This window comes from Numida meleagris, chromosome 2 (genome assembly GCF_002078875.1).
Source record: "Numida meleagris isolate 19003 breed g44 Domestic line chromosome 2, NumMel1.0, whole genome shotgun sequence".
Taxonomy (NCBI): Eukaryota; Metazoa; Chordata; class Aves; order Galliformes; family Numididae; genus Numida; species Numida meleagris.
In genome coordinates, this window is record NC_034410.1 from 117,364,050 (window position 1) to 117,508,228 (window position 144,179).

At 37.7% G+C, this 144,179-nt stretch overlaps 1 protein-coding gene and 1 long non-coding RNA gene across 3 annotated transcripts; both read left to right on the forward strand.

Moving 5' to 3' along the window:
• HNF4G (hepatocyte nuclear factor 4 gamma) lies at nucleotides 29,444-88,027 on the forward strand. Of its 2 annotated transcripts, none has more exons than XM_021388098.1 (10): nucleotides 29,444-29,730; nucleotides 70,890-71,058; nucleotides 73,220-73,314; nucleotides 76,807-76,913; nucleotides 80,622-80,777; nucleotides 82,990-83,077; nucleotides 85,140-85,292; nucleotides 85,488-85,724; nucleotides 86,211-86,333; nucleotides 86,713-88,027. In XM_021388098.1, exons 2-10 carry the CDS (start codon nucleotides 70,913-70,915, stop codon nucleotides 86,829-86,831), a joined length of 1,224 nt encoding a protein of 407 aa, XP_021243773.1. In that variant the 5' UTR covers nucleotides 29,444-29,730; nucleotides 70,890-70,912; the 3' UTR covers nucleotides 86,832-88,027. The 2 variants fall into 2 exon arrangements, with proteins under 2 accessions (XP_021243773.1, XP_021243774.1); XM_021388099.1 differs by lacking the exon at nucleotides 29,444-29,730 and adding an exon at nucleotides 55,400-55,483.
• Nucleotides 123,411-126,709, forward strand: LOC110394653. Its single transcript, XR_002435776.1, has 3 exons — nucleotides 123,411-123,934; nucleotides 125,708-126,066; nucleotides 126,181-126,709. It is a non-coding gene; the product is annotated as an uncharacterized LOC110394653 (long non-coding RNA).

Consider the following 144,179-nt stretch of genomic DNA (forward strand, 5'->3'; position numbering starts at 1 on the left):
AATACGTGCACATTGTGAAGAAAATCTATTTCAATACGGACAACTTCCACACAGATGTAGTAAATTTTCTGATTTACTTCAGGTTTCAGTTTTGTCCACATTGAATATCAATAATAATCTTGATGTTGGCTTTAATAGTGTCTAAACATTCATAGAGTCATAGAGTTATAGAATCTTATGAGTTGAAAGGGACCCTTAAAGGTCATCTAGTCCAACTCTCCTGCAATGAACAGGGGACTTGCCCATGGGCAATGTTTTTTTGAGAACATTCGGTTGCGTTCAAGCATTGGAGATTTAATCTCAAAAGGCAAAGGAATGAAAATAATAAAATACTTTTATCAGGGTTTGCCTCCCTCACATCACAGTGAGAGACTGAACATGTTTAACTGTGGCACCAGTGATGCCTGATACTTATATAAAATTCTAGCTATTCTAGCTAGTAAAAGCATTGCATTTTTAAAATAAATGTAAAATTTGTACATAAAACTGGAATTTTCAAAAGCCGGGTCTAAATTTGCTGGCATTAAAATCAGTAAGACCTCTGTAATAGCAGAGTTAAATGGAAAATGTTATGTATTTTTCACTATCCCACCCTCAATTCTGCAAGTACTTTAGTTGCGCAGGTGATGCATTGTGTCTTAGTCAGTCTGCATTTCTTTTAAGCACTTCTGTCATGCTCCGAAGCATTGACATCATTCTTTCCAAAAAATTTACATGTAGAAGGGTATGAAATTGTAGGAAGTTTTATTCAGTTACATTTTCAACTGGTAGCATGGTGCCATAAATGACCACAATCTCTCTCTGTTTCTCCTGGTTTAAAGAAAGTTAAATTGTATAATCAGAGTTCAGATGTTCACCATATGTAAAAAGCCCTTCAAAGTAGATGATGTAGGGTGATGGTCACTCCTAAAGAAAACATAATTTGTAAACATCAGTTGGACAGAGCAAGTTTTGATTTGACTGCGTAAAGTAACTATGACAACAGAAACACAGGACAGCGTTTGTTGTGCATACTCTCTACAGGCTTCAAAATCATAAAATAAAAATATATACTCTTGGAGCTATAATTTTGACAGACATTCAGAGGCTTGTGCAAAAACACAAGTCAACTTCTTTTTTATATCTTCATATTTAACTCCAAAACAGGCCACAAGTTAATAATCTTCTTAAGGAAATTTCCCATTATGAGAATACTTCATCAGCTAGAACGGAAGGACTGATACAACTGGTTTTACAAGCAGTTGATAAACATTACTAGATTGCACATATATATCTTGCTACAAGCTACATTGAAATGCAGCTTTCTAACTAATATATAAGATTAGTGACTACAGATCACATCAAGGAGCCTGATCAATGGCAACAAAGTTGTAAGATATAAACATGCTTTCTCCAAAAGCAGAGGTAGAATACTGGTGGATTGAACTAGCCAGTTTAATAATCTTAGTAATTGTCATTGTCAATAAGAAAAATGAAAATCAGCTAACCATAGGAAAATACTACAACTAGTTTAGTATCTTGTAGTTCGAAACTCTTGAAGAGTGATCTGATAAACAAAAAATGAAAACCTGGACTAGCTTCTTTGATTCTGTTTGGCTCAGAAATTCCACCTGATTCATCCTAACGTAACTAAGATTATTTCCTTCATCTGAAAATTTAAGGCTGTTCTAGAAATTAGCCTCAAAACTGGAATTACAAATATATACGGATGGAAATTTAGAATTACATAATTAAAATTGGTCTCTGTTAAATTTATGTCTTCATACAATTGAGATTTGAATTAGTTCTTTGACAAATCATAGCCAAAATTAAGATTCTGTAGGAGGCTGAAGGTGAGATGCTTTTGATCTTTAAAATTGGCAAAATATGCTTAGAATTCCCCTTTGGAACATATGTGGGGTGTTAGTCCATGTGGCCTCAAGCAACCACTGAGAGATTTATTATTTCACTTTAGGCTATAATTATTTATTTATTTGGAGATTGAATTTTAAAAATGAAAACATAATATTTTAAGGACAAAGGTTCAACCTGAACATCCAGTTTCCTTGTGGGTTTCAGTTAAATTGTTTTTGTGATCTTTCTTCTAAAAATGGAATTGACTGTAACACAGCAAGCATTGGGTAATACAATACTGACATTCAAAAACAATAAAAGTGGCCCCAGCTGTATTAGTAGCCAGGGAATATTTTGTTTTCTAAAACAGATGCTTCAGTTATATCACAGAAATTTAATACAACATTTGCTATAGAATTGAGCAATAGAGCTTACAATAGTGAGAGTTATTGATCATTAATTCTCTTAAATAAATTGGCTTTATTTGACCATTCAGTCACAATACTTAAAAAACTAGGTTAATTATTCAAGCCAGAGATGTGTAATAATAACTAATATAAATAATAACTAACTGGAGCCCCCAGCACAAGAAAGATGCAGAGCTCTTGGAACGGGTCCAGAGGAGGGCCATAAGATGATCAGAGGGCTGGAGCAACTCTCCTATGAAGAAAGGTTGAGGTTGTTTAGGTTGGAGAAAAGAAGGCTCCAGGGAGACCCCGTTGTGGCCTTCCAGTACTTGAAGGGAGTGCATAAACAAGATGGGGTATGACTGTTTAGGAGGGTAGATAGTGATAGGACAAGGGGGAATGGTTTTAAACTAAGACAGGGGAGATTTAGGTGAGATATTAGAAGGAATTTTTTCACTCAGAGGGCGGTGATGCACTGGAACAGGTTGCCCAAGGAGGTTGTGGCCAGACTGGATGTGGCTCTGGGCAGCCTGGTCTTGTGGTAGGCAACCCTGCACTCAGCAGGGGGGTTGAAACTCGATGATCTTTGAGGTCCTTTTCAACTCAGGCCATTCTATGATACTATGATTATATGATACTTAGTAATACAACTCAGATGAATAAATCTTTTAATTGGAAGAGTAGTTTTATCCCAAGTACCAAAGCAATAAATGAACTTACACTAGATTAAGCCACAACTGTTCAAGGCTTTTGGGGATAGAACACATCACACACCACGGTGGCATTATGTGATGTGAGCCCATAAGAAGAAATAAACAAAACAAGACAAAATTCTTTTCCATTTTTTTAATATTGTATAAGCATGATTGTGGTTGGAAGTTGGAATTCCTGGCATTTTTCCCTAGATACATTCTGCAAATATATTTCTACTTTGTTGAAAGCACATTTCACCTACTAACTTATCCGTAACTACATTCTATTGTGCTGTCGTGCTTCCTTAGATAATTTTGTATTTTCAAGAGATAATCAAAAAGTACTGGAAGTTCTGCTAGCACTTAATTTAAAATATCTCCCTGACAATCTATGCAGAAGTTTTAGTTGCACAAAATCTGCTCCCCTCCCCTCCTAATTCTCTGCCTTGGATTTTTGACTTTCAAATCAAGACTGAACTTTTGTCCTTGACCTTCAATTTGCTCTTTTTTGTCATCTCATCATAGCCTGTGTCAGAATTTAGGTTCCTTCTGCATAGCTTCCAAATACCTGTTTGTTTGGGATGCTGAGTGCCATTTGTCTTAATTAAAATAACTTTAAATTGACTTATTCTGTTCACTAATTTAATTCCTTTTAGTAAGGATATTATCTACTCAAATAAAAACACTGCAACATACTTCTGCATGTTTCTGACACAGAACTTCCTATGCATTTAGGGATGGTTTTATCTTGTCTGCATATTTAGACTATAAAATCCTCATGGCAGGAGTTGTGTCTCCATCTCTTCCTGATTCTGTGAAGCAGTAAAAGCCTGGCACCTAGAAGATGATTTGTAATAAGAATAATAAACTTCGTTTTGCCAGGCATGATCTAATGTTGTTATGTGTCAAGTACCAGAGAGACAAGGTTCTTGTTTCTTGAATGAGAATGGTTTCTCAGAAATATTCACATTTTAAATGGTAAAAATGTATTTTGTTTGTTTATTTTGTTTTGCTTTGTTTTGTTTAACCAAATTCTTCTTTGTCAGATTACAGCTATTTAAACAATACCGCTGACCTGATTCTCACCTCATAAAACTGGCAAGACAGACAATTTCAAATCTGTGAATTCTGATTTCTAACGACAGAAAATTCAGAGTTTAATGTAAAAATCTACAGTAATATCATTACAATAACAGCAAGATTCTTCCTCCTTGATACTCAGGCTTTTTACTGCTTGGGGCTTTTCTTTGTTCAAGAAAATAAATGTAAGTACATCCACAAGTATTTGGAAAATTTAGGCCTTTTTTTTTTTTTTTTTTGTATTTTACAGCATGTGATGATTTTCCAGCACTGAGATACCTTTTTTCAACCTGCTCCTCAATTTCTCTGTGCTTATGTTCATATTAAAAAACATTAATTCTTTTCCCTATTTCAGTATTAATGTATGATATAACTGAATCTTTTAAGGCTTGCCCTGAAAAATATTCTTTATACCAGTGCAGGAGACACACAATATCTGAGGAAAGGTTGCTTGTCTGGTATCCCAGCTTCGTACTTGAGAGGGAGATTTTGCTCTTTTCCTCTGACAGGACTCAAGGCCCATTGGCAGCCCAAAATCTGCCAAGCAGAGAATCCACACGGTGGGGCATGTGCTGGGACACTTCTTGTGTGTACGATGCCATTTGATGGAAGAGGTTACACTGCCGTCACCAAAAGCAGCAGAAAACTCAAGCTCTGTTTTGACTGTTGTACCAAGGATTTTCTCAATATTCGTATCAGCTGCAGCAGCATTTGTACTGTTTGTAGGCAGCTATTTACAGTTCCCATTGATATGTCCGTTTGTACACAACTCCTGCACATAGATGAGTATTTGAGTAAATAATTTAAGAATAAAAAATATGGGGACTATCAGGACAAATAACAGTTTATTTTTGCATTTTTAAAATGGCTGGGTCGGTGAAACAGCATGTTAAAAATTCCTTCCTGAATATTCTATATTATTGCTTCAGATGACAGTAATAATCACAGAAAGCCTAGAGCTATCAGCCACCATTATTACCATCTCAGTATTTCAGCTAGTTTCACGATGAGTGATTTAATAAAATGAAGTCTGTCAGAAGTACTTTTTAAGGAAAATGTTGGCCAGACACTTGTTTCCAGCTACTTCATTCAATACACATACACACTGTTCCTTCTTGCTCATGAAAGGATTTTTTTGTACAGCTATAGTTATTTGTATATATTTTAACTTTCATACATGTGTATTTATACATTTATATATGTATATATGATAGATTTGAAGCATAACCTGAGAAATATTTCTGCTCACTGAGAAAGGAAAAAAATTTAAATGAGAAGCTGTGCCGCATTAAATAAAATACTAAAATAAGAGTACCTGGGCTCATTCACAAGTATGTGAAGGACAGGCCTGAAAATTCCACTTATTAAGTGGAACTTACTGAAGGCACTGAAAATTTTGTTCATTTTTCAGTGTGCTTTTCACAATGTTTTCAACTATTCAAACACTTTATCCTCAGACAAATAATGAAATAATTACAATAAAATGCATGCTTTAGTTTTTACACTGAGCTTATAGATTGATATGTGAATAACTAAGGAGATAAAATTATTCAGAATGGCTTACAAAACATTGCTAAGCTGTGATAATTTCTTCTATTTATATCCAAAATTGCATACCTCTAATTACTCCCAGTGCTGGAATCTGATTATGAACATTAAGATCATCCAATGGATTTCTGATCAGGCCTAACAGCCAAATCAATAGTCGGAGAATTGATACATACACAGTTACCACATTAAGTAAAATTATAATTTATTAAAATTTCTTATATTAAAATACCGAATAAGTATTTTAAGACAGTGACTTACTCAAACCTTTACCTGGAGTTCTAACTGTTGGCTGGTTCACCAAACAGCCTATTACCAAGACTTCTGACATCCAAGTCAAGAAGTCAAAACAAGGGTGAGTAAAATTATTTGGGCTGTGAAGTACAGATTGGACAACCCAACATTCTAATCTGTCTGGCCTCAAATTACACAGACACTTTTAAAACTGAAGCTGTACTGCCTTGTGCCTGAATGCTTTGAGAGGAGGTAAGGTTTATACAAAGAAAATATGACAGCTCCAGTATTGAAAGAGTTTGTTTTTGCAAATGTTACTAATTTCAATGAAAATCTAATGTAGAGAGAGGTTATATCAGGCCTTGAATGAGACTGATGAAATAATGAGAAATTACAGAAGAGAATGAAAATAGAAAGAGCAGAAAGAAAAGACCGAAGGAAAAGAAAATGAGTGGAGAAAGGTATGTTAGGAAGAACGTAATTTGCAAAATATTACTTTTTTAAAAAAATCACATTCAAGTTAAAAGTGAACTAAGGACTTGAACTTGTCACTAGAGGATGAAAGATGATAAACAGGACTTTTGAGAAGTGACCTGATAATGTAGGAGGTTGAATGACTCTCAGAGGGAAAAATGACATCTGATTACTAGAAGGCAGCACAAGCCAAGCTTAAAATCACAGAATCATAGGAGATGGAAGGGACTTTTGGATATCATTGAGTCCAACTCCCCTGCTAAAGCAGGTTCCCTACCATAAGTTGCACAAGAAAGCGTTCAGGAGGTTTTGAGTATCTCCAGAGAAGGAGACTCCACAACCTCTCTGGGCAGCTTATTCCAGTGCTCTGTCACCCTCACAGTAATGTTCTTCTACCTCATGTTTGTACAGAACTTCCTATGTGCCAGTCTTTCCCTGTTGCTCCTTGTCCTGTTGCTGGGCACCACTGAAAAATGAGAGGGTGAAGGGGTAGGCAACAGAATACAAATCATAGAAGGGCAGAGTAACAGAAAGGAAGGATGCAAGTATGACAAGTATGGCTTGAATTCTGTGTATGAGGATACAGATCCACTAGTTTCCCTTCTGAGGGGAGAAGATGGGCATGTAATGTAGCAAAAATAATTGATAGTAAAGTGGTTTGTCTACAAGGAAGAGAAAAATACAGAGATGAAACTAAAAGGAAGTGGAAAGGAGAGCCTATTAAGAAATTTAACAATTCAAAATCTTGCTCACAATTTTGCTTACATTATACATTGTTTTTCAGATATTTAGTCAGAAGGGCTACTCTACAAAATCTATGTGTTTTACAAAACTAGCTTCTCTCAGAGTTACTTAAGTGGAAACATTTTTCCATGTTTTATAACAAACAAAACAAAGGTTGTCCAAACAAGAGGAATTTCAGGAATTACATTAAAAGAAAAAAACTGTCCAAGAATGAAAGATTTTATCAAGCAATAGTTCACAAAATAATAATCCCAGAAAATACCAATTATTTTGGAACTTACAAAAATGAAAAAAAAACCCACCTCTAATGACAATTAATTATTTTTCTGAGAAAGACTTCGTTTAAACTAAAATGAAAGCAAAGAAAAAAGTATCTTCATTATGTCATTATAAGTGTAAGGGAAATATAATTACTCTAGCTTTTAGAATATTACATGAGCTTATAACTCATGCTATTAGTTTCTTTTTGTAATTCCAGAAAGTCAAGCGTTTGTCATAAGTTTTAAAAAAAGGAATATATTTCGTGATGGTTAGAACGTAACTTGTGAGCACCAATCAAAAATTTAGCACTGCCACGGACTTCTACCATACCTTCTCCTACTGTAAAATAAGGCTAGATTATTTTTGTCCTATCATCTATCTCTGTTACTCAGACTGAAAGTTCCTGGCAGAAGGGTGTCTATCTTGCTATTTGTGGCATGCCAAGCAGAGTACAAATTTAGCCTCACCTGCAGCTTTTAAAATAAATAATTATTGAAAACTAAACCATGAAGTTGATCTTCAAAGCTGTCCACAAATGCCACATTCAAAAAAAAGCTGTGAATAGCAAATGTTTACTCAGTGTATTCCAGATAAATCAGAATAAATACATTGTGCTACGTGACATTAGAACGAAAAATAACTTGTACTGAAAATGAGTCCACAGAAACAAATATGGATCCATTATTTTTCTTCACTGTCATAGTCTGGAATAATTCCTAATCCAAAATCTTAAACTTTTATTATTGTCATATTTTTAGACATTAGTCACCTCAGCATATTTTCAATGTAATTATGAGTTGTGAGATTGGTATTTTAACATGCAGTATATCTGTATAATTGCAATCTATATCTCAGAGCTCACTTTTCAATGGCTAAATTGAACTACAAATCTCTGTGGTATTGTTTATGGAAAATTCCATACACTTTTTAGGACTTTTGACCTAGATATTTTAATGTTTTCTGAACAAGAATTTCCCATACTTTACCAAGAGACTCGTTAGGGAAAGCACACAAGAAATGAAAGAAATACATTTCATTGTTTTATTTTCTGAAGTTAAAGATCTCATCATACAGAGGAAAAATCATTTCTGCCAAAACATTTCCACTGTACAGAATAGATGTGTATAAACTGATAGATGCCAGTATCCTGTTGTTATAAATGTAACACACAAACTCAAAAAGCAGCAATCACAGCTAAAGAAAATGATGAGATCACTGATAAATGAACTGAGCTATACGAATAATTTTATAAAGCAATGGTAGTAAAGAAGTGTGTTCACAAAGACGACCTAACAGCTTGTAGAATTTACTTTCTTACTGAAATGTTCAAGATTATTTTTCTGTAGAGGACAAAGACAAAACCAAATTTACGGTTTAAAATGCACATTAATTTATAATGTACTCCTTAATGTTTTTAGCCAACGGTAACAGCAGGGCTTAAAGCCCTTGAACTGTAAAAAAAAATGGTTAGCTTTTTTGCTGTAAATGTGAATGAATATGCAGTGGTACAAAGCTGAATAAAAATCTGGAAGTCTCTGATCTCAGGCTACTAGAGTTCTTTTCTTTAAAGACTTACTTGACCTTACAAAGGCGTGTCAGCTAATTAGATTTAAGCAATGCTGTTCCCATGAGCTCCAATTATGGCTCATAGATATACTCTGCAATTCATTAAAAAAACATGCATTATAACAGCCTTACTGTATATTAGTTTGCACACACATCAAAATAGAACTTCAATAACCAGAATTTACAGAATGGTTTTAATTTTTCTGAAACATCCAGATGTTTCATAAATACCCGTAACTATTATTCATAGTTGACATACACATTTCTTGAACAGTCTGAGCAAAGATAATTTACATTTGTTTTTGGAAGTGGCCAGCCCAGATAACTGCTCTGCTCAAGAACATCTACTAATATTAATATAATTAAAAAAAAAAAAAAAAAGGAACTGACTGCCCTGGGTTTGACAATGAAGACAATGAGAATACAGTAATAAGGATGTCTTATGTTCGCTATTCCTCATTCACACTGCAAACTTGTTATAAAAATGGATTACCTACAGTTCTGTGCTTTTTTTCAACTCTTGCCTTGTCATGGCAATAAGACATCGGAAGATTAATGTTTAATATATCCTGTGAAATACAATAGCATAAAAAGATGTGTGGATATAAATATGCTTGCTACCTCGACTTTTTCCTTTTCTGTGTATCTACTGGGTTGACAAATCCACTTCACTTGTGCTGCTACCTACTGCTTTGTAATTTCTGGTAATAACATTACATGCTTGGGAAGACCTACGGACATCTTTCATCACACATGAGAAAGCCCCTCAGAAGGCAATAAACATTTTGGTCTGCTTGCAGCCCCTAGATCTGGGGTTACCTAGCTGACACCGGTGATATATTCTCCTTCTAGTGGCTAGCCATGCTTCACCTTCATTAACTCAAGAGCGAAATGTACAAACTGATGGTGTCTTGCCATGTGATGTCAGTTTTGGGTTTCTAATGACCACAAGGAGATACTCAGCAAGAAGGAGGAGACCCTCGTCAAGATGATTTCATATTCAGATTATTTGGTAAGAGGAGGGTCAATATGTAGGACTTAACCCAATCAAACCAAGGAATTTGAAGAGAGAAGTAGTGCTATTACATTGCCATTACATCTTAACTCACATGGATTTAGACTTGATGGACCATACTGTAACAGATACTTCAAAGCTGATGGAAAGGACTGAAGGGCTTTTAAACCAAGACAGTAAATATCTGTGAAGGGAAACCCTGTATCTATAATCTGTCTAAAGCTACACTTTACCAATATTTACAAGTTATGGTGCTATGGCTTCTCTCCCCTTTAGTGTGCTGTCTTCGGGTGCTCTAATAAAGATAGTACTGCTTATGAACGGATGCTGCTCTTACTTGAAAGGGGCACATGAGACTGAATTAATGAATTATATGTTACCAAGTGAAGAACTGAGCCCAAAGCTAGCAACATCTACATTTTATGTGTCTTCAATACATACTATAGTTAGTTTCAGAGCACCTCAGTTCAAATGTAACTTGCCTGAATAACCTCAAACTTTAAAAAAATAAAATAAAAGTAAGAAAAAGAGAAGAGTAAAGCCAAGAAAGTCTGATCAAAGGGAGCTTTTCTGTGGCAGTTAAACAAAAGCAGCAGAAATTTCGGTTAATAATAGAAAAAGTGCCACAGCCTTATCCTATAGAACCATTGCCCTAATGTAAGCATGTGTGTAATCCTTCTAAAAATGTCATTAGAAGAAAATCTGTCACTCCAAACTGTAGTTACATTTACAGTAGAATATTTGTACAAGCTAGTTGCTGAAATACATCTGTTTTGATTCCTCAGTAAAGAGAGGAAAGGCAAGAAGCTCTAGGCTGTATTTACCATGGCACACACTCAAGATAAGCCTTAAAATTGCTTTTTGGTGTCCAAACAGTGTGGTTTCCCCATCAAAAGGTTATTTGTTATAAAAGAGCTTTATTTGGCAAAACACCGGGAACGTTCACTTTTTAATTAGAGAAGCAAACTTCTAAGCAGTCTGAGGCCAGAATTATGGCATTTTATGATGATGCTTCTCCTGACTATGAAAGAAACAAGTGCAGCAGAGTATGTTTCATCCCCTGGGAACTCCCTATAGGTCAATTACACTATAAAAAAATAAACCAGAAACTGTAGCACTGAGTATGCTTCCTTATCTCTTGAGGATTTATTTAAGCTCTGTGGAGCAGGAGCTTAACTCCTGGTGTTTTTACTTTGTTTTGAGTGTTTCTGTATTTAATGTTATTAGTTAAGTGTAAGAGCGTCAAATGCTAGCTTAGGTGTCTCTTTTTATCCTCTGTCCTTAAAGGAATGGGAGCTTTTGTTTCATTGGATACTTCTTGTTGCTCCCAACTGGATATTGTGTTGTGATTGCAAGTCTCCAGGTAAAACAAATTCAAATCTAGCTAACTGATTGTGAAAATTTCATCCAAATTTCTCCAAAATGATAAATAATTACATGAAACAGTTGATACACTTGAATAAACACTAGAGCAAGCCAGAAACGTTTTTTCTTAAAAAAAAAAAAAAAAAAAAAAAGGCACAAACTACATTCAGATTTTAGATACAACAAATTATATTCTACCTGTTGTTTTAAATGATAAGGCCTATTAAGTCCACTAAGTAACCATAGTGCATCTGCAGCAGTTTTGAATGAATGCATAGTCAATATTGTCTGTCTTTATGGATTATAATGTTTGTGAGAAGGTCGGAGGGGATTGTTACCTGTTCCAGGAGCTCTCTAACACAGGAGTTTGCTCTCTCAGAGTGGGACTAGAAGCAATAGTGGTTGTCCAGATTGAATTTAGCTTTAGAGCGTCACAAAAGTTTGGTTTTAACTATGCCCTCACCTGAGAGTATAACATCTTGCAGACCATGTAGGAAAGTTTCAGTAGTAATGTTTCAACGTTTGTGAGAGGCACATTTGTCTAAAAACTACTACAGAGCACAGCAGGTTGGGCTGCTGAGGAAGATGTTTTTGTCTGGAAGGGAAGAGAGTTAGAGGGCCTTCATACAGAGACAAAAGAACTTTTATCTCAGCTTCACTTTTATCAAATTTATGAGATATCTGTAGCTCTGGGCAGTTCTGGAATAAAATACTGTAAAACTACCAAAAAACTAATTTGTTTTGCAGTATGAGAAAAACCCTGAAGTTGCTTGAAGTTCATTTTGAGTAGTATGAAAGAAATTAAAAGACAAAATCCCATGAAAAACCTGCCACATCTATTTACTAGAATTGTGAAATAGAACTAAATCTAAAGGGGGCTTTAAAATAATAAAATAGACTGACTATTTCCCACAGAATCGTCCATCATGCCTAGCCAGTTTGGCTTATTAAATTGAAAGTGAGTTTTGTAGGAGGCACCAAACAGTCCATTTGAGCAGAGATAATAGAATTAATCAAGGCGGTTTGCACAGGAATGAACCTGAAACAATCTGAAGGGAAAAACAGATCTGCGTGTTCCTCAGCTGATGAGAGTTTTAAGGCTCTCTTATCAGGAAAGATGTGCAACTGAACTTTTCATCAACTCTTAAAATCATAAATCTAACAGAGAATAGTCTTATACCAATGTTTAGGTCTGCAGTGGATTAACATCTTGAATAGTATTTGTGAATAGATTCCAGAAGAAAGAAAGCCAATGAGGATAGTAAGTACTATGGACCAGCAGAACAGAAATGATGCAAAGTAGGACTCTTCCTCTGGGAAAAGACAGTTGAGGAAGGCTCTTGTAGAGGTCTATAAAAATGAATGATGACTAATACTTTTTACAGACAAAGAGGAAGCAACATGCAAAGAAATTATTTTACAAACAAAAGGAAATGCTTGCATAAAGGAGTGGATTAAACTGTGGAACTCAATACCACAGAATGTTGTGGAGGCAAAATTACAAATGGCTTCAAAAAGAACCAGACAACTTTCATGAAAGTTAGGCCTGTTGGTAATTATTAAGCATGATGTTCTATGCCCATCCCCTGACACAGAATATCTTTAAACCACTGACTGCCAGAAGCTAGCAGACAATGGTAAGTGAAGGATAATTTCAGAAAGACAGAAGAGTCAGTGCATGAAAAAACAGGTCAGCTGAGGTCATAAATACAAAATCAGGATACTGTCTGGCAATATCAAATGCTTTAACAGTGAATGCTAGCTTACAAACTTAGGAAGGTATGAAGACCTAAGTCAACAGAAATGCAGTCATATCCTGCTACTTATCAAGGATTCATTCCTGCAAAGTGTGACAGTGGTACGAGAGACAGCAAATAACATTTTACAATTTAAATAAATAAATAAATATGTAGGGATTATACACTGCAGCATAAGATCTTATCTGCTCACTTTCTTCAAAACTGACATTTACAGAAATACTTAAACTAGCCATGCCATTCTGTAAAAGTCTCATCATTCTCCATGGCAGAACACAAGGACTCCATCTACATCAAGCCCACAGGCCTTTAATGTGTTCCTTTCTGGTGAGCTGGCATACTAATATATCTTCAATCAGCTCTTAAGTCTTGGCCAAATTTGTCCCATGAGGAAGCTTCTTTGTCATGCTGTTGGCTTTGACAGTATGAGAATATAGCATGGTCAGGGAATGTAAAGCTTACAGTAGAACAGAGTTTCCCCTACTGTGGCATCTAATCATAGAATCAAAGAATGGTTTGGGTTGGAAGGGACCTATAAGATCATTTAATTCCAACCTCCCTGCAGGCAGGGACACATCCCACTAAACCACATTGCTCAAAGCCCCATCTGCCTGGCCTTGAATGCTTCAAGGGAGTGGTCATCCACAACCTCTCTCTGGGCAACCAGTTCCAGTGTCTCACCACTCTCACAGCAAAGAATTTCTTCCTAATATCTAGTTTAAACCTACCCTCTTCCAGTTTAAAACCATTTGCCCTTGTCCTGTCTCTACATGCCCTTATAAAAAGTCCCTCAACAGCTTTCCTGTAGGCCCCTTTCAGGTACTGGAAAGTCATTATAATGTCCCCCCGGAGCCTCCTCTTCTCTAGGCTAAAGAGCCCCAACTCTCTCAGCCCATCCTTGTAGTGGAGGTGCTGCAGCCCTCTTCGTGGCCCTCCTCTGGACCCACTCCAAAAGCTCAAATCAACACTTCATGTTGTGTGTTGCAGTACGCATGATCTGTTTTCTCTTTTCCCTAGTCCATCTTCTACTTCACGGGGCTAGAAAGTCTTTCATTCTCACCTAGACTGACTACTTTTAGAAGAGGCTTTACTCATCAATTTAGAACAAAGCCAGTACCAAAAGCTAACTCTTCTGCGAGGTTACACATACAGATTATAAGATAAGACTAAAATGAATATTCAGAGCATTTTAAGGGTATCACCATAAAAACAAACATATTTTAGATCCTCGCATAGGATGAAACAGACTCCATCATCCTCAAGGTGATGAGAATACCATTTCCTTCCTGAGGTCAACAGAAAGAGGACTCTGAGCCAAAAAGGAAACTGACCATTAACTAAACTTGCTGGTAAAAAATGTTAGCAAGATATTGCAAAGGTCACCTACTTTGCAAAGTCAGGATGCTCTTCCATCTAATCAATCTACGAATCAAGACACTCAGAAACTACTGCAAGTAAATTCAAAACCTATACATACCATAAACATGCGGGTTCCAGTAAACAATTCCTGTCAAAGTCAGATCTATAAACAACTTATTAAAACACGTCAAACTGTCGGGAATCCTTCATATTTTCAGTACTCTTTCCAGTACAGAAGATAAAACAAGGACTTTCTGTTGCTACACTGCACAAGGTTGCTGAACATCATGGTGCCTTTCCAAAGATTCTTAACAGCTTTGGACCAAGAAGGATCTGGAAAATTTCTTTACAAGTATTCCTATCTCAGGCAAGATAGCTAAAGATTATAAATTTGGAAAAGTTTTGATCTTGTAAGCAATCTGTCAGTTCTAACATCTAGTAGTCCATACATTTTAATATACCGTCACAGCATGTTGGACAACTGCTTCCTCGGGTAACATATACCTGTCTTGGAAACAAGTGTTCTGATAGTGCAAGCAGAGATCAGATTCAGTAACAATAGCTCCAGTAAAATTCTAGCACAGTCCATCTTTACTGAAGTCAGCTACTGAAAGCACTTTAAGAAATAATTATGTTTGATTAGCAACACTGGCAGGAAGAAAGGTCTGCCAGTTGAGCTTATTTCACCTGTTGTATCAAGCATACTTAACTTTCATGCAGCTTTTATACTGTTCAACAACATTCCCAGAAATAGTGAATCTGCATGATTAACTCAGTAATCAAATTTCTGAATGAAGAGCTCCACAAGACCTAGTACTTTGCAATCAGTGATACTTTGCCTAGCAACTCCAAAAATGTATGTTTACAAATGGCTTTGCATTTCCAATTAAGTCTGGTGCCTGTGTTGAGGTCAGCAAACACTTCACAATGATCCTCAGTAATCCTTGGTACTTTTCTCGCAGAAAAATAAGATCGGGGATAGCTCAGCCCTGAAGAGATGTCGCATTGATGAGTTGAACTCTCCATGGAAAAATCCCTTTCCCCTGCATAACATAATGGATACATCCACACTACCTTTTCGGAATGGCCTAATGGGAATAGTCACCGTGAAAGAATAACCAGGCATTTGTCTGTCCACTGGCAGGTCAAGTCCTAGTTGGCAGGGACTAAGCTGTGCCAATGAGTTTGCTGAAAATTAAACAGAATGGACAGTTGTGATCCAATGCTTAACTCTATGTTCCAGTCCTGTTTTATTTCACAGCATAAATGTAGGCTTAGAGACTAAATTCAGAGACTGGAAATTTCAACTACTTTAACTTTCTCTCAGTACAAACAGAAAATCATAGCTTTTAAAAAGTAGGTGCTGGTAGGAAGTCATAGAAAGGCTCAAAAGGTTTGTTCAGGAACATAATCTAAATTCTGGAATCAGAGAATAACTCAGATTGGAAGGGAGTCAATGAGGCCATCCCAGCAAGCCTCCTGCACAAAGTAGTGTCAGCAATGAATATGGACCAGGCTAGCGCTGCCTACCGAAGTAAGCTGGAATCTCTTTGAAAGCCACTCACAGCTGCCAGACACATTTTGAGAATATCAAGCAATAGACAAAAATCCAGATTTACCTATCAGAAGTGAATAGGAAATACCTGGGGAAGCAGTGTATGTGTCCTGAAGATTTTAAAACAAGGATTTAACCTATCTACAGCAAAGGATCGCTCATCTGTTTGATATAACAGTCTTCATACATAGCTGATCCCCCCTGAAATAAATAGCTCTTTGAGAGTAATAAGCAGTGCATTAAACTCAAATCCAATTCCTTGGCTTTCAATACTATTGAGCATTCTGCCATCCAAATATTAAATGTGAAGCAGCTGCACTATAAGAGTGCCAGAAATTTATGGTCAATAAAGATCTGCCACTCGAGACTAACATAAACGAAGAACAAGCCATCTGCCTAAAATCCAGAAAACTGCTTCAAATATATGCCTCAGATCTTTGGGCAGAACATAAAGATCTCACATCTTAATGGCATTTAGTATAGGTAGCCAACAGTATCCTGAGTAAGAAATGTATTTTTAATCCCACGTAAGTAATGCCAGGATTTACCTTACTTCAGCTATACTGGACTAAACACATTTGGAGCCAAAGAAGTCACAGAAAGTGTACAGATCTTCTGCATAAATATAGATAATTTTCTGAAGAGAACATTCAGACCAACACCTACATTATTATACCACTCTGGAATGTGCAGTGATGCAGGAAACATCAAAGAAATTTTTCAGACTGCCCCCATGTCCGCAGCAGGCTTTTGTGTGAATATATGGCGTGTTGATATTTTGAACGTCTACTATAAGAGAGAAAGAGAATTTTTATACATAACTGCATATGTAAACACTATTTTATATTAGGTATTTCCAATAGGCAAGGCATTTTTGATTATTTTTTGATTATTTTTGCATTGAAGTCCTAGCAGTTTGGTAGGCAATGGATCTATCATTTCCATAAAGGTTCCCTCTTACTCTAGAATGAACAAAAAGGAGAAGATGGAAAAATTTTATCCTTGCTACCAGAAATCCTGACAGGACGGGGAGAAAAAAAAAGACTGTAAGAACTGTATTAAACCTGTGGAAGTCAAAGGCTCTGTTAAAAAGTTAAAAACAGAAGGAGTGTTGTTTGATTCAGTTACTATGGATTTTGGAACAATACAGCCTTTTCAATGAAGGACTACTTTAATGCTTCTACAGAAATATGAGGAGGATAATAATTACTATCAGATCCTTCTTAGTGATTCAATTTTTACAAATAAATATTAAGAAGGCACAGTCGCAAAAAAAAAGTATACTTTACAAAAAGAAAAAGGTAACCTACATTCTAGAGCAACATGAGCGAGGCTGCTGAACTTTTTTTTTTTAATATAATTTTTATTATCAAAGATGGCTATGCTTTGTGAATTAAAATAATCCATGATATATAGATTTTCTTACAGACTGCATCTGAATTTGGGGTTTAGTAATATATAGATTTGTACACATTCACACATAATATAATCTTTCTTCATGAAAATATTACAACAGGGTGTAAGGTTACTTTGGAACTGTTATCAGACTTTTTCTTTCCCTATATAAATATATATTAACAACAAAAGAATCTTCATGTCATGTAGGACTATGTGTAGTTCTCGTGCACAGTATATAGCTGTGTGATTTAGACCCTGATGCAATCAGTTTAACATGGGATAAATTTTCTGGAGAAACTGATATTATTTCTGATCGTCAAGACCACCACAGGGGCTTTTTCGTAATTAAGTTTAAACGCGGGAAAAAGAAAAAGGCCACATGGCCATCTAGTGCTTACTGTGAGAAATGCAAGTGATCAACTTAGATTATTTCCCTTTTGCAACCACTTCACTGGTCTCTCTTAACAGTGGAAATGCTTTCAGGGTGCACACTATTTCTGCAAAGATTAAACATGAATTTCTGGCTGACAGAAACCTCTAGTAAAGGGGCTTATCTCAGATTCAGCTATCCCTGATAATTGTACTGTTGTTTCTAGACTTTCGCAGCACGCTCATCAGTATGGAACAGAGAATATTTTAAGGCTTTCTCAGAACTTGAATGGTAGACTGAGTTTCAGTAGAAGTCGAGTGCCTAACTGCATTTGGTTATGTAAATAACACCATCTGATATGCTGATCTGCCAAATTATTATTCAAAGCAAAATAAAAATGTCTTGCCTTTATCCATTATAGCAGGCTTGCTGGAGCTGATGACCAGAGCACTGCTCTGAGAGAGGGTTTATGACCAGCAGCTGGCAGCTCTCTGCCATCCAAACGCACCAGGCATACCCTGCCACACAGAGTACAACAATGTGCTGCCACTCTCAGGTCTGGTCTTGCTTTGAGGACATAGTCAAACCCACAGCATAAAAGATAAAGATAGATGTAATTGGATTCTTCAGCTTCGATATGACCTGGTGCTGAACCAGAGCAACTATTTGCAGATCTGTAAGTCAAAGCATGCTTATATCTGTCAGTACGTGCCAGGGTGGAGTTATGACAAACAGTTGTTACAGTTGTATGGTAATGTTTGCCTGAGCATTTTATAATGTGTCCAGTACAATACATTCACATTCTGCCATAGACAGAAGTACTTTTGTTTCCTTTGAATGCGAAAGGAATTTTACCACTGACTTTGGCAGCATTACATTTCTTATGAAATTAATTCATTTGTGAACATATAGATTTATGGTACTACTTGTCCTTCACGGAAGTGTAGAAATGAGTTAGGTTGGAAGTAAGTTTCAAAGATCATATCTTCCAGTAAGCTAGAAAGAAGGAAGAACCCCTTCTCCTGACATGAGAATACTTCCTGACATCACTGAAAAACTCAGACCGAATCCTTTCTGAAAATGGACAATTTTGAAAACTGACAATATTTTCAATGCACACTTTCTGCTTCAGCATGCTCTACTGCCCTACTTGGTTCCACACAGAAAGCAAAGACACTGACTAAAATCCTTCAGAAAAATGGATGACTAGTCCTGGGATGAAAAATCTCTCACGAAAGGAATTTTTAATACATCTGAAGATGCAAGAGACAGAGCTAAACATCTCATCAGTACATGTTCATTAGGAACGGCCCTTTTGTGCTTAGTGAGTTTTAATTAGCACTACCTTTGTCGCTGCAGGGGATGCTGCCAATGACAGCTGAGTTCACTATCTTGCTGACACTGGGTAAACAGAGTGATGTCTGCACAGACATGGATCTCTTCTGTACTCATAAATGTGGGTTCTTGTCCTACCTCTGCCTCATTTGTTAATTACAGCCACTGAGAATTATGTCATCAAGCTTTATTTGAAGGTACTTTCAGCATAAAGATGAAAAAAATTAAATGACATTATAGTTAATAAGGGACCACCTGAGCCCTATAGCAATTTTTACAGGCATATGGGAATTGGTGGACTATTCAAGGATGTAGAAGAAATATCTGAGGTGATTAATTCATTAAATAATTCCCTAGATTCTCACTAAGTTCTACATATACACAGGTCACATTGTTCACTTTCTCTTTTTTTCCAGTGTACAATTAATGAGATGGCACACTGAGGAGTGGTTGGATTTAAATGTAAGAAGAGATGCCATGTATGTAAATGTCCTGGAGGAAGCCTGGACTGGCAATCCACAGGAAAAACACTAATGCAGAACAGCAGCATTACGCAATCTAGGTAACTGGATTTACCCTACATGAAAGGATATTAAACTAAGCCAAAGAAGAAATATCTTAAAAACCATCTCAGGGTTTAGACAGGATTTGGTGAAAGATACATGTAAGTCTCTTCAAAATTTTGAAAAATCTCATCATCCTATCACACAAATATATATTCCTATCACATTTCAAAAGACCAGACTCAGTGCTAAGAGAGCTGCAAAGGACAGTTCATTGTAAAGAAAATCGTAGAACTTGAGTATTATTGGATACTAAAAGCACTTTTGATGACGTGCAGTATGTCCAGTAAGTACACCCTCTAGCTCCCATCACTTCAGTATGTAGATAAGGCATGATGCACAAAGCATAGAATTGTTCTTGCTGAACTCCAATACAGAGAGAAGGCAAATTCTCATCCAAATAAGAACCATTCTGATACACTTGATCACTAACATAGATGTAACTCTGGTTCTCCTGTCCTCCTCCTCTGGACTTCAATGAGAATAGCTCCATGTTCACACAGTAATATAGAAATGCATATATAAATAGATCAATCAAAAACAGTTACCATTTTAAGTAGTTGCTCTTCAGATGTCTCCCTGCTGTTGTATTTGAGGAAGAAAAGACCCTGAAAAAATTAAAAGGTGAACTGGGATACAGTCTTACCTCAGCTTCATATCTGAGTCCCTTATTGCCACTGCATATGTCTCTGTATTTTGTAGTACACTGTACCATTCTGAAATAGGGAAGTATTCAGAGATTTTCCCTGTAGATGGAAGAGACAGGCACTGGTTGAGATCCATGACAGAGGAGACAACTGAAAAAAGACCTTTTCAGTCACAAGGCCCAGAGTGTCATTACCTTTCAAGCTTCTAATGAATATGTTCATACTTTATTATTATTACATGGTATAAAGCACATAGAAGAAAATGTTCTTGGGAAACTAATTAATGTATTTAGTTTATCTTCCACTTTCCTATTTACTGAATTTTCTCCATTTTCCTTGGAAAGCATAAAGCTTTCAAAATCTTAGTACTGGTTTGGCAAAAGCTTGTTACATCGCATTTAACTTCCTTAGTTGATTCAAGGATTTCCTGATACCTTTTCAACTGCTACTTGATGCCATTTTGCAAATGAAATGACTTAGGGGATTGGTAACAGGATACACAGCTTTCACTTGCTGGTCGATGATTGCCATCTACCTTCTGTCAATACTGATTACAGTAATGTGTGGTCGCTTGCTGAAAATGAATAGGAATTCCAATTCTGCTTGCTAACTGAAAATAACTGCATCAAAAACTACCCTGACAACTGATATCTAGATTGTGATGCCTCAACGAAATGGGTAAAAGAAGAAGTGCTGGACTCCATTTCCTTCTGGAACAGGATTGGATCACTAGATAATTTGGGGAATTACCTACCACCCATATAGTGGCTACTCAGTGACCAAATAAGGAACTTCGCTTTACAGGACTGCCAATGTATCACCTTTCAGGAGCATTAAGTTCACTTTAAAAAAATTAACTTTAGCAGAATAGGATGTTATTGCTTTTACTGAGGTCGCCAAAAGGGTAATACCATTCTCAGTGATGCTAATGTGAAGGTACAGGGGTGACATGAGTTAATTGCCCAGTTACCACTCTATTATTGATTTATACTCTCTTGACATTTACAAAGAAATAAAACAGTTTAAAAATACACACTCACAAAATATTAGCCCCAGAAACTACTGCAAAGAGCTGGACTTCATATTCCTAAAAATATTTTATGCAAAGGAATGAAATTAAGAAAAGACATAATTTCTTCTCTAAGTTTCGTTCTGTGAAGCACTAAGGGATTTAGTGCTTAATGGTTTAGTGATGGGACTCAGTAGGTCAGGTTGATGTTTGGACCTGATCATCCTGAAGGTCTCTTCCAACATAAGTGAGTCTATGAAACATTACATGAGTAATTAAAACTATAATTAGGGTTGGTTTTTTTTCCCAGTTGTTATGTGCATACAGAAATGTTCTTCTCTGTCCAGCACAGCTGTCATAATTAAGGCCCAAAACAGAGCTGCAGAAATATATTTTAGGAATAGGAATATATTTTACTCTCTATATATTCAATTGTAAAAAATAAGTGAAGAAAATATAAGAGAATTGGTGCAAATTAACAATAGCTTCTAATAAGCTCATCAATAACTGCTCTTTTCTTGGGTTTCTTCTGCCAAGGCTATTAAATCTGGTGACTCAGTTTGGTCTCTTTCGGTCATTCACAAATCAGAATATGAAACTTTTTGAATGCCAGACTTCTTAAGAAACCTCATCCAAACTTTGCTTCAGTGATAGGGATTGTTTAAAATTCACAATTCTGAGCCTCCTTCCTCGTTTCATAAAACACTGTATGACTGTGTTTTATGTAACAAGTCTGAAATTCACTTCATAGTACAAATCAGCAGCCCTGAGACTCAGATAAGATAACAGAAGATGAATCAAGTAGATACTGATAGTCCAGATGCAACACAAGTCCTGAAAATGTAGATTCATAACAACATCCTGAAAAATGTATATTAGATCTACTTGCAAACATGTTCTGTGCACTTATCTGAATTCCTAGGCTAGACTTGTCAAGTCTGCAGCTTTGTCCCTAGCAAGCCTGGGGCCTCTTCGTTATTGCATGAGTTTGGCCTTCTCCCAACATCAGGAACATACCATTGTACCAGGTAAGAATCAGGAACTGGAACAAAGACTCTAAGAAACTTGGCAAAACATCATACAGTTAGTCTGTTAAGAAAGCAAGGAAAGTAGTACACCTACACAAATGTAAAAATATATACAGATCATCACTCTGAGAAAAATCAGCTGTTCCATGATGATGGTAGCATAGAAAACAGAGAAGCAGCTCTTTCCAACGACATCCATCTTGGAGCATCCAATGTATTCCACGCCAGTGAGGAAATTTCCTTTCCAGGAACTCTTCCCAGCATGCCTTTTTTTGATTTCTATCTTTTGTATTACAGAGGCAAGCCAATAAACTCACAAATCAGTTGGTTTTTTTTTTGATGGGTTTGATGCATGTTTCTTCAAACCAAAGTATCACCCAACTTAAAGAAACTTTTTGTTTCTTATTCTCAAGAAAAGGTGGACTGTCTCAAACTTACTCACGTTAGCACGCTATCAAATTACATATACAAACTTTCTAGGAAAAAAGCAGAGTATTTTATCAAAGCATCCTACTTTCAGTCTGGCAAAAACATGCATTTATCATGAAAGAAAGTACTTATTTGTACAAATCCGTATGAGAAAAATGCACTGAAAACTGACAAGTATTATTTTATATAGTGTGATATGATTTATAGAGTGTGCTTATTTTCACGGTGACCTTGACATATTTCCTCAGATAAGTGACTGAATTTTACAAATGATTTAATAGGTAAATGCGTTGTCTCTTAGCAATCTTTAGTGATGTTTGCTTTTACACTTCTTTTATTAACCTTTTAGCTTTAGGTAAATCATATAAATAAATGACAACTTAAGATTCATCATCTATAATGTAAGAATGCCTATGCTGTAATCAGGCGAGACTTACGGAAGACTGTATGGCATGGTTCTTACTGAAAATGTACACACGGAATTTTAGATCTATAGTTATATTAAGTTTCAGTCTTAAATTTATTAAAATTTCATTCTTCTCCACTTTTGTATTTCTTTAGAAATTAAAATTGGCTTGTACTGTTAAAGAAATATGAACATAGTGGAGATTAATCAATCAGCGTCTTCTGAACGTGGTTTTGTGCTCTATGAATTGCAGAAGGAATCACAAAATCACGAAAATCACATCTGTGGCTGGGTTCTAAGTAACTTCAGTAATTATATGAGAACACAAAAGGCTAAGCTACATATAAAATGGGCTACCTCTCTGGAATCTGATACTTCAGAAACTGCTTATTGTCTTTTTTTTTTTTTTTTTTTTTTAGTTACACTGTATCATTTTTGTTATGGTGTTGATAGATCTCAGGTACTGATAGCTTTCATCTGAGCAGGTCTCCACCTGCTTCCAGTTAGGAAGACACGCATAGAGCAAGAGGAGGTGTGCCACTGCTCTTCAGCCCCTGACTCAGCCCCTCCTGCCTCAGCTGCTGCCTATTTAGTACCACTGACCTGAACCACAGGTCCCCCAGTGGACTACACTGAAGCAGTCTAAGTGCAACCAGTTCCACTGAAACCGGTCAGGAGTTGACTTACGTTTTCATAAACCAGTGGTTTTCAGCCAGTGATCTGTGAATCACTGGGTATCTGTAGATTAAGGAAAACAAAAGGGATACCTAAGTAAATAAAAACAAGAGTATTGTCATTAGCCTGTACCTCCACTGAAAAGATGGAGATCTACAAATGGAATAAATTTAAAAAATATTCTATGAAACAATTCAAGTCCCAGAACAGGCTTCAAAACCTGTACGTAATCTGCAAATTCAGTCCAAGTACAACACATTCTGGGATTCTGTGAAAAGAAATGGGAAATTAAACATTTTAGGAAAGGCGAGCTGTTTCAGCTCTACATATACATAAGCACAGAAATAGCCAAGACAGACCATTTAATTGAACTAGCATTATTAACCCAAAGAGAAGTAATTTGTTTAAATGGTTTATTAGACTTCTGGAGCACTATTTCTTTTCCTGTGATGTTCAACTGAAAACACTGTAGTTTTCATCAGTTGATCCAAAAGAGATTGAATTATTCCCAATTCTCAGCTAAAGTTCATTCTCATCTTCCATGCCTACAGTGTCAATATCAATGTACACACACTGTTTATCAGCATACACAGTGTGAATTACACTCACTTATCGATAAAACATCATTTTCTTTTGCCCTGCCTACATTTTTAATCCAACCATCCCTAACAGAATCAATGAGGTGGAACTATTTGTGCACAAGTTTTGTATCATAAGCACTTTCATCCTCTTAATCCCTGTTCTAACCTGTTTCAGAGATGTGTTCAAGCCTTTTTCAGTTTTGCTGTGCTCTCACATTGGCACTGCTTTAACCACAATGATGTCCCACACTCACCTGTCCTCGAGTTTTCAAGATACTGCCCAAGACCTCTGCCTCCTGGGAGGCAATCCAAGGTGATCATTGCATATTCAAACCTAGCAGAAGTCCACACTTGACTAAAGAGCATTTCAGAACAGCCCATATTGGACAGAGCACATAGACAGACGTATATATATATATGCTGAAACTGTCATGTATATTAACATTTGCAATCATTTTTATAAATAAGCATGAGGAACATATATATGTATTTATTTCATTCAAGATCAGGTTGGATGGGGCTCTGAGCAACCTAGCGGTAGGTGTCCCTATTCATTGCAGAGGAGTAGGACTAGATGGCCTTTAAAGTCCCTTCCAACTGATCCAGTGATTCTATGATACTATGATCCTATGATTCTATACTTTAAATGACATTGAAGGCAGCAGATGGTGATGGAACACCAAGCTTCCCAAGTGCAAACAAAGCAGCAAACCGTTAGACAGCTGACCTGCTGTGGCCAGCGCTTTACATGCAGTACGTTGGAGGACTTGCAATAACCATGGAATATTTTTATCTTTGTTCGGGCATGTATCCCTTGACTGCATTTTGGGAGGAAAAGAAACTAATCACAGTTTGCATAAAGGACACTATGAGCATGGCCTGAAATAAGCAACAAGATCAAAAAACTATAAGAATACAGTTGTTGTCTTCGTTTGAGGAACAGTTTTCATTACACTTCTTCATATGACAACAACAACAGCGTATGCGCCCAACACTTACTCCTGCTTTAGCCCAGCCAGACTTTCAATCACAAACACCGTGAGCACAGTTTGCACTTGTGCACACTCACTGCCGTTATGCTAACAGCAGCGCCGCGATGCTCCCACTGCGAGAGCGAGCTGCCACCCGGTGCCGTGGCCTCCCTTTGCCCCGTGGTGGCGGCGAGCGCGGTCCGCCCTGGCCCAGCCCGGCCGGCGCGGCGCGGCGCGCTGCCCGCTAGGTGGCACGGCTGGGTCTCGCACGGCGCTACGAGCGGCGCTGCCCGGAGCTGCGGCCCCCCCGGCCCGTTAGGTGCGGAGGGAGCCCCCGCCTCACCCTGCGGCTGCCGAGGGGAGCGGCCGAGGGGTTGAGGGCCCGAATCATCTTAAAAGAGAGGCGGAAAATCACCATGGGAAACCGCCACGAGGCCGGTTTTGTTTCTCCCCTCTTGCAATAAACTCTTGTAATCTGCAGTTATTAGCATAATCTTCAAAGGTCTGCGGGGGGATAAGCTTTAGGACGCCTAGGGTGCGGCCGGTGGGCTCCTGAGCCATTGGAACACCGCCGCCGGGCTCGGAGAGGTCTTTCTTCATGTTCGGGGGGTTCTCGTCCGCCGTCTGCCTGGCAGACAACGGGGTGATCCCCGCCCTGAGGGGGCCGGGAGCGCGTCGGGGTCGGAATGCTCATATCTACTCTCTGGAGGGCTTCTAATTGACGAGGGAAAGGCGTATATTTTCCCTCCAAGTTTACTTTTCTTCAAGGGTAATTATCTCACTTGCATTTGAACTCGTCGGGGGAGCAGAATGAGTTTCCAGTCGTTGGATTCCCCTGCCTGAAATCTGTAGCTCTTTTGTGTGAGCCTTCGGAGCTCTGGCAGTCAGCAGCCCAACCCGCCGTTCGCAGCAATGTTCATTGCAGCGAAGGGCGTGTTCGGGGAATACAAACAGCACCCACAGATAGTTGCCAAGGGCACCTCATACATCTCTGCATTACACCTTGAACCAGCCTGCTCGTATCTTTCGGGTTTTATGGCACGGATCATAAATGATTGTAAAGTCTGCAAATCTTTCATGAAACCCCGGCAATTAATAGCTTAGCCAGAGAACCTTTAAAGAAAACAGAGGCATTAACGCAGTCCTGGAAATCAGCTCCTAACCGCGTTGGGCCGGCGTCATCTCACGATTCAGAGTTTTAAGGGGTTACAGCTTTGCGTTTCCTTTCGAACAAAGCGCTTTCTCCCTCCTCCTGTTTTTCGAGGCAAGAAAACTCAAAGCCAAGAGTTAGTGTGAAATGCCAGGTGCTTTCTGATGAGGGGCGGGGGCTCTGCGGAACTCAGCCCGAGCGCTCCAAAGCAGAACCTGTAAAATTGGAGCAGCTTTCCCATTTATGGTCTCAGGTAACCACATAAAACTAGCTGCTTCTTTAAACCGGTTTGGTCCTGATCGTTTCCTGTATTGCGCTTTTCGAGCCAGGAGCGCCCCGTGACCCGCGGTGACTGCAGTTCCCGGCAGCCGTGTAGGTGGTGTTTGAAGGCGCGTTGGGGTCCTTTATCAATTACTCGCGTTCACAAAGAAAAGGCGCTCGCCTGAAGATGGGAAACTTTTTCAAGGGAAGCTCCTGCGAGGAGAGAAGCTCCCGGTTCCTATAAATGATTTACGAGGGATGGATCAGTAACAGGGAAAAAGCAGTCTTGGGAAGGGAACGAAGGCACACAAACAGTTGCCTCACCCGTGGGTTAATGATACCGGGATGGAGCGACGGAGGCCGGGCGGGCTGCAGATGGGGTGCCCCCCTCCCTCCCCGGCCTGCGGCTCCCCTCGTCCTGTCCCCAAATACACTGCGGGCGTCCGCCCGGCGGGGCACTGCCCGGAAGGGTAGAGCCTGGCACAGGTACCAGGGGAGTGCCCTGCGGCAGTGAGCCGGCCACGGCCAAGCGCTGAGGGGGGCTTCTCCAAATTGGCACAGGAGCTGTACCGTCTGGGGCTTCCCCCTGGAGGTCCGCGCCTGGAAATATTCGTTATCTCCGCCGCGAAAAGCTGCGTGAATCCGCTCCCCGCACTGAGATCAGTTCCGTCCCCCCGCCTTGGCTCTGAGGATGCAGAGGAGCGGTTGGCAAAGCCCCCGCCCTGCCTGCCCCGGGATGCCGGGGACGGGGTCCCCGCCACTGCCCTGCACCCTCCTGCTGCCCGCTCCTCGCCCGGGGGTGGGACTGGCGGTGGCCGCAGCCCGCGGCCCTGGCGGGAGCCGAGGGAGGCTCCAGGACCACCGGGCGGCTCCCAGCTTCTTCGGGCGGCCGCGTGGTTTTAGCGCGGAGGTGACACGTGGAAGCGCTGCCTCAGAGGAAGCCTTGGCGGCGACGAAAGTGGCAAGGGACTCGGTGCTGCCTCCCCACTCTTCCACAAAAACGCCGCTGGTAACTAAAAGAGGCAACCGCTTCATAAACGACATTTAGGGAAATGCTCGTGTCGAAATGAAAGCCACTGGTTACATTAAGGTTACATCAAACGTGGCCTTATGTGATGAGAAATAGGCGCAAATATTCCCCGCACAGGAAATAAACCCTATTTCCCACCCTGCGGGCTGTTTGCTTTGGTACGAGGCAGCACACCTTTCCCGCCGAGAGAAGAAAAAGAGCGCTGGGATACGCGGGAGGGACTGGAACCAAAGCACAGAGCCCCCTACGCCCCCAATCCATCAAATTGCTCTTTACTATCCAGAAACGAGGTGGACATAGGGTCTCACATGGCTTTAGTGTGGTAATTTTCATTCTAATTAGGACAGCAAAGAAATGATGACCAACGCTTTTTATTCATTTAAGCGAAGTTGCTCGTGCCCACGGCGTGGGGCCGAGATTCCCAGGAGCGAGGTGAGAGCCGACCCCGTGCAGGTGGCGGCCGCTTTTAAGCCGCTCGCTCCCGCGGTGCGCTCCGAGCCGCAGCAGCGCGTGTGTTTCAGTGCCAGCGCTGCCCCTGCCCGCAGTTATTTCATCTGCGATGGGCAGCGCTCCTCGGGAGCAGCTTCCCCGGCGACTTGTATTGACCTCTTAAAACGCACCTCTGTGATAACGCCGGAGGGCTCGGGGTGTATGCACACCTTCCCTGTGGCTATCGGGGCAATTATTTCCAGTGATTATTGAATGCTTCGTAATGGGAGGCAATTGCCAAGCAAAATTCTCTTTGTCCCCTCCAAGTGACAATCGAAAGCCCCCGGAAAGCGGACCCGCAGCTTCCACGGGCGAACTCTGGGGAACGAGACATTGGCCTCCGTAACGAGATCCAGCGGCACGGCGAGGGACCGCGATGGGGACGCAGCGCTGAGCTCCACGCTGAGAAACCCATCAATCACAGAGGCCAGAGGAAAAGCACATTTTTCATCTCTTTTTTTTTTTCCCCCAGTCTCAGCGCTGCACTCTCGCTGCGCCGCTCCTTCGAGTGCCGCTCGCCCCCCGACACCGTGCGCACTACGGGACGCGCCCAGGGCCGGGCGCTCCGTGGGCACTTTCTTCGCTCCTGCGCGGCACTTCCTGCTCCATTTCACACCGCAGGGACCCCCCGCGTGGCGGTGACACACACCCCCAGGTGCCCGCTCGCTTCCCGATGCCTCCGCGCGTGTGAGCGGTGATCTCATGGTCCGAGCGTTAATTATTGTTTCGAGTCTGAGTGTGCCGCGACGGAGGACAATGACATTTCTTATTTTATCAACACTTCCTCGTGTCACGACCCGCGCGGCGCTGAGAGGTCCACCGAGTGTCTCTAGGGCAGGGAACGGGGAGTTCGCAGCGGACGCGGGGTCACGGCAGGGCAGAGCGGGGCGGCTCCGTACCGGCAGCGCAGGGCCGCGGGCAGCCCGAGGGGATGCCGCCCGCTGCCGGCGCGGGGCACGCACCTCCCCCGTGCTGCCCGCAGGCCGCGCCGCCGGGCCCGACGCCCCGGGATGCCGAGCCGGGTGGCAGAGTCCCGCCGCAGCCCCGCCCGCCCCGCCGGGAATGCTCCGGGCCAGGCCGAGCCGAGCCGAGCCGGGCCGGGAGCGCCTCGCACGGCCGCCGCCGGGCGCGGGGTGCGCGCAGGGCCAGCCGCGGGCTGAGCAGCTTTCAGTTTTCATTGAAGCTGCTGGTTACTGTTTAACATCCCCACCCACGTTTGTTTAGTAAATCGATCTGATGCTTGGGCTGAGGCTGCTGCCCTGTCGCCATTGAGCAAAGTTAATTCTCCCTCTGCACGCACACACACAAACACACGCACACTCCTCCGCCTCTTCCCCGCTACAGCGCGCGGTAAAGACGGTGTCGGCCGCACCGAGCGAGGCACGCAGCCCAGCGCCGGGACCCAGCGGGGGGTGCGGGGAGGCGGCCGGCCCGGGGGATGCCGCCGCCCTGAGCCGCGAGCGCGCCGCGGGGGCCGAGGGACGGCGCGGCCCCGCCGGTAAGTCCGGGGCTGGCGGCAGCGTGCCCAGGGGCGGCCCGGCCGCGGGAGGAGGGCGTGCAGGCCGGGAGCGCTACCCCGCCGGCGGGAGAGCGGACAGCGGCCGGGCCTTTGGGGGGTGGGGGGGGCTCGATTACATACATACACTTTTTTTTTTTTTAAAGAAATACGACTAGTCACGTGTCTCTGTTGTGGGCACGCGGGGCGCTCCGCAGAAGCACGCCGCGCGCTGGGCGCTGCCTCGGGCCCCCGGGGCGGGGTGTGCTGCCGCTGCACCGCGGGTCGCGGACGGGCAAGCCGGCGGGGCACGGCCCCAGTGCGTGCTGCTGCAGGCGGCCCCGGCCAGGCCCCGGCGCTGTGCAGCCGTCTGCCGAGCCTTGGCAGCGCCAGTTACAGCTTTGCATCGGGTTGAGGAGCGTTTTCTGATTGCTTTCTTCTTTATCTTCTTTTTTTTTTGTTAATTTCCCCGCCCCGCCCTCGCAATGACCTGTGCAGCAGGTGGGTTTGTTACTGTGAGGCTGCTCCTAGCAGTAGTTCTTGGCCCAATGGTGTGCCGTGGTGAGAAATCCCAAAATACTTCCTGTCGAGAAAAAAAAAACAACAAACGATTATGTATATAAACATGAAAAGGACAAAGCAAGCTGAGGGCCGAGGAAGGGTTTTGCAGGCAAATCCAGCAGTGCTGCCAGTGCCCTCCTACAGCACGGCAGGTGCACTAAAACATGATGCCTTGTAACTTTGTTGAAAGCCAACTTTCAGATGCTGCACTTCAGCCTGATTCCAACATTTGTTCCTGTGAGCTGAAGTGGGACTGGCTGTCATAGCTTGGGTTAGAAGGCACCTCAGGGATCATCAAGCTCCAACCCCCCTGCCACAGCCAGGGCCACCAACCTCCACCTGTAATACTAGACCAAGCTGCCCGGGGCCCCATCCAGCCTGGCCTTGAACACCTCCAAGGACGGGGCATCCACAACCTCTCTGGGCAAACATTTTCAGAAGAATACAGCAGGTTGCAATGGTAACAGTATTTTAAAGCAATATCCCTTAGTGAAGTATGGTTGTGTTGTGTCCGACCTTCCTTGTTGTAGGCCACTCCTTGTACAATGAGGCATGTACTTTGGTTTATTGTGATTTCTCATCCATGTTACAAAGACACTGGAATAATTCAAAGTGACATCTTTGTTACTGCCTCTCTGTTTGTTAAAACTGGCTCCCTGTGTAGGATACCATGCTTCCCAGCTCTCCACGTCCCTGACTCTTCTGTGTGCTGGAGAGAACTATGGAGTGCTATGGAATTCTCTATGTTCCTTAAGAACAGCAGCTTGTACAACTTACGTAGAGGCATATATGTATACACACAGATGGTTTTCAAATATTACAAACTCTGTATCAACCATGTCATTCTTCTTAACCTTTTTCTAGTCATATGCTAAGGAAAAGGGGACAAAATGCTTAAAATGTTCTGTTGAAACACAATTTGCACTTCTCGTTATCTTTCAGTTTGGAAAACATTGAGTAGAAAACAGAATTTTAAAAATATTTTCCCATCATCCTATGCTCAGATCCCTGTCCCTCTCCCTGTTTCTCTTACTGAAGCACACTGGGCAGACTGAGGGTCACTTCATACATACAAAAAGTATTACCAGGCATCGGACAAAATCAGGATGCCATTACCTTGTACTTGATACTGCCTCTCATTTTAGCAGCTCAAGCATTTGGAGCCTAGAACTGATTCCCAAAGCTAATTGCTTACCGCAAAGCATAGCTTTCTTTGCAGCTTATATAATTAGAGAAACATCTCTCTTCTGCAAACAGTTGTATTTAGTGGCATTAATGTAAAAGCAGGACAATGCAGAGATCCAGCCTGAATTTCCAAGATGGCTACGTAAGTACCCATATGCAGTATAATGGCCGAAGATTTGGTTGGCACTGAACTAGCACTGCTGTCTATCCTGCCTCCCACCACTGAAGAACACAGGAGATACAGTGGAGAAAATGGAATTCCTGAGGCTTGGTAATATCCAATTCCTTGGATAGTCAAGTGATGCTTACAGCTCTTCTGCATGCATCATTAAAGTATGCCAGACCAGCTCCCTAAAAAAGGTCTTGTAGGATAAACACTTCGCTGCTCTCACTCCTTCAGAGTTGGCCACGTTTGAATTTTGGAATCAAGTAGGATTGGATGTGTGTGTACTGAAAAACTGCAAAGGTGCAAGAATAGAATTTATTCCTTGTACTTGACATGGCTTCTGTTCTGAAGTTTGCTGCAGAGTTTATAGCAGGTGTATATGGACTCAATACTGCAAAAGGTTGTTTCTGTTGTTTCTTCACTCTCTTTAGGATTGGGTTGGAAAAATGAGGTCCAGCACGTATCACCAGTTACTTCCAAATCTGTATCATAAACATAAATTTCCACTTTTTGTCAGCTACAAGAATCAAAATATTATTTTAAACAATACCGATTATTTTTAGCAGATGATTAGTATGAAGAGATGTCCTGAAAAAATTCATGGTCAGTAATATGGCAGCCCACTCTGCGCTTGTATGCTCTATACTGCTTTCATTAACCCCTAATGTGACGGGAGTTTTGGAAAATCCATCCAATTTTATTTGGGGATTCGATCTACTGTAGCAAAACAACCGTAATGATTCACAACTGACTATCATGTGGTTCTGAGGTGAGCTGTTTATGCTTTTACATCTGTCAAAGAGCATGGGCAATGTGCTCCATTTATTAATTGATGTCTGGGCACTTCCTATGCAGGGATCTCTACTTTTTTTTCTCAAGTATTTTAAAGTTCCATCTTTGACTTGATTAATTTCATTTTTATCTAAATGAAGTGTTTCAGCTGTTCAGAAATCTTTCTTTTGTTCCCTTTGTGTGTTCAAAAGTGACCAAAGCAATTCAGTTTGGTATTAAGCCTGAAAATTAGCTTGATTTGCTTAAGTTGCGTCCCGTTGATATGAGGTACACAGTACTGCGTAATTGCGTTATTTCAGTATTACAGCTTGGTAAAGTAGACTGTTTTAGAACATATATAAAGGTTTTTATTTTTGTGGTAGTTGCCTCTTGTATATGGTAATATGTTCTGTGATAGAATTTAATTTTACAAGGAAAATATAGCTCTAATACGTTACAGAAAGGCATGGTTCCTAGGTTTTAATGTGCCTTAATGAATGATGCATTATATAATAAATGATGAGAAAATATGGAAAATTCATTACTAACAAATTAAGATGTTTGTGTGTCTTGCAACAGCTTTGATTGAATCAAATTCTTTTCATTTCAAATTTTCAATTTTAAAACAGCACACCCTAAAAATCAGGTCAGAATGCTGTGTGCAATGTCAGAGCTGAAATCTATCAAAGTGAAAGGCTCCAACAACATTTTCAAACCTTTCTCAATTGTCAATTTAAGTTAATTGAAAATGAAAGGTCTCGGTTTCGGGATTGGACCATTTAAATAGAAGCCTGCTGCTTTCATTTTGTAGAAGGGCAATCTCCCTCCACATACGTGTTTTAAAAGGTTCATTCATAATTCTCTCTTCACACTTCTATTGGAAATGACAGAATTCATTATTTTGAGTTCTTGAACTATTTTTTTGTAACTTGGGTGATGAATTGTACGAGATCTAGTTCATAACATGGTGCAGCAACCCACAAGATTTAAAATTTTCGTGGCTTGATCTGTCTTTTTATGGTACTTGGCTGGCAGTCGCTCAGGAAGCCTCCATGTGCATCTTCTACCTCTTACAGAGTGGTAGGGTGGGATTTTCTTATTTAATACCAACTAGGAAAGAGACTCGCACCCCTGCTTGGTAATTCTCTGGAGGTATCCAAGCAACAAGGACATACATTACAGTAGCAGTATACAAGATGCTGTGTGAATTTTCTTTGCCTCCTGCTTATCTGTGAATCCAGCCACAATAGACCTGTACAAATACTGCTGTTTTCTCTCTCTATTTCTAGCATGGCAAAGTTTGCCCTAAGACAATACCTGTCCAAACGTAGAAATTAGGTGCAAGTGGGAGGGGGGCTTTGAGAGGTACTAATAAATTCTCAGAACTGCACCCAAGACTTAGTTTTACCTCTGTGAAACGGCAAATACAATTCAGGTTGCATTTTTAGTGCATCTATGGCAATGTTGCACTGAGAAAGGTCACTTTGCATCGTTTTTGTATGGGGTTTCTCTGCTACATCAGCTTGGTTTGTTTTTGTCTGAGAAAAAAACAGCAGCAGCACTCAGCAGTAACCAGATCCTTGTTAACCAAAATAGGCAGAAAGTTAGGCAGATTTTTGGATTTCCCGCTTTCTTTGTTAAACACGTCATTTGTTCGTTTGCTGCTGAAGTTTAAAGTATTGGCACCAGGCAAGGAGTGAGACCAGTTTACGCTCTCAGAGCTCTTCCACATGCTTGAAAACTCTTCATGGCAACCGACCCGTTTCCTCATGTATCTCAGGCACATATCGTGCCTCTTGCAGCTAGATTTTCTTCTTGTTATTTTGAAATTGATGACTGTAATGACTTATTCATATTGCCTGTTTCAGAATTGCACCCGAAAGTGTCTTTCAGACAGTGTCTTTTGATATGCTCTTCAGGATAATAGTATTTATTCCTTCTGCAAGGAAATGTCAGGCTGACATTATATTGGCAGACAAAATTCCTTCTGTAGCGGTCTAGAGATGACTCAGAGAAGTGAGATGGTGTCCGTGCTGTGATTGCACATTGATAAACATTTGCTCTCCTAGCTCTGCACTTGTTAGTTGTAGTCAGGTGTTGACTTGTACCTGCTGTTGCAGTTCAGAGTAATTATGATATTGTGAATTGACAGAATTTCATTTACCGTACTGCTAAACACCTGATAATTACTGCCCTGTTCCAACTGCTAACGAAGTCGAAAACAGTCTTCTCCTGGGCTGTTTGGTAGCCGCACAGTGACGCTGGCTGAGACCTTGTACGGCGTCAACTACATGTGTAGTTTCATACGCTTTCTGGGCAGTTACCATCTGATCTGCACTTTTGTCATCACAGAAATGGAAATACGGAAATTGGCTTTTTACTTACGAACTTTGAAAACAAGACGTAGGTTTTACTGCAAGGTCTGACTTTGGTGGTAGATGCTATCTACGCAGTAGGTATGTATTTTCCTTACTTAATATCCTTCTTACCTTTTGGAAGAAAAGTGGCATTCCCAGCTCCAATGTCCAAATCTAAAATATTTTAAAAAGATGTACATTTTAACGTCTTTAATGTTTTCTATGCCTGTTGTCTCAGTTGTCTCAGTTTAACAATGTCTTGTCTTACATTATTGTTCTTAACTTTTCTTTTTTTTTCCCTAGTTATTTGTCTCTTTGAACTTCTGTGACTTTCTACATTAATATTGAACATGTCATTTTACCAAGTGCTTTAGGGAGCCTTAGAGACTGTTCTTTTTCGTTTACTTCGGTTTTGAAATGCCAGAACTTCGTCTAACATAAATGCCAGAACTTGGTCTAACATAAATGCTAGAACTTGGTCTAACAGAACTTCAGATATGATTTTAACATGAACAATTTTAGCTGTGATAAATAGGGAAAAAAAAATAAAAAGAAGGCTCTCAATTTGAATATGAAATTTCTCTTTCCGTGTTTCATTTCAGAATCTTCTAGATCATTAAGAGTTTAGAGTTGACTCCCAAGCTTATGTGGAAAGCCTAATCATTATGTCAAAGAAACACCATCTTAAAAACTGTATTTCCCTGAAGAGAAAAATAAGCTACAGGATTAGGGAAAATAATTTTAGATGTAAAATTTTAAAATAAGCTAAGTGCATTTAAAATAGGCTAAGTGCAGATGTATTAGGCTAATTTTGTGGTTTTTTTTTTTTTTTTTTTTTTTTTGTTGATTGGTTGGTTAGGGCTATTTTGGTGTAAAGTGGTTGAAGAGAAAAAGAATATAATAAAAAGCAGTTTTCCGAGCCTGTACCTCCTTAATATTGTTATTTTGCATTGAGAGTAGAACGTAACTGACAGGAGCAGAACATCAGCTCCCAGGAATGAACAGTCCATACTACATGAAAAAATAGAGATGCATTTTCTATTTCATGAGCACAGGTTTAGTTTGAGCTTTTAAGTTGATTTGAATCCATCTCTCCAGACAAATTTCACAAGTTTCATTCAAATACCTTTGTTTGCTGGCAAATAAGATTGGAGAAGAAAAAATGCAAGTTTCCCGATGCATTTCATTTATGTTTTCAGGCTCAACCAAAACAACCAAGGCAGTTTAAGGCACTAGCACCATTTGCTTGTGCACCTCGTCTCCCACCTCTTTTAAATGTAATTGTCCCCATCAGTGGCAACAGAATATAAATCTTTGTCCATAACTGAGGTGAGATGGTATCTTAAATTGCCAGATACAGGGCTGCCTGCAGCTTGATGCTGGACGTCAGTGGATGAGGTTCAGGTACATGCCTGTCATACCCATGGAAAGGAATTGTCAATTCTGAGGAGAACTGAGGCTGAAGTTGTGGAGTATTGCAACCTCTGTATATTTTTCTGTCTGAAAAACTACTAATTTCATTTCTTGCCACCATAGGTGTATTTGCCTGCCGGAGAATTGACAGAGGGCAGCTCATCTCTTGTTTTTAACATCATGTTGATTAGTGGCAAATAGGAGGACAAACAACTCAACTATAGCAGTCTTTTCAATAGCAAGTCTATAAAGACCTTTTTAATATTAGAGAAAATACAGGAAACTTTAAATAAATGGGCTTACATTTCAAAGGCAAGGAAGTGCTAAACAGGTTGCAGTCTTCGGCTGAGAAAGGAATTCAAATTTTAACAAAAGTTTCATAATGAATTTTGTTATCACTGAACTTAATAGTGGAACTTTTATCTTATTTTGATCCACTAGGTCAAGTAGTTCATTACCCTGTACGTATCTGAAGCTAAAAGTAGCTAGAAAATGAAGACCACTCCTGGTGAGCGTTCTTAAGTTTCTGATACCATAGAACAGGAATGGGCATTCTGATATTAAGATACATGTATGAAAAGCACATCCTTGTCAGGTGGAAAACGAACACAGATTTGACTGGCTGGAAGAACATATGTATGAGACTGCTGCAAACTTTTAAACCCTTTACGATTCATTTTGCTGCTTGGAATTTGTAAGGCCAGCTTCTTGCTTTCCACAACAGGAAGGAATGCATCGTTAGAGAGCAGAGCAACTCAAGCGAACAAGGCGCGTGTTAAACCCCAGCTGTATGGGCAAGGTCATGAAAGAAAAACATTTCTGATAAATAATTATTTCATTAGTTGTACAAAATAATAGTTGTAGAGAAGCTGCTGTTTAGAACTAAATACATTATTCAAACCTGGAAAGAGAATGTGCTCTAGGAGATCACTGTGACTACAGCTTCTTTGTAGAAGTAATGGACTTCCATTTCTCAGTTTAAGAGCTCTGTTCCACCTCAGACCAGTACAACTGACAGTAGAAACTGTGAGGAGCCCTGGCTTGGGTGATGGATAGTTTAGAAATCTTGAAAATGGCTGGTGTGGTGCACTTCTCCACCAAGGATATATATGCCCACAACCACAACTTGTGATTCTGGACACCTATAGATGCTTCATTGCTCTTAGCTAGATAAAGAATCCAATACGTTTTGTAATGTGGGATGAGACGATACATTTTTTCAGATAGCAAGAAAAATCTGCGTCTTGCTAGTGGTTGCTGTTGTAGGAATCCTTTTCTTCCAGGTAAGACTTTTTTCAATGTAGAGTTTTGATTCGGAATGATAAAGAACGCAGACATCTTCTTCTTTGTCTTCTTTCTCTGTCTCTTTTTCATTTTTGGTCAGACCTAGTATTGGCTGTTTCAGATGACCTTGACTCTACAGTCAGTGTAGCTATAGTGGAACTGTAAGAGACGCACAATACAAAAAGATACAGAGACGTACCTACAAAAATATATCATCCAGTTGGTAACTACTTACAGTGTATCTCAAGCTTTAGATACTGAATTTAGATGAATGCATATTTTCTGCGGTTGGTTGTGAATCATACAAATCTGCAACTTGCTTGCGTTCTGAAGCAAAATATTTAATAATGTTATTAGTATATGTCCAAAACAACAAAAGCTTTTAACAGCTTCTCTATTAAACACTTCTTAACTTTTATAATTATTTTTTACTATATTTATTTTCTAAATGCAGTAAATATTTAGGAATTTTGCTTGACTCTATTAAGCAAGCTCTTTGCTGTTCTAAAATTTATTTTTCAGTATAAGCTCCACCAAAATAATGGTAGAAGTAGTACATTTTTATTTATTTGTTTCTCTTCCTATCTATCTACTTATTTATTTATGGGATAGATTCTTAACAAAGTGTTTAAAATAAAAATATGAAATTTAAGATAAGTGATTGACTAGTTTAGGTCCTGGAAAATAGATTTTGAATTCTTTGATTTCTAGGAACTTGACTTAGAACACCTCAGAATAATGTCTCATATGTATTTTCTGTGCTACAAAATGAAGGTTTAGTTATATTACAAAACAAAGTTAGTTTTCATTCATGAAAAGATCCCACATTTTTATCTGTTTCCCAAGTAATTTCTTTGTGTTTCATGCTGTCTTCTTATTGTGCTTGGTGTACCACGCTGAGAGGTTTAGACTTCACACATACTCCGTTGGTATTGATAACTGTGTCCTAACAATTAATTTCAAATTTTCTGTGTCTCTAAACAAGGAGAAGTATGCATGTTTTTATTTAAGCAAAACTGTAAATCATTTAATCTATATGAACTTGACTAGTAGCATTTTATATTTTTCTCTTATTTGGAATGTAGCTGTCCAGTTTCTGGATTGCCTTGCTCTAGCAGAATCAAGATAATTGTGTATGAGGTTTTTTTTTTTGCATTAGTGAAAATAAATAAGAATAGTGTGAAAGGTATTTTTTTCTGTATAACAGCTGATTATATATGTGTGGCTTCTGTATGTGTATTTGGGAGTTTGTTTGCTTTTATTTGTTTATTTGCTGACTTGCTTTTGTTTGTCTTTTGAGTAACTCACCAGCTTTTGCTGTAGACAGGAGTTGAACAGCTGTCTGCATATTAAACTTGGTTAGCAGTTACAGCATGAAGAAATGTGACATACTGTATTCTTCTTCCATTGCTGTAGATTTCTTCCAAGCAAATACTTGGATGAGGGAGAGGGTGAATGTTGGAGGAAGTTTATTTGTTTTTTGTAGCTTGTGCTTGAGGGAGGAGCAGATGCATCATTCTGTGCACTGGAGAATGGATTACGATCTGTACATCTGTAGGGCTGGAGAGCTTGGCTTTCGGGCAGAAGGAGATGTAACTGAATTGAAAACAGATGAGTATCAAGATGAGGAATTTGGTGAAGATGGATGTAGGGCATTTTTCCAAGGACTCTGCTCTTCCACTTCATTGTTTGGAAGAGATGAAATGAGGTGACTGGCCTCCGGCAACTCGGGTGTCTATGGTAGGAAGACCACGGTTCAGACATCAATCCTAGCAGCTTCTGAACAAGGCAGCTGGAGACATCTCTGAAAAGGGACAAAGGCTGCAAAATTCTTCATTGCAAGCTCTGGGTTTCTAAGTAAGTTGTTGCCTCATGGTTTTAGGGGAAGAAAAGCATGCTCTGGTTGTGTGCCAAAGAAATTTTTATATACAGGGAATGCTGCAGGAATCAGCAGGCAGTCTGCAGATGATATGTAAGAGAAGAACCAGGTCAATGCTGAGATTATGAAATATGCGAGCAGTTTAGGAGGAACAGAGAGAAGGAGCAGATAATGAAAGGGATGAATTGTTTGGGTACATCTCAAGCTTTGGCCTAGAAAGCCAAGAGCAAGCCTAGAACTTACTTGGAACAACAGTGACAGTGGAGAAGGAGACATGCTAACAAGTGTTAAAGTGTCTGCAGATAAGCATCACTAAAGTTGTTGTAGTGGTTAAGATTAGAGAAGACTGATGACCTCATGTCTGATGCTTGGAAAGTAGTAAGGTGAGAACAGAACAGGGGGCTCAAAACTGAGTCTTGCGGGACTCCACAGAAGCTGGATTCTCTGCTTGGTAGAAAATAAAATGCTGAGGCATGAAGAATGATTGTTTCATAGATAAAGTAGTAACAAGAGATTTATGTTCCAATACAGCAATGGGAATGTTGAAGGCTTTATAGAAATGTGTGTGCATTACAAAGTTTGTGTATATATATCTGCATGTTAGAAGGTTACTTTTAATATATTGCAGGTTGCCAGGTTCATTAAAGTCTCATTCTCTAACGTATGCACACTTACGGAATCACACCACAGTAAACCTGATAAGAATGAGGTAATGCCCTGAAAAGTCATGGGGAAATGCTAGTAATTTTTAACTGTAGGCTAGCTTTTTAAAAACTCAGCTGAAGAAGTCTGAACAGTTTTATTAATAACACATCCTATTTGCAGCTGAATAAAGAACTCAAAGTATTGCTTTTCGGCAAACTGAAACTGTTTCAATAGTCACCAGACTCTAGGAACATCTGCATCAAGCTAGAATATGCTGTTATTAATACGTCACTGCTAGCATGTGGCATGGGGGAATCATTAGCACCAATTCTGCACGCTGTTGCTGTTTTCTCTGCCTCATGAACTTCAGTTAATTGGGTTACACGGGATAAAAATCACTGTGAAAGAATGAAAAAAATGAATCCCATCATTTTTACTAAATTCACAATCATTGTGTGAGACATTTTTTATTTCAGTGCTAACCTTGCATGTAATTCCATTGAAGCAATTGCACGGCTTGTACCTCAACAATGGCACAGCAAGGATATAGACAACTACTTATTCTTGATTGCAAAAATTACAGGCACCATTATGTGACAAAGAATTTTCTCACTTTTAGAGAACCTTAATAAATTTCTTTGCTCAATTCTTCTAATTTGAAAGTTCACGTATAGGGACTAAATTCCAGCATTTATACATGTTTGCTACATAAGTCTTTTATTTTTGGTGTTTTCCAGATTTTCTTTTGAAGGAAAAGCTTCACAATCTAGTCCTATGAGTTACAGCTATTACAGCTCTCTTGGGGAGGCCTTAGCAGGTGGGGCTCTCTACAAAGCTGTTGAAGGCATATAAAGTGGAGAAAAAGCACATGCACAGAACTGAAGAAAGAAATTACAAAGCTTTTAAAAGGCAGTATGAGAAAGTGCAATAAATATCCTAACTTTTGAAACAAAAATAAATTACTCTCTATCTAAAGGTTCTTTACATGGAGACCCTCCACAGGTCAGTGCTTTGTGCTATGTATGACAGCATAAATGTAGAGGTTTCCCTTGTCATCCTGCTTACTGAGGCTGTTAAATGTCTCAGAAAAAACTTGAATGAGCACAAATGATTTCTAGGTGTTACCATTACATACATAATTACTATTTATTGCAATCATAGTTTAGCAACAGTAATTCCACAGATGTGTGACAGTCTGCTTTTCCATTTATTCAAACACAATTTCAGCTGTTTGTCTTTCATCTGGAAATCACTTCGGAGATCAAGTAGTGTATTTCAGCAAAATCAGTGATTAACATTGACACACCGATGTCCCCATAAGGAGGGCTTGTTTTTATTAACACATTCTCACTCGACAATGAGAGAGGTGATAGCACCTTCCCGTAGTTCAGGTTTACTTGATGAAGCAAAATAGCTTGCAGACCTTGAGAGAATGGGACCCGTAGGATTGGTTGTGGTCCACTTTCTCATTTGTGATTTTCTCTTTTTCATTTTGTTTGAGATTGAATTTGAGAGAGAGCTTTGTTCCGGACAGTAGTTTATGGCAGTGGGCTGAGGAGATGAGATTTCATTGAATCAAAGAACTAATACACAAAGAGAAAATATGTGAAAATTGAAATGACAAGGTAGAGTAGCTTGGTTGTTGAGGTAGACAAAATAACTAGGTTCTCAGGGAAATGAGGTGGGGATTTTTTCCTGAACTAGATTTAGTTTGAACAAGAACAGTTGAGATGGAAAACCTAGACATTATAAAAACTTGATAAAAATAGAAAAAACTATTTCTCTTTCTTTTTCTTGTAACTTTATGTTGAAAGATCTGTCATGGTGCAATCCCGCTGCCCAGAGGAACCAAACTGGGGTTTGTCTTTGTCAAGGTAACACAAGAACCATAAGTATAAGGAATTATAACTTTATCTGATTAGAGTTTTCTTTTTACTTTATTTACTATGCAGAATTATTGTCAGAGCATGTTGTGATAGAGGAATGCGAAGGAAAATCAGTAGTACTTAAAAAAAAATCTGTGTTTTCTGTCAGTTATTATTTTTTTAATCTAGAATAACAGTATATTTATTTTCCCTCCTTTTTCCCTTAGAATCACTGGGCAAGCTGTGACTGATCTAAAACATGTGAACTACCTTTGTGAACAGAAGTATGAAGTCGGGTCGGTGCACCCATGCCGCAGCACTGACAGAGCTGTACTGTTCTGAGCTAGAAGAGCCAGGAGGGCTGCCAGGGCTCTCCGCTTCCCAAGTAACTGTCTTCCCATTCTCTGATGTGATGGAAGAGAGAGAATTATTTTGTCTTTGATTAATAAGGAGTTAATTTCAGTAGACCTTCGACTCTTTTACAATGCTCAGGCACAGTCCGTGCAGCTCTGGTGGCACTGGAGGGAGTGTGCCCTAGCGAGTGTGGAGCTTGTAGCAAGTGGGACAAGCCTGGGCTGAACCCCAAGCAGAACAGTATTTCTGATTTTTTTGTATGTGTGCTCTTGCTTTTACTACCTGAACAAATGTCCATTACAGTCAGATCACATCTGTTTAGAACGTAGGATAACTGTAACAAATTTGACATTTTTTTGTCAATTTGCTAAGATTTTCTACAGAAGTCTGTTTTTTCATATTTGGTTTTTGATTGCTTTTAAACTTCTGCGTTACTTCTATTAAATTCCTATGCAGTATTGCTTACAGCTACCCTGGATCATGTTTCTTTTTCCCTTTATTAAAATTATTAATGTGGCACAGAATAACCACATTCTCCTCAAAGCACTTTCAGCTCTCAATTCCTTCGCCAACGTGGAACATGAGCACAGAGTGCACCTACCTCTTACTCCTCTACCTCATGTAACCAAATGGTGACATCTTACACTGCAGTTTCACTCTTCCATTTTGCTGCTGGCTAAAGTCTTCTGTTGAGAGCGGCCTTGATTTAGAAATATCTATGGAACTGTACAAAAATATACAAAAGTTTAAAAGTAATTTAATTTGACTGCTCACTAACTTTCCTTATGTCTGATGTTCAGAGCAGACCCCAGACTAGTCTGAACAACCACTAGGTTTTTCATATATTACGCTGATCCTTGTTAGCCTCGTGAGGCTGAATGCTGTTTCCTGGCGTAATAAAAGGTAGCCTTTGCTCTAGGACCGTTAGTGCTTTTAAAAGTATTATCAGCAAAGTTAATATTTCTACTGCAGACCTGACTTTCACAGCCCCTTCTTTATTTGCCAAAATAAATCTGCTTCATTTTCCACCTGTGGAGAAGGGGAGTTTACTCGCTCCATTTGTTTTTTTTCAGGATGACAAACTGCAAAGGAGGGAGAACTTCTAACTCTTTGAAACTGCTACTTTGTTGGTTGCAAGATAGCATGCTCATTTCTTTGGCATTAGAAAGAACCTGAGCAATGGCATGGAGCTAGGTCAGGGGAAGTTCAAGTAGGATATCAGGAAAAGGTTCTTTATCAGAAGGTGGTGGGCATGGAACAGACTCCTCAGGGCAGTGGCCACAGCACCAAGCTGCTGGAGTTCAAGAAGTATCTGGACAGCTCTCTCAGTCATATGGTCTTGGACAACTCAGTCATATAATCTGATTTTTGGGTGGTCCTGTGTGGAGCCAGGAGTTGGACTCGATGATTCTTGTGGGTGCTTTCCAACTCAGGATATTCTATGATTCTACAATCCCAGGATTTTGTGATTCTATGAAATGAATTAACTTGTCCTCTTTGGAAAGTACCAGTGCCTCTGCTTTGGGAAAGCGAATAGCTGGATGTTTTTCAGGTGTTATTAGAAGAGGCAGATGCTTAACTTCGAAGAGCCATGTACTGTAAACAGGGCCTACAATGTCCAGTGTAACTATAATAAATGGACTGAACATTGCAAAGTAATGTAAAAATCTGATTTTTAATTTTCTGATCTAATTTTACTAGCTCTTTCTTTCCCCTTTACTTCTTGCTGCCTCCTACTAGTATTTATACATGGCCAAAATAACTTGGCTGGAAGTGATGCTTTAGAATCCTCTGAGGATAGCTGGTTATTTGTTAAACAACTCCATGGGACTGCCAGGTTCCTTTCTTAAAAAACATGAAGTTAATTAGTCACCATGTTCAGAGTGTGGTGAGGGGTATTTAATATGAGTGAGAAAAGTGATCATCATAAGAGATAAGTTTATTAGGACAATATTTCATAAAGTTCCCTTTCTCATTCTTTTGAGAATCTCTTATATCTCTTACAAACATTAGAGAAACAAACAGTTGTGTTAACTTCCCTAATTTTTACTGCCTTTACAGGAACACTGCTGCAGTTTAGGTTATGTTACAGAGGCTAGAAGTAACTGCCACGGTACCTTGAGAGAAGGAGCATATGTGATTACTGGGAGGTACTAATGAAGTAGTATAACACTCCCAGTAAATCTGCCCTTAGTTTCACCCCAGATAGGAGGTAATAAACTAGACTGGAATGGTATTTTCAGGCCTCAACCAGTGCGCTTTCATATCAGCTTTCTTTTTTTTTTGTTAGTGCAGAACCTTTTGTTGTGTTTGACAATTAAATCTTGCGAAAGTAGAATTTTACTCCTTTGTTCAATAACAAGTCTATTCACTATTTTAATTTTATATGTGTATACATACATATGCATACATCAGAGAATCACAGAATCATAGAGGTTGAGAGGGACCTCTGGGGATCATCTAGCCCAGCTTCCCTGCTAAAGCTGGTCCCCTACAGTAGGTTACATAGGAAAGCATCCAGGTGGGTCTTGAATACCTCCAGAGATGGAGACAGCCTCTCTGAGGAACCTATTCCAGTGCTCTGTCACCCTCACAGTAATATATATGTTTTGCTTATGTATATATTGCAGTAGGATTGAAAATGCAGTGATCATGATCCAGTAATGGATGAAGACACCGCTCTTGCCCACGAAACATTTGATGAATGTTTTCAGCTAACTTAAGAAATGAAGTTATTTTCTACAGTTAGCTTGTCTTTATTCTTATCAAAACTGTGGGGCTTTCCAGTGTCAGGACACTTGATGGGCGGATACTTCTTAGGAGAATAGAGGACTTATCAGTGTTTGCTTAGGATCTATTACATTCTTAGCCATAAAAGTAGCTATGCTGTCTATAGCACCCATAAATCTTAACCTAGTCAAGGCTACTGTCTCTTTCTTCATGTGAATTTGCATTTAAAACCATGGGTATAAACCAGTTGCAAATACCTAATTTCTTCACTGCTGTTTTTGAGAATTGGTAACATAATTCAGTTTGCAAAATTGTCAAAATTACTTATCAGCCCTACCACAAATTTGAAGCAGCCACAATAATGAAAGAATATTCCTTGGGCACATAATCACCAGAGGGCACTGTTACACATATTCTTACAGATGATTGTTTGGGTGAAGTGGGTGAAAGTAAGTCTTGGAAGAAACAGTATGTTAGTTTTGATGTACACTTTCCATAGGGAAGCTGCTGCTAACAAGGTAGTTTGAACTCTGCTTTAATCTCTTCGTATGGATAACGTACATTTTTCTTGTTGAGAAGTGGCAATTGCTATCACAGCTGACATTTCTTTAGAGCTCTTATTTGTGTGAATTAACTAATTTATGTAGAGCTTCATGTGACTTCCAAGAAATGAATATAAAAAGTTCAGAACCTGTAGATTTCCACCGAAGCCACTGAAAGTAGAAAAGAACAATAATATTTCTGTTCTTTTATTTTTTGATGAAGAGAATGAACAGGTAATATCAAATAAAATCAGTAAATCAGCTTTAGATAGTTATTATGTCTGCTGTTATTAATTAAAAAGTATATACTCAGGCATTGAGGCAACAATATGATTATGGAGAAAATCTTTATATGTGCACAGTCACACAAATTTATATTGCTATTTGGTAAATAAAGATAGATGAGAAAACAAAATTATGATAAATACTTCAGGCTATGTTTTGTTTTGGAAACAGGCTAGTTTTCTTATGGCAAACCTTACTCCAGTGCCTTTTGGGCCTGATCATGTGCTTTGAGACTTTTTATTTGTATTTTTCATAGGCAAAGATTTTTTTGATTCTCTAGGATATGTTTGGTCTTCTGTATGTGTGTTTTTATTTCACTTTGTTTTAGTATTTCTGACATCACCAAAATGAAACAAGACGTCCCATATAAAAAAAGGGACATTGCCTGCACGAATGAACATTACCATTTGTTAAGGCTTAGGCACGTTTCTAGTCTTTTACTGACCATGCTCCAGCATCTATTATCTGTGAATGTCAATGACTTTTTGATCATAGAGTGGATTTCTCATTTTTGAAGAAGTTTCTTATCTCTGATCTGGTTGTCAGTGGTTCCAGAGTGAGAGCTGCCATCTAGAGCCCAAGCTGGCCACACTGACTTCTGTGCTCCCAACAGCGAGGAGAGCGGCTCCATTGTCCGTGGGGAATGTCCTGAAATCCGCTGTTCTTGCCCTACTTTAACGATGTTTTCTGTTTCACCTGTTTTAGATTTGTCCACAGGAGGTTATCGCATATTATCATGGTAAAAATAGTGGTTATTCTAGCACACTGTTCAGAAGTAGAAAGATATTTTAAACTGTTACTATTTCAGTGATCTTTTTACAGAATGATTTGTATTTACTGATCTGTCTCACTAGCCTGTGTTTGTTATGTCCCTGCATCAAAATACCAGAATGTCAGAGAAAGTGGTAAATACCACACCACTTTTAATTTTATTTTTCTCTATAAAGAGCTGCGGAAGAAATCTGAGGAAGTACAGTGTGAGCTCTGCTCAGAAAAAAAATCTTTAGATCTATAGTAAAAAACTTTTTTGCAGAAGAAGCACCCACTGCACAAAATTGCAGGTCTTTCAAGGATTCAGTAGAAAGGGAAAAGGAAATGTTACTGGCCTCGGTGTGTCCCAGCTGGCCTCCTGATACTGTATGCTCCCTGCCTCCTGGTCCTTGACTGTCCCATCCTGAGAGCAAGCAAATGCTGTTGTTCGTGTTCTATCCTGGTGAGCGGGAAGCAAGGATCTGCTGCCTTTCCAGGCCTTATCCCAGTGCAATTTGTGGCAAAGGCTCAAAAGCTTTGAAGTGCATTCTGGTTGCGATTTTAGACATTGCTACAGTATAGTTAGCTTTCTAAAAAGCCTTGGGCAAATTTCCTCCGAAAGGCTCCGAAAGAAACAAAACTATCATGGGTTAAAACTGAAGGATTTTTCCTGGATTAGTGATTGTTTAATAGATAGAGGGTAGGGCTAGGATTAGGTTTAAGGTTAGCTTTCATAATGAAAGAAGATTACTAACAAAGTCAGACCTAGACCCATCTAGATAAATAAATATGTATTCCTTGTACTTCTGCTACTCAGTGCATTCATCAGGGCTTCTTGAAAGAACTTGATTCACAAGGTAGTGAAGTTTTGTTGCTGCTCCAAATCTGTTGGGTACCTCCATAGTGCACCCAAATCTTGAATATTGGATGTAGATCTTGTAAGTCAGTTAGAAAGATGTGAGAGGATTTGCAAAGGTACCCTTTACATGTCATTTTGGTGTCAGTCAGGATGGCAGCCATGACAGTGATACTGGGCAGGTTTTTGTAACTGTTTCAAAAGCTTTGGGTAAGGAGCAGGATAACTGGGAGCATGATGCTGGAGTTCAGTTCTCCACAAACTCTGCACTGAAAAGACTAACAGAACAGATGTATTAAAACAGTCAGACGATACTGATTCCATGGGACCTCTAAGTATGTCACTTTCTTTTCTATTAAGTGTTGTGTAATTTCTGCTGATTTTTTCTGCAAGCCCATTTGATTATACTTAGTGCACCCTTGATGCAGCGCGCTTGAATTGCTGTATCAGTGAGATTTGCTAAAATAAGTCACACATGAATTGTAGGCCATTATCTATCATTAACTCATCTAGAATTTCATGGTGAACTAAGTGCTATGTATAATGTGTTTCTCAGTTGCTACTGGCTATGTTGTCTTAGTGTAGCAGAATGTGACTGATACGCAGTTGCGTGCGGTTCAGATAGTTGGAAACCAATTTTAAAAAAAAGAGTCTTAGTAATTGAAAATATTTACAATTATTTCAGTTATTTCAATTAATGTAGAGACATTGAAATTAAAATTTATCATATATTAATTTTAGACTTATTAGTTGCATACATTTCTCATGATATTCATATCTGTGCAGAAGAACAAAGAAAAGCAAACTTGAGCTCTTTTATTCAAGATGATTATAAAAAAAAAAAAAGACATTTTTCAAGATAAGCAGTTGTTTATACTTTGAAAGAACATACTTTATAAAAGTTTTCATTTACACCTGAAACTGAGTTCTACAAATTGCCCACAAGCATTTCTGATTGCCATAATCATTTAGAGTTAATTGAAAACTGATGAACTCAAGACAAAAATGGGCTAGCAAATACAAACTTTCACTATCACACTTCTCTATGGAATACTTGGGATTATGGTCAGATTTTCAAAAGAGTTTATGCATCAAAAGATGGTAACAACATCTAGTGAAATACAGCATCCCTATCCTAAGATGTGTCTGTAAACTCAACTTCCAGTCTGCCAGCAAAAAGGAATAGGACAAAACCATCATAAAAAATAATGGTTCATAGTTCTCTTTCATGTTTAAGTGATTTTACTCTGAGCACTGCAGCTGTGTATGTGAAGTCACTATACAAGGTTCTTGCTCTTTTTCACCTTCTTCTGAACGTTAGCAATCTCATCCTTCTCTCATTCAGTATTTCAGCTGAGAGTCACGCATTTTACCTTGCTGGTTCCTGACAGGATGAGGCCAGCCATTACCAAGAGCCATGGGTTTTCCTGCAGTGCATATATACATCTCACAGTGCCTGAATATTACTGAGAAATCTCTGTGTATCTTTTTTACGGGGCTAATCAATCTTCTTTTTGCGTATGCTTCTCATGTCGGTTTGTTCACTGCTGTTTTGCTGAGAAGATGGCTTTCCAGCAGGACTGAGATCTCTGTCCTTGTCTGCTTCTTTACTGCTCAAAACTGCCTGGGACAGAACGTTCTCTACGGGAAGAACACTGCTAGGCTGATATATTGCAGTCTTTTTATATCTATTCATTTTGTCTCATCTCACCTAATTTTATGTAATTTCCTGTAGATTTACTAGTGCTTTGCACAATGTTTTCTATACTATGTCTTCCAATAGTTAATGGAGTGTTTCAACTAAAATCAATGGTAGCCTATAAACACATTAATAAATACTTTTATGACATAAAACAATTGTGGACTTTTCCTTTAAGGGCATTAAAATTGCAAAAATTTATTTTCTTAATTTTCTTGCATAAGACTTGCCATCGAGCCATTCTCTCAAGATCATTCTCACACTCATGTGGGCTTTTATTTCTAGATGTACTTCTACTTCCAGAATCAATTGTCTTTTCTAATTGCACTTACTAACAGTTTCAGATAGCTTTCCTCACAGTCTTTTTTGACAAAAAGTACCCTGGTTCATTTTCTTTATGTAAAACTGAAAAAAAAAATTGTGTCCTTTGTCCCTCAGTACTTTCTAGAAGATACTGCATATTGCTATTGTTGCAGATGTAGTGCTGGTTTGTAATAATTTGTACACTTTGTGTGTGGATTTGGTTACTGATTGGTATACTTTATGGCTACATGCAGTTAAATATTGGAAGTTTATTGTGTGAAAATATTTGTTTAGCTTAGTACAGGCATGTTGGAAAATCAAGAAGAGTGGCATGACAAACCTCTAACACAGCTTGTGCCACAAGCAGTACCATTCACTTTTGCATGCCTCTGACCAGTAGTGGTTTCACTGATGAACTCGTCAAAGTGAGTGGCAAAAATCTGTGCTTGTTGACATAGGAAAATAGAAGTCTAGTAAGACTGAAAAGGATAAGAAACAAGAAGATAGACATGAAATGATAACGATAAAAAATTTCAGGAGCTTGAGTGAAATCTTGCTGATCGTTTTGCTTCTCACTGGTCACAAGGTCCCCATGAGAAAAAAAAGTTTTACTGGCTAGCTTGGCGTGTGGGCTGGACTGTAGTGTAACGTGGGACCTTCTGCTGGTCAGAATACTTGTGTAACTTGGAAGAGGTGAAGAATTGGCGGAAATGGGTGTAAATCTCAGTCTGAGTTCAGTGTTGTGCATGTCATTAGAGCTAGTTAGAAATATGATTTTATTTGCTAAAGTTCTAAAAGTTTTATTTTTAACCTTGATTAATAAGTTGTCATATTTGGATTAATTGACATTTTATTTATTTTGATGACCAACTTGCTCCTCCTTTTTTTTTTCTTAACTGCCATTATTTTATATATACTTCTTCGGAAAAAAAAAAATGTTTTATATATCAACTACATTTAGATTTTGCATAATAGCATTCTTGTCAAGTATCTCTGATGATGTTACTCTAATGACTGAAGAACTTATATAGTGAGTACTTACAGAATCTTGAAAAAGTTTTCGTCTTAGAAAATGCTGGAATATATCTGTTATTATTAAATAAATACATGTTTTTCAACTTCTTAATTTATCAGCACATTTCATTAAAGATGATTAAGATTTGTTTAAAGATTATTATTTAGTAGAATTGTAATTAAATTGCACAATGCTATCTCTTGTCGTATATGCATGCAAACGCACTATATGTGTGATGAAAACCAAATTGTCTGTAGACATTAATTTTTCTGCATATTTTGTTAATTTATTTACAATATCTGGTTAAATTGGCCCAGAATTTCATTCTGGAAACAAAATTGTAAGTAATAATGTGAATATATTTGCTTATCAAACTTCAATGTCAGCTTTTCCTATCAAGATTAAGTAAAGTATGTGTTGGCCACATTTTCAGCTTGAGTTCTTACAATAGTTTAAATGTGTAAGTAAACAAGGCACAGTACATATAGGCAATGTCATTTAAGAAAAAAAAGAAAATGTCATCTGTAGAAGTCAGCTACAGATCACTTGTATTTTTTCTTGTTGACAGTCAAGTTTCATTGTTGCTATTTATGTTATGAATGTTCTATTTAAATATACTAAAAATACTTTCAGGTTTTTTACTGCTGGATAATTCAGACTTCATTATCGACATTGTTTCCTGATTTATTTTTAGTTTCCCTATTCAGAAAAATCTTCTAAATTTAGGGAGGCATAAAGTTGATAAAAAGGTGCATATGTTTTCCCAGCCCTTTTCCAACTTCGTGACACTTTATCAAGAATATAAAATTATGTAGCAGAGAGCAAAATATGGATTGCACAAAAATCAATCATCCTGAAAGGGACACAATTTTTATTTTTCTCCCAATATTTTCTTCTTTTTTTTTCTTCTATCTGTCTATGTTTTATTCTCCCCCGCTTTTTAAGTAAAATGACGTGATTTATACACAGTGGTCTACTTTGGATCCTAGCTCAATGAAATAATTCAACATGTAGATCTTCTTTATTGTGTTTTTATTCCAGGAAGCCATTTTTTCACAGTAACATACTGTTCAATCACTTGAAAATTCAAATACAAAAGGAATATTTTTTCTTCCCAGTAGTTTTTGACCAATTTTCCTATTTATAGCATGCAATTTGAAGAATGTTACCAAGCTATATGCCTTTTCTCTGTATCATGTGCACTTACTTCTGTAAACACAACCTGTCGTATCTTTTTGCTTACAATATTAATACAACATTTCACATGCTGTCTGGGTCAGGTAATTTATTTGTTCTAAGCAATTGCTGGTTTATGGCTGGACTTCCACATTTGTGTAGCTCATCCCAGTTTGAAAGAGGCCAGGTTCCCTGAACACTGTGAAGTCTAAAAAAACACTGCTGAAATCTGCAGAAAAATATTATCTGATAAAATATCTCTAAAAAAGTGTAGAAGAGATGGGGACAGCAGGAGCATTGCAACAAGTGTGAAGCATAGCAGGCAAAACGCAGTTTAAAACCCCATAAATTAGTTAATAAGAATCCCAGATTTTCCAACTAAATAGTGATTCAGGGACAGGTCCTGCTAAAGTTGCCACAGAAAAGGCATAACTGGATTTTCACAGGCATTTTATAAACATTTGTTATAAATATTTTAAAGAAGAAAGGGAAATCTGCTCACATCTCATTATGATGTAGTAAGTAATTCAACAGAGGTCTCTTCCAGGTTCTGGAATAATTTTTTATCCTGAAAAATGGTTCCATGAAAGAATTTCTCTAATTTCAATGCAGGTCTGAAGACATGTTGGCTTCATGACATACAATATTTTTGTTTTTAACGCATAGGGAATTAGTTAAATAAAATGATAAAGGGGGACAGGGAAAGAAGAAAGAGGGAAATGTTGGGAAGGAAATACACAGCATGAGTGACGTGAATCTAAATTGATTCTGCAGACATTTTTCATGAATAAGTGGCAACTCTAAAAAGATAAAATGGAGTAATTTTCATAGATGAATAGATAGATGGGTGTATAGATAGATTAATAAACAAGCTAGGGATGGTTAAAAGGTGAAACTAGAAATATCCCTGGTGGAAATAAGTTACTTTTTTAAATTGAGACCACATTTGTGATTGTGACTAACCACTGGACTGTGATTGTTCACTGAACTTTTTTGTACATTGTTGATCATTTTAAGGTCAAAGTGGTTCTCCTGAAGGACAAGCACATGCTCTGCGTTAAGAATAACTGGATTACATAGCAGTTTCCAGTAGATTATCTCAATGTCCCCTTCTGGCAATAATGTTTCTTAACATTTCTTAACACTATAAATTGCAAAGTAAAGATAGAAGAAACTCTACTTAAATATTTAATAGATAACTACAGCTCTTGAAGGAATGTGGTATTTTAATAGGAATGGATTTTAGATTGACATAGCAGTGACTGTAAAAGTAACCACAATATGCTACAGCTAGTACAGCTTAAATTTGACTGGTTGTCAAAGTCAAAGTATTTTGAGGGGAAGAAAGCCTGACTGGTCATCAGATTCACAAGTAGCTAGATTTTAAATACCTTTCTTACCACTAAAAATGTTTTTGCAGTCTAATAACACCCACCAAACTCTATCTGATGTTTCAGCCTTTTTATGTCCCTAATTTGGACAATACACTCAAAGACTGAGGCCCACATTAACACATTTTAACACAATCTTAGTGCAGCTATGCAAATTTTGCATTGCATCTAATTCAGATCCAGTCTGCTCAAAATGTGGACAGCAGAAGTGCTGCCTGAACCCACTTGGTGTCCACTTCTACCATTTGAAGACTGACATTTCACATGGGTAGACAGTGATAGGACAAGGGTGAATGGTTTTAAACTAAAAGGGAGATTTAGATTAGATGTTAAAGAAATTCTTTACTCAGAGGGTGGTGAGACTCTAGAACAAGTTGCCAAGAAAAGTTGTAGATGCCCCATCCCAGGAGGTGTTCAAGACCAAGTTGGAAGGGGCTCTGGGCAGCCTGATCTAGGAGGTGGCAACAAGGGGATTGGAACTAGATAGTTTTTAAGGTGCCTTCCAACTCAAGTCATTCTATGATTCTGTGATTCATTCTTCTTAAGCTAACTATTCTTCAAGTATTGCTTTGAAAGAAAATGAGTTTTGGCTGAATTAAAAAAAAAAACACCTTATTTTCATACAAGTGATCTTCCTTTCTGTGAAGTGTTTTTCTGTTTGTTTTGTTTTGTTTTCATGGTTTGTGTGGGTCAGGCGTTAACGCATTGAGCATATCCGACAATAATCCTAACTAGGGATTTGAGTCAGAGGAAATTTAGTAGCAGCTCCAGGTATCACTGGGTACGAAGGTCTCAGTCATTAAGGACCACAACTAAATAAACATGCTGGGATATGATTACTTTATTGCTCTTTGTTCATTTTATGTCATTTCATTGCCTTACTAATGGCTATAGCATTAAGTGTGTAAGGGAGTTCTGAAAATGTAGAACTGAAAGAGGTATATAAAGAAGTGTGTGCTTCCCATAGAGATTCTGTCTTTTCCTAATCATGAATGATGGAGAGACCAATTTAACTTGCATAGATAAGCAAGGGTAGGGAGAGGCACAGAGGGACTTCAAGAACAGATCCCCTTCTAGGCTTCATCCTCACTTTAGTACCGCTGATGATTTTTATGCGCCTTTATAGTGGCCCCAGTGGGAGAGGCTGTGCCATTACACATACTGCATTTTTCCTACACAATTAGCCAAATGGTACATTTCTGATCCATGGTTGATGAGTGAAAATATGCATACAAGAATTACTTTTATGTATACATAAATACAAAATAAAACACACTCATTTCTGATATCGTCAAAATCTTGTATACTGGTGGAGCAGTATCACTTATGAGGACAAAAAGTACTGATGGGCTAATAATTTTACTGCTTTCTATTTTGCATGCACTGCAGTTTATAAGATCAATAAAGAATGTAATGCCTCAGCAGACCTACAATTTAGACTGTAAGAATCTCTGGTCTTGACTAAAGTCCTGCTGTATCTAAATAAGGGGAGCTATTTTCATCCCAGGTGTCTAGAAGTGATTTTCTGTGTTGTCATTTTCTTCCAAGAGGAAGCACAATGTATGACCCATAGGGTTTCTAGTAAAGTAAAAAGCAAAGCTAAGAATGATGTCTTAGGTGAAGCTAGTTTTCTGTTTCATTTTCTTCATTTGTTTTATTTTAACAGGAGAACCTGAAAATGACATGCACTTACCTGGAATTTACTAACAAGGAGTTATAGTTGGGATATAGAAAAAAATATATTTCAGAATTTCACCATTGTATATATACCAACATAAAACTGTTTTGAATTTATAGGTGCATGGATGAAAATGTGCGTAAAACAAAAAAGATAGTACTGTCCAGCTAAAGCTTAGCATTTAAAAATGCAAGTTATCCTAGAAAAATCAGCAAGGCAGCATGGGATATAAGATACTTCTCAAGGTTACTACAAAATATCCCTCGTTTTCCTTCATACCTTCATCCTTCTTGCAATCCTCTACACATACTCAAGTTAAACTTATTTTTCTTTTCAATTTTTCTACTACAAATCTTGTTTTACTATGTAGTTTACCCAGTACTTAAATACTAGGGTCATCCAAAGAGCAGGGAATCTTTTATTCATATGCTTCTCTGTCAACAGTTCCACAGTTTTAAAAGCTTTCTGTCTTTTCTTCCCTATATATAATCCTTTCAGACAGTATTTAAAGACACTGTATAGACGCTATGCTTTTTTTTGTTCTACAAGTAGAAGAAAATCTAGCAACATTGTCTAATGACTCAATCATTTTTTCTCAAAGTTACTTTAGTCTTCAGTAATGCCTTTCTACCTTGACTAAAAGCACTGTATTCTCAGCCTTTATAATCAAAATAATTTTCTTTAGGATGCATGATTGGTTTACGTTACAGGTAGGTTCGCATTTATTTTACTCTTATTGACTGCAGGTGTTACCTACAGGTGAGGATAGAAACACAGACCAGGAAGTCAGCCTTCCCTCATCTGTATATGGAGAACTGAATATTTTGTACTCTTTTGCTTTGTGCTTGAATGTAAGTAAAGTTTGGCTGTATACTTCACTAACCTACTTGCTTGCTAGAGACTATATAGTTGTCCTGTTTTTGACATGTCACTCTCTCAGAAAAGTGATGACCGTTTGGAGACGCAACTATCTGAATGATTACGTGCTCCTGAAAGCCACGTAAATATCTGTGAAATCAGAGAATTTGGGGGGTAGGTTGGTGGAAGGTGTGCACAGCACAAAGACTTTTACTGGTATGTTGTATTATCAATTATGTGAAATTGATGAATTATGCGTAATCAGTACATTGTTCTACTAAGGCTATGTATACTACTTTTGAGGCAACTGCTCTTTCATCGTACATTATTACTTCAGCTGTCCAGATTCTCTGAAATCCTGGGTAAGGTGACCAGAAGACCAGAGAATCAGTAGCTTCTTAATTTTGCATCTCCAACAAGTATTTCCCCTGAAGATCTAGTCCTGAAAGGTTATGATTTTTTTATATTGATTTCATCAGATATTCTTCAGTTCTGGGCTTTAAATATACAACATTAAAAAAAATATTTTTCGCTTTTCCACTTTCTTAAAAGAATTGTACTGTGAACTCTCTGTCTCCAGTGAATTCCATAATCCTTGTTCTTTCCTACCCAGCAGCAACTTAGATGTTTTGAATTCAGTCCCACTTGGTTCATCAGGATGATTTTTTGCACATTTTTCCTGTTTAATTATATAACATTTCTTTTGCTCCATTTGTGCAAACATCCTTTGGACTTGTTAGAGTTTGATTTTCTGTCAAGGATAGTTGCAAAGAAGAGAAAATGATATTCAGAGAAAATAATGCTAGAATATAACTTATTTGCAATTCCAATAACAACGTTGTGAATTTGAACGTGTTGGTGAAGAGCATTTAATTCAAGTGTACATTACCACAGAACTTGCTAAACATGGTTGAGAATAAAGCTACTCCAGTCTGGGCAAATAGATGGATAACATCATTTGCATCACGTGTTAATTATGTATCAGCTGCAGTCACAGTATAGTTCTGTTAATTGTTTATTACACTTTCTGTCATTTACATTTGCTTAACTCACACTTGGAATATCACACTTGATATTGCTCAGTGACTACTTAAAATAAAAAGTAACCATGCAAATGTTGAGCAACATAAAACTAGAAGAGATTTTCTGAGTCATAAATTTGGCTGATGTCATCAATAATACCATTCATAAATCTGTCTCTTAAAACTAGTCGAGTTCCTTGCCTCTGCTATGTAAGTGGAATTTTGTCACCATGCCCTAATCCTTCTGCATTTAGAGTCTTTCCATTTGCTAACGTAAAATTTATTCCTTTGTTCTTCTGAAAGTACTGTTTCATTAACTAAATAGTTTGTGTTTTTTTTTCTCCTATATTCATCATGCATGATTTATTTGTAGAAAACACTCCCTCTCATTGTTTATTTCCATGAGGTGGGTAAACCGACTCTTCTCAGTCCTCTTCTTTGATACATATGTTCTCGTGCCCTGAACATGGCTGGTAACCCATTAGTGCTCCTCAATTCCAGCTGTAATGGCAGCTTTTAAGCCCTTTCCCCCACGTAGATGGGATCAGACACACTGCATGCTCTCAGGTGAATGACAGCAGGAGGTGTGGATGAGTTCTGCTGACTCTATGAAATGTGTTCAGAAGTACTGGTGGAAGTGACTGGTTGACTTCGTGTTCTGGCTAAGTAAACAGATGCTCCAGTATTTTATTTACAAGTTTTTGAGACAGCTAAGCCAATCTTTTCATGGAAAATTAATTTATGTATTTCTCTTAAAATACTGTAGTAATTTAGCCTGGAAAGGTATTCTGATTCTTAATAACTGGGGAGTAATCTTGTACTGGCAGAAGAATGAGGGGCCTGGCTGTGGAGCAACTCTGCTGAAAAGATCCAAGGGGCCCATAGCAGACAGGATGTGGACCATGAGCCAGCAGTGTGTTCCAGGAGCAAAGAGGGCCAACAGCATCCTGGGCTTATTAAGAACGTGATTTCAAGTGGGATCAAAGACAGTGATTTTTTTTCACCCTTTATTCATCCCGTGTTAGCATTACTTAGTTCACTTAAGTATCACTTCTTTCTTGGCTGTATTTTGTATGCAGATACCCTTCAGGAAATAACATCAAGCTAGGTTATTATTGTTTTAATTTTTATTTTTATTAATTCTTCTCTTCAAAACAATACATCACAACGATCTGCTACAATACTACTTTAGTCAATTATCTTCAAACTCCTAAGTTATGAAAAAAGCTGGTGTCCAGTTTCACCTGTAAGTTTTCTTTGGCAGACAAGTGAAAAATACTTCACTTATATAAAATAAAACACAGGTTACAACCAGGTTTATGTCTTCACATGTTTTTAGGATTCAGTGATTCTGAAGACTTCTGGGTCCCAGAGTTATTATTTCAGCACATTTCCTAAGAATTGTTGGATTTCTGATTTTTTTTGTTTTTGTAACTGTGTTTCTAAGAGAACAGTGCTGCAGTTTTATTTATTTATTTACTTTTCCCAAGAGTGGTATGCAGGTCATATTAGATAAGCCATATCAAAATACATTCTTAGATTTTCAATTAGGAAAGACTTATGTTTCTTATCCCTAATGTTTACTATACGTACAAAAAAGCATAAGGAAGCTGCACTATTTTAGTTGTACTTACTCAAAGGCCCAGGCAAGGCTAAGTTTTAGCAAGAGAGCGCATTTCATATTAGAACAAGCAGAATATCCACTTCAAACTGCAAATATTGCTATCTTCTGTGGTGCAGCAGTTCTGTTGCTGCTAGGTATAACTGTCAGTCTACTACAACAGTGCCTACAAGTCTAGAGCATACATTACCTAAAAAAGAGAGTCTCGTGTCACCCCTGTTTCTCCCACTCACCTGCAGAATTTGAAGTTTTTCAAATAATTAATTTATTTGTAATAAAACCTTACATAAATGGTTGGATACACCCATTAATGACCTTTTTGTCATCTATCTAGGTTAAGTCATCTTAGTTTGCTTACACACCAACTCTTCTGACTCAGCCTTCCTGATTCTTAAACAAATTTGTTCTGTGGTTCATTTTGATAAGGAGATACTTTTCTCGGGGGCTTTTGCTTACTTTACAAGTTGAAAGACTGACTTCTCACAGGAAGTTACTTTTACCATGCTTCCAAATCAGTTAGGGGTATTCAAATACTAATGTGTTTTAAATGCTGATGTATTTACAGAACTTAATGATCAAGTGGGCTGTTACCTTGGATATTTTCTCACATGTGTAATTAAAGCGATATTATTACCTGGATAATGAATCATTTTTAGATAGGGAAGGTTGCCAGGGCATTTAATCAGTAAAGACTACAGTTTATGGCTACTTTTTCTCTGTTGAATCAGAGGAAAAGTTGTATGTCTTTACAGCGTTATTTTGAAAAATCACCAAAACTTTAGAGTGCAACAATTTTTTGTATGATTCTCCTGAGATATAGTTCATGGATCTGTTGTGATTTCTCCTTTTATTCAATGTAGTTTTGATAAGGCAGCTTAACCTCTCATGGAAAGCTGTTCCTGCGACTGTAGTGTCCCTGCAGGATGGGGAACTGACATGTGTCCACTGCATGCTTTGTATTTCTGATTTCCAAGACCCAAGGAAGAACTGACTAGGCTCTGAGCCTCTCCACATGCTTAGTGTTCCTTCTGAAGGAAAGTACAGAAGAGAGAGTTAGCATCCCTGGAGGTATTTCTAGTGGAGTCAGCATCTCTAACAGTATTTAAGAGAGATGTGTACGTGACATTAAGGAGTGTGGTTTAGTGGTAGACTTGGTAATATTAGGTTAATGGTAGGACTTGATGATCTTGAGGGTCTTTTGCAACCGAAATGATTGTATACATCCATATCCTCCAGTTACAGGGAATTTGAGTATGTGTCCACAACTGGGGCTTCAGGCAAGACCATGCAGTAGAGATGTTCCACGTTTACATATGGGAAACTCATCATTTTTCTGTCTCTTTCTATTATGAGGAATGTTCTTCAGCTAGCTTATTTTTGGATTTTAATACGTGTAGCCCCATTCTTATCAAATGCAGAGTTACCTGGGTCTATTGCTCATCATTTTATGACTGCGCACATGGCCATATGTGTTAGGTTGGCTGACTCTCTTCCTAAAGCTCAGGCATTCTGAAACATTTTGTAAGATGAAGCAAACATCCATTGTATGAAGTAGGATTATAACAGTACTTGAATTTGTTTTAAATTTGATAAAGGATATAATTTCCCTGGCGTTCGTATAATTGGTAGCAAATAGGACATATGATATACTTGAAGTTTTGAGAAACTGCTCAGGTGAGTAGAGCAGAAAGTAGGTCTCCATCCAGGGTCTCCACCTCTGACTTTCAGGAGTCACCAGTGGGTGTTTTGAGGGGTGATACAATTCAACCCAAAGTCAAAGATGTTTGATGGATCTTTTTGTAAGTGCTTTTTTCTTTCGTCATACACAAAGGCAATTAGACTTCTAGTGTGCATATAGATCACCATGTTGTAGGCACATGGACTCAAGTGTCATAAGCACTATAAGCTCTCCTTTGCTCCAGTTCTCTGTTCATAAAAAGAAGAATATACTTCTCCCCTCTCCCACAGATACATAGATAATTTTACTGACTACAAGATTCTTGGATAAAGTGCTGAGGTCTGCATGAGTACACTAAAAACAAACTATATGACCCCAGGAATATTGCATATGTCCAGAAAACCCTCCCTGACACAGAAGTTATTTATAATATTTAATGTAGAATTGATCATGCAACTTACATTATTGTAGCTACACATAACGATTCAGATTGAATCTTAATGATTTGCATTGTGGTTTGGGTCATAACTGCAACTATGACCATTTCTCAAAGCTTGTTCTTACGTAGACTTAAGATTAAGCCCAAGTACAACTTTGTAATATTGCTTCCCTCATAGTTTCCATGCCAGCAATGTTTCCTGCTCAGCTTGATCAGTGTTCTGGCTTTGTTCTTCAAACAGATAAGTCCACTGTAGCTCTCGTAAGATTCATCATCAGTTTTTAAAAAGGGATTTTTGCTAATTTTGAACTTATTAAAATTACTGTCAAAAATCTGTAGGGAATCTATTTATTTGTATCTTTTAGAAGTCCCGGGAGTTAATGTTTTATCCCTACCTGCGAACACACCTAGCATTAATTCCCTTCTGCAGACAATTCTCTTTTATGTGCACTGGGATATGAATTTATTGCATGCACAATGAAGATGCTTCTGCCCATAAACATATCAAGTGTCCAGGACCTTCCTAATTCTTAGAAAAGCTCTGTTTGTATTTTCAAGGAGATACTGTCATCATTTTGCATTTGCTGGAAGAATGGCTTTGTTCTCTTAAGGAAAATAATGTAATAATTTGAATGTGAACATTCCTGGCTTCTGAGCCAGTGTAATGGTTTTATTGGCCCAATTTAGAAATTTTAGAAGCTTTGGATTATTGGTTTTGATACGGTTTAGAAGCTAGATTTTTAGCAGTACTCAATCCCTTCATGTATTACTGTTTTCAGAGGAAAAGTATCCCTTTGAAAGTCAGGATATTTTACATGCATGCCTCCCCAGGAGATGAGATGTTCTGAAAATCTTCATTTTTATTTACTGCATAAAATTGAGTTCTTTTAATACTTTAAAAGACTCTTCCAAAACATAATTGAAACAGAATATATGCCCTAATACTTTCCTGTTGTATGTTCAGGTAGCATTTTGAATTTTCTGTCTCTCTGCTGTACTTTCAGTTTAAACTCATAGTTTTTAGCACACTCTGAACTTCTCATTAACTGATTTTCGTGACAATAAAAAAGAGAAATTGTCAAGTCAAGCATAACCATGCCAGTGGCTTGGAAGAGTTAAACTGATTGTGTTGACACAAAGTTCTTTCTGCAGGAATGTGATGAGTCAGTTCAGACACTAGTTAAAAATTTTAATTTTAGATAGAGTAACTGAACATAATGGGACTTGTCTGACTATTTAGTTATTTAAGTAGCTTTTTACATAGGAGTGGGAGTTAAATAATCACTAACTTGGGCAGAAGTGTACTGAGTTCATCCTGAAAAATTATGTAGAATATATTACTCATTCGGATAGGATTCAGAAGTTAGAAGACTCATTATAATTAATTCATCACACAGAAGGATTATAGGCAAGATAAAACAACAACAACAAACAAACAAAAACAAAAAAACAGAACAAACTGTGTCCAGATAGTGGTTAACCTTTTTTTGAACTCTTTTATTGTTTATGACAAAGACAGGAGTGTTTATCTGTGGAGTAAAAAGGAAAAATATATATCATTATGTAGTATTTCTCTAGATAAACTTGGATAAATTATAAGGTATCTAACTGGCTACATGAAACATTGTTTATGAGTAAGTTTGAATAAAAACCTGCCAAGGAGGCTTGTTAAGAAATTACTAATCACATGAGGATGATTGAACAAGAACTTTTAATCCTGCTTATCAATATCACGATGTTTTGGTTTTATCTTACACCTGAACTCTTTCCTATTTTCTTCTCAATTCATTCTGCTCTCCGAGATAAATCTCTGATTAATTACCCTGTGTATCAGAAAATAATAAAAGTTATCTGATCTAAGCAAATAATTAACAAGTCACTCCAGTCATTTAACTGTAACTCAGCAAATCTTGCCACAAAACTATGCTACAAAAATCCTTTAAGCCCTCTAAACTGGCAAAACTTCGTGGCTCTTGTGAGTTTTCAAGTACAAACACAATTATCCAGATACGGTTAGTAAATTTATTGTTAATCTGGCCACAAAGCAAGCATAGGAATGGGTTGAAGTGGAAAAATACTAATTTACTACTAGCTTACGGAGAAAATCTGCATGCAGATAGTAAAATGTCAAGAATTACTAGAATCCAGTATTTAGGACTGAGACATTTTTGAACAATATGGAGAACTTCCCCCTGCTAAATACGTTTTTGTAGGCACAGCTGATAATAATTCAGGTGCCAATCCAAGTGTTTGAAAAACATTGAATAGAAATTCACATGTGCATGTATGCATTCATGTATACATGTACATTTTATATAAGACAAGATTTTAAATATGCTTGTGTCTGTCTGCATTTATCCCATACTGTGGCCAGATGCCTCCTGGAGCTGCTAGATAAGGGAATACAACTACTGTGACTGTGTCCTCAGTCTTTAAGTCCTAATTGCTAGTCTCCTAACCAGGAATACTATGTCGTGGCTGTCTCTTCTCCATTAGGTGTCCCTCTAAATCTTCCCATAAAAATGTCCTGCTTCAAGAGGCACAATCCTGACTTTGGATTCTCCACCACCCAGACACACTGCTCTCCATCAGTGCAGTTGCATAGCTGCTAGCTGACATTTCATGGTGGCCTATATGCAGTGGTCCATGGGCCACCTCTAGACTATGAGGTGGCTTTCCCTGGACTATTTCTGCTCTTAAGCAGTGTTTTATTTGGTGGAAGGCTGTCCAAAATCTCTGTGAACACTGAGTAATGTCAGAAATAATAACAGTAGCAAAAAATATTCCTGATACTAGTAGCTGATCAAAGGCTGGAGATCACCACTGCAGGAACACAACGCACAAATACAGTGCTGGTTTTGCTGGACCATTGACAGAAAGTAGCACAGCACATTGAGAAAATTCAGTAGATATTATCTAAATCATTGTGATCTGTTCGGAATATGAGTGAATCCAATGTAAAAGTCATCCTCAAAACATGCCTTGATCTTAAAAAGAGAGAGTGACTATAGATCTGTGATCTGATGTATTTTGTACTTTGCAAGATGCTACCCAAGAATCACACTGATATTCTGTAAACTGATCTCTGTGCATATGAGAAATAGATAAACCAGATAACTTTGTTTACCTTGACCTTACAAAATGGGTGTAACATCTTTCCTTTGCATATGGCACCATTATATTAGTGTTGCTATGCTAGTAACCTATCTCCTCAATGACAATGTAGAATATAAAATGAATAAATCATGTATCCTTTTAGAATAAACTGCAGAGAATGAAATTTGGAATATGGAGGAAGGATCTGAAAATGGGCTATATCCTCAGCCTGTGTAAATTAACTTCAGATGCTGTGGCGTCTATTTATCAGGCTTGAAATATTTTACAGCTTTCATATTCCTTTGATATCTCCCCTTAAGTGCAGACAGGGCAGAGACCTCAGTGGCTGCAAGGTTAAAACTGTAAATTGCACTTCAAAGAATTTGAAGTGTTAAATCTGCTACTCACCATTGAAATCCTTGTGTAGAGTAGTCATCGACATCTTCATAACTCCTGAGCAATATTTCCAGCTTGCAAAGCACGCTAAATAAGGTGGGTCCATAGTGTCTGACCAGTCATAAGCCATGCATGTTCTTTGTTTTTTCTGTGTACGCAGATTCGTAGCTGTTGAAATAGGTGAGTGTTCAACTAGGTGGATACTTCTTGAAGCCAAAAGCATAAAAACAGTTCACACCTCACGGTAATGATCTGTTATTTTTACTCTAAAATGAAAAAAACAAAACAAAACAAAAACCACCTCTCATCGTAACTTACTGAAGAAATCTATGTATTTTTGCTGTATGATGCTGTGGAGCTCAGTGTAACAAAATGAAGATGCAAAATGGAAAAGACACAAAAACAGCTATAAATTGATTTGGTAAAGCAGAATGCTGATGCTGGGTCTTGGAAGTATAAAATTATTCCTTTGATCAGCTTACTGGAAGTAGTAGTTGTGCTGTGCATTTGCCCTTATGGTTCACAAACTTTTCTGAAAATTATCTTAATCAACGCAAAGGCAACTTTGTCCTTTTTTTTCGTATGGAATTGTGTTGTTCTTTATGTGGGGGCAGGGCAGGGTGGAGGCTGGGACACCACAGTCTTAGAGACTTGCTCTGATGTTTTGGATCTGCAGAGGACTGTAGGCATGTGTCCATTATGATACTTCGGTCTTAAGCACAAGAGGTAATTTGTTTTCTAAGATGTCTAAGAATTGGGTAACAGTTATTACTCATTTTTGGATGTGATTCACCTCTGACATTTTTATTTTTTAAAAAAAGCCAATGATCTCTGTCATATAAAGTAATACTGCAACATTATGAATCTTTTCTTATCAAACCTGCTCATAATTTCATGTGTATTAGAATATAAGCAAACATTTCTGATCCACTGCTAATGATTCATTTATGAAATGTTTTGGGGTGGGCAGTGGCAGAGCTAATGCAGCCTTCCTGTGACGGTGCCCTCTGAGGCATGGTGCGTTACTGGGACGGGACACTCAGTCTCTGCTGCAATACGGAGGTGTGCCTTTATAAGCCAAAGGTGAAATTCCTCACTGACATGAGGAAATTTGCACACAGCTTCCTGTGTAGCAAGCTTTTGGCGAATAATCTCTCTAGTTTGGAGATCTTTGGCCATGTTGATGGTTGCGGGGTGATACTATGGCATAAGTTCATGTGGTTTCATTAGGCATGGTTAGCGCCGTCTCCTTGTGTACTCCGTCTTATGTGCCAGCAAATGGCAGAAGAGACATATCAGTGTGTGTTTTATGTGCATACTTAATAAATATTCCAGTTTATTAACATGAATAGGATTCCTTTGGAGTATGTCCATTACAACTCTCCATACTCACAAAACAAAAAGAGATACTGTGATTCCTTATGTGTATTCCTTATTCAGAACACATAAGAAAAAAAGACCAATCCAAAACAATCCTTTATTTAAAGACCTCGTTGTGGGCACCTATATTTCTTACTAAGCTAGAGTAATAAGGGAACGTATTGTGACTTATGTAAGAAATTCAGTAGCGATAGTAACCTGAGAGCTGTTTTCATTTTCAGGAAGACTTTTTATGGAAATAACCTTGATTTTATTAGCTTGTGTACTATTTTATACCACAATCAGAAAGAATGATTACATTTATTATGGAGAACTGAACAATTAACAGGGTTAATAGTCCTAAAGATAAGATTGGAATGCTTTCTGTATGTGACTATGAGGTCAGATTTAAAGCAAAAAAACCCCACAACAGAACCACATGAACAAGCACATTACAGTACTGCTTTCTATTTCTTCAGAATTAGTGCAAAATTAATTTTGAAAAATCATTTCTTGCTGAAGTTTACAGTATCACAAGGCTGAAAACTGTTTTGTAACCTAATTATACAACTTTAAAACTTCTGCTTATCTAAGGCTAATATTTCTTGGCCTTAATTCTGGGGCTGCATTGTGATCCACCTAAGACAGAAAGAAAGCACATAAATATTTTACAGTAGTAATTTAGAATACATTAATTGTTCATGATTTACTTTATGATGCAAAAAATCCCCCCAAATACAGATTTTTGTGAATGCAATATGTAACTGTAAGAAATTTCGTTATGAAAACATGAAAAAATAGTATGAAGAACAGCTTCCCTCTAGTGTGCGATTTTCCATATTAAAAAATCAATTGGATTGAGTTTTTATATGATGGAATGACAAAGGGTCAATTCATTCCCTCTCTTTAGTAGTCACTGAGGAACCTGTTTTGGCAGCACTGAAGAAGTGCTTTAAACAATGGAGGGTATAACAGGATTTCATCATGTCATACAAGTCTTCTGTTTTAAACACATTTGCTTATTTTAAAGTTACTTGCATGCCAAACTGTTTTGGAACTAGAGTTTTGAAATACAACTCAGCTAGCCTAAGATATGTTTGAGCAATATATAGTTTTGATATAAAAAGTCATAGATTGTTTAAAGGATATCTTATTAAAACCTGTGCACTAAGAAACATAAGATAATTCTAGTTAACGTGAAACCCTTGTATATCATTTTAAGTAGCATATTTAATGCAATGAATCATTTTATTCTTATAACTAGTAACTAATTGTGTAGCAAATACTTCATTACAATAAATTCTGCTGTTGAAGAGTCTTCAAGCTGAACCATCAGGGCATAACAGGAGTCTATCTCATGATGAAACTACTATGATTTCTTAAACAAATAAAGGCTTTCAACCACAAATAGCTTTTAATCAATCTTAATTTACAAAGATACTTTGCCTGCTTCTTTAAAAAAAGGGAAAAAATAATAAAGAGGGTAAAAGTGAATCTTTTTACGCGTCCGTTACTGTGAAATGTTACTTTGTGAGTAGGATTTCTTTCGTGTTTGTAGACATGAAATTGTCTAACACTTCAGTTGTAATCCTAAAATTCCCGAATACTGTTTTCTGTTGTATACAGAAAATATAACAGTAGGTTAAAAAGGGCACCCTCCCAAATCTGCAGAGAATTTGTGCAAGAAGGAACACCATCACAAATACTCTTAAATTTTGGGTCAGCTATGTGATAGCAGACACTTTCCATTCAATTAAACATTTCAGTGCTATGTGTATAGTTATTCGCTCTTGTTGGTTAAGCATCTTAGGAAAGATTTCCTAAACATGTAATCTTTAGTGTAACTGTTGTTTAGCAGTATAAAGAATAGTTTTCCGTACAGGATCACTTGCAAAGCAAGAACATTTGAAATTCTGCTATGCAGCATTTACAAACACCCGATTAGCAAGCAAAATTCAGCAAACTCATGCAGAGATTCAAGTGACTTCTTGGGTGGGGTCTGTCTGGATTTGTATGTGTTATGTATACTAACTGATGAGCAATGCTCATCAGCAATGACCTACCCAAAATCTCCACCTTCTGTTCAGAGAAGGAAAATAATTTCTTTTCTGTGTGCCTGAGTGGTGCTGAAAACAGCACACTGCCATCACATTCTGCATGGAGAAGTGTTAGAGCAGGAAGCCATCTTCTGAGAGCATGTGAGATCCACTGCTGCCAATGCAGCAACGCAGTATGTGATGGGGAGGGACTGTAAAGAGCGGGGGACTCTTGCTTTACTGTTTATGTTGTTTCAGGTCTTTGTTAAGCATGCCCACACAGCCCGCTCATTGTCACTGTTGAAGAACACGAAGAGTTGTAAAAATAGACATAATTAGGCTATATATCTGGGGACTGAGGATAGTCCATAATTGTATCGCACTTCCTTACTGTTCAGAACAGAGAGAACAAAATGGCATATGAATCTACAGTCTCTTTACACAAAGCAATGAGTGGTTTGTTTAGAACCTTTTATACCACTGCTTGACAACAAAATGTGTAGAAGGTTGCAGGAGATGGGAAGCTTCCTGGATGTACCTGAGTTCATGCAAGAACTGGAGCCAGTGTAACTTCTGATAAGGTAATTCCATAAAGCATTCCAAGATTATCAGAAGGGTTGCACTGTATCATAAAAGAAAAAAAAATGCAGGCAGAATATAGCATGCAGAAGCAGTTTTCCAGCTCCTCCCATTGTAGCACGCAAGAGACACGGTTATAGTTAACTTTGGATAATCAACCACTGTGAAACAGAATGGAAAGGTTGTACATTTGAGCAGCTTTTTCACTGTTTTTGCTCTCAATGATGAGGGTCTCAGAACCAATATTAGACATGGAAATGGCAAACTACAGTGAAGTTTTAGATCCAACGTACACCGCACTGGAGTTTGAAACTATGCAGATTCTGTACAATGGCAATGGTGAGTTTTGCTCCATGATGCATAATCATGCCAGTTAGTGGGAAATGTGAAGTTCATTAGTGTTATAAGGTATTAGCAAAATGTTTTATTAATGGAACATTTGGGGATTGTTTTCAAACTACAAATCTTCTCTTTCACACTTCACCATTAACTCAAAGTTAATAACATTATAATTCTTTAACATTAAGGAAAATAAAAGAGGGGTTATATGTAGTAAAATAACTGTACTGTCATCAGTCAGTTAATCAAAGGAGGAAAATGGTTTATTCAGCAGTTGTTTTATTTACTGTAAGACAAATGAATAACTAGTATTGACAGCTGAGACATGAAAGTAAATTTTGTATATAACATTCAGAAGAACAGGACAAAATTATCTGGAGGTTTGTGAAAAAGAAAAGCTACTGCTTCTCGATCCCTAGTTTCTAATTGTTGGACTAATATTTTATTTATTTAAGTATTAAACTAGTCAGTCTAGATATGTGTGTATATGATTGAGGGTGATTTTTTTAAAATCATGTTGACTCTCTACAGGCTAATGTTTAGCTGAAAAAAACTGTTGGCATTTGGCTAACGTAGCATTTTAACTTCAGGTAGAATATTTTAATGCAATTATTTTTGAGAAATTGTACCAATAAATTATACTTGAGATAGGAAGCACACAGTTTCATTCTGCCATCTTTTAACTCTGATCAAAACCAGGTAATTTCAGTCTATCAAAGTGAAGAAAAGTATCAAGTGAATTAAGCTCCCCTAAAGTGTCTTTCCAAATCTTCTAATATATTTGAGAATTAGTTTTAGTTGTATTACAAATACAGATACAGTATTTATGAAATACAGTATATATTGAAATGCAGAACAAGTATGTAGTGATTTGCACTGCTGATACTCAGCATGTTCATTTCCCATATCTACGTATTCCTTGCATATAGAATCCAAGTTAGTTTTTATTGTTGGGCTTGAATTTTCATTTGAATTTATAGTATTACTTTACAGCCAGCTTAGTAAACAGAAAAGTAGATTTTATTATTGATTTAGGAAGAAAAACAGACCTTCACTGCCTAAATGATTTTGAAGCTATCAACAATGATTATGTAAGTTTTAGAGGATTTATCTGATTTTCCTTTTACTATGGGTGATTTCATTGGTCATTTGTTTTTTGCTGAATCTCACCCTTTCTGAACTGTTAATGTTACACAGAATGGGAAAGCTGATTAGAGAGGTTATACTGTGTTGTGTGTTAGTGATCCAGTTAGTTAAATTATTCACTGTAAATGATTACTTTGACAACTATTATTTACTAAATGTAGTCCTTTTCTCGTCAGAGTTTGCTTTGAGGTTAGCCTAAGTATTTTCTGATAGAATTTGGCTTCTATCTACAATGCTAGTCTGGAACTGAGAGCTGCCTCTTCTGAACTTTCCTACCTGTATTTTGAAAACTTCTAAGTTAATTAGAACTACTCAGAGAAATTTAACTATCCACATTCAGACAGATTCTACAGTTCTGTTGAACGAACTTTGCAAAATCAGGTCAATTTCCCAGACATTTTCTTTCAGAATAATACCCAAGGAGAATAAGTATCTGCATCTATATGTACACATATATGTAAACAGACACAAGGAGGTACAAGTCATGCTGCTATGAAATATGGTTAAATTTAAATATTTTAATTATTCTGATATGTCCTCATTCAAGATCAATAAACTGTGAAGTAAAGATTTTATATTTTCTAAAAAAAATTACCCTGTAAACTATTTTTAAAAATAATTTTTTGGTCATAACAAACCCAATCTTACCTTTTTTTATTTTTATTTGAACATTTTTAAATGTGATTCTAATCAACTGTGTCTCTGTAAAACAGAAAAAGTTGATGCTGATTTTCTCTTTGTCTAAAGAATTCTATTTACACTGTAAATTCCTTGGGACACAAGCAAAATTTGTATTTTTGCATGACACATTTGAGATGGCTCTACTACAATATAAATAATAATGTCTATCAACAGTTCTGCTTTTCAGTGTGCTCACTCTTCATGAGCTCATGTACTTCTTAATGCAGGCTTGAATATCTAAGTAATGTGACCCTCTTTTCTCTGAATAACTCCAAAAGTTTAAGGTATACTACAGTTTTCCTTTCGTAAGAACAGGAGCATACTCAGAAAAAAATTCTATACTCAGAAAACATGTCTGTTAAGCCTTGTGACTCCAAGGATAATAAATGTAACTGTTCTGATTTTAGGTGAATTCAGTATTATTTACCATGTTCAGTGATGAAATGTTAAGCATATTTAGAGAATATTATGTCACGCAACTTTTAGGTCAATCTTCCTTTGAAAAAGTTGTTCAAGGAAGTAAAACTAATTCCTCATAGCATTCTTTCCTTAAGTCGACTTTTTTTTTTTAATACAATTGATTCTTTCAATGATAGTCAACAGTTACTGTCACCTTCTGTAAGAAGTCTTATATGATGTCTTTGCCAACTATCTGTATAACTCTGCTTTATGCCAGAGTTCCTCTTCTTGTTAGTTAGAATACATATGTAATTACACCTGCGAAGTTACATTTACTTTATAACCCTTTTCAATTGGAAACAGTTTGGAATAAAATTATTTGTTGTTGAGAACTTCATAAATTCTGCTAACCTGACTATAAATTTGATAGTGCTCATCAGAGTGACTGTCAGATATAATCAGATATGCTTTGCTAAATAAATAGAAATAGTGACAACTAAAAAGGAAAAAAACAGAAAAAAACATTCTTTTTTAAGTATAAATTTTCCATGTGTTACTTTTTTGAAACTTTGCCCATAACTATGTATGTTGTTCTTGCCTATTTTCAGACAGTTCAGGAGAACCTCTCAACATGAATGCTACTGACAGCGGGATCAGCAGTCTCTGTGCAATATGTGGAGACCGAGCAACTGGAAAACATTATGGTGCTTCCAGCTGTGATGGATGCAAAGGATTCTTTAGACGCAGTATACGGAAAAATCATGTTTATACATGCAGGTATTTAAAAAGTTAATCTAGAGGCAGTAAATTAATGAATGTATGCAAACATTACTTTCAGACTTTTTCAGAATTCTCAGACATACATAGGGATATTTTCAGTTTCTTTTGAAGGAATTCTAAATGGCACTTTTGATGGAGCATGCGAGTGATGTTATGTTCTTATAATGTGGAAAAAAATCCCTTTCATTTAAGACTAATGAATTGGACCACCTATAAATGGCTCCTCTGATGAGGGATCTTTGTAGCACTATACATGGTCCTAAAGACAACGTATTAAGTTAGCGTTTAAGGCCTCATGAGAGTGTTATATTCATTGACCTTTTTTTTTTTTTTTCACTGGTAGGACTTGCAAACAAATTGCTAAGAATGAAAAGTTACCAGCAATGTAATGAGCATCAAGATAGCACACTTTGAAAGTCTAACTTTAATTATCAAAGCCAGGCTGAATGTTTTGTATTAGCTCTTCTTTTTTCCCAATGAATTGACTTCTTGTTATCACTACTAGAACAAAAAGTGTTTATACAACCACAGATGCTCTATCTTTTTATTGGGGAAGATTTAAGCACTGGAACAGGCTCCCCAGGGAGGTGGTTGAGTCACTGTCCCTGAATGTGTTTAAAAACCGTTTGGATGTGGTGCTCGGGGTTATGATCTAGTGGTGGGTTGCTAGAATTAGGATAGTATGGTTAGGTTGCGGTTGGACTTGATGATCTTGAAGGGCTTTTCCAACCTGAGCAATTCTATGATTCTATCTGTTAATGTTGATATCATTGCATTACTGAACTGCAGTCTCAGTATTTTATTTGTGATTACAAAGAGTCACAGAAACACAGATCAGCTGAGGTTGGAAGGGACCTCTAGAGGTTATCTGGTCTAACTTCTTTGCTTAATCAGGGACACCTAGACCAGAGCGCCCAGGACTATGTCCGGAGTGGCATCCCCTGATAGCAAAACAAAACAAAGGAAATGAAAAAATATTGTATTTTCACTGGCAATGTGAAAAGTGTGATTCTTAACTGATTTTTAATTTTTAGTCTTAAAACTGTTCATTATTAAGGCAGTTTCTGAAGAGAAAAACTAAAATATATGAGTCTTTTTTTAAAGACAGGTCAAGTATATTTGCACATCTTCCCACTTCAGTGATGCACTGCTCCTTTTAGTGACCATTCCCCTCTTAGTCAATCTGAACACCAATCTGCTAACTTCTGTGTGCCTAGCTGCCCAAATTGTCATTCTGCAAGTATGTGTACCATGTCTGAGGAATAGTTCTGTGCATGCCCAAGTCCTTAAAATGTCAGTTTTAAGCCATGCACAGAATATATTTGTGAGTTTAGGCAGATAGGTAAAACTGAAAACTTTCTTTCTAGCCTTATTGCTGGAAATGTTTGCTCCACTCTTCCTTAGAGACTTAACATTCTTATAATGGAGTATCTGCTTATAGGCAGATCACACTGATATATCATAGACATGCTTCTAAAATGGTGTAACGAGAGCTGATATAACTGACTCCAAGTAGAGCACTGGAAAAGATAGATCTATTTATCTAACACATGCACAAAAAAGGGCAAAAGCAAATGGAGAGGAGGGGATGCCTCATATACATTTTCCCTAGGAACATCTGTGGATTTGCATGGGAGCCAGGAAAGCTTTCTTACAGTGTCACACTCTGTTTCCGTGTCTTTATTTTATTGAGGTATTCATTTTTTTTCTTCCTGTTTCCTGTTTAATTTGTCATCTGTAATGATACTATAGGTAACTTGTTCATTTGTTAGCTCCTAGAAGTAAACTTTGCCATCCAAAGGTACCGGTTTTGCAGGAATGGGTGGGCTGCTCTATGCTGGTGACAGTTGACATTTTCATCAATTATCCTGTCCTTTTTCTATTTGTAGCATTTCTTCCTTGCATATCTCACGAGAAACCATAACTCAAAAGTTTTCCATCCTTGCCCATTCTAATACATACTTTATACACACATGTGCCGGCAAAATAAAGAAGTATGAAATCTCTCAAGACTGACTGAAAGGGAAAAAAAACAACGGAAGAAATTCTGTGGTTATAGACATAATTCTGAGAGCACAAATTAGTTAGTTTTCCTCTTCATAACCAAGGTGGTGCTTTATTAATGCTTTGCATGTTTACCCTTTTTTGTCTCTGATAGATTCAACCGGCAATGTGTTGTTGACAAGGACAAAAGGAATCAGTGCAGATACTGTCGTTTAAAAAAATGTTTTCGAGCAGGAATGAAAAAAGAAGGTAATAGAGTCATTTATTATTTGATATGCCAAGAGTAATAATCTAAGTTTTAAAATTTAATCAAAATTCCAAATTTAATCAAAAATCAAAAAAAATTAACAGCATAATAATTCAGTGGAAAATCTGCCTGCATGATGGAGATTTACTTTTATACTGACTTCAAGCATGCATCATCTAATTTTCAGGTGGGTAAGCAGTTTTAACACTTTGGGCATTATCAAACATGACAGGTTTAAAGTGAATCTCAGCTGCTTAATCCATGAATCCTGTCACCAAAATTCATTGCTTTCCAAGTGTTGAGCCATACGCCTGGAAAAATTCAAAGCACGGGATTTCAATTCTAATTTACAATTTTTTCCCAAATTTGAGTCATAAAATATGCATTTACGATTGTGTTTCTACCCTACCTAAGCTACAGGACTGTCTTGCTTATTATTCTCTTCATTTTAAATGTTTGAAACTCTTAAGGAAGAAGTGTGAGGTAACTGTGGTAACTGCTAGTGGAATATCAACTATCATAAATATTTCTAATCTCACTGGGACTTAATATGTGCACGTGAGATATACTTATGTGTGCATGAGAAAAGATACTTATGCATCTACCTGACAAATGTGAAGAAACATGGATCTCCTGATGATCTTCTTGAGGAAATGGAAGGATCAGACCGCTATTTTAGCAGAGCAATAGCAGAAGAAAGGCAGTAGGAATATTAGAGAATTTTTGTACCAACTTGTTGGGCTTGTTGCTTCACTTTCAGTTATAATGTAGTGGCAAAAGACATCCTGATCTGGTTCAAATAAGCTGTCAGAAATGATTCTTTCATTGCAAAATGTATATTTTCTGTGATACTCTTTGTAACTTGTTTTATTTGGAATATGGTATGTTTTCTGGAAGGCCAGTCTGCAATGGGAGTGCATGACTGTCCTGTACTATAACTAGTCTTTATCAGTTTTAGTCTAGACATAGCTTTCCTAAGATGAAGGAAGCTGTTTCTTTATACTTTTAAGTATCTGTACCATTGTATTGCTTTGCTAGTGTTCAAGTTCTGGTATGAGATAACAGGATTTTTTTTCCTTGCAACTGTGGAGGAATATATAAGAGTATAGAATATAGCATAATAGAATATAATAGTAATTACTCTATAATATAATAGAGTAGTACTGTACTTGTATGAAACAGGTTTGATAATTTTTGTGGAACACATTTTAGTCTTCTGGAATTTGAATCATTAAAATCAGTAACATGTTGGGTATATATTATTAATCTGACATGAAAGAAAGGAAGACCTTCATATACATAGCAGCCCTAGAACTTCTGAAAAAAACAAAAGCTTTGTAGACTTTCGAAAACTGGAAATAAAGAACATTTTAGCTCAGAAGGGACAGCTGGAAGTCATCTGGCCCAGGCTACCATTTAAAGCGGAGGAAACTTCTAGGTTCAGTCAGGTTGCTAAGAGCTCTCTCCAGCCAGGTTTAGGTAGTCCCTAAGAGTGGGCATTTCTCACTTCTGTCAGCAACTTCTTCCACTGCTTGACAGCCCTCACTGTGAAGAATTTCTTCGTAATATCTAACTGGAATGTTTAATTTTGCAATTAGCATAGAGTTGCCTTGGCCTTTCACTGTGCATGTGAGAAGAAACCTGGGTCTACTGAAATTAGACCATCTCTACCTTGCTCCTCTCTTTCCTATAAAAACAACAACTGTGCCTCACCTTGGACATCACGTAGGCTACAGCACCATAGCCCTCCGTTAGGCCCAGTTTTCCAGTGTCTCTTGCATACTGGGTAGCCCAGTGCATAGTTAGCTAATGTGACCACAAGGCATACTATTGAGTCATGTTTATAAATGAAAATATATATCCTGTTCAAAATTTTAATCTCATTTTCACTATTCTGCCACTTTCAGTTCCACTACCTATAAAACTTTCATTTTTCCCCTTATCCAAGTCATGTTTATTCAAGGCTTCCCAGCAGTAAAATAATTCAAGAGACTGAACTGTAGATTTCACTGCTCATATGCTGTTATAGACCTCTCTACACCATCAGGTTCTCTCTTAGAGCGTATGTGTAGCATAGTCTGTATGAAATATTCTTAGCTTGTTTCCAGCAAATCACTTTCTTTCCTTCAGGGCAAAGATGAAAAGGGCTTCAGCTGGTAGAGGCTATACAAGCCCTCTTTGAGCAAATATTCCCCCTTCCTTATGGAGTCTGAACAAAGGCTCTAGAAAGACAGACAATTCAGTCTATCTGAAATTATGCATATTCAGAAAAAAAAAAAATAGAGGTATTTGCCTATGATTCTCAAGTGCTCTGCTAGTGACTTTCACTAGTGATTGGTAGAATAGCTTACTGTCTTATTAATATTAGTTAGTACTGACATTATTTTAATGAGCTATGTGACACTAAGCTTCTGAGATTAAAAGTGAGTGTTTATTCTCCGTTCTTTTAAAAAAGGGTGTTTTTTTTCCCCACCTTTTCATGCACATTTAGCACTTCATGTTTATCACTACACAATGTTTCTTATTGTGACCTTAATAAAAGGCCCATCATTGAATGTCCTTGGCAAAAAGTTACTGCACCTCAGGAATAAACTATGTGCATTGTTCAGATAAACCCTGAAAACTATTCGGTGGATAGAATTTTTATTTATTTATTTTCATTTTTATTGAAGCCTTTGGAGCTATTCGCAATGTTTCCCACAAAACAGCAAGCATATCTTTGGAAATAAAGCTGCTGCTCTTAAAAGATGATGAGATTCCTTGTGCAGTAAAAAATATTTTGATCAGTATAATTCTTCTTTTTTTTCTTTCCTGGCCTAACCTTGGACATGCTCTAGGCTTTAGAAATATCTGATTGATAGTTTTATTTTTCATTCTTCCTTGAATTCAGAAGTAAGCCTTGTTGCTTCATAAGCCTTGCATGTACTGATTAAGGATTCCATATTTAAAGTCCTTTCAACTACCTTTTTTGCCTCCCCATGGGACAACAGTTACATGCCTGGAACCTTTTTTGTGCTTTTTTGTTCTTTAATATTTTACTTCATTAATGTTCTGTAAACTGGCTAGGAATTCATTGTCACAGTATGAGATTTAAGTTTTAAAATTATTTTACTAGAGTATTTAGTTCATTACTCACTGCTGTATCAAGGTTTCTCACAGGAAACTACCTCTCACTCAGACATTTTTCATGGTGCTGTACCTCTTCACCTATTCAGCAGTACAGAGATGTCCATTTCCACCATTATCAAAAAGGCTCATTTATCGAAGTTCAGTTTCTAGCTACAATTAGTTGTATTTAATTTTATAGACAAACATCATTATGTGGATAAGGACCAAGAATGTGTATTGTCATCCTTTCTCATTTCTCAGAGCTGAAAGCACAAGGTTTTTTGAATGTCATACTTTTTATTCTTATAATTATCTAGTAAACCTCTGTAATGACATTGTGTTGCAATGTTTACAAGTCAGTAAATGAGACAATTATTCTCTTCCAGCTGTACAAAATGAACGGGACAGGATAAGTACAAGAAGAAATACTTTTGATGGCTGCAACATTCCCTCTATTAGCACACTGTCACAAGCTGAGACACTTTCCCGTCAGGTACTGGTATCTCCTATAAAACTCTTTAATGACTTCAAGAAAATATTTTCTGTGGTTGAACACTTTCAGATTCTCATTGTATTCAATATAATTTTAGAGATTACTTTTTTCCTACTTCCAAAATATACCCAGTTTCCTCTTTCCAATAAAGAATCAGCAACAGAATTCATTCTTAAAGCGAAGTCAATATAAAATTTCCACTTTGTCCTGGACAATATGTCCTAGGCGCCTTTCTTAATAAAGCTTTATGGTTCTTACTGCTTTTAAATCAGTTGCTGTCTCAGGCAGCTGGTGGCACCTATCTGTTCTTGAGGCTTGCTTTCCTATGAAACATTAGTGAAAAAATTGCCCAAACCCATTAAATTTCTAATGGGTGTGGACACTCATTTCCTTACATTCTTTTGAAAATCCCATTTTCAATATCCTTAGGTATTATAAATAAGGCAAACAGAAGTGTTCCAACTGCAAAGTCTATTCGCAGCTTTCTTTTAAATTTTCTTTGACTCATCTGAACTTCATTTTCTTTTTTTCTCTTTTTCTTTTTTTTTTTTTGTCTCTATTCAATCAATTGCTGAATGGAACAGTCTCCAGTCCTTTTCTGCAACTCAGATAAATCATGGTCATTGATTCTGCATACTTGCACCTCTTGCTAACTTAGAATTTAACTGCCACCTTTATGATTTCACATTGACTGATTTATACATCCCCAAATGTTTTGTAATCTCATCCTTTATCAGCATCTCTCTTAGGGTGGAACGTCTGTAAAGAATTGATGCAGGAATTACTGGGTGATAGTCTTTGGCAGATATTGCATGTCTGGGCAGATGAACATAATGGACCTTCCTACCTTTCATATCTATGCAGTATGAAAAATATACCTATTTTACCTCCTTAGTAATTCTTTGAACTTGCTTATTATGCTTTTTAGTGTGTGCATGTGTGTGTCAGTCCCTTAATCATTTCCAACTGACGCATGCAGTTCTGGAATAAGAGCTTTCTTAAAGAGAATCACATCCTCAGTCTTTTCTGCCACAAAGTTCATGTCAGATGGTAGATTCAAGTCCTAAAATACCACCTTGTGCATTCACAACAAAATTTATTATTCTTATTGTTTGATATGTTGTAGTAAAAGAGAATTGCTTCCTATATACATATGCTTCCTAACCTTAAAGACCAAGAGATGATATTAATGTGATGGAAAAATCAAGTTCTAGAGGTCCTTGTTTTTGCCTCAGTTGAATGGGCCTGAAATAGGAGTTCTGTCCTGAGATGAGATTTCAGGAGGTTGGTAGCGTCACACATTATATCACAGAATCATAGAAAGGCTTGAGTTGGAAGGTACTTTAAAGACCATCTAGTTCCAATTCCCCTGCCATGGGCAGGGTTGCCACCCACCAGATAAAGCTGCCCAGGGCCCCGTCCAGCCTGGACTTGAACATCTTCAGGGATCAGGCTTCCACAGCTTCTCTGGGCAACCTGTTCCACTGCCTTACCATACTCAAAATAATTTCCCCCTGACATCTAACCTAAACCTCCCTTCTTTTAGTTTAAAACAGTTCCCCATTGTACTGTCACTTTCAGGCTGTGTAAAGACTGTCTCCCTTCTGTTAATAAACTCCCTTTAAGTACTGGAAGGCTGCAGTGAGATCTCCCTGGAGCCTCTTCTTCTCCAAGCTGACAAGCCCAGCTCCCTCAGCCTTTCCCCATAGGAGAGGTGCTCCAGCTCTCTCATCGTCTTCATGACCCTCCTCTGGACCTTCCACAGCTACAGACCTTATTTGTGCTAGGAGCCACAAGCTTGGATGCAGTACTTCAGATGGAGGCTCATGAGGGCAGAGTAGAGGGGGACAATCACCTCTCTTGCCCTGCTGGCCTCCCCAGTTTTGGTGCACCCCAGGATACTGCTGGCCTTCTGGGCTGTAAGTGCACACTGCTGGCTTGTGTCAAGCTTTTTGTCCACCACAACCGCCAAGTCCGTTACTTGTTCAAGTACTCGAGCTTTGGCAATGCGGAAAGAGGTGACATTCTTCCAGTTTTCAATGTTTGTATTAGAATGGGGAAAATAATTTATTTCATTCCTGAGGATTGCTTGTGAGGAGAAATTGTGCAAGTAAAATTCTCCCACAGATGAAGGTTCTTGGATCACGTAAATGTGAAAGGGACACGCTGCACTCTCAATAAAGATATGTCACTGACATTTCTCAAGATTATAGAAATATAGTATTACGTTGTCTTGTTCATCAAGCTGGTGACACCTGTGTTGCAACCCAGAAATGAGGAGCAATGGAGAAAGGGGAAAGTTCTCTGCTTCATGTCTTTGTTAAGAGATGCAGTCCTAGGAGTTCATAATGAATCCCCAGCAGAAGTTTACCAAAGCAATTTCAGCACGCAGTCTATAATCTTGTAATTTATCAAGTTGTATAGCTTAGGATATTAAAAGATGGAGGGTGTTTCAAGTTCATGAGTCAGTATGTGTAATGATTAAAGAACCTGCATGTTCTTTTCCCTCTTGAACTAACTTCTAGTTGGTGGACGATGATATATCTATTTTTCTGATAGGTAAGAGAGCCTCCTACTATGAGAATTTTCTTCCCCGTGTAGATACTTTTGATTTACGATCAAGACTTTTCTGGAAAGAATGAAATATGTTGAATTTCATTTTTCTCTTTCTGTACTTGGGTTTTTCTAGACAAAATTTTTCTACTAGCTCTTATCTGAACGATACTCAGTATTTTCAACTTTATTTTTCTAGAACAGATGCCAGAAATAGACTCATGTTTACAGCAAGGATTTCACAGTCTACTTACAAAGAGACAATATCTCTAACTCTTTTCCTACATCATAGCCTTTGAATTATGTCTGAGGACTTTTTTTCATCTGATTGGCTGCTGTATTCTCCTAAGAACTGATGTTTAGATGGTTAACTGTCATTACTATCTAAGCTGTTTTCAGTGTGTTAGGCTACTGAATTATGTAGAAAGTGCTGGGCCTTAGTTCAGAAGTGCAACTCCCTTTGACCATCCAAGAATAATGGGATTTTACCATGGGTCCCAATGCGGCTACAAAAAAATCAAACAGTTTATTATTACTTATTTTTTTTAGGGGCTGGAGTGGGGAAGTAGGAGAGGGGTCGCAGGCATAATCAAATCTCAGGATTTCTCAAGTATCCTTTCTTAAGTAAAATGTAAAGTGAAACTGTTTCATTGGTCTCGCACATTTATTTTGTTCAGTCCCTATTTTAACTTCGGAAGTTAGGGATCTGTTCACTAGTAGAACATGCTACCCATTTATCTCTTTCTTTCTTTGCCCTTCATTTTATTGCATATGAACTCTTTCTTTTTTTCTAAAATGAGGTAAATGACAACCATTTTAAATGAAAAAAAATCAAAACTCAAGCCTAAACAAAACAAAACTCTCCTGTCTACAGACAACGAAGTCTTTACAAATAATCTTTACAAACCTTTACAAATAATATTTTGGAATGAGGAGCTATTGTATCATGATATGAATAGTGGTAATAATGATAAATAAATTCTATAATTTATGTGCAGACTATTGTATCTGTATTGTCTGTGGGGTCAAGGAATTTTTTAAGAGTATGTGATAACTGCTGTCATGTTTTTAGTTTGCCCTGAAACCTCTGAAACCTCTGAAAATGCAATTATATGGAATTCAACATTATTAACTTTTTTCTTATAATATGTCCAGATCTCAGTCTCCAGTCCTGGTGCAAGCACTGACATAAATGCTAAGAAAATTGCTGGTATTAGTGATGTCTGTGAATCAATGAAGCAACAACTTTTGGTCCTGGTGGAATGGGCTAAATATATTCCTGGCTTCTGTGAATTACCACTGGATGACCAGGTACAAGAGGAGACCGAGGAGAGAACATTAATAACTGTCTTTTTATTTCTGTGATATTTTAGTTTTATGAGTAAACAATAATGCAATGTCTGACCAAATACAGCTGGATACTAGATGCCCAATTTTAAACCTTTTTTTTTTTAATTTTGAAATAACTCCACCATATAAAAATGGAGGGAGTTGATATGGCTTTAGCCTATTAAAAGAAGGAATCAAATCTTCAACAAACCAGTAGTTGTTTAGTGCTTTGTGTTTTCTGTATTCTTTTGGAAGCAGAAATACCTAGTTGAATGCGGAAATGAAAAAAAACTTGTAAAAAATCATGCTTTTTTCTGGTCTTGCAAAGTATTTATTTTATGTTCATCTTTCATTATAACATAGTTTAAGACAGCCTGTTATTTAATTTGAAGCAGATTTTCTCTGCTTGCAAAAATAAAAGCCATAAGAATCTTGAGCGAATGCCAAACACGTGCTGATGTCACTCTATAGCAAGTAATATTTCATATGATATAATGTACTCAAATTATATTGTAAATAACAAAAGTGTAGAGAAAAAAAATTATCAAAACTTGAAGTGTTCTTCAGGGTTTTTATTACAGAGGTCTGACTTATCATCACATTTGTAATACACCCCATGTTTAGTGAGTTTCAGAGCCAGCTGTGTTGGCACACATAGAATCAGTGTCTTCACGTTGTGGTAGGCTGTCTTGTCACCAGCTGCCTGGATAGAAGGTTAATTCATGGCTCAGGATCTCCTGATTCTAATCCAGTGACATCTGATTTAGCTTGAAAATTACTCTGAGAAGTGAAATTGAGCAATTCCTCTTTTTTTCTCTTAAGTCCTTCAATTTTTAACGAAGTCTCATCATGAAGGTTAGGATAATCCTTGGGTTTGAAACTAAAACTGAGTCCATTCCCTTTTATACTCTTTCTCAGAAATATGGAATTGGTTCAGACACAGGAGATACCTCCACAATAGGACTTCGATATCTTCGCAGTCTCACAGAATATGATATACGCACACAAAGTCAACAGAAAAGTTAAAAATCTGTTCATGTAAAAGAAAGAGAAACGTAGTGTTAGATCTTTAAATACAGTGTTCCACACAGGCAATGAAAGCAAGCAATAAATAACTTGCTAAGATGACATGAAAATATGGAAAGGATCAGGTGTCATTAAGAAGTTACTATCTTTATTGAAATGAAAAAAATCATCAGTACAGATAGATAAAAGATAAGTTAAGGCTGAAAACATTTGCACTACTTGAAGAGTGCATGTTTGGGAAATATTTCTGAACTTTAAATAACTTCAAAAATTAATGACAAAGGTATTGGGAGTTAAATGCCAATTTATTTAATCATTTATTTATTTTTGTGATAACTTCTTTCTAATGGGCATTGTTTGTTTATTAATCACGTAAATCATCTGATTTGGGACAAGCAATTCCTGATCTTGGAATTAGACCATGAAGCAGGCCAATGTGGATAAGTTAATTCTACTGAGTCTGATGAGTCTTCATATATTAAGTATTCCTAGGTGCTGTGTTCCTTTATATTGCCTATAAAGAATGGGCTTGGCTTCATAAGAAAAGAATTGCTTGCAAAGAATGAAATTTTGTGAGTTAATAGAGGTCAGTGCTGAAGCTTCAAGCAGATTTTAAAAAGGAAAGTAAGTAGGTGACAAAGAATAAACTAATGATCACATTTTGAACTACCTTCCTGGTAGGAATCGAGTTTCTTCGTTGTTTACCGTAGTGTATATTTTAGAGTATCTGACTGTGTTGGCGAAAAAGCTCTTTTATGTAGCGCATACAATTTTGATGGCAAAGGGGAAGGAGTGACAGTGAAGAATTTACCACCATTGTTCATTCCACCCCACTGGGGTCTTTGGCACCAACTCAGAATTTCAGAGCAAAATTTGTTAATGAAATAAATGCTAGGAAATAAATGCAAGAATTGTATTGACTAAGAATTTTGTAGAGTTATATGTTTAAGATCGTCCCCAACTGCTAGAAGTGACAAAGTATGATAATTTTATTATAATATTATAAAATAATGCTATACAATGGAAGGTTTTTATATTTACATTTTACCATATGATCTTAACAGTACATACAGCTGAAGGTACTCATGTTAATATGCACGCCCATTTATTTTGCCCTTTCTTGGAAGTTACTGCTTTATTTTCTAGTGAGTCTGCTATTTTTTTTAAGGTTGCACTGCTAAGAGCACATGCTGGAGAACACCTGTTGCTTGGAGCAGCAAAACGGTCCATGGCATATAAGGACATTTTACTTTTAGGTAAATATTGGTTCTATTTCAGTTAATAATGATGATGTTATAGTACACTAGCAACCATATAGTTACTTAAGTGGGACAACTGTTGTGGCACAATTAAAGCAATGCATTCTGTGAATGCTAAATAGCTATTAAAGATATAATGTCATGTGCCCTGTTCCAGCAAAAGCAGGATACCAGAAACCACAATTTAGAGATTTCCTAGCAAATGTTTTCCTTACATTAGCATCATTTTTTGGTCTCTTTGTCTCATACAAAGAAAAAAGAAAGGAACAAAACAAAACGCAATAACAACAAAAACCACCACCAGTACCAAAAACACATAAGAAACCTTCATTTAAGGGAGGAGACTCATTTAATAATTTCAGTCTTAATGAAAACCATTTACCTGGTTCTTTCCTAAGAGCTCTTCAGATATGGTCACAGAAGATTCTATAGGCTACAAAAGTGGATGGCCTGTTCCCTACAACTGTCTTTCCCAGCATCTCTTTCACTGCTGTTTTGACAGCTGACATGTGTCGTCATGCAAAGAGCAATCCTGTTGTCCTCTGCCATGTTGGATATAGGTATATCTATGGAACAGTGTGAGTGTTGCATGTGTAACAAATCATGCAACAAGCATATTCTTGATCATAAACTTGGCTGGGTTATATAAAGAGATCATAGCTGTTAGCTAAAGGGACGTTGTCACATTGTGGAAGCATGTCTTCCCTTCAGTCACACAGCAGAGAGGCACAGTCATATGATGAGATGTGTGCCCATGTGCATAATGGCATGGTGAGACATTTGCTAGCAATCTTTGACACAGCAGTCTGCAAGCCTAAAGCGCACCCTACCAAAAATGTCCTCATGAATATGTTCAGTTCTTTGGCTGTTTCATAAGAAAGTATTTAAGTCTTTCTGGACAGCTGGTGCAAGTCAAGATTATGGAGAATATAAACTCAAACTAGTTTATTCATCAGTGTTGTAGTACAAGGGAGTTTTCTGCTACTTCTTTGGGTTTGCCTTTCCATAGCGTGATCCAGCTTGAATTTCCTTTCACACATACCATAATGTTAAAGGGGCAGAAAGGGCTTGCTCTGAAGATATTACTGGCACCATCAATATTTTCAAATTAGAAATTATACAGATGACTTCTTTGATCTAGTTCTTTCTCTAGCTGTCATTTCACTGACAAAATTAACATAAATAAAAAGAAAATACTTGCAGTTTTATCAGGATTATTAAATAATGACAAATAATGAGAAAATAATAAGCAGAAAATTATAGTCAGCATTACCAGAATCAGCACACATACTGAAAGAATAAACAGTTTGAAGCTATTTCTGATACTTCAAGGTAGATATTTGTATAGTTTATGAGTCATTTTGGCATGGATCTCTTGTGATATGATGATCAACTTTTCTTTCAAAAACAACTTTGTGGCTTCTGGAAGCTCTGTGATCTTCCCACTGTTCTCACCACTTATTTTAGATGCTTTCTTGTACAGCAGTTGAATTAAGATATCATGATGGTGACTTACTCAACATGGAAATTTAAAATGAAAAGAAGAGGTTATATTGACTCTTTACTGAAAGTTTTCTGATGCTTCTACATTTTTTAGAAATACCAGAAGCATCTGTTGGATAAAGAAGCATTCCTGGTGTCTTCTCTGAAAAAAGACTTTTTTGTCCACTGAAAAATCCTGATTATTTGTATTGGTATATAATGGGGGGAGAAAAAGATTTAGATCAGTTTACTGCTATTTTTATCTTTTGTGTAAAGGCTTGCTTGTTTCATGCTTGTGCATTCAAATGTCTGTCTCAGTCCTGTGGACTAATAAGTAACTACACATGATGGCATATTCACCCACATAGTTTATTCACTAGGTGAGAGCTATAATTGGTACAAATAACATTATTTGCATCACAAGAGTTTTGTATGCTCTAAAGGAGAGCTATTGACTGAAAAAATATTAATTTGATTAAGCAATATAAAATACATTTTTGAAAATGATCTTCATCATGTAGTATATTGCGTCTAAATCTTTATATCAATCCACATGTTGGTATTCTTTCTCTCCAAGGTAACAACTACATAATCCATCGCAACAGTACTGAAGTGGAGATCAGCCGAGTGGCAAATCGAATCCTAGATGAACTAGTTCGACCCTTCCAGGAAATTCAGATAGATGACAATGAGTACGCTTGCTTGAAAGCGATTGTGTTTTTTGATCCAGGTACACTCCCGAAAATATATCTCAGAATTATTGTTAATTATTAATTTTGTTCAGATTACATTGAAAGTTATTTTTGTTGATATAGCACCTGCTCATGTATCTAGCTGGAAGGAAAAGAACAGAATTGAAAAAAAAAGTAAGATGCTCTTCCCAAATCAAAATTTACCTTGATTGTATGCTTTTGTCATTTTTCAGATGCAAAAGGCCTGAGTAATCCAATGAAGATTAAGAACATGAGGTACCAAGTCCAAATCAGTTTAGAGGATTATATCAATGACCGTCAATACGACTCCCGAGGAAGATTTGGAGAGCTTTTGCTTTTACTGCCTACACTCCAGAGTATCACTTGGCAAATGATTGAGCAAATACAACTGGTTAAACTATTTGGAATTGTTAAAATTGACAGTTTGCTTCAGGAAATGTTACTGGGCGGTAAGTTAACAACCTCTCAAATGTACCATGTTGCATTTTGTTGAATTTAGCATACTGAGATGCTGAGGGAATCATGATGTAAGCAAGAACTTTGACCAGTGCCACACTGACTGAGCTTCAAATCATACAGTTGTTAGCTAAATGCTTGTCTTGTCTGCTCATCTTGTTCCCTCAGTCCTACAACCTCAGCCTGTGCTGTGTACTTCTCAATCTTTGCTGGGTATCTAGACATAGAATTGCCTTGGCAGATCACAGAATTCTTACAAAAATTGCAAGAAACCCACTGTTAATGCAGTCAAAACAGTGCAAATAAACACAGTGCTTAACGTGGTTGAAGTCTGGTTAAATTGTTTAATGAATACCCAGAGGCAATTATTCAAATTGCCAATCAAAATATTTGCTCTACAGAAATGTAATTATTGCAGTATAAATTGCTGGCAACAACCTGCTCTTCTGAATTGATATGTGCTTGTGTTATTTTTGCAGGTACTTCTAATGATGCCAGTCATTTACATCATCCAGTACATCCTCACTTAGCCCAAGATCCATTAACCGGCCAAACTATCCTCATAAGTTCAATGTCTGCTCCTGTACATGCAGAACAGATTTGTAAGTAATTGCAAGTTAGCCTTCCATCAAAACATTTCAATGTTACAGTTTAAAATATCAATTAAAATGGTGACCTGTCAGTGCTTATAGAGTTATTTCATAAAGAACAAAATAATTGTGCATTAAAAACATGTTTGTAAACAGTGATAAGTAAGAGTCTTTGACTTGAATTTAATCTAATTTTAACAATTTAGCACCATTCTGATACATCATTGGTTTTACATGGACAATTTCTAATAAGCTGAAATCTCCAACAATGTCCTATTTGCCTAGCATGACAAATGTACAAGAACTTTCTTTGGGGTCAATAGTATGTATATATGTATGCAGAATAGGACAGAATATAAAAACGTGCAATTCTTTCTGAATTCTTTTTCAGCAACACCAGAAACTCCATTACCTTCCCCTCCTCAAGGCTCTGGACAAGAATACAAAATGTCTTCAAATCAGGCTTCAGTAATTGCACAGCAGTCTATTTTGAAACAAAAATCATTGTGATAATATTTCTCTCTTGTTCTTCCTACCTTCCTTATTCCCCCCATTCTTTCCCTGCACTTCTCCCTTCTTCCATTCCTCCTTCCTTTTTATGCACTAGATAATTTGGTAGGAAACTTGCACATTTATAATCTCAGGATGATAAAGGAGATTATTTCCTCAGCAGCCACTACTGTGGGTGTTTCTTAACCTTTTTGATTTGGAAAGTAATATTCACTGTTCTGACTGCTATGCAGAGCTGTAACTGTGGATACTGCAGTCTGATAAAAATGTATAAACGTTGATACTATTTTTAGATCTCTTAACTGCACAGATTCATTTTTTATTTTCTGTTTTGGTTGTCATCTTAATATTATTGTTTTAGTTGTGTACATAACTTTTTTTTCCATTGTAACTGAACTGGTTAGGGCTTGTTTAGCTGTGAATTGTAGACACGAAAAAGCGGGTTAGTCAAACCAAAGCCAAGACTCCACAAACAAAGCACATGTACTACATAAAAAGGAGGAAATACTGAATGGATTGAAATATTCAATACATTGTAAAGAATACTGATTTGAAAGAAGCATCTCTTTCAAGTTAAATTTCAACAAAAGAGTTGAATCCTCCCTGCTTACCAGTTTGTATGAATCAGAGGAAGGGCTTGCCATGTGCAAAGATGTTTGAGAACTTTTTGAAATCTACATACACAGTAATGTCTATATTACTCAACAAGACAGTGCCTAGGCATGGATGCAGACACCAGAATGCTACTATTATATTACTAAAGAGTTAGAAAGGTGTCTGGATTTTTTGTTGGTCAGGGCTATTACTCTCCCAGAAAATTTCTCGGGATATTTTGGGAATTAGGCCTGTCTAGGGACACTTTTCACTACGCACTTTCAATATTGCCATCTTTCTTTACAGAGAATAACTGTAGGAACATGGCCAGGCCATGTTAGTTGACCTCAAGACTGGAGTATATAGACTTTGTACTGTCTGACTTACTAATGTAAATGTAGCCATTGTGTTATTTGTCTCACTAGCTGGTGAATGCATCGGCAATCACTCTAAACTTTACCTACAGAATAATTGTATCAGGGCTGCTCTGAAAGTAATGCCTCCTACTTTATTATGTTGGCCCACAACATCAGAGGTGGATATTGGTGGTATGGCAGTGGAGATTAAACCTTACCACCAGTATTCCATTACATGTTGTTGCCGTGTGACAGATGGCAGCAGAGGGGTAGTCTGACAAGATGACATCTGACATGGAAGTGTGTATGAGCAAAAGTATGGAATTGAATTCCTCCATGTGGAAAAAATTGCACTTATTGACATTCATCAACACTTCCTTAATGTTTATGGAAGACAAGCAGTGGGTGTGAGCGCAGTGATGCGATGTGTGGTGCATTTCAGCAGTGGCAACAGCAACATGAAAGACAAGCCACATTCCAGACAGCCATGCACAGCTGTCACATTACAAAATGAAGAGCATCTCAATCAGAGCATCTACGTGAATTGATAGATTACAACCAGGAAGTTGTGTACAGAGCTGAATATCGGCTTCAATGCGTTGGAAATGGTGGCAACATTGGAATATTGCAAAGTTTATACCAGGTGAGTCCCACAAATGCTCACACAGGAACAGAAAGAACACCATATGCAAGTATGTCAGGATCTATTGAACAAGTACAGACTGAAGATGGCAGTTTCCTGGATCACATCATTACCAACGATGAAACATGGTGTCATCACTATACGCCTGAGTCAAAATGGCAATCCATGGAGTGGTGACATGTGAATTCGCTACTGAAGAAAAAGTTCAAGATGTAGCCCTCAGCAGGAAAAGTGATGTGCACTGTCTTTTGGGGCAGGAAAGCAGTGATCCTTCTGGATTTCCTAGAACCCAGACAAACCATCTACTCTGACCACTACATCATGATGCTGACTAAGCTGAAGGCTTAAACTTCCAGAGTCGGATCAGAGAAGAAGACAACCTTTCTCCTGCAACACAGTAACACCAGTCCCCCTACCATTTGGAGACGATTGAACACACTACCAATCTTGGCTGGACTGTCCTGACACACCCACCATATAGTCCAGATTTGGTGCCTTTTGACTTCCATCTGTTTGGACTGATGAAAGATGGACTGCATAGGCAACATTTTTCTAATAACACTGTCATAGCAGCTATGAAACTGTGGGTCACCTCCACTCATACAGATATTTACGAGCACGGCATGCAGACTCTTGTTCATCACTGGCAAAAATGCATAGCTAATGGTAATGACTGTTGAAAAACAGCATACTGTAGCTGAGAATTTGCTCTATTAAATAGTATTCTTGTACTCCTGTTGTACTTTCCATGGAAATAAATAGGAGGCATTGCTTTTGGAGCAACCTACATATTTATATAGTACATCTATGTCTGGAGAGAGATGACTTGCTAACTCAAGTGATAGACATGCCTGAATTCAACTCCAGATGTTCCTCATTTGAGCCATGGTATTTCAAGCTTTGAAGACAGCTAGCACATCATGTACTTTCTGTTTGGATTTCAAACTCATCATTAGAATTTTCAAGTGTTTGGTATGAATTGGCTTACTGTGATGAGTCCCCTTTGACTCCTCTTCCTCCCTTCCCAGTTCTGAAGGATCCAGAATTGATTGAAATTTTCCTTCTGTTGTCTATATTAACCAATCTGGATATGGACCCTCTGTCAGTTTGCACAAAGGGGACATTGTGACACATGCTCACATGGGCATATATTCAAGAATTTTTGAAAATTATCCGTTATAATATATAAAGTGATTATTTTGTTCATACAATAGTGATATCATAAGAAAATAGTCACATTTCACATTTTATTTATTCCAGACAGCAATGCTTTTCTTTTAATACTTCAAAGTAGATTTTTTTCCCCCAGAAGCCAAATAAGAGATAAACAGAAAAAATATTTACAGTTTGCTGAACTATGGCAAAGATGAAATACAGTGGAGTCAGAAATTCTGCAAGCTGAGATATTGATCATCCTGAATCAGACGTTTGCCTTAATCACAGCATCCAAAGATGGTATAATTAAACCTCTGGCTTTTAAAGTTACTCAAACAAATATATATGATTCTGCATAGACTTTTTTTTTTTTTTTTTTTTGCAGGCAGAAAATACAAAGTAAACACTGAGCTGACCTAAACATTTAAAGGGCTTTAATGAAAATGCATTTACCACAAGGTAGATGCTGTGTTTCTTTTTGTTATTTTGAAGTAGTTGCTTTTGTACTTAGGTCTGCATACAGCATCTCTTAAAGTTTACCTTTTGCTTTATAGAATGTGTGGGTTATTTTGCTGGTTACTGTTTTTTTTTTTTTTTTATCAATTCATTGCTCTTTTTACTAGACCCTTTTAGTAAGACTTTTTATGGCAGAATAAAGTACCAAAGTTTTGCCATTAACTTTAGAGTGATCAAGACTGTGCTGTTTCTCCAAGTAATTCACCAACACTTTGTGAGAAAACAGATAAAGCATGCATGAGACGCCCAAATGTTTACTGTCTGGGGTCGCTTTTGTGACCCTCTCACAGAAAGCGAATGTTTGTCTCTAGCTGGATATGCATGACTTTGCTGGATCAGATTAATTAAGCTGGTTTTGCATGACAGGATCGGTCTGACTAACTAAAAGTAACTTGAAATAAAAAATGCCCCCCGCCCCCCGCCTTATATAAGCAATTAACATAATAACATAATGGGTTTAGTTTTCACACTGTTGTTTAGATATTAAATGTACAATAACATGGTTTCACACACTGCCAAAATGTACTGGATGAAAAACATACTTTAGTATTTTATCTTACTAGAAGATGTTATCTATTTTGTACAATATATTACATTTTTGAATAAGAGGAACACCACTGTAATTTATTGGGAAAAGCTGATTTATTTTATAAATGTAACATTATTTTTGTAAGCTTAATTATTCAAAATCAAAAATGATTAGCTTTGTTAAATATTAAATTATAATAAGATGTAACTTTATATGTTTGAACTCTGATACCAAGTTTTTGTGTTGAGCGTTTGGAATTGAAATGGTTTCTGGAAATATTTCAAATGGACTGTTTTTCATCAAAATTCAATAAAGAAAAATGAATGATCCGAATGACACATTTGCCTTTGTTAATTTTTTTTTTTTTTTTTACTATTTACATAAACAGTGATGACGCTTTCTATTGCTTATCTTATGAATAGATATAAAACTGTAACATGCTTTCATCTGTACAATATTCACAGAATCACAAAATGGTTGAGATTGGAAGGGAACTCTGGAGGTCATCTGGTCCAACTCTTGCTCAGGCAGGATATTGAATTCATATGAAAGAACATAATGGCAACATTTTAGTTGATTCTCCTGTAACATGACAAAGTATTACATAGCTATGGTTTTCAGTTTTCAGTTCTGCCTCAGAAAAAAAATTGAAGCATGTGCTTAATGCCATCTGTGTTTAAAATGAAGCATATGTTCAACAGCATTTTCTTTTTTTTTTCAGGGCAGGGATAACTTCACAAATCACTCCCTTTTGTTGCTCTAGTACATTGCTACCTAGGCTAATTTAGTTACAACTAGGTTGTCTTTTCCAGCCATAAGGATTCTATGATTCTGTGATTCTGTTTACTTTATAGGTAAATACTTCTAAAATTTTAAACTGATTTTTCAAGGTAGACCGCTTTATATTAGCAGCATTTCCTAAGTTTTGAAAAGTATTGCTCCTGTGAATAGATTTTGAATAGAAGTAAATTTGGGGAATTTTTGGAGGGTGGAAAAGAAGAGAATAACACAGTGAATCGGAGTAATTGCTTTTGCTCAAATACCCTCTACTTTGGAGTGCAGAGTTGGACAAATCTGCCATGGGAGGCAGAAGAGGCTGCACTTAGGAATGCTGGAGGGCTCCAGGTCCCGTTGAGAATTCTGTGTTTCTGGTTGATTACTCTAGATTAAGGATTTATCTGCTTTTTACTTGTAAATGCTAACTTGAATGAAATAATTTTATGATTTTAATGAGTAGAAGAGATTTTCTCTCAGCCTACAATGGAGCCTAAATCTTCAGTGACATGAAGTGCTGATAGGCAGACACTTCTTTAAGGATTTCCATAAATCAAGTTTACAAACAACTTCAAGAGGTGAATTAGGAGCATCTGTTTTGCAAAAAGAGATGGATGTATTAGCTTTCAGGTCAAATCACTGTATAAAATTCCTCCCAGTTAAGGAGTTCTGAATATGGGTGAGAGTATTCATTCAGTTCCAGGAACCTTCTGTGTCAGAAAATGTGATGTTTCCAGAATAAAAAAATAAAATCCATCACAGCTCTTGTTTAATATTTTTGTACTTGGCAGTCCTGTTTTCATTTGAATGATTTGTGTCAATCTGTGACTGTCTAAAACATGTCTTTCCAACAGACTGTTTATAACTGTGCACCTCCAATATTTGTGTTATTTACGGAATCATAAAATGGCTTGGGTTGGAAGGAACCTTAAAGGCCATCTGGTTCCAGCTCCCCTCCGACGAGCAGGGCTGCCACCCACTAGATCATGCTGCCCAGGGCCCCATCCAACCTGGCGATGAATATCTCCATGCAGAGGGCATCCACAGCTTCTCTGGGCAAACTTTCAGCACCTCACTACCTTCACAGTAATGAATTTCTTCCTGATACATAATCTAAACCTACTCTCTTTTGTTTAAAACTATTACCCCTTTTCCTGTCACTACAATCCCTGATAAAGGGTCTCTCCCCATCTTTCCTATAGACCACCTTTAAATATTTGAAGGCTACAATGAGGTCTCCCAGAACCTTAACCTAGACTAAATAACCCCAGCTCTCACAACCTTTCTTCATAGTGGAGATGTTCCTCTGATCATCTTTTTATCTCTCCTCTAGACCTGCTCTAAGATGTCTTATGCTGCAGGCCCCAGAGCTGAGTACAGTACTCCAGATGGCTTTTCACAAACCAGAATATACCTTATGCTAAAGTATACGGAAAGAAAATGTTTAAAACCACATTTTCTATTAATTCTTTCTTAAATCTTCTGTACTGTTTTGCAAATGTCTACATTTTTCATATTTTCCCTGATGTAGAGCCAGTAGATTTCTTCTTTCCTTTTATACTCCAAAAAGTAAATTATTTTTCTTAAACCTTTAAGTCATTGTGCTAACAGGTTTCCTCCTCTTCTGTCAGTTTTGTAATACAAAAAGAAAGGGAACATAGTCCCGATCAAGTCTGATGTTGATCATTACTTCCTTCTGGTTTCTCATTCTCTTGTAGTAAATCCAAGTATTTCAATTAATCATAAAGTCTACTTGGAGACCTCTAGAAACTCAAAATCTAACCTTGATTACAAAGAGGAGTAAGGAAAAATATTTTCAGAAACCTCTTCCATACAAAAAAAATATTAAAATACATACTTGATTTTTAATCAAAATTATAAATATTTATGGAAAAGTGAGAACGTGAAAGATAGGAGTGTAATATAAACACGTATGCAATGAAAGAGACTTTCAGTCTTCTCTCACAAGATGAAAACAGGTAAATCATTCTCACTGAATGTCATCCTATCTAAATAGCCTCTAAACAGGATGGACAAAATTTCATCAAGAGAGAGAACAGAAGTTATACCTAAAAAATGTTCTTACAATGATTATCTCTGTTCCTTAAAGTTGTTGTGGAGCTGTAATTGCTACTGACATTATATGGCAGTTCATCCCAATTAAGGATCAGTCAAAGATACACATTAGCACTAGACTTATGGCAGCACTGACAGGGTTGTCAGCTCCTCACTCACACTGCTGCACAGGTCACACCACAGCGGTACAGCCTAGCACCAGCACATAGCTCTTCATTGCAACCACTGATAATTATGGGCTTTTCCACTTGCAGCAGTGATTGTCATTGGCATCTTAACACAGTGAGGTGTTCTCCATGGGGAAAACAGCAGCAAGTGCTGTTGAAGATCTCGCTTTAACCAGTCTGATCAAGGGTTGCTTTCATCTGAAGCTTAGACACTGTGCTCTGAGATTAGAGAAGAAAGCCTAGACATCCACATTTTTAAAAAATTCCTCAACTTTTGTCTGAATAGCCCTGGGTCTCTGTAATAAATTTTATTATAACAAGAAAGCACTGAATAGTTGAGAACATTGTGTCTTATTAGGCTCAGCAGCTCTGTGGGATTTGGCCTCGCAAATAATTACTTCTGCTGTTTTGTTAGTGAGTAACCCAAGCAGCAGTTGCTGTTTCAGATTTGGAATCCTGAATGTCTTCATGGAAATGTAGTGAGACAGACTGCACAGTCAGATGTGTGTCTGGAAGTGAAAAAACCTCATGAAGTTAAAAGAGATCATGAGTGGTTGGAGACAAATATTTTAATAGAATACATAACAATGTGTACTACAGTCTTTCAAGGGAATTAAGAAAAACAAGGAAGGAAAGAAGGCCTGCATAAATCTGGCACCATGATAATTCCATGAAGACATTATGAGAACCTCTACAGTGGAAGTAAGAAATTAGACAACCTTGCTCAAGAAAGTTTGTTTATGATCTAGGCTATCGCTTGTTCATTGCAAACATTGGGTTAAGTTGGAACAGCTGATTCACTTACATTTATTTTTCTTGAGTGGGTCCTGGAGCATATCCTCGTGGCTTAGCATGTCTGCTGGTGCAATCAGACAGAATGTTGGCTCTCACTGGGGCTGCTGTGCAGAGAGGCCTGAGTGCATTCTGCATCCCTGCTCAAGTATCCTGCCTCTAAGCATTTTTTAAACACATTTCTTGTCACTGGGCACTAGGACCATGGAAATGGAATGGCACCCTTCATATAGTCCATGGCAGTGTTTCCAGTCACCATTCCATTTTATCATAGGAACACAACAGTGGTACAGTTGAACCTGCCAGCTGCATCATCTGACCACTTTTCCTGGAACAGCTCTACAAGCTCCCCCATTTTGGGAACATCACAAGACAGGAAACATGGTGCACATGGTTAGCCAGGAGTCACAGTCACTCTGAAAGTGATAATGACAGCAGCTGATCCAGCACATTAACTCATTTTTTACTTTATTTTATACGTCTCACAAACCAACTGATGTGAGATCAAAGCATGGTCAAATTGTAGTTTAGTTGCGTACAGAGTCAGCATTTAAATTTGATACAAATGCGGAGAAAAGAAGTGTTGGAACTGGTGATGTACCCACCTGTTACATCCATAAGTGATACTGGCCATAGTCAAACCAGTTATCTGCTGAGCCCTTGTGTCGCCTCTTAGAATGGTACCTATTTCCTGTCTGTTTGGAATAAAGCCCGAGAGGCTGGTTTACAGCTGCCATCTTGCTATATGTGTGTCAAATTTATAAAAATCTGATTTTGAGAGCATATAAAAACTTTGTTTTTTAGCTTATGCATTTTGCTGCTTAAATGAATTGATGCAGCTTTGCTATACTTTGAACAGCAAGAGGTTTTTTTTCCCCCTGTTTTTTGACCCTCTCACAACTGAATGAATTTTCATGAATATGACTGCCCAACAAAGCGTCCCATTTTTCAGTTGCGTTCCTTTTGTAATTTAAATAATGCAAGCATATGAACATAGAGTTTTTTCCATTAAGAGGCAAAGGCAATCTCACCAATAGAATTCATTCAATACACTTCCAACATTTTATGTTCCAAGATATAATTAAGATTATCATGGCCCAAGACTAATTTTCTGTGGTTTCCAAAAAAATGGAGGAGATAGCAATTGTAACAGAGGACAAGAATTTTCCATATAAATTTTTTCATTGTCATATTAGATTTTTTAATGAGAGTTAGTCTTGATCAGAAATGTAATAATAGGGAACAATACTGTAAAATATGCAGACAGATGTATTAGAGAATAACAATCTTTAATTTATTTCCTGTGAAGTACACTTTTCTTTTGCAACACTTATATCAATTTTTATCTCAACAGCAAAATCACAATTTAACTGTAGAATGATCTGTCATCTATTTTAGCTCAATTTTTGCAGGTTGATTAATATTGCATCATAGGAGTAAATACATAGAGGCAGATATTCCATCCTTGTGACATTGTGCTTGTTCAGAGACTGACAGCCTGAGGTGATGCTCATTAACCAACAAGTAATTTGAAAATGAAAATAGGAATGGAGTCCTTCTGGAGGGCAGAAGAGGAATCCACATCTCTCTGAGTGTGAGGAAAGCACTGATGGAGATTTCAGCTTTAGACTAGCAGAAGGAAACACCTATTTAAGGAGAAATTTGCACTTAAAAAACAAGGGGAATGGTGGGAAAAATGGCTTAGAAAACTGTAGTGCTTTTAGTCTCAAAGGAACTCAGGGAAGACAGATACAAGAAAGCTTGATGAGCACAGAAAGAGATTTAGCCAAAGAACTAAAACAGTGCTATTGTCTTTTTCAATGTACCATCCTCTCGAAGTATATGGATATCACAGAATCATAGAACCATAGAATGGTTTGGGTTGGAAGGGACCTTTAAGATCATCTAGTTCCAACCCCCTGCTATAGTCAGGGACGCCTCCCTCTAGACCAGGTTGCTCAAAGCCCCATCCAGCCTGGCCTTGAACGCTTCCGGGGAGGGGGCATCCACAACATTTCTGGGCAACCTGTTCCAGTGTCTCACCACTCACACAGTAAATAATTTCTTCCTAATATCTAGTTCAAATCTACCCTCTTCCAGTTTAAAACCGTTTCCCCTCATCCTGTTGCTACATGCCCTTATAAAAAGTCCCTTCCCAGCTTTTCTGCAGGCCCCCTTAAGGAAGTGGATGGTTGCTATAAGGTCCCTTGGAGCCTTCTTTTCTCCAGGCTGAAGAGCCCCAGCTCTCTCAGCCTGTCCTCACAGGGGAGGTGCTCCAGCCCTCTGATCATCTTCGTGACCCTCGTCTGGACCCACTCCAACAGCTCTATGTCCTTCTTATGTTGGGGGCCCCAGAACTGGTCTCATGAGAGCAGAGTAGAGGGGCAGAATCACCTCCCTCGACCTGCTGGTCATGCTTCTCTTGATGCAACCCAGGATATGGTTGGCCTTCTTGGATGCAAGCACACATTGCTGGCTCATGTTGAGTTTTTCATCAACTGACATTCCCAAATCCTTCTCCTCAGGACTGCTCTCAAGACACTCTTTGCCCAGCTTGTATCTGTGTTTGGGATTGCCTCAACCCAGGTGCAGCACCTTGCACCTATAATATGTGAAAAAGAAACTCTTTTTTTTTTTTTTGGTGTGTGTGTGTGTGTGTGTGTGGTTAGCATGAACTTCAAGCTATTGTGGTTACAGAGAACGTCCTCAAACTCACCCACAGGTAAGCAGAAGGGAAATTATTTTGACTTCCAAATAATTATTTTTTTTTTTCATACCAGTCAATATTTCTGATAATTATTATGCTGTTTCCATATTTTGAATACTTTGAATTAACCACTGTAGATGTCATTTTCATGTTCTGCCCAGTGGGAGTGTGAGGAATGAAGACATCAAAAAGCAAAAAAGCCCAAAACAATGGGAACTCTGAGACCCAAAGAATACACTTCCAACAGCACACTGAATAGACTCATGGGATCTACTTCAACTAAAGCATGTTAATAGAACTATTTGCTCAAATTACTGTCTTCAGCCCTACTAATATCATTTGCTAGTGATAAAGGTTCTTTAGTGTAATAACTATTAATTGCATTACTCTGTCTTCTCTCTCACCTGAATCTTATCTTTCCCAGAGTAAGAGTCCTTATTATTTACAGCTTAATTTATATTGAATCTTGTGCCTGAGTATCCTTGAAACCATCAAGCTTACAGCACTTGCATTGTCAAACTGCTAGTCTGGTTTCATGTGAGTTCAGACTGAGCTTCCTTGTGCAAAAAAAAGCACTTACTAGAATAACTAGGAAGGGCAAGAGAAAGCAGCAGATTTAGAGGGATGCAGCACATCTTGTCATTTCTGTTACTCACTGCTGCTGAACTCACTGGCTACTATTTATGACCTCTGAACAAGTTAGCAGCTGCATGGTAGTTCTTCATGTCACAGGAAGACATAAGGTGACACAAAGGTCTATGTACTGCCACTCTTTTTCCCTGTGCAATCTACATCTGTACTGGTATGGGGAGTGTTTGGAAGGATATGAGCAGTGAAGTTATTTCTTTGCTTAAAAAGTGAATACATGAGTCATCCTTTACCTCTTTGCACTTTATTTCATTCATAAACACTAAAAATGTAACATTTGGACCAGATCCTTTGTTGGTACATTTCACTTTCTCTACTACATCCCTTACTAAAATCAGTTTTCAGTAGTGCTCATTTTCTAATACTACTCAATTATATTACAGTTAGTTTAAGGTTTTAATCTAAAATTGTGACATGTCTGTTTTAAGGTGATGAGGAATACCAATATTCTGTAAACAAGATATCATAACAATCAGTGTGTGTGCTACAAAGCTTTAAAGCTTCTCTCCTCTGAAATTCTGTAATTTGGGTGCAATGTGTATTTTAGGTTAATCCACAGAAAACACAAACCAATTCACCAATTTAAACCTCATTATTTCCTGTCACTTTGCTTTAAACTACAACCTGCATGTGAAACAAAGCTGCGTCCATTGTCCACTGTCATTTTCTTTATATATGGAGGCACTAAGAATTATTTGTTGACCTTTGAAGTTGACTGCCAAGCTCCTTTAATTTTCTTTCATTTCATATGATGAGGAATACAACTGACATTGCTCAGTCAGTGCCATGTGACTTGTATCCTCTGTGGTAATGAGGCTAAGTGCTGCAAATGACCCCGAATGTGAGAAGGAAGCAGCAGAGTGCCTACTCCAGCATGTCTGTAGGGCTGCTTCACTCTGTAACTGGAGTGGAGTCACGTTCTGCCATTCCGCTTCTTTTTCTGTGGAGTAAAGACAGCTCAACCTCCACTAAAACTGCTACTCTACTGAAGTGATCCTTATTCATGAATTAGCTATTTTGCTTTTTTATATGAAAAATATTACAATGCAATATTATGATACAATACAAAATAATTATATATAAATACAAAAATATTACAGAAGAAAAAACAGCACAGAAACTTAGCAAGTCTGACTTGGAGTTTGATCACATTTTGTTATAGAAGTAGGTAAACTTGAGAAAAGATAGCAACTGTCCAATTATCTCTGTTCATGAAGAAACACAGAGTATCGGGGTATCACTTTCTAATGTATCCTACTCTATATGAGGACGCATCCACCCTCAGGGCACGAGGCAGAGCTTTTCAAGCTGCTAAGATATTTGAGATACAATCTGGGATAATGCTTAACACTCTGACCCAATGCAACACGGCAGTTAGGTAATGCTTAACCTCAGAAATATGTCTGACTTCACTCAAGCTACCCATGGGCTTAAATTGGTCCCTGCTGCATAGGATCAGGCTGCATGCTATTGCATGCCACCCTGCAGAAGAGGCAGCATTGCAGACCATCGTAGAAATTACTTGTGTTTCAGCTACAGTATTAAAAATAAAAAATAAATAAATTCAGCAAAACAGCTGCTCTCTTTAATTCACAGGAACCGATGTAAGAAGACAAGATGCAGGCTGAGCTAAATGTCTTGTATAAAAGGAAAAGACTGCCCCATCTCCTCATTATTTTGAATACAAAATAAATTACAGATGGAAAATTAAGATTTTTATCCCTGAATATCAGTGAGAGTTTTGAAGGAAGTGAGTTGTTCTTTTCAGCTGTTTAAGAAGTGTTGATGGAACTGACTGGAACCGACTGCTCAGCCATCACCTGGCTGGGCACATTTCTCCTACCACAAAGCTACAATTGTAAGCAGAGTTACACTCAGCCTCACAGCAAGGTTGGTGACTGAACTGACTATGAAAGGCTGCTCTGGCTTGTAAAGCCCTTGGACACAATACCTCTCAAAGTGAATCTAATGAAGGGAACTTCACACTAAAACTAATAAAAGAATATGAACTCTGGCACCAATATTCAAAGATACTTTGGCATCCAACTAATACTGAAATCAATGGAAGTTGGGTACCTAAATCGTAATTATGTGCCAATGTACCTCTGAGGATCAGTGCCTTTGATCTCCAAATCTGTCAGTCCAGCTCATTATAAGCTCTACATTTTCTTTAAAAAAATACACAAGGAATGAATTAAGGATAAGATTAATTAATAGTGGCATTAACTGTAGCATAGAAAAGAGACAGATTGCACTGACAGAGAAACTAGAAAGCATAATGGATTTAATGGCATGTGTTCTAACGGGAAAAAATAGCCTACTGCATGAGACTGTCATATCTGAAAAAAATGCGGCTGCCATTTACAGTTCATATAGGAACAAAAAAGTTTATACACTGGCAGTATATAAATCACTGAAAAGAATAAGCTGAGAACTTTATAGTAGTAGTGATATATATTTCCTTGTGGAAGACCTAGCCCAATTTTGTGTCTACACAGTCTCTTTCTGGCTTAAGGGGCTGGCCTACATCAAACATCCAGCACTGGTGTGGATGCATCCTGAGTGGAGACAGTCCCTCTGATCAGAGATCCACTGAAGAACAGTCATGAATATTCTTCTCCTCATTTTCTACTGACTAATGCAAGGAACTCACCATACAGCCTACTACCTGCCTTGGTTATCATTTATCCCCTAGCAGAGTAGGGACACAGACCCTAAAACAAGATTGAGAATTTGACCAGTGGACAGTGAGATGGGAAGTTAAACATTTCTACTCCAAATATCTTCCACGTAGAGATTTGTATGAGTGCTAACCATTGCAAATAAACAAAAGGCAGAAAAAGATGTGTCCTTTCCTTGACCAAGCTGGGAATCTCCATACAGAAACTCAATCAAGGTCTGAGCTGCTGAGGCTATGATGCTTCTGCGTGTGTGCACAATTAAATATTCAGAAGCTTTTCTAGGGGACTTTGGTGTTTGGAAGAGCAGAATTTGGGGGATTACAGTTGGGACCTGAGTCCCTCCATGGTCCTGTATCAGGCAGCATAATAATGTTGCCTCTGAACTACCTCTGGCCTCCCACTGACATGCCAGCAGTCATATTACAAACATTATACCTGTGTCAGTATAACAGTAAGCTCAAAGATGTAATTAACTGTCATTGCCAAACTCTCTTCAGACCCAGCATTTCCAGATATTTCTGTGCTAACTTGGTATTCCTCACATGTGCTCCACTGTGCAGGGCAGACATGGATTTCTGTTGAATCTCTTTGCAGACCTAGTTTTCAGTGGCTTCTTCAGAGGATTCTTTGCTACTTCTTTGAGCTTGACTTCTTAAATGATTCAAGTCATTACAAAAGAAGTGGAAGCAAGTGCATTTACAAATTAACTATAAATGTATGTGATGACTGTTATACTGATTTAAAATCAGCTGATAAAGAATGCCGAACGTGATGCCAGCAATGTCTTTACCTGGGAATGATGTGGCAAAATCTGTAAGTGAGACTTAAGAGGGGAGAGGGTTTCATCCTAAGTACTGAGAAGTGGTCAGTAGGTGCTTGTAAGACCAATTTCAAAGTCTAATGGCTGCCGTCTTTCCCAGCTTGCTGCTCACATTCACATTGCATTTATTCCGCCTGTCCAAAGGTTTGGGGAAACAGGTGGGGGAGCAAGCAAACAAACACAGAAGCCTTAGTAACAATATTAAGATGATCAATTCCAGTTCTACATCCCCACAGCAGCTGGATAGTAAAGGAGTGGCTAAGGAACAAAGTGCTGGTACATATCTCCAGGTATGGCTATATGCACAGTGCAATTTCATAGAATCATAGAATATCCCTAGATGGAAGAGACCCATAAGGATCATCAAGTCCAACTGCTGGCTGCACACAGGACCAACCAAAAATCAGACCATATACCTGAAAGTGTTGTCCAAGTGCTCCTTGAACTCTGGAAGTTTGGGGCCATGACCATTGCCATGGGGAGCCTGTTCCAGTGCCTGACCGCCCTCTGGTGAAGAACCCTTTGGAGAGGGAGGGAGAAAAGAGAAAGGAAGAGGAACACTCACCAAAGCCTTCCCCTCATTCAGGGACTGCTGTGTGCAGGGCCAGCTCTCAGGCATAGGTTAGAGCAGCCCCGAAGCAACCTTGCTAAGTAGACATATCCTTCTGCGCATACATGATTACCCCCCAAAGAATGTTATCCACTGCTGTGTTCAATTTGGTTTTAAATGATTCCTGTACTAATTGGACTTTTACTACTTACCAGCTGAAATAGAATTTGACCTCCCTGTTAGGGAATGTAGTCTTGTGCCAGTGTCCTGTTAATTGTCATTGCATAGCTGACACCCACCACCAAAAAATAAGTGGCTGCAGAATGAATTCATCTGATCAAATTTGCTATATGAGAGTTATCAGGTAAATACAGATGATTTTTTTTCAAGCAGCAAAGCTAAGAAATGCTTCAGGGCACTAATGCAAATAGGCAGAAACCAGAACATAACACAAGCTGGAAACAATACTTCCCAGCTAGTTGTTCAAATGCTCTAGATCATGCTAGTAATAGAAAAATTGCAGACAATAGCATATGATCTTCATAAGAATTTTCTAAACCTCAGAATACTTGAAAGATGAGGTGGCAAAGGAACCATAAGGTGATTTAAAGGCTCCCTACCTAAATTTCTCTGGAAATATTCTGTTGACTTGTTGGCCTATGTATATTCTGACTGAAAGAAACCCTTCTTTCCTGGCATTTTTTTTCTTTTTCTTCTTTTCTGGTGGTAGCTAATACATCTTAAAGCATTTCTTTTTATTTGAGCACTGCTACTTTACAAGTATTCATCTGTGACACAAAAATGTTTGGCATAGACCCTTTCATTTTCTGTACTTATTTAGCAATCACAGAGGATAGGTTTGTATTGATGCTCCAGCAGTGATAAAGCGTGGTACAACTAAACCAGTCAGAGGGTAGTGGTGAGTGGCACAAAGACTAGTTAGAAGCTAGTAATGAGCAGAGTACCCCAGGGGGCAATACTGTATCTAGTCCTGTTTAACATCTTCACTGATGATCTGGACAATAGAGTTCACCCTCAGCAAACTCACAGGTGACAAAGAACTCTGGGGGAAAAGTTGACTCACCAGAGGTTCATGCTGCCATCCAGAGGCAACTTGATAGGCTGGAGAGGTGGGCTGATGAGAACCCCATGAAGGTCAGCAAAGAGAAGTGCAAAGTCCTGCACCTGGGGAGGAACAACCTCAGGCACCAGGACGTCCAGGGGGCCTCCCAGCTAAAAATCAGGTCCTGAAAGGACCTGGGTGTCCTGATGGACACCAATCTGAACATAAGCCAGCAATGTGCCCTTGCCACTATGAAAGCTAACACTGCTCTTGGCTGTGTTAGGCAAAGTATCACCAGCAACACAAGAGATGTGATTCTTTCCCTCTTCTCAGCCCTGGTGAGCCCACACCTTGAGTAATGTGTTTTGTTCTGGTTTTCTCAGTACAAGAGAAATATGGGCATATTGCAAAGAGTCCAATGATGGCTACCAAGATAATCAAGAGATAAGAGCATCTTTCCTATGAATAAAGGCTGAAGAGAACTGGGACTGTTCAAACTGAAGAAGTGAAAGCTTAGGAAGGATCTCATCAATGTCCATAAATGCCTGAAGGGAGAGTGTAAAGAAGATGGAGCCAGGCTCTGTTTGGTGGTATGCAGCAATAGTACGAGAAGCAATGAAGACAAACTGAAACTCAAGAGGTTCTGTCATCAGGAAATACTTATTTACTATGTAGGCAACACAGCACTGGCACAGGCTGTCCAGAGGCTACAGAATCTCACTGGAGGTCTTCAAAACCCACCTGGACATGGCCCTGGGCTCCCTGCTCTGAGCGTTTCTGCTTGAGAAGAGTCTGAACCAGACAGACTCAGAGGTCCCTGCTAACCTCAGCCATTCTGTGTTCCTGTGAAACTCTATGAAACAAAATTGAGACTCGCAGACCTATTAATCATATAAGTCACAGTGAAAACAGAATAAAACAAAACAAATATACTCACAAAACACCAATTAAATGCAGAATTTTGAACCAGTTTGAAGTCTCATCATTTTATTATAAAGTACATCAATTTCACAAAAGAAAATCATATATTGAAGAACATACTCAGTAGAATCTAATTGCATGTTTCAGAAAGATGTAAAGCTGGGATTAAGCTCTGATGAATCAGAGCTTTACCTATTAGAGTTCTCCTGAGCATGCAAACAAAATACTGGAAAAAAAAAAAGTAGAAATATATTTTGTCTCCCAAAAATTCTTTTTAGTCTATTAACTCAAAAAATTGTAAGTTGAAGTCTTTCAGTAAGAAACATTAAAAGAGAAATAGGAATGAGCAAGTGACTTCTCACACTGTTAGAAGAACAAGTAAAATACCCTGAGATTATATAGCACTGTTCATGTTTCTTGATGATGTGAAAATGAGAACAGAGTAGAGGAAGAAAAATGCCATCTGTGGTAATAAAACTAAAAATTTTCCCCGAGTGGAAAGAGAAGCTGCTCACAAGAGCAGGATTTTTTTTAAATCTAAAGATATTTATCTCCTATCTCTCCTCCATGTGATGACTACTTTTCAAATCTAGGACTCAGGATGTTCTTCATCCACCAGCCTTGCTGGCTGGAAGCTGGAGGCAGCTGTGGCAATGTAGTAACCAAGCAGTCCTTGACCAAGCTGGAACCCAGCACCTAGAGGAGCCCTAATGCTAGGCACGATCTTGCCTGCTTGAAACTTTGCTTAATATATTCCTAAAAAGTGCTTGCAACAGTAATTATGAAAGTCCAAGACGTGCAATACACATACAGCCTGTGCTGCCAGTCAGAGTATTTTTTCTCTAACTTTGCTCATGAGTTTAGTGTCACCTTTGATAGTCTCTTTTTTATATATATATATTTTCTCCCAGACCAAAGATAAAATGGAGATTTTTAAATTTGTTGCTTTGATCTTTGACTTATTCATAAAAGAATGTCAGGTGGATATTAATAACTTATTTTTTTATGTTACAATACAAGCATTTCATGAGAACTCCACAGGCCAGAGATTTGTATAGGAGATGAATAAGAAATCAAGATGCCGTATTTCTAATACATAACCCTCATACACATCAGCACACAAAATAACCCACAGCTCCAATTCAATGTAGGGGGACAAAAGCAATTTAAAATAGAAATAAAAACAAATTCATATTACTTGAAAGAATTGAGCTCTGACGTATGTTGATATTCAGAGAATAATTTCAGAATTATTATCTCTTTGATAGAAAAGGTGCTGTTGCAACATTTTTAGACATTTATTTATCTTAAATGTGTATATCTGTGAGTTTATTTAAATAAAGTATGTGTACTGTGGTACATACACATACGAATGATATTTGTATGTATTTTTACATTACATTAATCAATTGTTATATTCATATAAAGACTGGCACAATATCTTAGAAATTCTTAGCAGATTCAACCTCTTCTCTATCAACTAAACAATGAATACTGAACTATTCCAGCTGTGTCAGAAACTGATTCTTCCCTGCCTGGACTCAGTATTATTTTCTATCTTATGTACACCCAAATTTAGAAATTCAAAATAAAACAAGTATATCTTCTATCTTTCAGGGAAACTCCAGCTTACTGTAGCACCTGAAGACACAGGTATTTTTCTCCTTGTAATTATAAAAGTTTAGCACTTCGTAGAACATCACTATGATTTAGAAACTGAATTATACTCAAACTTGTGAGGACAATCCTAGAGGAAATCAGGAGTTAATACATTGCAAGCTCTCTCCAATACACAGGTTACTTCCAGCCTAGTCACTTTGCAGTAGGATATCTTCCATTTCCTTGACCCTGATCACTGTAGACACAGATATAAAGCAGCACTCTTGGTATTTGAGAGGGTATATTAAAATGCAAAAACTTTTCTGTTGTTTATTAGATCTTGCATACTGTAAGCAGAATGGTCACATTATCTAAGTGACCATCTTACACTTAACTCAAGTATCTCATTTAAAAATAGATATAAAATTAGTAAAATGGTATCTCCATATCTCACTGAGAATTGCTTCATTTTATCACTGAAGTTCATAGCAAATTTCCACAACTTAGAATTTCTGAAGAAATTTTAATATTCAAAGTACAAAGAGAAAGAAGATCTGACATTTCAAGGAAGAAGAAGCAGAACAGAAATTCACAAATTGTCTTTAGAAAAAGTGTCACTAAAGATACATACAGACATTCAAAATGTAAAAATTAATAAAATGAGTTCCTATAGATATGGGTTAGAATACAATTTCTGTTGCTTTTTCTATGTTTGGTTTTGTTTTTCCCATATCTTCTGAGACACTGAGGTTTTGGTACTTCTTGTACCAGTCCTACATATTCTAATGAAAGAAGCAGGCACTCAAAAGGTCTGGAAAACAAAGGACATCTAATTTCAAGAGGGAAAAAGATATAGTGAAGGAAGCTGAATATGCCATACCAAGAATGTGGTGATTTTATAATAAAAAGTATTGTAATGCAATTATACAATCCATCATATTCAAACACTGAAATGTGGACATTTGAACATCAACATGAAAAAACTTTATGTTTTAGAAAATCAATCTCAGTTCTGTGAAAAGCTACTATATATTATAGTAGGCATGGCACAGGTTTACATAGTCAAAGAACTATTGTTGCTGATATAAAGCTGATCCAAATTCATTACAAGATGATAACTGAAGACAGTTATCTTGGCAGATACTGCAGAGCAGGCATGTCAAAGTCTCAGCCCGCAGGCCGCATGTAGCCCAGCATAGTCATACTGTGGCCACCCTCTGCCCTGAGCCATCATGGTGGCAGCTCTTCCCTGCCAAGCAGCCCAGCCCAACCCTGGGCATGCACCATCACTCCGCAACAACCAAACTTCTCTGTGCGATTGGCGATATCTGAGCTGAAACCAGGGCATGGAGAGGGTACAGTGAGGTGCTAGGTGAAGATATGGCAAATAATTTTATGCATTTTGATATGTTGACTAAATATGGTTCTGTGAACAGTGAAAAAATATGCAGCCACGCTTTCTGTTTTGATGAAAGAATTTGAGAATAGGTTTCAAGACTGCAAAAAAAATCATCAATAATTTGGTATATTTGTGACTCCGTTTTCAGTCGACATAAATACATTACCTGTGAATTTTCAAATGGAATGTATAGAGTTGTAATCAGATATCCTACTAAAAAAAATTGATTATGTCTGCTTACCACACTTTTATAAGCCCCACTTCATCAAGAAAAATATCCTTTGCTTCATGATCACACCTTTTTCATATAATCATTTTTTGGCAGCAAGTACGTTTGTGAACTACACAATAAGTTTTGTTACTTATATAGATTAACTATGTCATATATTTTATATGCAGCCCAAGACAATTCCTCTTCATTCAGTGTGACCCAGGCCAGCCAAAAAGTTGGACACCCAGGGAGTAGAATCTATGATTCCATAATCTTTCATATTTTTTGAGTACCATGATGCAAACTAAGCATTATCCTCTTAAGGTAACACACTATAGTCTAAATGAAAAAGGTTTTAATACAGTGATTCTTCTCTTGTTGGAATTTAGCCCTTGAATTACCAACAGATCATCCCTCTTTTGTAGACATTATCTGAAGAACATTATTATTGTTCCCTGAAAACAAGAAATGTACTCAAGATCACAGTGTCCTGGTTATAACACACACGGAACCTCTTTAGATTGTTTCAACACTTATTTCCAAAAATAAGCACGTAATACTGCAAGAAGAGTAAGTGAAGCATCCTTGCAGCTACTTCTGGACTAACAGGAAAGGTTGGATTTATATTTCAGTGAAGTTTCAAGGACAGATCAGAAAATAATCAAGGAGCCTCATGGATATGCAAAGAATAGTGTATTGCAGTGAGCCAACCTGATAATAAAAAAATTCTCCAGTTCCTCCATATTCTGTTTGATTTTCCCCACTCCCAACATTATGATGGGGGAAATATAGTGCAAAGAAATATTGAACTTTTCCTTTTTTAGGTCTGAAATTTGCTCTGAAACAGGACTCCATTGTTTGCCAACAAACCTCTTGAAATCAGGCTGTTGCATTTTACGTGTAACATATATTCAAACTCTCTGGGCAGCTCTACTGGTATTCCTAATCCCTAAAATAATCTCTCCAGCTCCTAAAACTCAGCATCTAGTTTTGGTATTGACATCTGAAAGCCACAGATAAACAGCTGACCTTAATTGCGATAGTTTTGGGTAGGCTCAGTAAAAGAGAGAAACTGAGAGGAGGTGTTAACTTTACTTGCAAAGGCAGTCAGAAACACACAGATTAGGACCTTTATGTGGTCAAAACTTTCTCCTCTACTTCTGTACATAAAAAAGGCTTCCTAGTGATCTTCGGTGCTCTTCATGAAGAGTTGCTGTCTTAATTCTGTTATTATTATTATTATTATTATCAGTATTATTTAAATAAGTGCAGCAAAAGAAATGTTTTCTGCTGTCCTAGTTCTGGAGAACTTTTCTCATTGTCCAGATAAGTATACTCACATTTGACTGTGGCTAGTACTTTTCCACAAACTTTTACTTAGGCTCATCTGTCTGCAGAATATGATAAATTTTAAATTAAAGAATGACCCAAACAGCACTTGAGACTAAACTGAAATGTTTTATAAAAGATGTATATTGATTTTAACCAAATGCAAGTTTTTTAGATAAAAAGACTCTTTGATCCATATTCAGTACAACAAAAACTAACTTTCTTGACTTTGATCATACAAAGGCATAGAGAAGGTCTTGTCAGAGATGAAATACAGAAGTGAAAAGAGGTGAAAAATGAATGAAGTGACATAACACTGGTTGAGCTTTGTTGTCCTTACTGTACTATACTGGAACAAGCACTTCTCGCTAACATGATGGAACAGAACATCTCAACAATTTTCAGGCACATAGAATACTTGAGGGAAAATTCAATAAGTAAGTTAAGTATAGCAAACCATAGTCAGGCCTTGGGGATGAAGTGGTACTGAAACACTTCTTTTTGAAGTTTTGAGTGTAGCCCTGGTGGTCTGTTTCAAAATCTGTCAAAATGATGATAAGTGGTCTTAGGAGGCTAGTTTGATTCTTAAACCAAATAATTTGGCTGCCTCCTTGATATTACTACTGTTAGCAATTTTAAAAAGGCTGCTTTTTAAAAGAGAAGAAATGTTAAAATAGAAAAATGACTATGCTGAAAGCAGAGTAATTACTTTTCATGACATCCTCATCAAAATCAATAGGATTGACTAATTAAGATATCTAAGCTAAAATCAATGGGATCTGACAGCTAACACCTCCCTGCAGAAATAAGCCAACATCAACAATTTTGCATTTATACTGATGTGAAAATTAGACAATCCAATTTCTATTATTTAGAAATTAACACTTTCCCTAACAACAAAGCCATTCCATATGTAGTATTCTCTCCATGTCCCAAAATAAAAACTGATGAAATTTATGTATCTGGCCCAATGCTTGGGTTCCCTTTCCTAAGATGCCAAAAGACTCTAAACAGATAATTAAAATGCACGTTATAGCCAGTAGCCTGAAGTGGACTGCCAGCAGTCCAGAATGAAAAAAAAAAGAAGTCTGCTTTTTTGTTTTATTCCTTCATTAATGAGGCTATAGTGGGAACATCTATGATGACTGGATAGAAAACACAGTTCAGTTTCCTTCAAGTTCCTCCACTGAAGGTCTGAATTTAGCTCTGTCTTCCTGCAGGTGTCTAGTCTTACTCAACTGCTCTTCTGCAGATCTATGCAAAGTTTGTGCTACATTATTTCTGAAGCTATCCCCTGTGTACAATAAAATAGGTAGATGGAAATCAAAGAAATTGAGATTTTCTGAAGTTGGAAAGTGGAAAGAGACAAGGAAAGAATTAAAACAAAAGGTGGGCTATTCAGTAGGTAGACAAGCTGAGGTTTGCTATTTTGCTGATTAGATTCTGAGTCTTGCTGGGGTTTTTGTGGGGACCCTTAAGGATCATTACGTTCAACTGCTGGCTCCACACAGGACCACCCAAAATTCAAACCCTATGTCTGAAAGCCTTGTTCAAATGCTTTGTGAACTCCGGCAGCTCAGGGTCGTGATCACTACCCTGGGGAGCCAGTTCCACGCCCACTGCCCTCTGGTGCAGAACCTGCCCCTAAAACCCAACTGCCCCTCCTCTGACACAGCTCCATGCCATTCCCTCGGGCCCTGTCGCTGTCACAGAGCAGAGCTCAGCGCTGCCCCCCCCCGCTCCCTGTGAGGAGCTGCAGCCGCCATGAGGCCTCCCCTCAGCTCCTCTGAACAAATCATAGTCAACAACTTCTGTTCTCAGTCTTTATCTTGCAGTGAGGATGTGACTGTTCTTCAGAGCATGCCAATGAACATGATAGCCTTCATTAAACCAAGAGTAATACGTCTGAGATTATACTTAAGTGAACCTGAAGATAGATTGGAAAATTCAAGTGGAGCAGCATGTCTGAGCAACATCTTCTGAAATGTCCTGTTGTGCCTAGGATTTGCTTTGTGACTGCTCATTTCCTGATATTAGAATCATAGAATCATAGAACCCTTAGAGTTGGAAGGGACCTTTAAATGTCATCTAGTACGACTCCTCTGCAATGAACAGGGACACCACTGCTAGATCACATTGCCCAGGGCCTGATCCAGCCTTGCCTTGAAAGTCTTCAGCGATGAGGCATCAACCACATCTCTGGGCAACTTGTTCCAGTGCCTCATCACCCTCACTGTAAATTACTTTTTCTTTATATCCAACTTAAATCTACCCTCTTTAAGCTTGAAACTATTTACCCTGCTAAAGAGCCTGTCGCCTTCTTTCCTGTAGCTCCCCTTTAGATACTGAAAGGCTGCTATCAGGTCACCAAGCAGCCTTTTCTTGTCCAGGCTGAACAGCCCCAGCTCTCTCAGTGTGTCCTTGTAGGAGAGGTATTCCATCCCTTGGACCATTTTTGTGGCCCTCCTCTGCATGCGCTCCACGTCTCTCCTGTACAGAGGACTCCATATCTGGACGCAGTACTCCAAGTGAGGCCTCACCAGTGCAGTCTAAAGGGCAGGATCTCCTCCCTCAACCTGCTGGCCATACTTGTTTTGATGCAGCCCAGGATATGGTTGGCTGTCTGGGCTGTGAGGGCACATTTCTGGCTCATGTCCAGCTTTCCACCCACCACTACCCCCAGGTCTTTTTTGGCAGGGCTGCGCTCAATCCTTTCATCCCTCAGTTTTTACTGGTAATGGGGGTTGCCTTGTCCCAGGTACAAGACTTTGCACCTGGATTTACTGAACCTCATGAGGTTCACCTGGGCCCACTGCTCAAGCCTGTCTAGGTCCCTCTGGATGGCATCCAGTCCCTCTGGTGTGTCAACCTCACCCCACAGCTTGATGTCATCAGCAAACTTGCTGAGGGTACATTTGACCCCACTGTAAATGTCAGTAATGAAGATGTATAAGAGTATCAGTCCCAGCACTGACCCCTTTGGGACACCACTCGTTGCTGGTCTCCATCCAGACACTGAGCCATTGACCACCACTCTCTGGACTCCATCCTGCAGCGAGTTCTTTGTTCATTGAACAGTTCACCCATCAAATCCGTACCTGTCCAACCTGGGGAGAAGGATGTTGTGGGGTAGAGTGTCAAAGGCCTTACTGAAGTCCAGACAGATGACATCAGTGGCTCTTCCCTTGTCCATTGATGTGGTAACACCATCATAAAAGGCCACTAGATTGGTCAAACAGGATTTGCCCTTGGTGAAGTCATGCTGGTTCTCTCATATCACCTCCTTGCCTTTCATGTGCCTTAGCATAGCTTCCAGGAGGATCTGCTCCATGACCCCAGCACAGAGGTGAGACTGACAGGTCAGTAGTTCCCGAGGTCATCCTTTTTACCCTTATTAAAAATGGGTGTGATATTGCCTTTTTTCCAGCCACCAGGAATGTCACCTGATTGCCATGACTTTTCAAATATCATTGAGAGTGGCTTGGCGACTACATCAGCTAATTCCCTCAGGACACTGGGATGCATCTCACTGGGAACCATAGACTTGTGAATGTTCAGGTTTTCAGGTGGTCACAAACCTGAGGGAGAGGTGTTGCTTTCCCAATCCCCTCCTACCAAACCAAACATTTGAAGGCTGTGTGACAACCAGTAATCAGAGAAGACCGAGGCAAAAAAGCTGTAAAGTACCTCAGCCTTCTCCTTGTCTGTTGTTACATTATTGTTTCATTCTGATTGCTGTTGGTTTATTTTGCTATTTAATTCATGGATAAATAAGAATTATTGTTTTAACACAGTTCTCAGTGGCAGTCTAGAATTGTGTCTTCCAACCACTAAAGTTGAGTACTAGTAAAAAGCCATTTGGAGACATATTAACTGCTTGCTGTGGACCACATTTTCTTTCAGGTACTGGCACATTTATTTGAAGGCAGATTATAAATCTCAGCATGACTACAGAGGCCTATGTACTTTGATTCATTAATTTCTAAGATAAAACTCTGAAAACTTTAAGAATCCAAAGTAACAGGATATCTTGTTCCAATTATAAAACACAAACCAATTCAAAGTGAATTAGAAATCGCAATTACCAAATTATCCTTGTAACTTCTTAGCCAAAATACTTCCATAATTTCCTTTCGTCTGTAAAAGAATTTTCCAGATATCTGGAAACTGGCAAAAAAGAGGTTATATGATTCATGTTGGAGAAGAATTGAAGTCTATATGTCCTAAGTATACAGTAAATCATAATATTGGATATATTCAACATTTACTCTAAGCACAATTTTCTTTCTAAGAAATTTCCTTACACCTGTTTAAAAAATATTCATTTGATTTCAGAAGCATTAAGAAAGAACTTAAATTTGAGCATATGTAGAATGTTTTATCCTGAACCAGGCCAGCAAGTGTATGCTTGCCGGCAAGCGTATTTCTTATATATGTAATGTCCTTTCTAGCTTTGTTCAAGTCCATAGAGTTTTTCCATTGTATCTGAGCCCAGAGAATTTAAGCACCTCTGCAGATCTCACTTGTGGCAACATAGCTTGGAAGGAATGTATGGCATTCAAGTAGAAAGTTTCAGCTCATTTAGAAAACCATGAAGAACAATTGATTCCAAAATGTTTTTCTTTACAACTACTACCACTAAAATAGCAACAATCTTCCTATGCTGTCTAATTACGACATTTTCATCAAAACTGTGGCTATTAAGAAGATCAAATTACCTATCACACCTGAAAAGAAGGTAGAATAGCACACTTTTGAAGCAGCAGGATACAAACAGTATCAAAACCAATCACAGAAGATGCCATAGCATGCTCTCTTTTTATTCGTTTTATCAGAAGAAGGTCTCATGCATAGGCTATGAACTTAGTAGAAATGAATTTGGATACTCCATTTTTTCCCCGTGTGTCTTTTAACAAATCTCTGGGTCAGGGTAGTTCTTAGTTTCCTCCAAATAGGAGAATATGAACCGAGCTGCTAAAGAGTTAACATCTCCCTAGAACAGTCAGATTGCTTAGGATTAGAGATAATGCTGTACACACCTGAAATAAATGTTTCTTGCACAATATTTTTGACTTTTACATCCAACATAAGACTAAGTAAGTGATAGGACCACTTCCTTTGGGTGTGGGGAAAACTGGATTCGGATCCCTGTTCTCATTTTTCATGACAGCTAACATAGCACATTCCATTGGACAATGAAAAAAGCTGGATTAAAGAGACACTCCCTTTATTCTTTCTAAATCATTTATTAAGGACAGCATAGATCCAATAGGAGAAACTTACACATCACTGGAAAACCAAATATTTTATGATTAAGGTACTCTCATGGAAACCAGAAGAACTATGCTGGCAATTCTTGGTCAAGCTACAGGAGAGGCAGAACCTGAATGTAGATATCCTGCCTATGTGCGAGAGCTTTAGGCTTCAGCTCATTCTGTGGTGTGATATATGCTCTTTTTGTCATTTCCTTTGCAAAAAGGCAAACCAGTTTAGATTCCTGAGTCTTACAGAGGATTAATGACCAAGAATTCCACTGAGTGATAGATTAAATTTAGCAGTACTGCGTCTTCTCACTTTTAAGGGGCAAACCCTTTGTTCCTTGCTGATAAAAATGGAATACAAATGTAGTTATAAAATTGCAGGAACAAGGTTAAGAGGACCATGTAAATTCTGTGCATGGATATCTAGTAACACAGTAGCACATGAACATAATGAGTCAGTGATTCTCAAATATTACTAAAAAGAAATTCCTCTGGATTACAGACTCCACTAGGCACGTCTTCTCTCAAGGTTCCAGGTGTTTACCATAAAATGCACCCTAACAGAGGTGCTACCAAAAAGTCATTACCCTGACTAAAGGGAGAAAGAATTTCTGTAACATTTAAGGCTATGACATGTGAATTCTGTAATTATAAGGCTATTGCTAATCTCTTCTTTCATCTCTATGATATTAAAGAAAGAGCTTCAGACTATAAATATAGTACAAATATCATAAATAAAGACTTTTTTTTTACATTAACATTCCCATAAAGTGAAATAAGAGTCTATAAGCAAAGTGTTACACAGATTAAATAACAAGGTGCAGCTGCCCTGGTATAAGCCTGCAGAGCTGGGATACTTCTCAGGAGAATATATTCCATTTTAAGTGTATTATATTCCTTATTCCATTCCTCCTTTTGTCTTATGTTTTAATTCATTTTGTGGCTTCCTCTTCATCACATGGGCTTTTATTTTCAAAATAACCCATTTGTGCAGTATCTTTTGAAATGCCTTTGTGGAAAATTTAAATATATAATGCAGCTACATTCCCTTTATCTGTCATGCCAGCGATATCTTCAAAAAGTCTAGTGTATTTGTAAAGCAAGAGCAGCTCTCCTAGTATTCTTACTGCATCTTGTTAACTAATCCCCTTGTCACCACCTCGCTTTCACTTTCTTCTGTCACAAATTAATCCATCAACAATCTTGTAATTCGAATGATCTGGTTTCCTTCTTTTTCCATGAAGTGACATTAACTCACATTTGAATTGTAAGAAGTCTGTATAGCTCTCACTGAACAAAATATAATCAAATCTTACTTATTTTAAATGCTACTCAAGGGCTTTACTAGTTACCATGCAATATTGTCAAGGATATTCAAGAACTTAGGTGGAGGTAAAATGCAGATTGGTTAAGATGTGGGATCCAGACCCTGCTGGAGCTGGTATAAAGCTTCCCATTGATTTTATTGCCATGGCAGAAATATATTCTGCTTTGCTGTGTGCAAGCAACTTGACTTTCCCATATGCTGAGGAGGTGAAAGTAAAGTTCCTTGACTATCCTGTTAGACTGGGAAGGGTGGGGGTAGGGAAGGCTGGTAACTCATAAAAACCATCAGAAATAAAGCCTCCTCAGCACAACAGAATTATCATTTATTGGTAATGAAAGCAAAGTACGTGGAGGACTGCGGAGTCACCTGCAATTAAGTTGTTAAGTTTTCCTGAGTGCTACAAACTGCAGTGTGTTACTAGCAGTCAGAACCAGCTCAAGTACAAATTAAAGCCACAGGCAGATGCTTCTGACTTGTCTCAAATACAAAACAGAGGGCAGTGGAAGCAATAATGCAAGAAAGTATAGTTTTAACAAGCAATCCCATTTTCTGTCCGATTAGAACCACTTGATCTTCATCCTTGGTTTTTCCAGTGTGTCCAAAAGAAACAGAAGTTCCATGGAATGCATACCTTGCTACAGGCTCTGGCAGACAGAGATAGGTGACTGGTTCCCTGTTGCACAGAACTTCAGATAGCTGTTTACATTAGTGTAAAATAATTGTAAATATTTTCCAGCTCGACTTGACAGCAGCTTATGTCCTTTTGCTTTTTAAGTCAAGGCACATTTGACAACAGGAGGTAAAAGACAACTGGGAACAAAGCCAGAGGAATTAGCCCAAAACAGCAATTTAACAGTCTTCTCCCTGACCCATCTACACAAAAACTCCAGACAACTTTTAAGCCCTTTATCTCTTTTAAATTCTTTCATCTCCTAAAGGTTTTTTTGAAACTAGGAACTCCAGAGTCACTGGTTTCACATAACAATTGCATATTAAGCTTTGTGATAGACTTAACTCCATATCTTAGAAAGGAGATTTACAGTAAGGGAAAAAATGACGATTGTGATCTCACATGAACGTAGTGAATCTCATTCAGCATAGTAGATTTTATTATCTTTTATATTGTTAACACGGAAGATTCAATACTGTGAAAATTGTATGCATTAGAGGTTTTTTTTTTCATATGCAACTTTCCACAGTAGATATAATCAATACACAAATTTAAAAGAAATACTGTTTTTTTTTTCTTTTTGTTTTTAAATGAGAAGTTTGGGGAGCAATTTATACCCTGTTCCTTACTTAGTCAAAAATTCAGCTTTTATGAACTATTTTGTTTCTGAATTCCTTCAACATGAAGGTTCACAGCACCTCCTTTTCTGCTTTGTTTTATTTTGCTAACACCTGGAGATAGGTGAAAAACTTCTACAGTCTAAATAATTTTATTTTAGGAAGAACCTACAGTCAGGTAATTTCAGCCCACAAAACAAGTATGTCAGGAAGTTATTAAGGTCTTAATTTGATATGATGAACATGAAAAAGGTTGCAACTGATGCTTTATTATAATGGAGTCTGTACCAACAGTCTCCCGTGCTGAGAAGGAAGACTCATGTTTTATAGATCTGATTCATATGACAGCAAGAAAGGCACAGTCTCAAAGACAGAGTTGTGTTACATCATGCAGCTGAGCATGGGAAATGCAAAGGAATTTATCTAGGAGGAAATAATAATGTCTGGAGCAAGGAGATAAAAGATACGGGGCTGAGTTGTGTTTTTAATCAGAACTCTGATATTTTCACTACTTTCACCATAGAGACTATGACACATGAGATCCTATGATGCAGGACACAGCTAGCACTGGGGTCAAATGGCAGGGAAGAGTGAGGACATTCAACTGTAGATATGGAATGTGTGAAGCCTCACAGCTTGTGAGGGACATGCCTTCACCATCAGAGCCAAGAGGTACTATGTCTCCTTCCCCAGGAAGCAATGTTGTGCTCTCCTTGTGGCAGAAACCCCCTCTTAGGAGCTTCATACTTGGTGACAGAGACTTGGCTGGTCGATGAAGAGGGAATCAAGATAGATAGTTTGCCATCAGGGTAACTCCCATAGCAGCTTTTCCTCCCTGACACTGAGTCCCTGTGGAACTATATTAAAATTCTGACATCTATATGCCTCAGTTTCTCCATTTGCAAATTGAGAGCATCACATCCCTCTAATTTCCACAGCCCTTAGATATTACTGAATATAGCAACAGTTGAGCACAGGTGTCTACTAAATATTAGGATTGCTAGGAATAGGTAATAAAAATTGTGGGGACAAGCTCCAAAGATGTCCTTGGGCACAGGCAAAATAGGCACAAACAGAGCAGCCACATGCCGTGAGACCTAGCTGTTCATTATTATTTTTCATGTTATTTTCCCGTTTTTACAGCTTTGTGTTTTGGTATTACCATTTATTTATTTATTTATTTATTTATTTTTCAAGCACTAGCCATTAGTTTCAAAGGCAATTATTGCCTCTGCATGAAAGCTGTACTTTTTCACTTCTATCTTTTTTATTATGGCAATCGAATTCTCATAACTGATCCATATTCCTCCTTATCCCTATGGGATACACACTTTATCAGTTCTTCTGTCCAGTGCTCTACTGTATTGACCAAGCAGTTTTCAACTTGTTCTTCCTTTAATGTGATCTTCAAAATTCCATCTATCTAGCTTCCTATCTCTCCCAAATATTTTGTGGATGCAATGTTCTCCGATATAGCTTGCTATTTTTTCTGTATTTAGATTCCACATTCTATATATAAATGGATGCATGGATGAAGAATTTCCCAGTAGGTGTCAAGCAAACCCTACTGTTATTTTAAAGGTGTAAGAGAGAGAAGAATGGCTTAAATATAGACAAATAAATAAAAATGATAAACAAAAGAGATTTATAAAGGACGGTCCTAATAATTGTCTCCATCAGCAGTCAGAACAGCAACACAAAAGTCCTAGGAAAGAGAATAATTTGCTCCTCTATAGGAGGACAAATATATATTCATTTATTTTCCAAAGAAGCTTGAATGGTCAAATTCTGATCAGTTTTGTACTGATGCAACACGAGCAGTTTCAGAAAGATAATTTTCTGCCTATGTAAGTGACAACAAACCAGATCCTTAAAGCAGTACAAGTGCTTTCACTTGCATTTTAATACAATTGTTCTTTAAAGAATTCTCCCCAATCATATTTATGTTTATAATATATATATATAATGTATTTATATATGTATTTATAATCATTTTATATAAAAGTAAATCATATATGCATTTATAGGTATTTATGTAAAATATATTTGTACATTAAATGTATTTATACATGCCTGTATAAATATTTCTTCAGACGTCCTACTGATTTGTTCAGAAAACAAATGAGTGTCTGGAATCTTCTGGTAGTGCTCTTCATCTTTTCATAGGTCTCCCCCTTCCTGAAACTGGTATGCAAAGGGCTCCTCACAGAGTCTTAACTGAAAGATTGGTACCTCAACATATAGTATCTCAATATATATATCTCTTGTAAGACAGCTTCGCTCCTGAAGCCTCTAGAGTGTTTCCTAGCCTTGAATTTAAAGATTTTGCACAAAGCATTGAAATAAATCTGTTTCTAGCCATTGAAAATGAGGCTTTTCACACTCAGTACCTCCATAAGTTTGCATATGAGCCAGATTGGTGCAAACATGAAGAGTAGCTCTGTGCTCCCATTTGACATTGGTTCAGATCACTGGAAGGATGTTCTCATAAACAAAGAGCTGCAGGCCATGTCAGAACCCCTTTTCTCCTCCTAATCCACAGCTCAGTTAAGAAATAACACAGTTTTCTTCATTCAGACCTCCTTTTGTCTTTTCTCATGCGTCTGGGGTGGCTTTTTTCTCCTCTGTGCTATCATACTGCTGCTGAATGTTGATGAGGGACTACTTAGGCCAATCCTAGAGACTTACTTTTTTTTTTCCCTTCAGCTCTAGCAATACCTGATCCTTGCATTTTAGAACACCGGGTAGCTTAGATTGCCTGAATACAAGGTAGTGCCCTGGAGTGGTGCTGAGGAAAGGAGGTACATTAAGAAACAAGGCAGAAATGTTTCTCTCAATAAATCTTGCAGAAGAACACGAATACTCTGTCTTGCCATGTGAGCAAAAATCACAAGATGGAGTCGTATTGGAGAGGAGAGAAAACAAAGGTTCAGTGCTGGTGTTCCAGGTCAGTAGGTTTCAAATGTATACTTACTTTTACATCTGTTGCACTGATTTATATACAAGGTGGAGGTTAACTGTTTTCTGTTTTCTTTTGCTACAACTTCCTCTGATCTCAGACCATATTCTTTTTTGATACTAACTGAAAAGAACCTTTTTTTGGGAGGGAGGGGAAGGAAGGAGAGAGGAGTGAGAAATTTGACTGGAGCTGCTGAAAAGACCCAGTTTAAAATTGTACCCTCTCTCTGTGTTAAAAATATACAACAATCATTTCCACTTTACACCATTTGCTACAGTCTAGTTGTACTTTTAGGAGCAGAAAAACACATGCCCAAAACTTTATTCCATCTGTGCCAGGGGTGCTCAGTGGTTGATGATTTTCTTGTTTGTGCAGGAGAAATGAAATTATTAAAATATTAAAATCAGCTCTGTAGAATGGAAAGTAAGTGAGGTACAGGTTGATACAAAACTGCCAAGTGAAAATATGACTTGACCAGCAGGATTGCAGGGAGTTTTCTACCACAACTCCTTATAGAGTCAGGTGAGATTTGGTTAGCAAAAGCATTCATATAAGCCCCCACTTCTATCTGACACTGATGCACTTCTGCCAAAGGTAGAGAAGAACTGCCTTTCCTTGTAGCAGTATAACAGTCCTGATAGGATTACACCAAAGAAAACCTTTCCATAGTGCTGCTGATGGAAATTATATATAAGAGTGGGGCTTCCCAGAGCTGTGAGGAACTGTGCTGGTGCCAGTCAGTGGGGCAAAACGTTTGCCCAAGGGTTTTGTAGTACCACAGATACCCTGATGTAGCTTTATCAGTCAAACAAAAAAGTCCATTGTGCACTACTTATGTGCATCCATAATAGAAAGTATGCAAATCCATTGGCCTCAATGGGACTATTCATGTATGTAAAGTTGGACACATGCTTTAGGTCTCTGTTACTTCCACTCAAGCCATTTTGCTGTTAGCTCAACAAGAAAATGAAGCGGTTCCTCAGTTTCTTATCTCAGTAACATTTGTGAATGTACTGCTGGGAAAAACTTGCATTGAAAGTTTATGAAATGTGCTCTAGTTTGGCACCAAAACCAATTTCTGTGAAACCGTCTCATGGAATTATTTTTTGACTGTTGTTTAAGTCGGAAGCCTTTATAATAGAAAATAATTGCTATTTTGAAAAGCTCTAACATGAAAAATAACTGTTATAACTGTAGACAGCAATAGTTTGTTACCATCCCAGATTTACATGGTCCTTTTGAAACAGGTCATGCTTGATATCAGTGGGACTGCTGATATATTCAGCAGTCTTTGCTATACTGTGAAGACTTTCGATGGACCTCAGTCCTCTGAAGTGACATATTGCAAAAATCATGCCTTGTAGTGTCTTGGAGGATATTGTTTGCATAAAGTTAACACGGGAACCATCTGTATTACAAAGTAGGCAGCAACAAACATTTCTCAGTAGAAGTGTATGAAAATATAGTCTTGTCTTTTGCAATGGAAATCTCTATAGGAGGTAATTCAACTGCCTTGCAATCACATGCCTGAATATGTTAATAGCATAAAATAACATCTAAAAGCAACCAGTAGACCTACTAATTTCTTACATTTCCATGAATTTGTCATCTGCCATGAAATACTTAAATGTTTCTTGCATTGTTTCAATAAGCCTGTCTATATTTAAATAAAAATCTCCTTTTACTGCTTATCCTACATAATTCATTCTATCTGTATGAGAAATGTGAAACTAGGGAATTAATAATTATTTCACTTGGAAAGGTATGAAGCAAATTCCATTGCCTTTGTCTGATTAGAATCTTTCCTGCTGGTTTAATTAAAAATGGCCATGTGACAGCAAAGAAAGCATCTCTCCTTTCGGGTGGAAGGGGGAGGAGGGAATGGTATTGTATTTTTCAGTAAACAGTGAATTCTGAAGCTCCAGAGTTGTAAAATTTAAATGTTTAATGCAAATGAAAAATGCAGACTCAGGTCAGCTATAGACAAATGTCACTAGACTGGATACAAAATGCACTGCAGGCAGAAAAGATGACATTTATCAGTCATCCATACATCAGTAACTAAAACAATTTTAGGGTTGTCTAGACAGGCATCTATTATTCCTTAAATTTAAAAGCTTTAGTAGAAAGACAACAGCAAGTGCTCTATTTATATTTAGGGCTCTTTTTTTTTTTTTTTTTTCCCAGATGAGACAATATAGGGAAAGGAAAAATGATAGTTTTCAAAATGAAAAGTACAAATTTGGTTTTCTTTTTTTTTTCTGTCATCTTTTTTTTTTTTCCTTCTTATTAAAAAAAAAGTCTTTTTTTGTTGTTTGGGTAAAAGGATTTCCTTGGCATGTTCTGAAGGCAATTGAAGTGAATTATCAGAGTGTGCATGCAATGCTGGCTGTAATTATTACAGTACAGCCCTGTAATATTGAGCTTAATTACTGTGTACAGTGTTTGGCCTTTATGTTTTCTGCTTAATTTAGTCTGTTTAGTTAATGTGAATTTAGTGAAATCATTATGCACCTTTCAGGTTTCTTCTTTTGGCAAAAATATTTACATTTTTTCAGGAGAAACAGACTAAAATAGATACAAATATTGAAGCAAATCACCATGGTGGATGGATCCTTTCCCTCTATTGCTTATGTGGAGCCAGTTCTGCAAATATATACTCCCATGATGAATTGAAGTCTGCAAACTGTCCCATTAGCTGTAACAGAACCACTTGGAAGCTTCGGTTTCAACATCTGACTAAATATTTTCACTATTTAAACCACATGCAGCAAGGTTTTTCTTTTCATTTTTACCCTATACAGTACCAAACATTTTTGTAAGGAGCACAAAATTACAATTGTTCTCACTACTGTACAGAATACACAGTACATATTTTGGAATGAAGGAAATTGTTTGTATGATGAAATGATTTATACTGCTGCTTTAAATTAAAGATAATCCGTGGATATGCTACACTTAAGCAGAAGCAGTATAGCCCTCCTCATCTGCAGCCTGTTGTCCATTAATATCTCTTCTGTTCACAGGTCTCTCTTTCATATCTCCTCCTCCAGCAGGAGCAAACAGCTCAGTGTCGGATTACCTCTGGCAGCAGGGCTGGGGCATTGGATGTTCAAGCCCTTGTCCTCAGAGCCCAGCAGCTTAGAGCCCTGCAAAATGTAAGGTCAGCTCTGGCTGTCACTTGAGGTACAAAGGAGCTGAACAGTAGAGCAACTGGGGAACAGAAGGAATAGATGTTGCTTATACAGTGGGCCTTAACAGAGTGCTCTGACTTGTAAAAAGATGGATCCTTTTAATGGGCAACAATGAAATTCAGACTGCCTGAGAAAGCAGCAGGAAGAAAATGTTTGAAAAGTAAGTAATAAAAAGAAAATAAATCAGGGGTTTCAAGTGAGAACACTCAATTGTATTAACATTTTTAGAAAAGAATACTGCTGTAGAGTGTAACACCTAGAACACACTGAAAGGGTTTGGAGGTTATTTTTGTTTGTTTGTTTTGCCTGCTTACTGTTTTACAGTTCTTCCATGCAGTGTGGAGGTGTGTGACACCACAGTTCTCCCATTATGTCATCTTGAGAGAGTCAGGCAAAAGTAAAAGATGATAAAGCACAGGGAAATTTCATAGAATGGCTTAGGTTGGAGGAGACCTTAAAGATCATCTGGTTCCAACCCCCCTGACATGGACAGGGTTGCCAACTATGAGATGGTGCAGCCCAGGGCTCCATCCAGCGCCTCCAGGAATGAGACATCCATTTCAGTGTCCATCCTGCCTATCTCTGTCTCATTGCATATACAATACTGCTACGTTACTGCTTGGAAAGAATTCTGAAGCAATTAAATATATTACAGAAGTGCAAATTAATACTGCAGTAAAACGTGTATGCAGTAAACCTCCTTAATTTGGCAGAGGCCATAGGAAAACTCCGAGTGCATATGGAAATTCAGACTCCTTTTGATTCAAAGAACATATATAACACACATGTGACAACTTTATCGTTTGTTTTGATGGATGACCCCGCCGATATCAACGGGTGGCGTTCCCTGAACGAGCTGTGAGAAATAACCAGCAACCTCATCCTGCACGCCTGAACCCCGAGCGTTTGGTCCTGATGGATCAGAGCCGGTGGGAGCCGGGCAGTGGGAACAGAGCGGGGCCGGGTGCCCCCGCCCGCCGGGGCCTACTCCATTGTCCCCGCCCGCTGTGGGGAGCGCGGCCCCGGGGCTCGCGGCCCCCCGGGCCTGTGGCTCGCCGCTGTCTTTTCTGCCGTTTTCCACTAGGTGGAGCTGCAACAATATTTTTCCCGTCTTTATGCTAAGGAGGAAATAGTTACGAACTATTTGAAAAGCAATGTTCGTCTTAACAATTCAAATGTATTCCTGCTAATTTGTATTTGATAAAGGTTCAGAAGTCTTTTGTTGTACGTCTAGTTAGTCTGCATGTTACGTTTACAGCCTTTGCAAATTTTCCATTTGATTGTGAGTCTTACTGTGAATTTTTATGCAGCTGTATACCTTCACTTATTTGTTTATATGTGTGTATGTGTGTGTATTGCTGTGTTTATAGGTGCGTGTATATAATAGGCAGGAAGAGAAAGCTGTAACTTCCCTGTTGCTATACTCATGAGTGGATTGAAGTGGTAAAGCACAGAGCAACATCTACTATGTACATAGTGACAATACACTGTTCAGAGACAGGTGGAGATTAATGATCCGATTGTCTTCTATGTAAAACCCGTCAGGTCAGTACCCAAAACTGAGAGACAGGATAGTGCTTAGCCTTCAGAAAGCTCCTTTTCTGTTCACCTTATTCAAGTGGGAGCTCATCATCCGTGTACCAACCTTTAGCATCTAGTTATCATGTCCCCTTTCTAAAGGGTCAGGACCCCCTACAGCAGATACCTCTAAACATGGAGAGGTGGAAAAACAATTAATGAAAAGTCAGATATGGCAGATGTACAAGTGTGCTTGCCCTTCGGGTTAACTGTCCATAGATTCAGGGCTACCATTGTTTGAATGGAAGAGCCTGTATTTTGTTACTGGGATTCACAGACTTGGGTGTCCTTTTAGGTCTGGGCTGTTTTGTGAGGGCAGGATACTTGAGCTGGTCAAGCATTTCTTTTCCTTTCTCTACTAGGCATGGGTGCTGCAAAATTGTCATTCAGCTGCACAATCTTCTGGCATTACGTAAGCCTTTGCCACCTCTGGCTTGCTTGGCTGCAATGAGCCATAAAGGGTATCTCAGGGTTCAGCAAGTAGCAGCATACCTGGTCAGAGGAGCAGTGTTGATATCTGTTCCCAGAGACAGCACTGGCTTCCCCTTTGTTTCTTGATTAAATGTGAGGCATAGTTCTGATTGTTCAAGCCCTGGACCATGTGTAAATCAGATTATTCCTTTTTCCAGTATCAAACCATTAAACTGATATTCCCCAAAGAGATTGGGTAACTTCTGACACATCACTGAAAAAAATTTAAATCCTGTTACTTGTTTTGAGAATCTTGGTCAGGTATGAGAGGTTCTTCAATACAAGGGATCTTCTTTCCTTTGGACTTTTAGCACAGGCCAGGGGGCTGATGGCTAAGCAGCACCACTGAGGTAGTACCAAAGTGTCTGTGTTTGTGTAGGTGTGGGTGAGCGGGTGGAAGGAAGTATCAGGGGGTGTCCCCAGTACAGTATGTTTTCAGTCTGGTGTACCTATAGGCTGATATTCCTTGTGCAAGATAAAATTACCTGAGACTTCATGAGGTCTGTCTTAGGAATGCAGAGGGGTGTGAAGGGAGACTGGGGAAAAATGATGTTTGGCTGATGAAGTGGCTTTTGCCTTTTTACACGGATGGGTTTTATGATGGAATAAATACACTTAATCAGATGTCTTCCTGACTACTTATGATTCATAAAACCTATGAGATTATTGGAAATACCCATCTAATATATGTCCATCTGATGGATGTGTCAAATTGTGCCTCCCCCCACCACTCCAATGCAACATTGCTGGAGCATGTAAGGTATTTTTAAGGTTTTTTAAGTTCTTGTCCAAGTGGCAAACCTTGAACATTTGTCTCTTAATTAATAGGTGAGAGCATAAATATACCTAGGCACCTTTGGTCTTGAAATTTTACAGGGTTGTGGTTGTACACAGTCATTACTATTCTGCATCTCTGAGAGTTTGGATAGTGCTTCCTTGGTGAGAGCTGACTGGAGAGAAGCTCTGCATGCAAAAGTACAGAAAGAAAATACACTGCAAGCTTGAGTTTTTGGTGAAGATTCACTTAAGATTTATTTTTCTATGAACCCCATTACCCAGCTCTGGTGTGTATAGCATCTATATAGCAATCTGGGGCATGCAATTTTTCAGTGACTTGGTGAATCTGAATGGTGCCCTTTATATCCTTTCTGTATATCACAACAATAGAAAGAGCTGGAATTTAACACTAATTTTTGTGCTGATCAGCTGTAAAAATGCATAGTGACCCATTTTAATCTCTTTCTGCACATTTTTTTTTTTAAACTTCAGGCAAAGTTGCGGAACTGCTGCAGATCATACTGAAGAGGGAAGTACAGAAGAACTTCTACAGTGACTTTTTATCAACAGGAGAGTGCCTCTCTCTCCTTTTCTTCTTTTACTTTAAAATATCCTGTAAGTTTCAGAAAAATAAAGAAAAAAAGCAAAAAAAAAACTAGTGTAGGATTTTAGAGGTTTTTAGAGCCTTTTGCCTGCAGGATAACAGCTGAAAGAACCACAGAAAACTGAGAAAAAGTTCAGAAGAGCTACCTGAGCCCCCCAAAATGACTGGTCATGAAGAAATCATGAAACTGAGACTCTGATGGTGTGATTAAGTAAACTGCTAGGTTAAGCCACACGAGTGGATTCAGGTATGTGAGATGACATAGTAGGAGTGGCAAGATATTCCTATTGTGTGTAATGGTCGTGACCACAGTGGGAAGGGGTTAGTTGCATCATCGCTATTTTTCTTCTTTTTTTTCCAGGCTGCCATTTATGCAACAGAGCCCTTGGAATAGCATCTGTCCAATTACTGGTGGTTAGATTTGTATTACCTGATGTAATTAAAATGGAAGGATCTTTTAGGGCTTCTTGCTGAAGACACGAGCCACAGAGGCAGCCCCACGAGGGTGGGAAGCTGGGGGTCAGTGGTGAGAGGCTCTGCGCAGCAGTCGACCATCATTACAGCTGTGCATTATGGCTGTGCTTCTGGAAAGGTTTGGGGAAATCTCCTGCCAGGAGATTGGCAGGAAAAAGGTGCGCCTGGGAAAGAGTGAGCTACATATTATTTCACTTTAGGTCCTGTAAAAGCTAAGTCACCACTCTTTGAAGACTGGTGACTGTATTTATGTAAGTGGTGTAATACAGGGAGACCTGTAGGCAATTAGCCTGTGTTGGTTGAATAATCAAAGCTGTTGCAGGTTTGAGAGCTAGTGAAAACATTTGTGAGGAAAGAAAGTATCTAAACTTTTTAGAGCCATTTAATCTAATTTTGGCTGAATGTGGTAACCTGACTCAACAAATGGACGCTGCTGCTGCAGCAGTTGTGGTTGTAAAGACTGCTGTAATGGCAAAAAATATATATATATTTTTTTCCTCTGTGCGTATTATTCAAGTTCACTAACCAAACCCAGAGATTTTTAATTGGAATATAATTTTAGAATGTCATTTCAAGTTACTTTTGACATTTTAAGTTAGAAGCACTGCAGTGGACATCTTTCAGATGTTTAGTCTCAGGAAATTTTCATCATTTATTAGCTGGTGTGAGTGGACTATGCTAGAGGATACCACATTCTAGTATCTCTGAGGCCATCACAATCCATGATAGCAGAGATGTGCAGCTTTCCCGCAATTATCTATAAGTACAGAAGGCTCTGTTGATGTAAGAAATACGCTGTTAGCCAAATATGCAGGGCGATGTGAATTAGAAGCAGTGGTATTTTCACATATTGCTTTCTCTGCTCTGAGCAGCCCTCTCAGTGCAAGGTATTATTCTACCTGCTGTTACTACTCACTGTATCCATATGGTGAGTAAATGCACACCCTTTATTTTCAGTAGCAAAAGAAACAGTATGCCTCCTAATGCACGTGAATGCATACAACCATATTGTCTATTGAAAAAGAGGCCAAATATTAGTTAGAAAGGAAATATTAGTATTTCATTTCTCTTCCACTTGACAGAGTGTGAGGCTGTTGTTATAAATTAAGTTCTACACTTGGTATAAAACCAGGGAAGGTAAGAAGAGGTACAGGCCAAATATCCAGGCATAGTTTAACATAGTGTCAATCTAGAAGGGAAGCTGTTGATCCTCTGATCATTGCTAGAATATAGTGTAATGGTTCCTTTGACACCTTTGTCTTTTATTTCATCAGCTTGTAGTACATGACATTTTGTGCTCGTGAAAGGTGCTGAACTGACAGGCCTTGAGACTGAAGTCTTCTGTTTGTACACATATCAGACAATACATAAACAAACACAGCACTCTCTCTGTCTCTTTCTCTGTTTTTCCTACATCTTTCCTGCACTTTAACTGCTTTATTTCTGCTACTGCTTTCTTATATGACCACCATTTGAAACAGAAAGATAGTCCGATCTCTACTACAATTCAATAGTTACTGCCTGTTATTAATGCTACCAGGTTACAGGAAGCCTGCTAGTCCTATCCTGTCTCTTCTTTCCTCTTTTTTTTTCCTTTTTGTGAAATGGACACCTATTTCCATGGATTTAAATAATTCCAGTTCATTTCATGTGGGTCACAAACCAGCCATTAGGCTGTAATATCTTTAGGTTACCAGTGACCTGAACCAGGCTTGATCTGGTAACATATAGAAGAGGTGAAATGCTCCATATCCTATTTCCATTCCTGCTCATATATGAATTTGTTCAGTATAAGGTTAATCATGCAAACGAGATTTTTTTTCTCTGAAATGCACAATAGATCTGCTTTTGTCCTTACTGTCTGTTTGGAGCAGACCAAAGGGATTCAAAATGTGTAAAGAAGAAATTATAGTGTTAACAGTACCAGTGAATGCACAGTGAAATTATTATGTTTCATAATATTAGTGAAATTTGTCTCTTTATTCACATAGCACAGAATTCTCATTGGGAATATTGGATCCACCATGCAGATCAGAGAGTACAATTTTGCCTGTAGTATGGAGTGCTAATGGTTTTACCATTCTTGCCCGTGGAAGGAAAGGGGTGAGGGAGGAAGGAATTACTGTCTCCTCTCCTACTTGAATAATGCTACCATTTACAGAAAAGAGAAATTTAGAAACAATGCACAATCGGAGCTAACTGCTTGCAAAATTTCACTTCAAAGTGTACATAGCTATTATCTATGGTTGGCACCATCCTGAAGTATTCAAGAGTTATCAGGAATTATTTTTAATTTATCATCTTAAAATAAAATAAAATAAGTACTTAAAAAAGGTTGCAGTTCTCAAGTAGAAATTATGACAAAAATCTATAGCATTCCAAATATTTCCATCAGGCTGCTGGGTGGGATGGTGGTGCAAGTGCAGGTACAGCTACTGGTACAAAGTTCAGAATTCTTGGAAAGGGAGTTTTCTGAGCAACATTTAGATAGCATCTACACTTATCTGTTTTTTATACCATAATTAGTAAATTAAATATACAGAGCCAAAATATAATTGTACATATCAGCTGAAGTAACACATGGCTTCATATGTTTTGGTGTTTTCTTCCAACATTTTGGATCTTTTTGTATTTTCAAGATGTTTCTTGGTTTGCAGTAATGATTACATTTTCTGCTATTCTTACAAGATTGGTTACGTAATTAGTCTTTGGCTATCTTTTACTAGATGTTGGTAACTTTTCTTTTTTCAAAGATTTATGTCCAGAGGGTACCTTTGTTTTACAATTTATTAATACTTTGGTTGATTGCAGAAGAAAATCATAAGATAAAGTATAAATGTTGGTTTGGAAGAGACAAAAGAGCAAGCTTATTAATAAACTCTAACTGTACAATGGCATAGGCTGAGGTTAATATTTTTAGTATTAACATCATATTCCTATCCCACTTACTCATACAAGGTATCATATGAACATAAACTTGAATTATTTTTGTCAAGACTGGCTTTGCATTAAGGATCTGTTCAGTGATTAAGGGCAAAAAACTGCCCCCTATCATTTTTCACACTTGCATTTACTCACACTTTCAGACTTGTCTCAGCTAGATCAACTAAATTTTCCCTGAAAGATTGAGAACATTTCCAGCCTCACTCAGTCACAGTCCAGAAGGAATTCAGTTATTTCAAGAAGTCTCATTACACAAGATCCTTCTATTGCCCCTTGTTATTTATCTTTCAGTACTATCACCTTTTACTACTCTTTCTTCTTTCTTAATTCAAATTAATAAAGTCCTGCAGTGAATGATTCTTCAGTTCCTTTGAAATTTCTTTTGAAAGAGTGAGAAGTCCTCAAAAATCACAATACTCGTAAAATGGTTGAGGGAAAAAAAAACCCTTTATTCTTTCCTCTAGACTTCAGTGACACTATGAAGTTTCACATAATTTGCAGACTGCATCTCATAAAATACTGGCAAAATTTATTCAATTCAAATTAAATAGATGTAGCACAGAGTAATCTTTCTCTATTAAATATGTCACTTTTTGCAATTGTTTCTTAATATCCCTCACAGCTTCCATCTAAGATTAGCACTTTCTTTGCTGCCACAGTTTCACTAACCTACTGAATTATTCACTGAAGCATAACCTTCAGATATCAGGTTAGAAAGACCTTGATTATGGCAGGAAGTGAACTGTATAAACCATTTTTCTTTAAAAGAAAATTTCTCATTATAGAAAAGTCTGAAATGAGATAAGTATTAAGTGTGTGTAAAAATTAAGTTCATAATTGATAGGAATTTAGTCAACTGTGACATTCCTGTATTTTGTTTATAATAATGTACAATAACATTCTAGATACCATTTAAGGGTGTAAAAACATGTGCATTTTCATGGTGCTTATTTAAACTTAAAGTACAGACCAGGATATCTGTTTTGGTCTTAGCTGTAAGGTAGGGCTGTGGAATCTCTCACATGGATTTAACATACTGGACAAAGAACATTTACATCAAATTCCTGATTTTGTCCCATTTGCTACAAATTACTTTTAAGGGGCTCTCAGCTCTGGAAACCATGGTGACAGAGTGGAAGGCTTCCCCACAGTAAACCGCTGTTATTGACCATTACTTTGTGCCAATCCACTGTTGAAAGGTCATTTGAACACCTACCAAGGAGGCAACAGCTTCAGGAACACTTCCTTTGTGAGTGTTGAAACACAAACTCACCACTTGCTTGTCCGCTTCTCATGACCTGTCCAGTGGCACCCAGGAGCTGAAATGCAATTGCAAGGTTTAACAGGCTTTCATGGCCTCGCTTTTAGAGGCTATGATAGCAAAATGTCAGGGCAAACAACATTCTACAAATTATTCTGCTAGTCATGTGTACAAATTTTCATAATGACTTGACCTAGAATAGGAAGAAAATGTGTTTTCCTAGTGTGGGTGATAACTGCATAATTACGGCCTTGTGTTACTTTCCCAGATGTCAGAGAAATGGCACAGAGGGAGAAAACAGGTGGTAAGACTCTGGGATGTTATGCGTTAGTACAGTTTGGAACAGAATTTTCTCTGTTGACCACAGTTTGAAGAATTATAATACAAAGCATGTTGCATAAGGATTTAGGGTTTTGGATTTAGCAGGGGCTTTGGCAATTTTTTTGCTGCGCCATGAAATGTTCAGTTCCTAAGACATATTTAAACTTCTTGGCTCCTCTTCTCTGTCACTCTTTCTCAGAATGATGTTTGTGGTTTACAAGGCTTTAAGAACATGTAAGGATGTCACTTATGGGCATACAATTTTAAAAGAAATACAGGCAATGTAAAGGAAACTATGAATTTTAATGATTTTTTTTAAAGGGTTGTGTATATATTGCTCTTCAAAGGTCCCTTAAACAACAAGAAGCATTTGAAAGCAGTGTGGGACATCATGCAAATAGGTTTCCTCTTGAGAGAATATAGATGATTTTTTTCCTCATATTTTAACATATGCTATGCATACATGTATCATAAAGAAACATGCATTCATCCTGGTATGCACTTATTTGATAATTCTACTCTGTATTTATTCTGTCTTTATTCAAGAAGTATGCCTTTGACAAAAGGGGCTGCAGCTAAAGGACTTGAATTGCCAGAATTAAACTTCCGATATGGGAAAGAGGATAAAAAGTGTACTTGGGGAAATAGATCATTTTGTACTTAGAAATATACGGTGGAAGTCATTTTAGTGTACCCTATTCATTTCAGTTTAGCTGTATCCACTGAAGCTGCCTGGGAGTTGCATCGAGAATGCTCACAACTCTTCAGTTTCTGCATTTTTGTCTTTTAGCAACGTTTGCTAGAAATCTTATTGGGCTTAAAATAATTGAATGTGAACTATGTCAACACTGACAAGGAAGTTAGAAAGACAAAAAAAAAAAAGATTCTGGTAGTGTTTTTTTCAGTAAAATAGGCAAAACGTATATCTTGTTATGTGCTTGGAGATTGTACGATAATCTGAAACCCTGATTAAAAGAAATACTATTAAACAAATGTATATTCTTTTTGCCATCAGGCTAGAGGAAAGGTTGCATAATCTGAGGCAAGCTACTTTTATTTGATTGTTACCATCCCTGCATCGTGAGAATATTTTGAAGAAGAAGTTTGCTGACATCCAGAATATTTATATTTAATGGAGTGATAAGTGAACCCAAAATATATCAAGGAACATAAATACTCTTGCTCAGTATTTTCTGAAATGGATTTTTATGATTTCTGATTTTTGCGTATATATCTTTACAGAATTCTGTAGGTTTGGAATCAAAAATTGTTTTTCATGTCAGGACTTCGGGTAATTGATGGATATGCATGGACTTCAAATGTTATACTTTTTCAGATTTGTAGGCATTTTGGTGGTTAATAGCAGACATATGTTACAGTGGTTGCCAATGGCAACCTCTGGGATTCAGGTTGGGTTCAAACAGCCATCAACCCCACTTGTCCCCCCTCATTACTTCCAAAACCTAGGCATGCAGATTGTTTTGGGGGATGACATTTTACATGTGTGTCTAGCAATCTCTTCTGTATGTATTTATCTAAACATTTATATTGCTTCCATCACCACATTACACAAGTGTGAATGAATCTTGGCTGACAACATAGCTGTGAGGAATGGAGAGGGAGTATTATCTTTCCCATTTAACACTGAGAGAGAACTATGAATTTAAGACTTACTAAAAGTTTCAGAGAAAATAGGTATCACTGCTGGATATTGCTGCTAAAGTGTTGGATTCTTTATCTGCTTTCCCTTTCTTTCCTGTATCTGTGCAGAAACACTCGAGTGTTTTGTACCAGTGGCTCCTTTTGGATTGCTACCAGGGACGATAGGTTGGGACTTGGGAAAAACTTTTGGATACCTAGCTTTATTAAAACAGTTTTTGCATAGAGTATTTTGAGTTTTTAGGTCTATGTGCCTGTGTCCATGTATGCATATTGGTTATTCTTGCAGTCATTAAATATTTTTATCAGGTAAACGTATACTTTTTTTTTTTTTTGCAAGAAATCACCCATACTATTTTGATGATTCTCAAACTGCTGCAAGTTACACAGGAAGCTTTTGCAACATATATGTTTTGTTTTTTTTTTTTTCTCTTTAAACAGCTGAGAGAGATACCCTCCAGTCACAATGAGTCTGTGAGGGAGGTTGTGAAGCCATGCCTCAGAGCAGATGCACTCCTTATAGAGAGGCCTAAAATATTATTCAAGTAACATAAAACAGCAGTACTCTTTCAGAAACTGTGAAGTAGCTTGGAGAAAAAGAAAGAAACCTCTGAACCATGCTTTGAGTCCCCTCTTAGTAAACTTCAGTACATTGGACTTAGTATATACACCTACCCTCTTTCCTCATGCGAGAAAAACATGTGAGAACACATACAACTCTGATGATGGTAGTTTTCAAATCTTCTACCATGATTTGTTAGGGGCAATACCTTCACTAAACTATTTGAAATCAGCAGTGTAGTTCTGATTGATGTATTTAACCAGCATACCTGCATACATTTAATTTGATGTCCTGTATTTTCAAAGACACGTACCTGAAAGTGCACTGTTAAGCCAGTTGGACAATCACTTGTGAAAGAGATTCTTAGAAGTAATGAAAAGCATAGAAAAATATTTATGAATGCAATTTGCTGTTGTTTGGCAAGATTGCTAACCCTTAGTGCCCAAATGTCTGCTTAGAATAAGTTGGGTAAAATCGTTGAACAAAGATGTTGTCTGGATGCCTTCTTGAGTGTCTGGAATAAATCTATTCTGGCCTAAGAGATTCTGGTATGAGTTCCTCAGTTGTGAACTTGGTTGGAGTCATTTTGTATAGAATATAATAAATGTGGTCGTTTTTTTGGTGTATGTTTTACATAGCATCATAGAATGGTTTGAGTTGACGGGAACATAATGATCATCTAGCTCCAAACCTCCTGCCATGCGCAAGGATACTTTCACTTAGACCAGGTTGCTCAAAGCCTCATGCAGTCTGCCCTTGAATGCTTCCAGGGACAGGGCATTCATGACTTCTCTGGGCAGCCTGTTCCCATTCCTCTCAACCGTGTTTCATTGTGTTTTACTGAGAGAAGGGAAACTCGTGAAAGTCAATATCAGACACATGAAGTGGAGATGACCATTAAAGAGTAGTGGGAATAGAAAGGTCACAAAGAAGGTTGAGAAGAATTTTTTTTAGATGACATTAAAAGGGAGAGAATGCATTTAAAATTGGGGGAAAGAAAAGGGAGGGGAAACAGATGGAGGGAGATCCAATATTAACAAATGGGAGTGAAAAACTAATTTGGAAGGAAAATAACCAAATGAAGGAAACAAAAAGGAAAGGGGGGGGACAGCAGTAGAAAGGATGGGAGGAAGAAAAAAACAAAGAACAAAGAGAGGCACAAAACCCAGCTCTTGCTGCAGTTTTGTATTTTGAACATAAATAATGGCAGGTGTTTGCAGTAGTAATTTCTCCTCTTCTCCTCCTCTCTTTCCTTTCTGAACTTGGTCACAAATCAGTAGAATTTTCAAAACAGATGAAACTCTTACAAAGTGAGTTTGGTGTCTAAACCCACCGTAGTTACTCCACAGCATCCACACCACTGCAATGAATTTTTCCTGTTTTTCAGTGCTGCAAGGCAAACTGACCTGGCCTGTCATGGTAATTGTATGACACTAAACTTGAAGCAGCCCCTTCTTAAAGCAAATGAACAAAATGAATATAAATTTATTGGTGGGCTTCATGAACAGATTCTGGGCCCGTTGCTCTCCTTATATGAACATTTTTAATTGTACTTTTGCACTTATCATGTTTGAGCACAGCTTAACTGCTGTACACATTAATATTGGTTTACAAGTACGAAATGTTCCTGAAAACTTGCCTCATTTGAGTCACTGGCATGACTTTCCCTGCCCAAAGGAGGGTCAAGTTTTCCTCCTTCTGTGTCTGCTGGGTGCATGGCGGCTGTGGCTCTCTTTTGCTGTGGAGCTTCCGCAGGAAAAGAGAAAACGTTTGCAAACGCGTGCCTCGCACATTTCTGTCACTGCTGTGATAATCTCTGCTCATTGTTGTGCTGCTCCCTGTGTGCAGCAGTGGCAGTTCCACCTGCCCACTTTTGTGTGTCATTCGCTGTCACAGTGTTCCCACGTCTGCGTCGACACTTCTTCCCCGGCAGCGGCTCTGGCACCACGTCTGGGCCTCGTAAATCCTGGCAGCAGCGCGCAGCGAAGCCTTTGTGACAAAGCAGAGGGATGACAATTAATGACGGATGAATTTGGAAGAGGCAAGAGGAACACGCTCTGCTTGTGTGGAAGGATGCCTTGCAAGGCTTTCAAGCATGAGGCAGTGTTTTTACAATCCAGGCAACAAATGCAGCGCTCCTGGTCCGGCCGAGCTCTGCCGCACAAGAGCTCAAAGCACGCGTTAATATCTGCCATTTGCAGGGCCTCTTGACTTCAGCGGGGGCTCATTCTCGTCAGTAGGGACGTCACAGGATGATTGAGGCACTAGCGCTTTGAAAAGGACCTTAATCGTGTGATCAGTCTATAAATTAGATTTTACACACTGTAAGTGTGGCGATGGGACCAGCCCCCTTGGCTTCAGAGGGACTACTCACCCCAGTAAGGTTTAACGTGATTGGGGCCTTAGATTTAACAATAAATACTTTATTTTCCCTCAGTTATACAATGAGAGCTAATCTTTCCAAATTATTCTGAGCCTCGCAAATGCTAAAAATATATATTTCTTTAAAGGGCAGGATTTTTGTTTACAGCAGGCATTAAACAGAGGGAATGTCAGTGTAAGGATAGGAGGACTTAATGGGTTAAAAACTGTGTAAATGTTACTCTAGTTAAATTACAGCTTGTTGTTCAGATGAATACTCTCCACTTCTCATATAGCTTTAAATTATGGACAAATGCTTGCAATTGTGAACTACCTACATTGTGGCTGCCTGTTCCCAGGCTTCATCAACCCTAGCTGTCCAATGGGATTACTGTAAGCTTTCACGGCAGTCTGCCAGCCACTGATCAGAAATTCATATCCCTGGATGTTAGATTGCTCTCTTTATTCCATCCTTGTGATGGCTGTGATTGCTGTCATGGTGTTAGGTTAGAAATTAGCATTTTGTGGCCCAAATTTTGCCATCCAGAACATAATCAGAAAAGAGAGAGAGAGGGAGGAAAAAAAAATCAAAGAATAGTAATTTCATCTGTCAAAGGGAAATGCAGTGTTACCATGATACAGATGTCTATGAAACTTAGGTCAGGAAATGTTGTGGTATTTATGGTCCTATTTGGTGAATGCTTAGGCCGGTGATGCTTTTTCGTTACTGCAGACCTCTGTTCGTAGATTAATTATTTTCTACTGATAAATAATTTTAAAAGTAAAATAAAAAATCAATTGATGAAACTATAGGTGGGCTTTGGAAATTCTTAAGTTAAATAACAAAACAAAATGAAAAACTAGGATCTCTAGCAGAAACTTTCAAGGACATGCTGAATTAATCACAAGAGGCTGGTTAGCAGGAGGTCAGAGAGAGACTTCTTAGCATCATTTTGGGTCATATGTCTAGAGGCGATGGCAGTATGTATGTGCTGTATTGTAATATCCCCTTTCTAGTTTTCTTGTCTGAATCAGAAAAGGATGAACACATATTGCATAGGGCTCTTGAAAAGAAAGAGACACACTGGTAAATATCACTAGTTTTGAGGATTTCTTTTTTATTCTTTAAAATTGAGTTGTATTTGACTGCATAATGAAAATATGTTACTGCTTTTCACCAGTTTTGTGCTATATTCTATTTTTTTTAAGAGTGTTGTATCTGATGATACAAAGGTAGTGATTAAACAGCACAGTAGTACTCACTGATAGATTTAATGAACACTATTAACACTATTATTTCGCTAAACAAGGATTTTTCTATTAATCTGTTTCAAAACAAATAATCAGGGCTTATTACAAAAATTATGGAAAACAACTGTTTGAAATTTAGTGTAGAGATATGGTTAGGTCCTTAAAGGTAGCCTGTTATTCTTTTTAGGCAACTCACAGACATGCTAATTTTTCCTGTCATTAGCACTGAACAAGCTGGAAGGATTCTGACATGCGAGGTGCACAGATTCTGTTAGGAGCCTTGATTTTTATCCACCCAAGCTTATCCGTCATCTTTAATCATGCAAAAAGCAGGATTACTTAATCATTTCATTTTATTGAAAAGAAAAAGAAAGATTTACATTAAAATGATGACATGCAAGAAAAAAATAAATTGAAAATGATGATGAAGAAAATGTAATGTAGAGACTAAAGCTCCATTGGTTTTGTGATGCTCATTTAAAGCAATGATCTAGTAAAGCCAAGATATAAAAGTAATGATGATGTTAGCTGTTGAAGTATAACCATCTTATCTTTGTATTTTAACGTACATTCTAACATGGTTTATGTAGTCAATTATAGCCAATAATAACTAAAGAAGGTACTGATTTTTACCTCTGCTGTATTTATTCTTTGCATTAAGCTGTACCTTTGTCTGAAACAAATGTATTTTAACACACAAATGTTAAAATGCAAGCCATACTGGCATTTTCATAATCACTATAGTATGCACGTGCTTATTTGTAATCTCCCTGCACAGGACTGGCCAAAATTATACTGATTTTTCACCTGTATATGGAAAGTACTGACTTAATGCAAGTGTGAATTATCTTTTGAAGATAGAATTAACAAATTATTAATGAGTGGCTTCTGTATCTTTTGTATTTAAACATTGCATTGTATTCCCTAAGAGCCCTAGATTTAATACATTTGATTGAATATACTCCATATATATTTTTTTGTTCTCTTTATCAATTTTCAATATTCTTTTAAGTTAATATTTTTTTTTTCTTACATAATCTTGTGTTAAGGTATGTCAGAATTTAGGGTAGAAGGAGAAGGAAAAATATACCTGCAATCTTCTTAATTCACAAATCATTTGTTTAGGAAACATAGTTTTAGAAAGAGTTTTTTAATGGAGAAAATGAGGAGATATTTTCTTCTCTGAATATATATAGTAAATGGTATATTTCACTAAAGAAAATTTATTAAAAGTACCGGACTTTTAGGACTTGGCATGATATTTACATAAAATGGTGCATTAAACAAGTAATTACATTAAAAATCAATGTTTACCAATTAGGTCATTAATAATTCATTCTACTGTACTAAGTTGAGTGAATTTAAGGTTGAATACTCTGGTGCCAAATTGTTTTAGGTACATTAACATTTCATGAAATCTGAAAAATATCTTAACTTTTATTATTATTTTTTTTAATACATAGCATTTCTAGGTGTTGAATATTCATTATTTTTAAAGAGAGGAAAAAAGAGAACAAGGTCCAGCGTGTTTTTGGCTTTACATCAGAAAAAGAATCTTGTATTGCTACTGGAGGTAAGGATGTAGAAATAGTAAAAAAATATGTAGATAAAAATAGATATATAGCTGTTTTTTTAATTCAATAGTTCTCGAGACACACTGTGGCATTAATTGTGTATGCTGCTTGTCTGTGATAGCTGGCTGTTTTGATAGGTAACCTTCTAGTAGCAGGAAAATGGTTAATAATGTCAGGGTAAAATGGTATGAGTGGGTAAAAAGACTGAGAGACCACAGGAAAAATTCTTGTATGTAATAACATATGAGCAAGTTCTGTTTTATAAAGTTTTCAGTTATTATTATGAAAAAAAAGTAGATAAGAAATGTAGCCTTCCTATAGCTTCCTTATGCACTTCCTTATGTTACTATAAAAACAAAACCTAAAATTCTCTGCTACCACAGAAATAGAAAATAGTTTGAGAATTAAAATACTGCATTACTGCATTTACTTAAAAAACAAATGCAGTCTTTTTTTTTTTTTTTAAATACTTTCTCTTCGTCTTGAATGCTTCAGTCCCTCTGATAATATCACAAATCTTAAAAATCCAACTGCATTCAAAAGGTGATATTTTAATATAGGCTGAACCTCAGCATTCTGCATTATGACTGTGAACATTTTAAGGCACGAGAACTATGGTTCTGTAGTTTTTCTGATAATATTACAAGAAATTATGAGGGATATTGTACTACACACAGCTACTCCTCAGTAGTGAGGGAATAAAGTCAACTTACTGTATGGATGCAGTCTGAATAGTACACTGAGGATAAAAAGAGGCCTGTCAATAATTTTTCTTCCGGAATGATTTATAGAGCCTTTCTCTATCACTGTAAACGAACTTAGAAAGTACTTACACGACGCAAGTTCATATAACTGGTGTTATTTTACATTAAGCAGTTATCTTCCTTATTGATACATATGATTTTGTTAATCCAGTAAGGTCAAGTACCTGGTTGCCAGTCTTTCTTTTAAAGAAATCGGAAAAAATTTTCTTTTCATCACTCTTAATTTTGTTAAGGCTGGATAAGTTTATTCTGTTGGTATGATTCATTTTCAAATGTAGAATTAGAGAACCTTTGATGGTTGCATAACACAGAATTATGTACTGAAAAGAATTAGATCTGGTCTTACAGAGGCTTAATTCCATGCTTTTATATTGGTGTCTCTGAAAGAACCACAGGTGTAGATTTACAGTTTGAGTATTTGCCTGGCCACATACAAAATGTTAGCAAAATCATATTGGATTATATTAGACATTTTTTTAATCTAACTAGAAACTTGGAATTTGAAATATTTCACCTGATATAGCCTAAAGAATCTTCTTTTGTTCCTTTTCTGAAAGGATTTTACATTTTGAATGATTTTTAAAGTATTTTATAGAAATTTACTTTCACAGATATTGAAATGTTCTTTTGTTAACTTTCCATTAATTCCCAGCAAATTATAGCTATAGTACTGAAGACAGACACTTATTATTTGTTAAGCATCTTTGAATATGAAAATCTGAGTCAGTTATTAGAAATAATGAAAACATAGGAGTCAAAACAGCAAAGACGAGTGACAAAAAAACTGCAAGAGAATTTAGTTGTTTAACGTTTAAGCAATAGGTGGCAGTGTTACCTAAATACTCTGCTTTGAATTGGAAAAGAATGGGAGTACTTAAGAGGAACAGGACATTTGTTTTACTTGTACATAATTGCAGATTTGTACAAACAAATTTTATGTTGTTAAGGATGCTTTAGAGGAGTTTTCTTGGAAAACAACTTTACATTCAGTATCCATCCTCACTTAAATGACCTACATTTTTGTGTTATATGATTTATTAATAAAGAGATTTTACTGGAACCTTAAATATTCCCCGTGTATCTGAAAAATAAGAATATTTTCCTATGAAATACTGTGTTCGAAAATGTCATGCATTTTAACTTCATTATATATTTATAGCAGTAAACACCAAGCACAGTATTAGAAAACATATTACAAAAATTACTTTTCTGGTTTATTTCAAATTTATAGACCCATTTAATAAAGGTTTTAGCACATAGTGCTTCAGTGGAGATTTCAGAGTAAACTTGCAGACTTCTTTTAATATGTACAGCTTCATATCACAGTATATACTTGCACAAATCTCAAAACACCGTCTCCCTCTTTGTATACGAGAAGGTACTCCTTTCCACACCTTCTGAAAAACATGCATTATCCAAAAAGAGATAGCATTACCTAGTAAAATCGATGCATTAATACACATTTCTAAACTCAGTTTGTCAGTATGCATATTCACTTAAATATAAAATGCTACACAAAAAGCAACACAGTACATTACAAGCAGAAACAACTATTTATGCCATTTTTGTCCTTTGTGTGTTACTTAAGTATATTTCATCATATAATAATTAAAAATACCATACTGACCAATGCAGCAGCCATATTCCATACCATGTGTCCTACCTCTAGGATACAGCTTTCCTACGGTACCAATTCCAAGAGATGTATTCATCACTCTGTGATAGAAACACTATGCTGTACTTTTTTGCAGTTTGAAGAGGAGGGGGAAAGAAAAAGACTTGCTATAGCATGTTGCCTTAGCTTGATAATTAAGCATTAAGTATCTGTTACTTTATATCTGTTAATTTTTAATCTAGAATTAGCATGTCGCTTATAAAAGGAGAAAGGTAAATGATAATCATGCTAGTGAAAGAAGATAGTGATGGATAGAAGCAATGATGAAATGTGTCTGATAGGGTAGTTTTCCTCTGTACCACCATTTCGTTGCTGCTCTGGGATTACAGCAAAATGGTGGCTACTTATATTTTATGGAAAATGTAAATTTTATGGTAACCTTCCTATAGACTCCAAATTGCTTCTCCCTGCCATCTCTATTATATTGCTTTGTTAGAATGAGCATGCAATTTGCCTTCTGAAGCTTAGACTACTACGGAAAAGATAAAAGCTCTGTTGTAAAATTATGTATCGGCAACACAGTATTTACTTACATACATATACTTAAAACAAAACGTAATCAAACACGAAAATCATGTTGTCTTACTGCTGGATACGGTACCATATTGACATAAATTTTGGAGCTCATTCCTGTTTTGTACAGCAAAGAACTACTGTAGCAGACTGCAAACACTTGCAGCTTTTTTTGCTTTGGTTAAAACTCTTTAATATCTGTAAATTCTAATAAGTAGTAAAACTGAAGAAGGAGATGAGATAAAGTGCTAACACTTTGCTTTCTTGCTGTTCTGTGTTCCTAATAGTTGATTGGCACTGAGTGACAACACTGTCTTGTAAAAGATCCCTTATCTACTTTCCTGGATAGGGGTAAGGTATGGAAACGGCATCTTCCTGAAGCAGCCATAAACTTTGTCACAGTTTACCGAAGAATGCTCCTTGCAATAATATTACTTTTTCACAAGTAAATACATTTTAGAATTGAAGGGAATTAGGTGCTTTTTATTAACTACATGTGTTAGAGAGATTGCAGGCAAGCACAAAGCAAGGGGAGACGAACAGAACCAAATTAAGAAAATGAAGTGAAAGCAGGAGAAATATCACAATATTGTTGTTGTTTCTTTTTTCTTAAACACTGTAGGAAACTACTGCATAGAATTTCTTGTAACTTCTATTACTCTATTATGGTTATATTACAGTTAAATTGTATTATTAAAGTATAGGATATTTAAAAAATGAAGCTCCCTCTCTCTAGATAGATAGATAGATATTTAAAACTAAATTCATGTAATATTATCTAAAATGTCCTTACCTAATTTTATGAGGTAATTTTGAAAGTGTGACATTTTAAGTAGTCTAAAAAAATCATATCAAAAAATCATTTTCCACAGTCAGTTTGTACTGGTTTGTACATCAGGAGGATGTAAGTGTGGTGATAAAATACTGAATTTAAAACACATCATAGTGGAGTACAGGCACTAATGCTGCTTAGTTTTAAAGAAGCAGGTTCATCAAGAAGCAAAATTTTTCTTTGAATATTTGTGTATCTTATTGAATTTGGCATCGTGGTTCCTGCAATAACACAATATGCATAAGACCATATATTTTCTGTAGAGAAACTGGATATCTATGGTCAGAAGGGGTGAATGAATATTGGAATTTACATGAACAAGCACAAACACACTATCCTTGTTAGAAGATAATGCCAGCTGCGGTGATGCTATGTTTCTAGTATACCTGTCTTTAACTTCCATTTCAACATCCACACGTTTACACTGTTGTTATCCCTCAGAGCGAATGGTGAGTGAGAACATTATGTGAAAGTAATATTGCTCTGAATCCGTTCTGATGGCTGGATGAATTTAAGCGTTGAATTTTTTGTAATTTTCTTTTTTTTGAAGGGGATGGGGAGGTATTTTGTTCTGAAATGCTCCAACATATTTGAATTGAGATTTTAAATGTTATGATAATGACTTAAATATTTCTATGATGCAATCATAAGCTTTTAGGTGAAATCTGAGCATTTATTGTATCACTCCAGTTTCTTATCTATAGCCTGAAATTTGGAAAAATCTTTACGGATTGCCCAGTTAGGAAATCATACTATTTTTTTTCTACCTAGAAAACTATGTACTGTTCTCAAATTACATAACCTGATTTTAAATTGGATTGATTTCTTTTTCCCTTTGTAACTTGCTCATTTTAGCGGAATATTTACATATAAAGGTCAGGGTACTCTAAATTTCTATTTGAAATGAAATAATACTCAGCAAGTTCTAAAAATCACCTTCCTAATTTCACAAGTTCAAAGATAAGTCACACATAATATTTTTATTTTAGTTAAAATACCATAATCCTAAAGCCCTCCTGATCAATCAGTGTACTAATCACATTGTGGCATTATTATGTGGGTTAAAATTTGCTATTTAAAACTGCTAAATAATTACATGAATATTACTGTAACACTTTATGTATTGCTAGTTCATAGAGGAGCTCTACAGTCATTTGGTTTTAAAGTTCTCTGGTGTATACAGAAATGCAGCTTTTGATGCTTAAAAAAATGACAGTATATCACTGCAAGCACAAAATAAGCAGAAGCTTTAGTACACGCAATTCAACTTGCATACTAAGAAAAAGCACACAAAACAACAAACTTGTTGTGTGCTTATCTGGAGTTGAAACAACATAAAATGTAAGGCACACCGTGTTTAATCCTATAGAACTGCAGCTGGGCTGGCTACTGTTGGTTTGCTCAGGATCTGCCAGAGTTACTGTTGGGATCCCTGTTCTCATTGCAGATCAGAGTGAAACCAGCTATGTGTCAGCAGAGGCAGTTTAAAAATAATTATTTGTAAGGGTTAATGGTAAGTTAATGGGTTAAAGCGGGGCTTAATTTCTAAAGAAAAGGAAAGATTCATTTAAAATCCTGACTTAGGTATAACCTTTTTCACAGAATCACACAGGATCACAGAATGTCAGGAACTGGAAGGGACCTCGAAAGATCATCTTGTCCAATCCCCCTGCCGGAGCAGGAACACCTTATAGCAATGTTTAAAAATACGGCCATGTGCAAAGTCATTAAATACAGATCTGTGGATTGTTTTAATTCTTTATTTCAAAATATATGCTAATCATAATATATACAGAAACTATTCAGAGGATTTTGCCATGTTTTTGTAAAATAAAAGATATTTTCACGTACACATTCAATTCCATTTTTATACGGACTGTTCTAAGTGAGTTACTGACTGTATCAACACAGACATTCAACAGCTCAAAAGTTTTGTGCTGTCCAAAAAGACCCACCACCAGGAGAACAGTCTAATCCTTTTTATTGAGCAGATATTGGTGCCTAACGGGTGTGGTATAGCTTGCCTCATGCCTGCAAACATGCTCTTAGCTTTTCAGTAAGCTTAAAAAAAAAAATAGTGTTTAAAATGCAAATACATTAATGTTGTCTCAATTAATTTCTGTCGAATAAAGATTGTGTTTTATGTAGCATCTGCAAACTGGAGATTCTT

Coding starts and splice junctions, on each gene's coding strand:
- HNF4G (XM_021388098.1), top strand. CDS start 70,913: ATGAATGCTACTGACAGCGGGATCAGCAGTCTCTGTGCAATATGTGGA. Junction 71,059..73,219: donor AATCATGTTTATACATGCAG/GTATTTAAAAAG, acceptor TGTCTCTGATAG/ATTCAACCGGCAATGTGTTG. Junction 85,293..85,487: donor GATTGTGTTTTTTGATCCAG/GTACACTCCCGA, acceptor GTCATTTTTCAG/ATGCAAAAGGCCTGAGTAAT.